The following is a 144,179-nucleotide window of genomic DNA, read 5'->3' as shown; positions in this document are numbered from 1 at the left end:
ATAACAAACTGATTTGACAAAAAGCACACATGTCCTATTCTGCTGCGGACTTGTGCGTTATTTGGACGAAATGGAAAGGACGTAGGTGCATTTTGCGCAAACATCGACATTCTGATTACTTAAATCTTAGTACTTGTGTCTTTTTTGCAGAATCTCATTGGAAGCTCTTAAAAACATTCTTTTTTGTAATAGATGCTGTCACTAAATCAATTTCGTTAAATTTATACTTTTGCGGTTTTTGTAAAACACGCCTCTATTACAAATAATATTCCTCGCCGCATTTATTAAAAATTATATCTTTCACCGCGTTTTTTGGAGTTGTTCTTTTCGTATGTACCAGCGAAACTTCGTAATCAAAGAGTTTCTTTTATATGAATTTACAAAAATTTTAATATACTTTTCAATTTAGCATTCGCAAACGCCCATTTAACGCTAATGTGTCATTTTTGCGAAGCCTCCTCGTTCAGTTTCATAAATATATCCGGGTTTTTACTTTCAAAAGGGGAAAATGTGGCATTATATCAGCGGGAAAATTGAAAAAGAGAACTCTGCCCGCAGATATGATGCAGAAAATTGCTGTTATAAATTCAGTTTGTGACTATATGGCGAAATAAGTTAAAATTTAGCCTTATATAGTCTCGGGTTATGCAATACATACTGTTTTACTATTTCGTGACAGTATGTACATTAAAAACCGTATATAAAGTCAACCTGCTTTGATAAATTTCGCTGTTAGTTATTTTGCAATCGTTTTAATCATGCAAAATGTGGTGATTTATGTTATATTTGTACTTTTTTCACTAATAGAACAGATGACACCAATAGTCAGACGAATACGCATACGCGAAACGCGTAAATTTATTTCATGTATGTATGTGTAGCATTAACAGCCCTTTTAGACCTACCACTGGATGGATAATTTCCATCTTTGTTTATTCTTAACTGTCAGCTTTAAATCTCTAATGCTCATTTCTCTGACATCTTCCGTCACTACAGCTCTCCATTTCTTTCTTGGCCTTCCTATCTTTTTTGCCCTCATGTACTCTCCTACCAATATTCTTGACATCTAAAACCTTGCAATATTTCTAGATGTTTGAGCCATTCTAGTCTACGTTTTTCACTACTTTTGTTATTGTAGGATTAGCATACAAGTGGTACACTTCTACATCAGTTCGTCTTCTCCATTCTGTTCATGTATCGGCAGCGTATAGGATTGTGTTGCTCTTGGTCTTGACCCCAGCATATCTGTCGCTCTTGGTCACTCTCAGGTTGATTTTAGTCTCTTCCTTACATGTACATAAGGGTACTTAGGTACATAATATATTCATCCACCTTCTCAAATTCTACAACTGATTCAACCTTCACCTCTAATTCAAAGGAGCCCTTGGTGTTTATTCCTTTTTTGAACGAGATTTCCATGTACTTGGATGTATTAATAACAACTTTCAGTTCCATTTTAGAGCTTTCCTTTCTTTGTAGAAAAGAGTGCTGGACCTATTTATCCCACTAACCCTTACGATTTTTTCTAGAACTATATTGAATAGCAAGGTAGACAACGGGTCTCCTTGGCGAACATCTTTTTCACTTAGAATTCTTCTAAGACTGTACTATTACATTCCACAACACAAATAGTTTTAATTATTATCATTTTTGCCAATCTTCTATTTTTTCTGGCAGTTAAGATTCTTTTAGCGTTTCTATTAATTTGTTTCTGTCTGTTGTTTCTTAGGCGGCTTTGTAATCAATGAAAAGTAGTAGTGAAATGTTGTATTCATAGCAATTGATCAGGATTTGTTTTAGCATAAAAATTTAAATTTTTCTAAATATTTTTGTTCTTGGTATGTTCTTGGATGTTGCTTCCTCTATAGTGTTTGTCATTTTCGAGAACCTTTGTTGTATATTACTCACAATAGCACTATCTTGTTTGGCGTAGTCTACTGTCACTCTTGTCTGATGTGATACGATTGTTCAGGTACCTTTCTGTTTGACCAATGTATTCTTTATTGCAGTATTTAAAAAGGATACTGTAGACTACATGTGACATTTGCTCTTTACGTGTAGTATCTTTTAGTTTAGTATGTTAATTTTTAATTTTATACACTGTTTTATTTGCTATTTTAAAATTATGAAAGGAATTTAATACTCTTGCCAGTCTAGGGGTGGGATACATGATAACTTAACTTTACCATATATCATGGACAAAGTTTTAGCATAAATACCCAAACCCTAGAATGAAAAAGAAGAAAATAATATTAAATAAAAGTTCATTTCTGAAACCGTTAAAAGTTTTTAAGCAAATGAAACAGTCATTGTTGGAATCACTTTTAGTATTAAGTTTTAAGTACATATATTTTTATAACAAACTACTACATTAATTCTAGTAATTATATTCCTTATTGTATCTCCATGTACTCCGCCGGGACATCTTACTTACGACAAAGCTCAGCTTGGTTTGTAAAGCATAATTGTAAGCCACCGTCTATTGTGAAGTTGATACAAAGAGAACTTTAATATTTTAGACAGGAATTGTGGCAGAGGGAAATCTGCAAGTGCCGACCTCAAGCGAGGTCTTAACTTAATGTGTCCTTTGATACGATAGCGAGCCGATTGTGCCGGATGTCGCGTTCTAATTGGCTTAAGCAAATATTTGCATTTACAAACTTTGCTAGAAAATTGGTAATTTCCAACCTTACATATTTGTACTAACATTCATTATTTATTAGTCTTTACCATTAAATCCATTCCTTTGGTATCTATGTTTTGTGTCTTATTACGTCTTTGTCTTTGTGTATCATGGTATTTAAGGCTTTTTTACAACCCCTATATTCCGTCGGAAAAATGTCGAATATATTTTCTAACAAAGTTTACTGTCATACCCGAATGCGAACTTTTTACCACAGTCTTCTCTAAAATTTTTCGACAACTAGGTTACAGCACATCTGTTTCATTTTAACGGGTCTCAAATATGAATGTAGAGTTGGGAGAGTTTTTTTATTTGATGTAGCCTTAGATTCTTACAAGATAGATGTTTACAAATAAGAAATTGAGTATGGTTATCAGATTGAGGTTGGTAAAATGTTATGTATGGTTGCAATTGCTGTATGGAGAAGCTTGAACTTTCGAAGGCATTCGAAGTGTGGCTATATCTATAGGCGTATTCTTAAAATTCCTTGTACTGCAAAAACGAAGAAGTATTAAGACGAATTGGACATGGCAGAAAGCTTATGAATAGAATTAAAATATGAAAAATATCGTATCTGGGCCCCATACTTCGAAACGATAAATACTCTTTTCTACACATCATCATGTGAGGAAGACTAGAGAGGAGAAACGGCTTGGAAAAAACGAAGAAATCTTGGCTGAGTAATACCAGAGATTGGACTAACCTCAGTGTTGAACAGATATTTCACGTTGCAAAAGATAGAGAAACTTTTAAAGAAGTGATCGCAACCTTCGTTAAAAGGCGGCACAATAAGAAGAAGAAGCCTTAGAATTGATTTGATGTAGTAAGAATTGGCAATAGTGTTTGAGGATTTTCAGTGAAATGTGTTTACTTCAGCGAATTCCACAATTCCAAAAGATTTAGCCGGGATAAGCAATTCACCATTTACTGGCCAACGGCTTAGGGCGGATGAGCTAGTAAGTGGAAGGACACTCTGATGTCTTGAGACTAAGAAATTGGTCTCGAAGGCGGAAGAACCAAGAAAGTGGTCAATGGCATCAGAATGCAGAAGGCAACGAGAAACCACTGCATTAAAGGTCCCTGATGACATCTCTAGTATAAATTATAATGGCTAGCACTATTTACGCAAGAGACATTATTGATTATGGTAATCGGAGACCAAAATCAAAAAAAAAAATACTCAACCCTCTCAGATAAAAATAGCTACCTGGAATGTAAGAAGTATGTAGCAGCATGGAAAATTACATAATGTTATTAAAGAGAATGAGAGACTAAATATAGATATACTTGGGGTTAGCGATGTACAATGGTCAGGAAATGAAGAGATATTAATAAATAAGCACAATATTTATTACACTTGAGGAGACAAAACTGATCATCGATACGGAGTAGCTTTATCATAAGCAACACTATTAGAAAATCATTGCTAGGTGTGATTCAAATCTCAGAAAGAATAATAATGCTAAAAATTTTAGAACGGACCTGTAATATTAATATGATCCAAGTATATGCTCCCACAGCTGATAAGACCGAAGATGAGATCGAAAAGTTTTATTCAGAGTTGCACAATACAATCAAGTTAACAAAATCTAGAGATATTACTTACATTTTAGGAAACTTGAATGTAAAAATTGGAGTATGTACAGTTAAAAATATAGTTGGACAGTTCGAATTGGGAACTAAAAACGATAGAGGAGAAAGTCCCATAGAAATCTGCCAAGAAAAGAATATGGTAATTGCCAATACTTGGTTTCAGCTTCCTAAGACAAGACTATACACATGGACGTCTCCTTCACATACAGAAAACCACATTGTCAGAAACCAGATAGACTTTTTACTCGTAAATAGCAGATATAAAAACTCTATAACCTCAGTTAAAACTTATCCTGTGTCTTAATTAGTGATTTTTGCAATTTTTTTTCTAAAAAACTACTAAATAAATTACAATTCTATAAAAAGCTTTATAATCTTAAAACCTTTAAGTATAAGTAAGAATATTTTGACAAGGATAAGTGGTTTCTATCTATCGTTTCTATCGTTGGTTTTGGCGAAGTACCCAAGTTACTCCTCCAATTATATTAGATATGTAGATAAAAAACCAAAATATGAATCTGGAAAAAGCTAATAAAAACATTAATTTTGTATAGGTTAAAGCACATATCGGTCCCAAAAATAACGAGCATATTGATAGGTTAGCGAAAAAAAGTGTTAAACATAGTTTGATTAATAAACATCCTGTAAGTTTTTGTGATGCAATCGGTTATAATAAAATGAAATTCCTCACAATTTGGAGCGAATGTTTGAATATATAAAAGCAAATACCGAAGAAAATGTGGTTCCAGCCATATAATTATTTAAGAAAATATATTACAACTATAACACGTTTTCGATTTGGCCACACCTGTTTTTCCACTCACTTGTATAAAATTTAGAACTATGCTATGCTGAGAATGCTATTTTTTTAACGCTCTGCATCTTTTCTTAGTTTTTCTTTTTAGTTCTGCTAATTAGCTTCATTATAATTGGATAGTATTGACTGTCTTTCTTTGGATTTACCTCTCGCTAGATCTTGACATTCCTCATTGAACCATTCTTTAATTTCTTTAGTTGTGGTCTCATATCGAAGCACTTCTGTGTTTGTTTTTTGCACTGTGTATTTCATCATTTCATATTCGTTTATACTTCTGTCTTCAATTCTTCTTTTGGTAACCCCAATTGTATATGAACCTGATATTGTCTCATTGTTTTCATCTATTACTTTGCTCTTGAAATATCTCGAAATAATTTTTCGTAATGTTTAAACCCGTTTTTATTTTTCCTATACTACTGCAAAATTTATTCTTATCAAGATGCAACTAGAACCACCTTTCACCCCTCATATGGTCCTGACTTTTGTAATTATCTGTTAATGCTGGGAGTTTGATTGTGAGCTTCATCGGATGTTCATAGATTTTAAACAAGCATTTGATAGAGTATGCAGGGCCAGACTGTAGACAGCGATGCAGAAACTAGTCAGATTGATACGGATGTGTATGGAACGGTTACGATGTAAGGTGAGAGTTGGATAACAATACTCGGAGACATTTGAAATAAACAATGGACTAAAACAGGGAGATGCACTTTTACCACAACTCTTCAACTTAGCTTTGGAACACATAATCCGAAGTGCAGGAATCGAAAAACCGAATACAGTATTTCATCGAGAAGGATCAAATTTACTACTGGCATTTGCAGACGATATCGATCTAATAGGAAACACACGATTAAGGATGAAGGAGACTTTCGTGAGGTTCGAGAAGGAAGCAGAGAAGATGGGGCTCCAAATCAACGAAAACAAGACGAACTATATGTATATGAGCGGCAATAACCAAAGCAGAGACAGAATCGGTCAGAACATCACCATCGTTAGAGAATTCAAGTATCTTGGAACAACAATAACTGAAGACAATAACTTATCACAAGAAATAAACAACAGGATCCAGACCTGCAACATATGTCTTTTTGCCCTCCAAAACCTTATAAAATCAAAACAACTAACAAAACGTACAAAGATACAGGTCTATAAAACATTCATACGACCCGTTGTGATGTATGGAAGCGAAACGTGGACGATAACAAAAGCAAACGAAGAGAGACTATGTGTTTGGGAAAGAAAAATCTTAAGGAAGATCTTTGGCCCTGTGCTGGATGAAGCATCAGAACAATATAGGATAAGAACTAACAACATCATAAAAGAAATAAAGTGCAGAAGACTCCAATGGGCAGGACACCTCAGAAGACATTCTGACGAACAAACAGTAAGACTGGTGTGGGAGGAAGTCCCAACTGGAAGGAGACTACGCGGACGCCCTCGTCTCAGGTGCGAGATAATATATCAGGAGACCTAAATACTATGGGCGTGGAGAACTGGATGGAGGTTGCTCAAGACAGAAAACAGTGGACAAGAAAACTTCCTCAAAAATTTAAAACCATTAATTCAACTACAGCTTTTAAAAACCAAGTTAATGAGTACCTAGTGACCATCTGTCCTTATACATTAGGTAAATATTACGAGAGTGTATCTGTGAATACCCAAGCTGCAACATAACCAAATTTAATATTATTTTAATTATATTACGATGTCTATATTGTACGTTTTATATGTATATTAAGGTTTTAAATATTTTTAATGTATTGTTCCATTTTTTGTAATGTTTAATATTTATAATTTTGTACTTTCAACTTGCTATAAACCTTATTGTAACGTAGTCAAATAAACTATCCATCTATCTTTCTTTGTCTTATTCTTAAAAAACTCATTCTATAGGCTTAAACTCTCATCTATAGGCTTAAACTTTATAACCGTCTTTTTTACCTGCTTTATAACGTAGAGTTCAGTTCCCATTTCTTACTTGTTAAGTAAAAAACGCAAAACTCTAGACGGCGACAGCCTAAATTATTTCTAAATAACAGTCGCACCTCTACATCTAGGCAGGTGAGTCTTGAAACATGTCGATAGAGACAGCAAACGGGAAAATGGGAAAATTGTTTTTAGTTTGAAAACACTGTCGGAAGCGAGGGCTTTTCTCTTTACAAACTTTGCACAGATGTGATAATAAAATTAGGAGTATGTTGTAGGTTCAGTCGGACAGCAAAATCTCTTTCTGCGTATCGAGGAAATCCCTGATAAAACTATTCGCGTTAGTTAAGTACACAAATTTAATCAATCCAAATAAGTTAGTTAATTGGAGTGGATTTACGAAGTTGAACAAATAAGAGAGTTGTATTTATTAGTGAAAGAATTATAATTATTATAAAACTGTTGCAAATTAAAGGTATTACACTGTCACATTAAAATAAGAAGTAAAGCAAAGAAATACAAAGGAAAAAAAACAGAGGCCTTTTTTCTGGAAGCGTCTGTTCCACGTCGAGTGAACATTTTCTTTTAACTATTATACAAGTTCTTGGGACTTTGCCCCCTTGCATTTACTATGCAACCCTCGATTTTACCATTTAATGTAAGATAAAGGATTCTATATCGGTCTCCTTTAAGAACATGTGCTAGTTATGATATCTTAATAGTTTTAAATGATATAAGGACGGCATTTGCTTTATTTAATACTGCTTTGTTGGTCTGCTTAGTTGTCCAGGTTACTCGAAGCATTCTTCTATGCAACCACATCTCGAATGCGATTGCGATTGATCATATATAAGCCTTCACAGTCCAGGTCTCGGTACCATATAACAATATACACCAAATATAACATTTGTTGCGTTCTGCACATACGATGACCTCAATATAACAATTGGGGTCATCCTAAAGGGGGAGGGAATGATATTCTGTTCAATCTAGAACTCGCTGGTTTCCCCATTTCGGATTGGGTATGTATATTCAAATAAAGAAAAGAAATGAAAGCCAGTGGACTGCATAAAACTCTATTTTAAAAAGAGGTGAAATTAAACATAAATATACATAACCCAATATACAATTATAAATAAAGAAGGATATAAACTTAAATATTAGTTAATATGAAACAACATCAAAAAGATAACCATTTACAAATCAAAACAAAGATGTTGATGAATAGGTTTTAAGAACACATTAACAACAAAGAAATTTAAGATTTCGATTGCTGTGGTTGAGTATGATTAGAAATAAAGCATAAATTGATATTAAACGTTAACGAGTGAAAAATATGCGCACATATAATAATATACGTAATTCGTGGTAAAATGAACAAACCTTGTTAATAAAGTTACACAAAATGCAATCAAACATAACATATATGTATTATATTAAACTCAATTCAAAGTGTATATTCAAATACAAATACAAATATTAATAAACTCAATTCAAAGTATAATCGGTAATGACAAAATACAAAAAAATAAGAATACAGTAAATATTACATAAAACAAAACAAATGCAAAATGTCCAATTGACAACGTTCAATCGCGATCGCGGCACAAATGCGATAAAGTTCCAAACAAATATCAAATAAATATACCAAATGCACGTAATTGATATATGCAGCAATGTAATTTTGGCAACAAATATTATAAGGTGTACTTTACCCCATAAAAAGATAGCATCACAGCTATCGCAAATTGTCTTCAGCGACGCACAGGAACCACACAAAATTGATAATGCAACCTTATTGCATTTTTACGCCAAAGGACCGATGCCAAGTACCTCAGGTACCTTTAACCCAAACGCTCATACACATATGTGTGGTTTGAGAGATAAAACTCGACTCTGTTTTTGTAGATGCTTCGCTTATCTCAAATACACATCTGTGCCATTTTGCAGATGGCTCGTCTTATAAATTAGTAATTTTTAACACAGATGCATCCTTGTACATGGAATCTTGATATACGGGGAGAATCAAAACTACCACAAAGTCTGTTAATATTATATAAATGTTTATATATCGTTGCGAAACCGCAACAATATTTGATCATTCTTTGACGTAATTTTAGAGTTAAGTTGTGGTTACAAAAAAATGATTTCTTGGGTTGGATATAGTTTTTCTTGCAAATCCTATTTGAAAATTAAATCCGAGTAGATATTTAGTAATAGAAGGAATATAACGCATCTGTGTCTAACGCCTTAAAATGTTAAAGTCTTTAACATTTCCGTTAAGACCACGAGCCATTCTCTCTCCTGATGTCACCCAATATTTCTTCGAATTTTATAATAATTGTTAAACTGTTTGTCCTTTGTCTCGTGTTGTGTAAATGTATCAGTTAATGTTTATGACATTCACCACACTGTTGGATAGCCTAATTTTGACGAAATGCCCCTGAAGATGCTCTAGGAGCGAAAGTACTTGAGCAAGATTTAATAAAACTGTGCTCGATATCTGCCTTTTATTTGATTTAAAAAAATTATTTTTAAACTATTCAAATCTTTTGGTAATGATTTGGGTTCTAAGAAAAATGTAACCTTGTCATCTTGTATGATTTAACTTAAAGTTATCTGCAATGTTGTAGGTAATATAATTTATCTAACGGTAGATATGGTCTGTAATCAACAACATTATCGCAAATTACGGTGATGTAACTGGCAATAACGCCATTGTGCAGGTAGCAATTTTATTGTCTGTTATCTGTACGTCAGTTACATAAGAGCACTTACAGAGGTATCATAAAGCAGAGAACATAATTGTTTGTAGTATTAGTGTATAGTGTAACTAGTGAAGGAGCTTTCACGTTTACTTTTTGTGAATTCTAAGTAATTTAGTTTAATTCAATTTAATGATGAATAATAAATATGACTGACAGTAATATAGTGAACTGTATATCAAAAAGAAACGTCACAATTTAACACCCGAAGAAAAAAACTATGATCAGAACTGTGTTCGAGGGACTTAGAGCCAGAAAACAAAATATGAATGTAAGCGATATGGTTACATTATGTATATTTTGACAAAAGTTTCCGAAGCTAGTGTGTACAGAGACGATGTACACCAAATGGGAATTCAACCGCGATGTACACCAAATCTTCTTGAACTTTAAACAAGCTTACGATTCTGTTAGCAGAGAAGCATTGTGGGAGACCATGGTAGAAATAGGAGTACCTGGAAAGCTGGTACGATTAGCATAGGAGAGCACAGAAAACGCTTCCGCATGGATCAAAATTGGCAGCACCACGTCGGAGGAATTCCTCATTGACACCGGGCTTAGATAAGGAGATCCTTTCACCCCCCTACTATTTAATTTTGCACTGGAACATGCGGTAAGGAAAGCTCAACCACAACTGACAAACGGATTTTCCGCCCAAGGATCAAAAATATTATTGGCGTTTGCGGATGATGTGGACATAATTGCACAATCCACCAGAGATGCAAAATAAGTTTTCACTCTATTCGAACACGGAGCCAAGGAAGTTGGTCTGAAGGTCAACAAGGACAAGACCAAGTACATGGTGGATACGAAGAACCCAAGACCAAGGGTTAGACAAAACGTAACAATCAATGAATACAACTTTGAAGTCATCAAAGAATTCAAGTACCTGGGAACGATCATAACATCTGAAAATAAATATGAAAAGGATGTGGCAGAAAGGATCATTGCTGGAAACAGGGCATATTACTCATTAATGACCTTACTTAAATCAAAAATACTCTCAATACCAGCAAAAATAAGAGTATACAAGACAATAATTCGTCCCACAATAACGTATGGAAGCGAGACATGGACTCTGAACCAGCGGGAAACGTATAAATTACTGGTACTGGAAAGAAAGATACTGCGGACTATCTATGTACCTTGCAGAGAAGAGACAATAAGAGAATGGAGAAGAAGATACAATGATGAACTCCAGAAAGTATATGGAGATGAAAACATAGTATGCTACATTAAAGCAAACCGAATAAGATGGGCGGGTCAAAAATAGTGATTACTCTGATCTGAAATGACACATTACTTGGAGTATAGATCACTTTTTCTTCGACAAATTTGCCGGTTTCTTGACCGACTCAATTAAACACGACTGCTTCAATCGCCCATATTTTCATACCTAAAACTTGAATTCACTTCGACATTCCTAATCGTACTGGCATCTACCGTCCCTCACCCCGCGTATCAAGTTCAAGGGGCAAGCAGACCGGAATTGTCGTCAAACCTTCAAATTATATCGTTAAATGACCTTTAATAATTCTCAGCTAAAATCTAAAAACTAACGCATACAAATAAATCTAATCATATTTAACGTCATAGTGGTAACTGGAATTTAGAATATAAACACGAAGACTCGACAATATTTTATACTTGGCTCAGGGGCGTACTAGAAATTTTTTTATTATTTGAGTATAAGATAGTTTTTAAGGAATTTTCTGCATGCTACATTGTTAGTTTTTATTCGAACATATTTTTTATATTTTATAGAAATAAATATTCAGTTAAGGTGACCCATTTATAACTAGTACTGTTTCGTATCAAGAATTGTTTAAGCACTTAAATTTCAGTTTTACCTGTGCTTAAAGTTTCTAGAGGACCCTTTTTCTAATCCCATGTCATTAAATCTCTCCTCTCAATCCCGCAAAGGTAACCATTGAAAATATGGGCGACTACGGACTCCCCACGCTACCTAGATTTTAATGGGTTCAGTTTTATAGAAGGATTAAAAGCGACTACGAACTGCCCCACGCTACCTAGGTACTTAGATAATATTTTTGTGAACATATATAGTTTTTATTTTACTTTATTGTATTCAAAAAGAAACCCAATTCCCAAAGCATGACCGAAAATTTTAAATGATTAAATAATGAAACTATAACAATATAATCGAATAAAGTTTATTTATAAATCTACATTAACTTATATACAATAACAAAAACTGCAGTTAAACAATAACAATGCTTAGTTCTAATGGCTAATTAGTGATTAAAATAAGTAAGAGTGAATACTATATTTTAGATTTTAAAAGTTAGCTGCATTATAATTGCAGACTGACTTAACGAAGTGTAATTTAGTAATGTTTTGATTAAAATAATATTCATTTAGCCTATTTTCAATAAAATCAACTTTTCTTTTTGCCGTTTTATCAAGTTTTTTTTTCGAATCTATGTGCAGTTCTAATTTTCACATATACTTCTGCTTGAAAATTTAACAAAATGTCTGTAAATTTAAATATGTCAGAATGTGATTTATAAAAACATTCGTTAAATTTTGAGTGAAATGATTCACATGCGTTTGTAGTAAATATAAGAGATGATGAATTTGAAGTCCACATGTAAAGTGGAAATGTTGAATCTTCCGTTAAATAATTATCAACTATATAGGTAAAATCACAAACTTTCAAAACTCTTCTGGCATAATATTAAAAAGTTCATCAGAAAAAAAGTCACCAACATCATTTGGATCTAAATAAGAAATGCCGAAAAACAATTTTAAATCTTTTCCAATAACAATTTGATTTTTATATTCCGAGGAAAAACCTAAATTTGAATTTTTCGGTACCAATTTTGTGTTAACTGAAATTTGCAACAAAAAATAATAATGTCGGCCCACACTAACTTGGCTACATTTTGAATTGCTATTTCAAAATCAGAAATTATTTGCTTCGGTTTGAAATTTAAATTTAAATCTGTACATTGTTATTAATGTATCAAAAGTACTTTTGTACGATTGCTGTGATTTATTTGTTAACAAACAAAATACTAGAGGAGCATAAAATCCATTTTTGTAGCCATGTATAGTAAACATCTAACAAAAATATTTAGAACAGTATTGAAAAGTTTCATCTACATACAAAGAATCTACATTACACAAAAAGTAGAGATTTGTGAAACAACTAAAAATTGCGGAATTATTTTTCGTAGATAATAAAAAGTTTTCACCTGTATTTGTTTATAAATCTAAGTTCACTAACACTTGTAGAACTTCTTCCTGTGACTTGGGCAATGATGATGTGGATTTTCGTCTTGCAGCATAGATATTCCTTCGAACGCAAGAAATGTCTTTCGTCGTCAGCGTTAAATTGCTGAAATTTTCGTTCCTCAATTCTTTGTGGACAATCTTTTAAGGTCTTTCACATATATCTTCTACAGATTTCCTCTTTGTAGAATAATTAAAAATTTGCCGGTCAACGTGGATATCTGGAGCATGAGTATGCTCTACCGATGCTTTCTCAAGAATAGCGTAATTTTCATCACCTTCCTTTGTGTACACTTTTTGTTGACACCCTTTTTTGATGCATCGCCATCTAACTTTTCCATCTTTGGAGACATGGGCCTTTGAATATTTATATTCATTAATTAGTAATAAAAGTTCTCCCCTTTGACTAAACATAGTCGTTGGATTCGCCATTTAAAAGTAAAACACTAACAGACAAAACTATACCGTAATACTTGCAACTGAAGTGAATAACTGAAAATATTTATGTTCTTACTTTCAACTTTAACCAAATTTGGAATTTCCGGTCATTAAGACTTAATCCCCAACTTTCTCGGCGATGGGGCAGCAGGTACTTGGGATTAATGGGCCCAGATAGTCGTGGGGCAGTTAGATAACGCCGGAAAATATTATAGATAAAGTCACGTTGAGATGGCAGTGTACGGATATAGGATAACAGCGTTGCCAATTCTACTGCCATTGTAAGTTTTGCTACTTTTGTAAAATAAGCAGGGCCAAACTCACGGTAAACTAAGATATGTTTAGGTAAGCTAAAGTTGTTAATAGAAAATTCGTGAATGAAATAAATGGTAATAATTCCTAAAATGCTTTTATACATAATACCGCAGTTAATAGGGAAAAAAATATGAAAAATATTCTACAGGTTTTTTAATGTTCTAAACGGTAGATAAGGGATAACTGATGATAATTCCTTGAAGAATTACAGCCAATTTTGCTTTGTTTATTTTTTAAAGAAAGATGAAGTTTGGAAAAAATCATTTTTTTGCCTATTTTGTTCCTCGTGCATTTTAGGGAAAAATGTTTCAAATAAATGTTGCAGATCTTAAACAGTTTTTTAATTTTTTAGTTTGTAAATTAAAATACATAAACAAATGACTGAGATAATTGCAAAAAACCCCTAATCGAGGCCCCTAGAACACAAGGGTGTAAGTGCAGTTGCTTATCACTTAGCAACTGATATCTAACAACAGGCACGTACTTTTGGCTTCAAACTTTCTACATTAACAACAATAACACCATCAAAAATTACATGTCATTGAAAACATGCTAAAAACTGAAAAAGTGCTACCTAGGTTTTTAAATTTATATCGAACTTTGAACAAAGATTTTTCAAAACTTTGTTTTTGGCACTTACACCCCTTGTGTTCTAGGGGCCTCAATTGTGCACTAATTTATTAAATGTTCATAACTTTATTTTTTGCATAATGACGTCTAATATAACTACTTGAAATTATGTCGATTAATGAGTTATTTAAGTGTGCTACATTTCAACCAGATCAACTAAATATTTTATTACCTTTACTGAGAAAAGAATACCCCCGAATAACAATTTTCAATCATCTTCATTTTCATAATCTAGTTCATCTTCAGAGTCATCGTTTAATGAAATTCTAATAGGTTCAATGTCATCTTGAATGTTGTCTACTGTCCAAAAATTATTCTCCAATTTTATAACATGGTTGACGTAATTTTTCCAATGTCCATTGTTCTGTACTTTATCATAACCTTCATAAATCAATGTTTTAACGTCGTTTTGTTTGAAACTTGAACTCTTAGAGGACACGTACCGTTTCACTTCACTCCACACCATTTCTATTGGGTTCAGTTCACAGTGATAAGGCGGAAGTCTTAAGATATGTACATCTACACGGCATTGTTCGTCACTGTGATTCCTGTATTTTTCACCAATACAATCAATTTTGTATTTGTCATAAATATTTTTAAATACATTAGCAGTTTCCAGAAGTTCATTTTTTAAGTAATCTTCTTCAAAATAAATGTCCTTTTCATAGAGCCACTCCTTAATTTGACGTTTCACCCAATATTGTTTGGGAAAATTTAATTTCCTAGAGTGATAAGATGCATTGTCCAAGATAATGACATTCTTTTTATTTTTTGGGAGATTCGGTATTAACATCTCTTCAAACCATTTTTCAAATAGATCTCCGTCCATCTCTTCATGGTAATCTTCAGCACCTTTTTTGGCAAGAAAAGTGATGTCAGCACCTTCAACAAATCCGTCTTTGTTTCCTGCATGGACTAAAACAAATCTTGGTCCTTTTCCGGTCGGAGTTTTTAAACCTGTGGTAAGTCCATTTACGAAAGCCTGTCGGCTATTTTTTATTGTTGTATCTTGCCATACTTGCCCATTGGTTATTCCAGTATTAACCCATGATTCGTCCATATAAATGATATTGGCTCCTTCGTTCCTCAGTTTCTTTATTTCCCGGAGATAGTGACGCCTCCAAGCAACTATTTCTTGTTTTTCTATTAATATTGAATTTCTACCTTGTTTGCCATATATAAAACCCATGTCGTGCATTAGTCTTCTCAACGTACTCTTGGAAAAATTCGGAAGATGCTCCATTTGCTTAATTTTTTCTAGTACTACGTCAAGGGTTGGAGGAATATTGTCCATAAAAAAACCGTGCACTACTTGTCTTATTCTAGACCGAGTTGCTTCATCATATCTATTCTCACGACTATTCAAATAACCGGTTCTTTTTTTTTCTTATAGGAGTTACGAGTGGACCATTTTTACTTTCACTTCTATATCGGAATATCGTTCGCTCAGAGACTCCAGTCATAGCAGAAACTTCCCGCACTATTGTTGATACACTTTTATCATTATTACTGTTTGATAAATAGTTAAAAACATTTAACACTATTTTTTTGCATTCACTATTTAACAAATTACCGTTTTTGAATTTTATTACACTCGCGGCCATTTTGACACTGACACGACACAAACGTCTGATATCAACTGAAAATTCTTTTAATGACTCTCAAGTATTTACCTGAATTTATAATTGCTGGCATTAGACAATAATTTTGAATTTATAAATAGGTATATTTTTTTAATTCTAAATTATTTTTTAATGTCTGTAACTGTAAATGCAGGTAGAGAAAGTGTGTCATTAAAAGGACATTAAGATCAAAAACGGATTATACAAATAATTATTTCATTTCCACGAATTGTAAACAATTTTGAACAGAAGATATAATTCCGAAAAGACCAGATTTCCGAAATATAACTTTCTATTTTTAAAATACCAACAGAAAAATTATATAATTAAAAAAATGTAGTATTTTTCCGTTTCACATTCATAAATATTTCCGAAATTATAATTCTTTTATAGGAGCCGGCCCATGATGTACGATTGTAGGTACGATTAAAAACTGACAACAATGTAGTTATTTCTGGCATATAGAAAGTACAGGCCTATCTCTGGAACGCTGCCATCTGAATGTGAATTTATCTATAGTCACTTTCTACAATTTTGGTACTGTGCTGTATATAAAAATAATTAAATGTAATTGGCATGAAACAAAATATGCCTATGAATTACAAACATTTATATATTTAGATTCTTTGATGTTCTAAAATTTATCGTATAACCGGAGGAAACTACGCCGAATAAATTCTCGGCTTGGAGATAGAGGACACACCAACGGCTTTTGTTTCAAAAGCGACTGCTGTCACTTGTATGATTAATCCTACATACTTAGCCTTCCTTCACACAGAAATCACTCGAAAGCGGGACACAACAAGCACGAGCTCCGTTTCAAAACTAAGCTTTGCTGTGTAAATTAATTCTTTGTAGGGTCTTTTGTTGTAGCCGTTCCCTCCTTGAGATCTTTCGTTGTTTGTGTATGAAAGACGTCGTCTGAGGTAATTTAATTATTTTCCCAATTTGAAACATGAACCATCGGGAAATGATTCGATTAAATGTTGCAATATTGACGGTGACTTTGTTTATTACCGAGCTCTAAAGAAAAATAAAGAAAGCTGCTTTTGCACGGCCAGTATTCGATACAAAGCGACTTCAAGATTTAATAATTAAAGGTTGACTAGTAAATTCTGAGCTTTTTCTGTGTTCAACAGCTTCCGGTTTACACACAATAACAAAAAATGCTGTACTTTCTATACCAAACATTTAACCCTGTTTGTCGTAAAATATTAAAAAGTGCACACAATTTTAACTTTATTCCGACAATACATCAACAGTTTACCCTTTCAAATAATTACCATTTGCACTTTTTATGTATGTAGGCGGCCTGATAAGTACTTATTCTCACCGCCCGATGGTGCCACTATCTCAAAAGAAGTTTACTATCATTTAATACATTCTGGTAGACGGCATGTCAAAATTTCAGCGAGCGTATGAAAGCGAGCGTATTCGCTGATTTTAGAAAAATGGAAAAATAGCAATATCGCAAGGGAAATCGCACAGCAAAATTAAAGAGCGCTTATATACTGTGTACTGTGACTCTTCTCCTTCGGCGACAAGTCTGTTTGGCGCTATTTAAGCGTGATTCTAAGGAGTTTTTACGTCGTTTTGCAATCAATGACAAAACATAAATCCATTGGTACACACTAGGGACTAAGAAACAGTCAAAACAGTGGCGGCATCCGGTGATCGTGCTCCGAAGGAGGCGAAGACTATCCTACTGGTTGGAAAGGGGATGGCCACCATTTTCTGAGATTCACATCTACGTCGACTACCTGGAAAAAAACAAAAAGGTCACAGGGTACTACTGCGCAATTATTGGGCCGATTCGACGCCAAATTGCAGAAAAAACAACTCCCATTTAGCGAAGAAAAAAGTGCTCATGGCAAAATTGGTGGAATTGGACTATGAACTGTTGTCCCATTCACCGTATTCTCTAGATTTGACCACGTGTGACTTTTTTTTGTTTCCAAACTTGAAAAAGGCACTCGTCGGTCAGAAATTTAAGTCTAAACAAGAGGTCATTGCCGCCTCGGAAGCCTATTTTGCAGACCTCGAGAAAACATATTTTTCAGATGTGTTAAAGTCCCTGCTTTTAGCACCATCTTCAAACCTTTTCTCACACACCAATAAAACTGTTACCCACCTGTTATATTTTCCAAAAAATAAATCATAATCTTATTGACAGATGGGAGAAAAATGGTTATATATCACCAACTACAGCAAAATCACTCAAGCTACAGACTGCTACTCTACCAAAAATTTATGGCTTACCTAAAACACACAATAAGAATATACATCTACGTCCTGTCGTTTTCTGCATTTAATCGCCCTTTAAGAATCTTTCAAAGTTCTTAAAAAACATTATTTTTAATGTCGCAAATAAAAATCCTTATTACATTAATGATTCCTATTAACAGATCCAGAATACAGACTAACTGCAATAAAAAATGCAAAAATTGCCCTTATAAGTAATGCATATCCCGAACATCTAATTGAAATTGTTTTCAAATCAAGACTAAATAAATTTTACAACAATACCAATAACAATAAAATCAACAGTACCAAGACCACATATACAACTTTTCCATATACAAACGGTTTATCCGAACATCTAGCGAGTCTTTTAGTCAAACATAACATAACAGTGGCTCATAAAGCTAACAATATTTTAAACATATATTTCACCACTAAAAACAAAAACTCCAAAACTTAAAAAATCACATGTTGTTTACGGGATACCATGTAGTTACTGTGAAGGTAGGTAGGGCAAACTAGTCAAATGCTTCAATCCAGAATTTGTTCTCATAAATATGACTAGAACAACACCACTGCGCTCACAAAGGATGAGAATGAGAGGAAGAATTTTGACTTCAAAAGCATAAAAATTTTAAAAACCGAACAAAACAAAAAGAAGGAGATACGAGTATACGAATAAATAGAAATAAAAAAACTAAAGGCAATGGCAAAAAAGATACAAAGAACCTAAATCAAATATATTTCAATCTGATTAAAATAACAAAAATCTTAAAGTTGTAACATATCCACTTTGCTTCTTTCGACAACAACACCAAGGATACGCCCATGTAAACATAATAATTATGTATTAATGATAGTAATCAGTGAGACATCAGATGTCAGTTTTTACTGTGTTTGTTCATTAATGGTAGTGTCTCGCTTTACCTGTTGTTAAGTGATTATATGTTTTACAATAACATCTTATTCTCAATATTTGAACACTTCAGAATCTTGACAAAGGCAAGGATTGCCTGCCGAAACGTTGATTTTATTGGAATAATAAAATGTAGTTCCACATTTAACAGTAATTATTGAACCTAAACCCAAGATATATATATATATATATATATATATATATATATATATATATATATATATATATATATAGACGAAACCTAATTTAAGTATAATACAAATTTTTGTCATATCCGTTCAGATTGACGAAACAACCTCGGCTAGAACATTCCTCCGAATCGTAGTCAATAAGGCTTCGCCCCGAAGAACGCCCATGGGAACAATCAAGTTCTTGGAAAGCTGGAAAGTTAACTCCATTCCTAAGGATTTCGGAAATCGCTTTCGCACTGAATTTAGATGAAGTTGGGCACAACGACCGACGCGACTCCTCCGAATTGACCCTTGCGGACCGATGTCACTTCTTTTTAAATTGGATAAAAGTGACCTTTACCAATATCGTTAATTACGTTTTAAGATACTATAAAATTGCGAATTGTTATGTACAAAAAGAGTTAATAGTGAACTAAAAACTAAAAAAATTGCGTAAGAGTGGATTTCGGCGTCGTATAAAAGGCTTACTTCATTATGAGCTGATTTAACTAATCTCAGCCATTCTACAGGCATTTTTACTTAAATATTCTACTGTTTTATGTTCTTATTGAATATTCTACAATTGAATGCATATTCTGCCTAATCTATTCGTCTGATTTTATCAATAATTACCTGATCAATTAGAAGACAGGTGAGTTGCCATAAGTTCCTCAAAATAGCTCAATATAATCCTCATACTGTACGTTTCACGTTGTTTGCACTTGAGCGACGTGAATAATCCAATTTTAGACGGTATAAAACAAATCGAGTGTTTTCGTACCAATGAACTGGAGCTAATTTTCAAAGAGCTTGTGATTTTCAACGAGCCTTTTTAGCCTTTTTAAGCTAAATCGGGACATCCCCTTTTTTACCAAGATGAAATTATCCATTACGGACAACGACAAAGCGAGCTTTGAACCGAAGCGATGTTATATGTGTGAATTTTGGCTAAAAAGTAATACCTAAGGCTTTGATCACAATAAAATTTCGTTATTTTTATGATGTACCGTTCGCGTCATAAAAAACTGGTACAACTCTTATAACCGAAAATCGTGTTTTTCAAGTTGTGTAAGTTGAGCTTTTCACATGTGTCATTCTAATTTCGAAGGCAACGTTGCCAGTTCAACGAAAATATTATATCAAACCAGCTAAAAGCAGGGTTGTGCGATAGGTCGCAAGTTTTTAGTATATTAAAAACTAAAACAATATCGAGCATTCTCGATCAGTCAGTCACATTTATATTTAAACATTCTATTAATTTTGAAATTTTCCATTATCTCAGTACCCATACATTGATTCGTGTTTTATTATAATTTATGAAAATATTTCAATTAAAAAATAATGATAGATAATAAATCTAGACATGACTTTAAATTATTGTTTAATTTCAAATCGAGAGGTGTGATTGGTTACTCGTAAAGTGTAGCACAAAACTGTAGGAAGTTGTGGAATACTATAGTAAATAAAACCCACTGGAAAAATTTAAAATTTAATTTGAAATTAATAAAAAATGAATAATTTTTGCAGTGAACAAGTGTGGAATTTAAATATATGTATTACAATTCGAAAAGTTAATATTTTGTCATAGCTCCATTATTATTAATCACTCCTTGTAATCTTCTGGGAACTGAGTTTATTAAATTTAGTGACAAATTTTCATCTTCGGCCAAGCTTTCCCAGGTTTCTTCAATGATGGCCCATAAATGATCCCTGTTTTGGGGAACTACATTTAATTTTTCAGCTAAGAAGAGCTTCAATGCTATTTTCCATAAGCTAATCCGGTACACGGTGGGCTGTGTGGATTAAACAGTTGTCCTGCTGGAAAATAAAATTATTGATGGGGAAAATTTCCCTAACCGATGGCAACATCACATTATCTAACATATGTAAATAGGTTTCAGTATTGAATCGTCCTTCAATTCTCCAACACATTCGTAAACCTCCTCTATACATCCAAGCCCAAAAATTTACAGAGAACCGTCCGGACTTATCACTTGATAAAATATAGTTTTCGTTAAACCTATTTCGAGGCGGTCTATAAACCCAAATATGGCAATCATAATGAGACTGGAATACTTTTTCATCAGTAAAAATTACACGGTCCCAAAAATTGACTGGATCATTTAAAACTTAATTTAAAGCAAATAGGAGTCTACTTTGTTTATGTTCCTCGCTAAATTTGTATTTTCGGCGGCTGCACAATTTTTGAAGTTATACTTCTATACGCGCGCTCCACGTTGGAAATTTGCATGGGAGTGAATCTGTGAAATCATTACACATGTAAGATAATAAGTAAGAGAGAGACAGAAGATATATTTTCTCTCTCTTCCTCTCTCGAATATAAAAATGTTCCTTTTGTATATATAATTTAATATTATATATATATTATATAAAGATATATATATATATATATATATATATATATATAATATTATATATATATATATATATATATATAATAAAATATTTATTAATATTATTATTTATGTGATATGTTTTGTATTATTTATTAAATGTTCATATTTATATTAGTCTTTTGTATTTCAAAATAATAATCTCAATAAATCACTGTATGATCCAGAACTGTCAATTTTGAAATACGTCTGTGTCATGTCCTCGGTAGTATAGTAGTCAGTATCCCCGCCTGTCACGCGGGAGACCGGGGTTCGATTCCCAGTCGGGGAGGACGTTTTTATTAATATTATTACATGGTAAATTAAACATATATGCGTAAGTAGAAAAGTTATGTATATTATTGTCATTTTTAAATACTTATGAATATTGCGTTTTAATTTGTATTGTATTATTATATTTAATTATGTTGCACTGTATTGTAGTGTATTTTTATGTATATTATTATCATTTTTAAATACTTATGAATATTGCATTTTTAATTTGTATTGTATTATTATATTAATAACAAAATAAACAATGAATTTTACTGCAGAGTATGTGTAAAAAAATTTTTTGCATTCAATTCCTTTCATACATATATGAAAATAAAAATATACATTTTCATCAAAATATTGATTCAATCTTTCATTTACTATACTCCTATTACAGGTCAAAAGTTGTTTAATAATTGTTAGTAAGTTGTTATTAATTCTGTTTCTCTTTCTGCTATGTCTTACCTATAGCATTACATATGTAATGATTGTGCAGATTGACTCCCAAATAAATTTGTAACGGCGAATGCGTATATAGAAGTGTAACTTACACCTCCAGTCCCACTGGACTGCCACACCCGTTTTTTTTTTAATCTGTTCTTCTAATTCTCCTTAGTGCTGTAGTTATAGAAGCATTAAAGTTTGTATTAACTTTTGCTTGCCTTGCCGTATGGAAGGGATACGCTCTTAAATAATTAGTTAATGTTTCATTTTGTTGGGCTGTAGTAATAACTGGTCTCCCACTCCCTCTCCTTCTATCCAAAGTCTGCTCGTTTTCCAATTTTTTTTAATGTTGTGGATTGTAGTTTTGCTTCTATTTAACTCTTGAGCCAGTTGTCGAATAGACCAACCATCTTCTATTTTTGAAATTATTCTCGTTTTATCAAACTGACTTAACTGACGTGGCATTTTTAAAAATTCACTTTGACAAACTTGTCAAATCTGACTGATGGCAAGTAATATTTTTTATGTTTAATTTTTATGTTTAATCGTTCGGATACGTTCGGGAAGTTTTCACGCACTGATAACATCTGTAGATACTAAACCAACATTTTTCAGTTATAAGAGGATTTTTTAAGACAGACGATGATATCTTAATCCGCTTAATTTTATTCTCATTATCATTTATACACCGTAAATCATTTAATTTTGAAAAAAATATGCATCACAATGGGTAGGTCAATGTTTTTTGTTTACATTTTATACATAATAATGTAAAAAAGTAATAGCCTATTTATAGATAAAAACGAATTACAATTAGGGGGGAATGGAAGAAAACTGATAACAAAATAGGTCGTGACTTTAAGGAGTAGCCTAAAATTGGTTACAATTAGTTTAAGGAAATGGTATGCTATATATTTTAAGCACATAACTGATTACTAAAATAAGTTATGTCCTACATTTAATAAATCCTAATCCAAATAGTCGATTAAACTTTTTTTTGTATGTTAAGTATAAGGCAATATACAGTATTTCTCGTTAATTTTTATTATTAAACTCCATATTCACTTCAAATATGCTACAAATTTAACTTTTCTGTACAACAATAACTTAAATGTGAGCAGATAATTAACCATGTGAACTGAATATTATATATGGTCCACTTGCCATATTTGTTTAACTGACTCACTGCGTTGTGTAAGTCTCTTAGTGCATACTGCAAAAGGATATATTGGAAATACCTTGAAAGAAGTGGTCTTTAAATGACTGTAGAATTTCCATAAATGAGTACAGGGTGAAGAACGGATCGTAAACAATTCTATAAAATTGTACGGTTTTATTAAATCAGTCAAGAACGATATTCTTAAGTATATAAATCAAATGGATTTCAGAAGTGAATCTTTAGTTGGCGAAACTTTATGAAAGAAAAACAAATCCAAGTTATTTTTTTGAAAAATTTATATTATTGTACCTGTCATGTATAACAGTACAGTGGAATGTGATTTTGTCGAATACTATGCATTATACCCCCATAAGAGGAGCATAAACCGACATTTTTTGTATTTTTAAGGCACCAAACCTTTTTTAAAATCACCAAAAGGCACCAAAATCGAAAATATATCTACTGGTCCAAACATAACACTCGATGAAATGGAAAGAGCTATAAAGCTATCAAAGAATAGGAAAGCAACCGGTCCAGATGAAATTCCAAGCGAAATAATCAAACTACTCGACGATATATCAACAACATAAAATATAATAAACAGAAACGAGTGTCTTTCTGACATAAATCAAACATCAATATAATAATCAATGTCATAATGAATTTATACAAAATTAAATAAAATTAAAATATTGTACTTACATAAATATATAATTTTAATAAGTTAAGTCTTAATCTTTTGTCAATTTAAAAATTTAATGGATTAACCTCATGTTGTAAGTTTTTATAGTAGTTTTATACAATGTTATTTAATTCTAATTTCATTGTATTTACTGATACCATATTTTAGCATTTTTTTACCATATATACCATATATTTACTAGAATATTCCATTTAAAAATTGTTTTTCACTGATGCTTCCAAAGACTGCAACGGAGTAGCAGCTGCTACTGTATCAGAAAACGTAATTTCTGCCACTAGAGTAACTGACGGCTGTAGTATTTATACCGCAGAGCTCCAAGCAATACTTGACGCACTAAATCATGTAAAACCACAAATGAAAATCAAATACTAATATTATCAGATTCATTAAGTTCTTTACAGGCCATTAAACATGTTTATCCCACACACATAAATCTATTCCTAATTAAAGACGCGTTGCAACAGCTCCAATTTTCTGGGAAAACCATATCATTTATATGGGTCCCATCCCATGTCGGAATAACTGGTAATGAGCTAGCAGACAAAACAGCGTTTGAAGCAATAAACAATGTGAACATTCATACTACAATAGGTATACCAATCACTAAATCAGATACTAAAACTTTATATGTAAACAAAATCTGGCAAGAAATATGGGATCAAACAAACACAAATCTTAAAAGCATCAAACCAGACGTATCTTCAAAAAATCTTCCTATATCACCAAAAAGAAAAGACCAGGTAATTATCAGCAGACTCTGGCTTGGGCATACACGACTTACGCACGACTACATAATCTCCAAAGAACCACCACCAATGTGCCAAAGATGCCAAACACCTTTCACAGTCAACCATATAATAATAGAATGTCCAGAGTACACTTCAGCCAAGGCTATATTCAAGATACTCAACAGCCTGAAAGAAGCACTGGTTACAAAATTCAATGAAGTTCTGTCTTTTTTAAATAACTATAAATTCTATAATAAATTATGATTAAATTTTTGTTACATGTACACACATATACTTACAATGTACCATATTGTTGTAAGTCATGACTTCTAAAATGTATCTTATTTTCTCTATTTGTATCATAAACCTACCGCTAATAACCTTAGTGGTTGAAGCGGATAAATAAAAAAAACAGTTTAATAATAAAAAACGTTTGAGGGAAGCGTATGTTCAACAGTAGATGCAACGAGCTTCAGGTTATGTAGTTCCGAGTAACGCATTGTTAAAAAATATTTGCATTTAAATATTTTCTTAACGAAACTACCACAACAAACATTACCTTGTTTTATTTTATTTTAAAATGACGTTAATCCTCTAATTGAACAACATTTCTAGTTTCATATTTAAAATAGTAACAGCCAATATAATTCGTTTAATTCAGAACTAATTATAAATCAATTAGAACACCCAATGCTTGCTATTAGTAAAATAATTTTGGGACAGGTTTTTTAGTCGTCATATCAGTAAAACTAGTTTTAACATTGGTGAATCTATAATTTTGGGTGTGTGTTACTAATCACACCACTAAAATACTCGTGCTGAATGTATTGTTTTTTGTAGGTGTATGAGTAAAGCTAAAATATTATTTGATAAAACGCTAAACCAATAAAAAGGGACTTGCCTTTAAGGCGTGCACATTATTTTGAGCAAATATTATGAACTTTGTATGTAACTTTGATTTTTTGTCTTATGAAATATATTATTTCGTCGGCTTATAAACAAAATACATTAAGTAAAAATATGCACGTTTAAATACTTTGGCTTAAAGATTTTTATATTATATTTTCTTTTGAATAAACAAGCGTTAAAATGAATTAGGTATTTTTTGAATTTTAAGCATATTTTACATTTATTAAGTTTTTCATTGATGTAATAAGAACCGCGAAAATTTTTTCCATGACTGAGTTTTACTCCTCTGCCAGTATATATTGCATATGTCGATATGCCTTCTTCTCTTCTTACTGTGCCTATCCGTTCTGGATGTTGGCGATTAGCATAGCTATCCCAACTTTCCTTGCAGCTATTCAGAATGGTCCGGTTGTAGACGTATTGAACCACATCCTTAGGTTTTGAAGCCAAGATATTCTACTTCTCCTTTGTCATATACTTGACTTTTTAGTAGTTCCATGACATAACACTTACGCGTTGACAGATATCATGGGACGTTACTCACTTCATTACTTACGGATTTACGTTATGTAGTTACCACACACATGTTTTCAATTAGTGAAATAAAGGAACATAAAATACATTTAACGCCATTTTCATTACATTACACGTACATATACAACAGCTTGGCGACGAGGACAATCGAATCTACAAGGAAATACAAATATTAAGTCCAGTATACATATGTGATGTATTGGCAACCATGCAGTGCGATTACGTCACAATCGGATGGGAAGAAAGACAGGACGAGACAGACGGGAGGATAGTTTAATTAATGTATATTTATTCGCATTAAGTTTGGGAGTGATAATTAAAGTTAGTAGTATTTCCTATACTGTTGTTATTATTTACAACTCGGTCTGATACTTATTAACATACATAACCTAACTTCAGCGTGGTGACCCACAGTAAAAATTTACAAATAATCTACATACATAATTAAAATCCTGTCTAATTTACAATTACATATACATGTAAAAGATGACTGAGACTACAATCCATTCAGTTCACACCATATGTATCATTGAAACTTACGATGCATCCAAGAATTATGACCGGTGGTTACAATGCCTTCAGAGTTCATTCAATGTCTTTGCAGTACTAAAAGACAAGAAAGCCGCATACCTTCTACACTACATGGGTCCAGCTCCAGATGCATATGATATTCTTTGTGATAAGATTTCGACGGAAAAACCAGACGAGAAATCATATTATGAACTGGTAAATACAATGAAACTACATTACAACCCTGAACCATTGGAAATAGTGGAAAATTTCAGATTTTCACAAAGAAAACAACATGAAGGGAAAAGTACCAATGAATATATTACAGCTTTACGTAGATTAGCTACAACTTGCAAATTTGGTGATTATTTAAACAAAGCCCTGAGAAATCAATTCGTATTTGGTTTTCGAAACCAAAATATTCAAAGCAGACTCCTAGAATACAAGCATCTTACAATGGAGAAAGCATTAGAAATGGAGACGTCAAACCGAGATGCAGCTCGACTACAGAAGTCAAATACAAGTGCTAATATAAATAAAGTTTCTAGTGTCAAGAATAAACAAGAACAGATACAACCTACAAATGTGAAAAGAAATGATCATCATAACCAAACTAAAAATATATTTTGTTATAGATGCGGATCTTCACAACATATTGCTAACAAATGTAATAAAAAACATTTAGTATGTAGCAAATGTAAACGAGGAGGCCATCTGAGCAAAGTATGCAAAAGATCTGCTGAGAAAAATAAAAGTTAGAATCAGGTAGATCAAACGGAAGAAATTTTAAACATTCATACTACAAGAAAAAATTTACAATTTCAGTTGAAGTCAACAAGGTAAGCCTATCTTTTGAAATAGATTCAGGTGTAGCTGTTACATTGTTAAATTTCAAAGAAAAGATATGTTCCTAATTTAAAATTACAAAATAGAGATTTAAAGTTAGTTACATATTGCAAAAAATCATTAGAAGTGGTGGGTTTTACACAGGTCAATGTTAAGTACAAGGGTGATACAAAAAGTTTAAACATTTACATAGTAAACTCATGTAGACCATCATTAATGGGTCGTGAATGGATACGTCAGTTAGACATAATATTCGATAACATTCCAGAAGTATCTGAAGTTACAAATAACAAACTTAAAAATTTACGTACAAAATATTCTTTAGTTTTCCATGAAAGTATGGGGAAAATTCAAGGTTTACAAGCTACATTAAAAGTTAAACCAAACACTTCACCTTTCTAATATTAATCTAATAAAAATCTAATAAAAAGAAGGTATTTTAGAAAAAGTTATTAGTTCTGAATATGCTACACCCATAGTACCAGTTATTAAAAGTAATGGTCAAGTACGGATTTGTGGAGATTTAGTACACTTAACAAGCATTTAGTGGTAGACAAATACTCATTGCCTACATAGCTGTGCTTTGTGCTCTCCAAATAAATTCGTAGGACCCTGGTCTACCTGGCCTTTCGGCATACGACCGTTAGCGCCTCCACTGCCCCTACGAGTCCGACACCAAAATGAAGGTGGCACGATGCATACGCATCGCGGGGCTCCACCTCTCCCGTAGTACCAGTGTTGCAATTACCTCGCCTATCCGTTATCCCCTCCCATGGGCGGATAGGTGACGCAGGCAGAGGAATTTCCACCTCGCACGTAGACAGGTCGCCGCCGAGGATCTCTCCTCTACCACTCTTAAATCTCCAGGCCGGTACGTGCCGAGACACCGACACCACAATTGGTGGTGTAAGGCCAAAAGAGATGTGTACGGGCCCAGCTCGTTCAACCTCGCCTGGTTCTTTTGGAATGAGAGTAAAGTGGTCCCCGAGAGTCTCGTCTCGGTTACTAGGAATGTATACCGGTGACCGTGACGCCTAAACGTCTCGAGTGCGTTTCTACAAACCCGACACCGAACCAGGGCCTTCTGACCTCGGCCGTATTCTTATCTCCGCGAGCCGAACGGAGACCCATTGCCTACAATTGCAGCTCTATTTTCTACCATGGCCGGTGGAGATAAGTTTACAAAGCTTGAATTACAACAAGCATACCTACAAATGGAAATACGCTCAGAAGATAGGAAATACTTAACACTTAGTATACCCAGAGGATTGTGTAGAAGTACAAGATTAATGTATGGTATTTCCAGTGCACCTGCAATATGGCAGAAGGAAATTGAAAAAGTTTTAAAAGATATCCCAGGAGTGACAGTTGTCCTGGATGACATAAAAATTACAGCACCTGACGATGAAGTACATAATCAAAGACTAGAATTAGTTCTTAGCAGACTTGCAAAATACAAAAAATTGTATACATAAAACCAAAGAGAAGATGGAAGCTGTACACAAAACAAAAGCACCTACAAACAAGACAGAAGTTAGGACTAGAGTAGGACTCATAAATTATTACGGACGGTCTTTCAAAATTTGAGCCATGCTTTACATCCAATTTACTATCTTCTTAAAGATGGAGTATCTTTCAAATGGGACAGAAAATGTCAAGAAGCGTTTACAGCAGTAAAAAGGGAAATGATCTCTGATAAAATTTTGGCATCTTTTGACCCAAGTTTACTTTTAATACGTGCAACTAATGCGACTCGATTATGACCAGTTAGAATCTGAGAGACCAATTCAATTTGCTTCACAAAAGTTATACTTCACAACACTTACAAAAATACAACAAAATTTTACTATTATCTATTTGGTAGAGAGTTTAAACTCTATGTGGATAACCAACCTTTAGTTCAAATATTCTCTCCATCTAAAAATTTACCTACAGTAACTACAACTAGAATGCAACATTATGCACTGTTTCATCAAAGTTTTAGTTACACAATTAAGTATAAAAATACAAAAGTCCATGCAAATGCTGATGCAATGTCAAGATTATCTCTTGATACTACTTCTGAATTCGATCACGACGTGGGAGATCAGTTTAAAATCAGTCAAATAAAAACTTTACCTGTTACTTTTAAAGAATTAAGTTTTGAAACTATAAGAGACCACACAGTACAAAGTCTTTACAATGCTATAGGAACTGGAAAACTGATCCATGCTAATAGTCTAGACGGAATCTGTTTTGGATTGGACATTTTCCATAGGAAGCTATTTTTTTGCTGGAATCCCTTCAGGATGTGCCCAATATCGATAATCACTATATGCGCCAGTCGCAAACCCTGTGCTAAATTTTTTATTTAACAAAATCTGAAAACAATTGAAAATTTCTCAGTTTTTGCTCCTATTTTCGTTTATAATTCGGAAAATATTGCTCCTAGAGAAAAAATTATAACAAGTTAAAAGTTTCGTTATTCAATTTTACACAATATTTCGTTAGCTAGAAATTGAAAATTTAATGTTTATTGTTGAAAAAATAGCAATAGTTGGAAAAAAAGTACAAAAAAATGAACTTAATCCTTTAAATGTTTTCAACTTTCTAAACTTGATCTACAAGCTCCATATTCCGCCTAAAAAAAACCTTTTAATATGTTTAAAACGTGTGCTAAATTTTGTTAAGATCAGTCGGATAGGTTTTGCATAATAATTTTGCAACCCAGCCTACTGGAAAAAAATCGCAAATTTTCAAATTTATAGTAGGCAATAAATAAGGCCCTCAGATAGTTGTAAGTTTTTTTTACACATAAAAGAAGGCTCAAACTTTCAAACGCTTTTTGTAAAATTTAAATCGGTTCACTAGGAGAGCCTAGAAAATTTTTTAAAGTTTTAAACATTTTTTATATATATTAGGCTTATAAAAAAATAGAATAACTTTACTAGCTTTAAACATATCAATTTCAAAATTTATACACTTAAAGAACATTAAAAGACGCTTCTTTAAAAAAAAAGATACATTCGGCTTACTGGTTGCCAAGATATTGAAGGTCAAAGTTGGCATACATTTGCCGTGTAACCATAAGTGATAGAGGGCTCGTTTTTAAACAAATACCCTCGTCTTGTCAAGTTCTTTTTATATGAAATGTTTTAAGTAATGCGCTTTATGGCAACATCCATCAAAAAGAAAAATAAAAAACAGTTTTCGCGTAAAATGTCGCTCGGAATGCATGAGAGGTGGTAGTGGGGGACATTCACTCGAAATGTGAATCGGCGAGTTCAAAATCATAGCGCGCGCTAAAAATTGAATTATCTCGGCTTCTTGTTAACCAATTTTGCTCTTTTTTTTTGAATCGATGTCTCGGACGACAAGGATTTCAAATAACATACTTTCAAATACCATTTTTAATTGCAAAATTGGGAAATTTACAATAAACAATTGTATGTTAAACAAGTAATTGCATTTTTTCTTCGTGCATTTTTTTGAGCTTGCAATTTATACATTGAAGTAAATTGTTACTTTTAGTAAACAAATATGTATTTATAAATTGTTAATAAATAATTTAAATTGTTAAAACAAAATTGTCAAAATAAACTTTATTTTGACTCAATCTTCAATAATTTTTTTAAAGTCTTTTTCTTTTTTTGGAAGGAAAAGAATCTTCAGATCTGACCTTGACCTTCAATATCTCGGCAACCAGTAAACCGAATGTATCGTTTTTATTAAAGAAGCATCTTTTAATGTTCTTTAAGTGTATAAATTTTGAAATTAATATGTTTAAAGCTCGTAAAGTTATTCAATTTGTTTATAAGCCTAAAAAATGTTTAAAACTTTAAAAAAATTTCTAGGCTCTCGTAGTGAACCGATTTGAATTTTACAAAAAGCGTTTGAAAGTTTGAGCCTTCCTTTATATGTATAAAAATTTTCAACTATCTGAGAGCCTTATTTAGGGCCTACTATAAATTTGAAAATTTGCGATTTTTTTCCAGTAGGCTGGATTGCAAAATTATTATGCAAAACCTATCCGACCGATCTTAACAAAATTTAGCACACGTTTTAAACATATTAAAAAGTTTCTATGCGGAATATGGAGCTTGTAAGTCAAGTTTAGAAAGTCGAAAACATTTAAAGGATTCACTTCATTTTTTTGTACTTTTTTTTCCAATTATTGCTATTTTTTTAACAATAAACTTTAAATTTTCAATTTCTAGCTAACAAAATATTGTGTAAAATTGAATAACGAAACTTTTAACTTCTAATAATTTTTTTCTCTAGGATCAATATTTTCCGAATTATAAACGAAAATAGGAGCAAAAAAAATTGTTTTCAATTGTTTTCAGATTTTGTTAAATAAAAAATTTAGCACAGGGTTTGCGACTGGCACATATCGTGTTTATCGATATTGAGCACATCCTGAAGGGATTCCAGCAAAAAAATAGCTTCGTATGGAAAATGTCCATTATGGTCTGAATTTCATAGTCAAGATGAAGATGCTTGCAAGAGGATACTGCTGGTGGCCAGGAATTTCTAAAGATATAGAAGATATATGCAAAAATTGTACAGACCGTAATAAAATCAGGAATAATCCATAAAAAAACAGTAGTACAAATAATGAAGTGTGGCAAATGAAAGACGTTAACTACTTCATTGATTTACTAGAATACGTTTCGCTTTTATTATTTTTTTAAAAGCATCCTTAGTTCTCTACAAAAAGTAATCATATTAGAATATAAGTAAAAAAACTAACAGGGTTCATAGTTACAAAACAATTTGTAGGTTTTTATGATGTTATGAAAACTCTACGTTAACTTAACATTAAAACTTAACAAACTAAACGAGAAAAAAAAAACAAAAACACAAGAAAAACTGTATGCGAGCACTATCGCTCATTTATTTAATTTTTGGTAATTTTTTTATTTTGACTGATGGCTTCACTTGGATGTTTTGTAAGCTCTTTCAAGGTCTTTAATTTTTTATTCAATTTAAGATTGTCAGAAAAAATTACTATTTTGAAACAGCTGTCTCTTCGAATTTATTAAATGGATTTTAATTTATTAATGCTCGTTTGAAACGTATTTAAGAATCTTTGCATTTACCAGTCCCCATAATTTTTTCCCTGTTTGGTTAAATTTTGATAATTAATTGAAAATTATAAAATTTTGTAAGTTTTCTTTTCGTTCTTCTTGATCTATAAAATAAAACTTATCTTTTAAGGTTTTGTAAATTATTTCATCAAAAAGTTGACATTATAACAAAAAAAATAAGATATTTTAAGTTAAAATCGGTCCACAGGGCTCAGAGGTCAGATATATACCTCTTCAAATGTAGGTTAAAAAGAGATAAATTTGACCTTTAGCGCATGTACACCTATGTAATAAGAGGGCTATAGCTGTAGCTGTAGTCTACTTTTTAAGGTACAATGATATACTAAAATTTGGTAAAAACCGCCCCGTCCCTCCATTACAAAGTGGTCGAAAACTAAAAAGATTGGTAATACTGTATACATTACTTTTTTGCATACAGCGTTACAAAAAAAATAATATCTTTTATAAAAGAATACCAATTTAAAAACCTCAGAAAGAAACTGGATATAATCCGGCTGTTACGATTTTCTGATGATTAACATTTGAATAAAAGTATTGAGCAAATTTTACAACTTTTAGTATTATTTAAAAATCACTTATTGATATTTTTATACAACGCACAACAAATATTTATATATTTTTTACTTACCTAACTTAACTCCTATTTACGTCTAAAAAATGTCTCGTTATTGGCACTTTTTCCCACTTTAACTTTCCACCCACCGACGAAACTGCGTTGCAAATACACACACATTTTTACTTAATCAGTTTTGTCACTAGAGAAAAATAAAAAAAAAATCCGTTTAATGATGCTATCGACACCAACGCTTTATTTTGTACTGATGAGAAAAAATAAACGGATTTCTTCGAGCGAAACCTTAATCAGCGAAGAGAGTGAGATGTTAGAATTATTCTCTGTGTACAGTGTGACTCTGTATTAGACATGTAATAATAATATTGTTTATTGTCCATAGCTTTAGCAATGGTTCCCAAAGTGTGGTTCGCGACCCTCCGGGGGTGTCGCGAAATGATTTCCAACAAAAAAGAAACTGTTAGACGAAATGTTTTAATTGGTTTGACTGTTCCTGTCTAAGCTTTGTACATCTATTTTTGCATAGTTCATTGGGAATTTTATTTTTGCTGAAATCTTTTTTTCTTTCTAAGCTTTTACTATGCTAAGTCCAGTTTTGAACAGTCTATTTTTACATTGTCGAAGATTGTAATTGCTGGTATTTCTGGTTCAGCTCGGTCCTTTTTTCGTTATGAAGTTTTGCAAGATATCAGCTTTAAGTTTCTATCTCTATCTATTTAATTTTCCTAACTAAATTGCTTATTTTCTTTGGTTACTAATTATTTGCTATATCTGATTCTGAAGAACACAGAGAATTATGAATACATTAGTATTTGTTATATCTATTAATTCTTTCTAGCATGTATTTTATTCAAATTTCCCTGTTAACTTTACTGTATTCATACTATTTTACTATTTACACTGATTTCCTTGACATTTAAATACAGTGTGTCCGTAAAGTATGGAATAAGTTCGATACTTCCTAAATGAAAAGCCATTTTAAAAAAATCTAAAACACGTCGATTTTTAAATTTAAAGTTCTACATTTTACAATAAAATTTCATTATACAAGGTGATACACATTACAGTGATGACGTCATCGGCTCTTTTTTTAAATGTAACACCCTGTATTTTAGGACATTTTTAGATCGATAAAAATAAGCTAATTTCAAAAAAGTATAATACTTGGATCTAATGGATATAATTTGAAAGATATGCGCCTATAAAATAAATTATTTATTATCAATTGCAAAAAAGTAGCCGACTTCTAGTTTTTGGTAAACTATAATTATTTTTAGTAACGTTTAATAACAATTAAATAGTAAAATAACTGTATTAATTCGTAAATGTTCTGTATTATTGCTTAGAATTAATTTTAGGTAGAAATGAATTTGAGTGTAAAGCAAAGAATTGAAATACTCATGATGATTGGGTATGGAGACACATCGCGAACTCAGACGGCAGTGTGTAATTTATTTAATGATAAATATCCAGAAATATCCATCACGCAGTCAACAGTACTTAAGTAAAATTGAAAAGAAATTTCGAGAAACTGGTACGGTTGAAAATGCACGCAAATTAGGTCATCCCTCTGTAAATTATGTTACAACATTAGATGTTGTACTTTCTTTTGAAGAAGATGCGCACACTTCTGTTCGTAAGGTTAGTAGTGATCTCGATGTTTGCAAAACAACGAGTAAAATGCACAGTTTTACAGGAATTAAATGGGGATGATCCAGATTAAAGAATACAATTTTGCGAAATAATGATAAATAACAGCCACCGAAACCCTCTCTCGGTTCAAAATATTATTTTTTCTGATGAGGCTGCATTGAAATAAAATGGAGAGGTCAACCGTCAGAATTGTAGATACTGGGCAAAAGAAAACTCCAACTGGATGCGGGAACATCATACACAATACCCGCTAAACGTATAGGCTGGAATTGTAAGAAATAAAATCATTGGACCCTACTACTTCGAAGGTAATTTAAACGGGCCAGCCTACCTTCAGTTTTTAAGTGGGTATCTCGTTCCTACTTTAGTTAATTTATTCCCCAGTACAATTAATCTTGGAGGTTTTGATGAAAGTTTATGGTTTCAACAGGATGGTGCGCCTCCGCATTATGCTTTAGATGTTCGAATGTACCTAAACGAAATTTTTCCGAACAGGTGGATTGAAAGACGTGGACATATTGAATGGCCAGCGAGGTCGCCAGACCTCAATCCTTTGGATTATTTTATGTGGGGACATTTAAATAATGTTGTTTATAAAATGAAACCTGCAAATATTGGAGACTTAAAAACAAGAATTCCTAAGGAAATAAACAATATTTCTCAAGAAAGCATAAACAAAGTTTTACAAGAATTTGTACAACGTTTGGGTTACTGTCAAATACAACAAGGACTACAATTCGAACATTTAAGAGTAAGTCATGCATTAATTACTGGATTACTTTCAAGTTATTTATTATAATTTATTAATATTATAAATCAATAAAAATTAATTTTCCAAGCGCATATCTTTCAAATTATATCCGTTAGACCCACAGTATTACTTTTTTGGAATCAGCTCATTTTTATCGATCTAAAAATGTCCTAAAATACAGGGTTTTACATTTAAAAAAAGAGCCGATGACGTCATCACTGTAATGTGTATCACATTGTATAATGAAATTTTATTTTAAAATGTAGAACATTAAATTTAAAAATTGACGTGTTTTGGATTTTTTTAAAAAGGCTTTTCATTTAGAAAATATCGAATTTATTCCATATTTTACGGACACACTGTATATGCAAGCTTTGAAAAAATAAAACGTCTATATTATAATAAAGCATAATATTTTTATACAATAAAAATCTAAATTCTATAAAGTCTCTTGTCCCTCTATCAATAAATATACAAACTGTAACTTTGCAAAATAAATATTGATCAACTTATCTTTTTTAAAGCGATCTTTAGTTCATACCCGCTTCGACATAATCCAGCAGCTTTCTCCTCAGTATTGATTACTTCAGTTTAGGCATTGTGCTGCTATCTATTGATAATATTGTTCACTTCTTTATATCACAATAGATGGAGCTGTAGTTCGAGATGAAAAAAACATTTGAATAAAAACAAGTCGAGATGAATTTGGGAAATAAAAATGTTTGGGTACATTTTCAGTTCCTTTCGACAGTCTCTGATTATCATTGTTTTCATTTTTTTATCAATATTAAAACTCATTCTAAAAGGAAGAAATCGAAGGACACGAGGGGCAAATATAAAAAGTCATAAATTGAGCAAGAAATGGTAAATATATGCAGAAGATAAAATAGTAGCAGGAATTAAAGAATAGTGATAAGCATATATTCTTCTTCTTCTTTAGCAGCCTCTTCGGTTCCACTTCTAAACATAGGCCTCCCCTTGTGTTTTTGAAATAAGAAAAACAGAAACTAGTGAAACAAATTACTAATGTTTGTATTTTGAGAACGATTTCCGAAGTGGAAATTGAAACGTCAATAAACGTATTTTAACCTTTAATTGTGGCTTATTCCCAGTTAAATAGTAATTAGTGAAACAAATGTGGAATAGGAAAGAAATACTTAAATAATAGATGACTGGAATAGATTTAATACCCTCAAAAAACGAATTGCTACAGGCCGTTTCACAACTCAATCTAACAAAATTTAACGGTTGTGATTGAGTGATCAGTTTGTAACTTTTTCTAAAGCAATTTATAGTTTTTTATCCCTAATAAGATGTTAGAATGTTAGATTTGTAAAATTCAAATATTTGAATGAGTAATGGCTTTTCTAATTTAGTAGAAAGTAAGCAGATAGGAGAATAGATGTTTGTACGATAGTATATGATAACAATAGAGGATTTTTCATAAACGATTAATGTTAATAGCCCAAAGTTAGCAATTTTAGAATATACGGTTTAAGTTGAAGGTATTGAGCAAGTGGATAAAAATGAAATACTTCGAAGTCTGGATTACAGAAGATCGGAATCCAAAATGAGACATTCGCTCAAGAATAGTGCAATCAAGAGCAGCCTTTTTGAAGATGAGGAAATTTCTGAGCAACCAAAGCCTCAATCTGCAAATCCAATATCGGATGATAAAATGTTATATTCATTCTATTCTTCTTTATGGTGTCGAAGCCTGGAGTGTTAATGTTGACTTAATGAGAAAACTGGGAGCTTTTGAGATGTGGCTTTTTAGGAGAATTTAGAAGAGACGGAGAACTTTTGACCACTATTAAAAGGCGAAAGACAGCATATTTGGGGCACATACTTAGAAATGATAAGTACGAGTTCTTGCAGATCATTATGAAGGGTAAAATCGAAGGAAAAAGAGGTCGTGGTAGACGACAAATATCCTGGCTGAAAAACATTCGCCACTGGACCGGGTTAAAGACACAGACGCTCTTAAGAAAAGCAGAAGATAGAGACGAATTTGCAATGGTTATAGCCAACCGTCATTAGTGGAGACGGCACTAGAAGAAGAAGAAGGTTTAAGTATTTTGTTTACAAATAAATTTTATAAAGAAGTAGAAAGTTTTGGGGTCAGGGTAACATATAATCGAAGTAATATTAGCTGTATTGTCTCTAGAATCTTGGAAACAAAGAAAAGATCTTATGTATGTAAAAGTTGGAAATACCAAGGTTATATGATATCATAATAGCATTGATCTTGTGTTTGACAAGTCACAGAATTTGATTGCTCTAAAGGGATGCCGTGGTATGTAGGACGTGTGTGTCTGATTGGTGAAAAGGAGAAGGAGGGATTGAAGTGAAGGAAGTCATGTTTTGCTCGGGAAAAGGAAGATTACTGTGATTTGAAGGTCAGAATATGCAAGTTGTTTTTTTTCCATATCTTGAAGAGAAAGTTAGCAGAGTCTGTGGAACGATCCCCAAGGATTGGTAGCAGTGGACAACGAAAGTACATTCTGTAATAAAGAAATAAGTGTAGAGTATATTTGGTACCAGTCGATTAAGTGAAAATCTTTTGACTAGAAAGAAATTGGGTCCCTATGAGATAGGAGTTTGATCCAGCCATATCACAGTCGTAAGAAGAAAAGGAGCCAGTAGAGAATTCTTGGAAATGAAAGGTTAGTTTGCCATATAATCAACAAAGACTTTCAACCACGATTGTAACAATATTTTAATTAAGATATTAAAAAATTAAAAGAAGTAATATTTCTTGAAAGAAAATTCTTTGTTTTAATTTAATTTAAAAAAGGAAACACAGGGAATAGATCTTTTATTTAAATGTAAGTCCAAAAGTTAAGTATGATTAAGACTCATTCTCAAATTTCTGCTAATGAATTCGATAGTTAATGTTAAAGTAAATGTTGAATGTCTGTACTATTATACAACGATAATACGAAATTCTTCATAAGCATTCCATTGACCAAATTGCGTTTTTGTCTTTCTGGATAATATAGAGAAAGTAAATTATAACAATCAACATATATAATTAATTTATTTCTTACTAAATGTTTTATTCAATTAACTTATTATTATTTAAATTAAAAATTAAATTAATAAATATGATAATATCAATCCAATAATTAAACCATTCGAACCTATCGCAACGCCTTCTCCCGAAATTGGTGAGGGATTTGGTTGGTCTGGTTGTGGGTAGTAGTGATCCATTAGATCCTTTTCGTACTTTTCCAACCAGTTTATGTTTTTCTGTGCAATTTCCAGTGCTCTTTCACCATCGTTAACATAGTCTTTGGGCAATTGATCACCATTGATGAAAGATCGGAACTAAAAGAAAAATTTAAATAGATTGTTACGTAAACAACAGATAGCGCTTCGCTAACGGGAAAATTAGGTACATACTTTTAAGCATAAACTATTGGGAAACACTAGCCCTTTACCATAATTCAAGGTATAGTGCATGGGAAAAGAGGTCCAGGACGAAGAAGAATATCCTGGCTGCATAACCTGCGAAAATGGTTTAACTTAACCACTACCGGACTTTTCAGGGCAGCAGTCAACAAAGTCAGAATAGTCATGTTAGTGTCCAACATCCGTAATGGATAGGCACGATAAGAAGAAAGCCCTTTACCAAATTTTGTTCAGTCTTGCTCTTGCGTAAGAAAGAATTTGAACAGAATCTCTTTTGGCAAAAATCGGCGAAAAATGGCGAATCGCAAAATGGCAACACTGCTCGCTGTCAACTTTAGGGCATAAAGAATTATTTCTTATTATATTAAGAATTATTTTTTATTTTCAATAATGTATATTTTTTGTTTGATCTTATCAAAGAAATGCGCTTTTATTTTTAATTCACAAAATTGTTCACATTATTAAAAACCGATACAAATGCACCGCCTTATAATGGTCAGTGTATTTTTATCGAGTTTATGTTATAAGAAATGAACCGGGTATACATAAGCAAAACAAAAATCGACGGACGGAGATGCATATCTCTTGCGTTATTATGTGTTACTAAATGGTCTTTGTTTTCTCGTTTTGTGTCTAGGAGTCTACGCCTAAGGTGTCGGAGGGAATCGGAGAATTACAATTACCTCGTACGAGGCAATGTTGCCGATTTTAGCGCTTTATGTAGTTTGCAATATCTAATCTAAACAAAAAAACAAAAAAAAAACAAAAAAATTGGAATATCTCGGACATATTACACGTGGAGAGAAATACACCTTGCTCCAACTGATCATGCAGGGAAAGATCCAAGGAAAGAGAAGCATAGGGAGGCGTAGAATGTCATGGCTGCGCAACCTGAGAGAGTGGTACGGATGTACATCAAATGAACTTTTCAGAGCAGCCGTCTCAAAAGTTCGAATAGCTATGATGATTGCCGACCTCCGCCGCGGAGATGACACTTGAAGAAGAAGAAGAATATCTAATCCAAAACTTAACGTACACTTTAATACACAATACGTACACAATAATAAGCATACACTTAGCAGAAATAACAGCATTATACATATTACAAAGGGCTTTTGGATATAGGTGAGCAAATAAAATTAATGTTGCTAATTTAAGAACCTTGTTGAAGAAGCAGGATAGTAGAACGCTTAAACTGAGTGAACAATAAAGATGCATAAACCATATTCCGAAGGAAGAAAAATACACATGTGCATGGCAGGCTGAGACATCCATTTTACATCGCTTAATTTGCACAGTAGGCAAAACAACTCTAGTTAAACTGAGGAAAATGTGCATAAGCTATATTTTTAATGAGAAAAAAATGCACACAGGCATCGGTTAATAACTTCAAATATAGTCAACCAAGGCTTTATCACCAATTTAGCGTCAAACTATTCTTGATGTCGGGAAAAATGTTTCCCGACATGACGAAAGAATTTCCAACTTGCCATTTATGATCATATTATTTCAACCAAAAACTGCCTATGACCTGTACTATATCGACAAAGATTCTAAAGTGTTACGACAAATCCCGAAATGCATTTAGGTATGTATGTGACTAATACGCGGTTATACAAAAACACTAAAAATGCCACCAATTTGTAGATGTGGCAACTTCGGTCATAGAATTTGCTATGCTGAGTCAAAAAAATATATACGAGGAAGTCAAACTTACAAGCAACGCTAAGCGTGAAATGAGTGAGACAATATACAAATGAGCGTCGTGTGTCTACATGGGAAGGCATGTAAGTTTAAAGGTGAAGCTGGGTTGGCTTAAGCCATTAGCCAAGTCAAATTGACGACATATATTAGTTTTCGAAAACGGGCCAGATTATATTCATTTTTTGACTCATATAGCTAAGACAGATTCTGTCTAAATAAGTCTAAATTAAGTATTAAGATAGAAAGCGTTTATTTAATTACCTTATCCAGTTGTTCTTTAGTTGTAATAGCGCCACTGATTATTTCTAAGATTTGCGCAATAGTATTCGTAGCTTGGTACCTGAGAAAGAAAAAGAATAATTACTAAGGACTAGTAATACTTGTAATGTAGTGTTATCGTGCCAATTTGAGACTGTGAGTCGATGAGTACTAATACGAAACGTCTTATGGATTTGGAGAACAGTAGGATAGGTGGGAATAAGACGCATCCAAATAAACACTAGCTGGAAAATTCTGGGGAGCTATAACCCATAACTTCCTTTTTTATTGTATCTCCTGGTGACACTTTTTAATTTTTCAGTTACCACATTTCGTTTTCAACTTGATTTTCTGTTGAAGGCACACGAGTCAGGCGACGAGTCAGGCGACTCGTGTGCCTGTTTTTTCTTGTGTGGTGTTTACGTTTTTGTTGGTACTAATTTTAAAGTATTGTTTACATTATTTTATATATACAACTTCTAGCCAACATCTCTAGTCTTATCTAACCTGCCATTCTTTATCGCTAAGGTCCCCTCCTTCCAAGGCCTTGTCCAGTCTTCTGATCCCCCAGATTCTACAATATTTACTACTCACTGCACTGCTAGAAGTAGTACTACTTAAAGAAGACATCAGAGAGGATGTCGAAAGCTCGGTACAGTGAAAATCGACGCGGTTCAAACAGGAAGCTTGGTAAGCTCCATCAGGAGCTTGGTTCTAAAAGAGACAATGTCAGTTTTAGACTGTTTGGGCATATGTACATTTTTATCTTAGATTTTAAACAAACAATACTGTGAAATAGGGACCGATGTCTATATGGAGTATCAACAGACTTACTGCATTACTTTTGGCCAATGTCTTATTCTAATGAACAATAAGTTACAGCAAAAAGGTTCAATGTAGACTTTGGTCTCTATGCTTTTAACAATTTTATTTCTATACAGGCAAATGTTGGCATTGATGTCTACTTCGTTTTAAAGTCACTAGTCTCGAGGGAAAACTGTAAAAAAATATTTGTCTCCCGATCTTTCTATTTCAAAAATATATAGGATATATTGTAAGTATTGCCAAGAAAACAACATAACACCTAGAAACAAATTACTACTATTATAATCCCTTCAAATTATTGCAATGTTATTATTCGTTAATTAGAACAAAGTCACATTTTGGTGTATTTTTTTATATTCCAAAACGGCCAATATCATATTTGCAATAAAAAAACAAATGCGGGTCAGTTTTACTGATTCCAAATATTCCATAATTTATGTAAGGACAAAAAATAGTGTTTCAAAAATATTAGTAATAACTATAGATTTTTTTGTATAAAAATCTTCCAAAACACTTTCCCAAAAACAGCATTTTATGACTTTGGCGTTTTGAGAACCAAGCTCCAGCATTTTCAATCGAAGAATCTATGGATCGTTTTCCATGTATCTCCAAATAGCTTGGTTTTTCACTTTACCAACCCTAGCAACATTGTCTCCATGCTATTGGTTATGAACTGATTAATAATTTAATTACTATTTAAATGGGAATAAGCCACAATTAAAGGTTAAAATACGTTTATTGAAGTTTCAATTTCCACTTCGGAAATCGTTCTCAAAATACAAACATTAGTAAATTAAACAAATTTTGTTTTTGTTACTTAGTGAAAAATTCTTCTAATAATTTAATTTTATCTGACTCATCTATAGTGACAATTCAGACATACATTATACATTTTAAAGTAGACGACTTTAAAATGATATTGCCAATATTGTTGAGTTGCGTTCCTGGGACGACTTTACTTATAAGATAGTTCATTCGATTACATGAAATCAACTTTAACTTGAGAATATCCGTCAGAAAAGATCATAACATGTAATTCGTCTTTAAAAAGACAAATACATGCCATGATGACAGTAAAATTCTCCTGTTAGTGATTCCACAGTAAATTATGAGGGAAAAACCAGGAAAAAACCTCATAATACTATCGCGACATGGTAAGTATTTGATCGTGCATTTAGTTTACCTTCAATAAACACCAAATTCCGATTTTATACGTTTGTTATTTAAAAAACATAAATGATGTATTCTTTATATGTTACTGACTTACCAATACTGGTATTTTCCTTTTAATAACTTTCTCTTTCAATATGGGTAACCAGATCCTACTACATTCTGCCGAGGAATTCGCGACATAATTGGTCTCATTTAGCATAATTAGAGCCGCTTCTTTGATTTTTCTCTTTTTACCATCCGTTTCTTTTAGGACTATATTTGAATCATTCCATTGAACCCTATGTTCATTATCCCATGCGTGTTTACATATTTGAGATCTATCAAATTCTCTATTTTTAATATAGGATTGATGTTCACTTATTCTAACATTTAATGGTCTTGATGTTTCACCTAAATAAAACTGATCGCATTCACAAGGTATTTTATAAATGCGATTCTTTGTCCTTTCTTGTTCATTGTTAGGTTTGGTTTTGGACAAAATAGATCTCAACGTGTTTGTTGTTTTGAATGTTGTTGAAATGTTGAATTTATTTCCTATCCTTTTAAGCTTTTCCGATAATCCTTTTATGTATGGTATTGTTATTTTCCTCGTATTATTCCTTGTATATGCTGTAGGATCTAGTTCTAAGTTGTTTTGTTCTATTCGATCGATTGTTGAAAATTCCTTATTTATAAACGATAAAGGATAATCATTTTTTAATAAAACAGATGTTAACAAATGTTTTTCATCCAAGAACGAATTTTCGTTAGAACAAGTAATTTTGGCTCTATCGTATAAGGATTTAATAATTCCCTTTTTAATATTAATATTGTGATTTGATTTGAAATTTAAATATCTGTTGGTGTGTTAATAAACGTATTTTAACCTTTAATTGTGGCTTATTCCCATTTAAATAGTAATTAATTTAAAATGCCACAAGAAAATAGCTTCAGCACAATGATTAATAATTGTTGTTGCGTTGCATGTTTTTTACTAACAATCATAAATTTAGTTTTTTTATTCCTAAGGTTAAGGCAGTATTTTAATATTTTCTTCTTTTATTTTTGTTATTATATTCATACAGACTAGTGTCTATAGACCTTGGATACTGTTTGTGAAGATTATTGAGTCGCCTCTGTATTTAAAATTATTCAGATGTTCTTCATTTATCAGCAAGCCCTGATTGATGTCTTCCAAGGCTGCTTGAAATGTCTCTTTTGAATAGTTATTAAAAATTAGGGGCGATAAGTGGCAACCCTGTCTGGCACCTCTCTTTGTTACATCAAAGAATATCGACACCTCCTACGTAGAGTATCGTAAGTGTATTTGGTCAACTTTACAGAATAGCTGTTTAAAGGTTCGCTAATTGTTTATTGATGATTTTTCAGTGAGGAGACAATCAATATATTTGAAAATTCGCATATTAATTACGAAATAGGTGGGTAATAATCCTATGTAGTATTTTTATTACCATTATTTCTTGTTTTCGAGAAAAGTCACTAACGATATTTTACGTTGACCAACATAAAAAGTAAATTATAGTATGTCACACTTACTATGAATTACGTTGGGCACTACATGAAACTATTTATCGTATGTTATAGATACTACATTCTTCTTTGTAAAAAATGGTAAATAATTGTTGTAAGTAGTAGATGATATATTCTGCTTCGTTAAAATTTTAAATAATCATGTCGTAAGTTTATTAACCTCATTTTAATAAAAATCTTCTGGGGTATTTTTAGGAAAGTAGGCAATAAAAAAGCATGAAATTATTATTGATAGAATCACACTACCATATTTTATTGATAGAATAACCGTTATTTGCCATACATCAACATAACTTAAATTTTAATAAAACACACAAACTTCTAGTAACACAAAAATAAAAATACAATATAAACTATAATAACTTTCTAATAACTTTAAACATTTAAGAGAAATTGTGCAGTCAGTAACTATTCATAATTTTTGAAAGTTATTAGTAACAAATTATCAACACTTATTAATATTTATGGATAACATAAAATTAACAGACTTACTTTGAATGGCACAAAAAATAATACTTATTAAGTAATAGCCCTTTAAAATTAAAATAGTTAAAAATAAATTTAATAAAATCATTCATCAAATTCAGAATTGTGATCATTATCGCTTACATTCACGGATGGGAGATCTGCAAAAAATCCGCGATAGCTGCTAGGGATAATTTGAGAATTACACATATTCATCAAATCATCTTTTTTGGCCTTAGCAATAGGAAGGGTACTTTGGTACAAGGGTTCAACTGATGTAGAAGAATTTGTTGAACATTGTCGCCTCGTACTTTTTGTTACCGAAAGAAAAAAGTAATCATTGCTAGCCATATCATACTTATAATATAATTTATTGGGATCTTCAGGTTTCACAAAAACTTCTTTTATGTTGTTCCATTGTACTTTATCTCCACTGTTGCTTTTCATCCAATTTCCATTCAACAACAATTTGAAATTGGAGAAATCAGTGTGTTGCATTTCTTCCACTAAATAAGGTTTACCATCTTGTTTGGCCCAACGTACCAAACAGTACCACTCATGTGGAGTGTAAATCAGTTTGTTTTTGGCGGATCTTTCTATCAAAGCGTGGACACTATCGCCCTCATTCTGAGTGTGTCCAACTTCTAAAAAGCAGTGACGAATAGTAACTTTTAAAGTCGATGCGGCATACAAATACATGGCATAAACTATGCGATTGCGGTTTTGGCCCACACAATTATCCGACCAAAATCTAAATTCATTTGTGCCTAAGTCCTTATGTTTTGAAATAAACTTCATTAAACAGCTAGAAACTTCATTAGCGCCCCTTTTGCCCTGCCCTTCATGCCACATGAAGCAAGTACCTTCTTTATCCCCGACATTGAAAACAGTGAAGTTAAATATTGATAGTTTACGTTTATAATAAAGAATACTCAAATTACCGTGTGGAGCATTAAGTATTTTCTGAAAATCGAATGTAGCTGTTAATATTGTCCCCTTAGAGGTTTTAGCGTCGTTTTTATCACAGCACTTTCTTTCACGTGCGAGATTTTTACTAAGCACATGTGATTCATAAATTTGTGTTTCAAGCAATGTTGGTTTAGATTTATTTTTATAAATGTGACATTTATCACATTGGTCCTTTTTGGGAATGTAAAAACTCAATTTAAAATGTTCGTTAACAATATCACGATATTGCCTTTCAGTATTAGCTATAGAAGAGTATACTTGTTCGTCAAACCATTCCTTGTATAAATCAAATAAGCGATGAAAATTCAAATCGCTATCCAAATAAAGATTATCACTTCTACTTCGTGTGTAATGAGATTCTACGGGTTGAATGGTCTTAATGTGATCACAAACACTTTTGACAACGTCTTCGGTTATCACCTTACGATGATTATGATGGCGTCCTCGCTGGTCTATTTGTATCAAACCGCTAGTAACGTCTACTTTTTCCAAAGCAGTGTAGACAAACTGTTCTCTTATAGAGAAAGTATTTAAAAACGTCTTTTTACAAACAGATATAAATTCGTTCTTATTATCTCTCTTCACTTTTAGTTTATAAATGAGAGTAAAATTGCGCCTTGAGACTGTATCAGTAAAAACCCTTCGTTTTTTTTTATTTTACCACTAAATAAGCTACAAAACCCCATTGCTTTTCCCTGTTACCTAAATCCCAAAATTTATTGAAAATTGAAATCCTTTCATCGGTACTAATTTTTGAAGTACATTTTTGTCTACAATTTTCTGGACACATGGGTTTTAATGATTTCGCTAATCTGGTTGTACCATCTAGACTTCGAAAAAGCATTTGATAGAGTAAGACACGACCTACTATTAGAACGTTTGCAAGAAGTCGGTTTAGATGGAAAAGACATCAAATTCTTAAAAAACTTGTACTGGAACCAAAACGCCAGAGTGAGGATCGAAGGTTCCACATCCGCAGAAGTAGAAATTAGGAGGGGAGTTAGACAAGGATGTGTTCTGTCGCCTCTGCTGTTTAATCTTTACTCCGAGTTTCTATTTAAAGAAGCATTGGAGGATTCCAAGGATGGAGTCAAGGTGAATGGCGTAAATATCAACAGTATCAGATACGCCGATGATACAGTGTTAATTGCGGATTCCGACGTAGGTCTACAACGACTCATCGACAAGACCAACTCGAACTGTGAGCAATTTGGTATGAAAATAAACATTAAAAAAACCAAAGTGATGTCAATCCGAAAAAACCAAAACGTACCTCAACCTTGCACAATAAATGGGCACATTTTAGAACAGGTCAATAGATTTAAGTACCTGGGATGTTGGATCGATAGCAGCCTAAATCCTGATCTAGAAATAAGATCGAGAATAGAACAGGCCAGAAAATCTTTCGAAAAAATAAACAAACTGCTTTGTGATTCTCGAATAAAACTCGAAATTCGACTACGTTTATCAAAATGCTACGTTTGGTCGACTCTTCTATATGCAGTTGAAACGTGGACCCTAAAAACATCAACCGTAAATAAATTGGAGGCCTTTGAAATGTGGATCTACCGGAGAATGCTCAAAATTTCATGGACATCGCATACCTCAAACGAAGAAGTGCTGCATAGAATAGGCAAGGAAAGAGAACTTTTTAACACAGTAAAAGTTAGAAAAACATCATACCTAGGCCACATACTGAGAAATAATAAGTACCAATATGCCCAACTTATAGTGAAAGGAAAAATCGAGGGAAAGAGAGGCCTAGGAAGGAAAAGACTATCGTGGCTCAGAAACATCCGACAATGGACAGGGCTAAATTTTGAACAGCTAATAAGAACAGCTGAAGATAGAGAAGATTTTAAAATTGTAGTAGCCAACCTCCATTGAGGAGAGGGCACTTTAAGAAGAAGGTTGTACCATCACGACTTTTATATGATTTACCTGTATTTTTTAGTCTTTTTCTTGTATTATCAATCCAAGATGCAACATGTCGATGTCTAATGTTACCTACATCCTTTCGAGAAACCTTTTTGCGTTTCCTAGAGCATTTCGGAGTTGACTCGGACAATGAAGACATCGGGGTGTTAGCTTGGGGTGTTGATAGTAGGTCGGTATTTTCATACCAAGGACAAAAGTTGTTATCACAATTGTAGTCTAAATGGCTTTCAGCGCACTCTGGGGATGGAATGGGTGTGTTCTCTTCCTCTGACCGGTTCTCAGTTGATTCTAAAAATAATTCATTGTTAAAAAACTATTGTGTACCTATAAATAATATGTTTATTAATTTTTATTTATAAATATTTACCAGAAAACGGGGAAGGAGGAACTTTATTGTAATCTTCATCATCTCTATCTGACAAAAAATCCATAATTTGTTCTATTGCACTCATGTCTACATCCGATGGCAGAGGCGATTCTGGAAAAAGAAAATGAAATAAGTTAAATTTAAAGATTTTTTGGCACGTATAATATTGTAACTTAAATAACCAAACGAAGTAATCTATGGTAAGTAGTAGATACGATAAAAAAACAATATGAGACGCCAACGTAAAATATCGTATCATATACATACGACATAATTTTTAATTATTTTCCGGTGTAAAATATCTTACTTAACACTTACGATATTTTTTTTATAGTGCAAACAACGTAAAGTATAGTAAATATAACTTAAGATATTTTGTTTTATAGTGCAAACAACGTAAAGTATAGTAAATATAACTTACGATATTTTTCGTCGGTAAATATAAAAATTATTACGTTTATATTAAAATAATAATTTTACTACAAAATATCAATACACAATAATACATACCTTCATTTTTTTTAGTTTCTTCAATCAAAGGAGTTGTTTTAACTAAAATATTGCCTCCATAATTTGAATTTTCAACGGTCTCTTTTTTGCGTATTGTATCACTTTGGTTTTCTTTTGTTACGAGATTAATAATTCTATGTCCTCGAGACGACATGTCTTGTATTAAATTCTATTACTATTATTTAACTTACGAAGTAATGTAGAAATAACAAGAATTAATTTGCCACGCGAGGAGCTTGTCTCTTCACCAACTACTCTGTCGACCGTTACTGATAGTATTGTTATTCAAGAACACTGGTGTCTGCAATGACCGAGTGCCCCTCCCACACCACCACCGTATAATATCGGTAGTAGAACATACGATTGTATACTTGGACGAAAGTAAACATACGACATTTTACATTCTAATTCTGGAGGCATTCTAATAGAAATATTGAAATTTTAATTATCGCAGGCGTTAGTTTACATGTATAGAAGTATGAAAATGAAAAAAAGTGAAAAACTGAAATTTGTTGGTTACGATACTTTACGTAGGAGGTGTCGATATAGTAAACGTCTATATTCTTTGGTTACATGTTCGCTCAGCTGTCTGCTGTTCCTGACTTGTGCCGTTCTTGTGACCGTCTTAAAATCATCTCTGACATCAATGAAAATGCTGCTTAATATACGTATTAGATATCGTAATCTACTCTATCTAATCCTTTTTGATAATCAACAAAATATTCTTCGAATTTTCTATAATTCTTTTGTGCATTATTTTTAGCAAAATTTTTAGTAAATGACTAGTTAATCTAATAATTATATATTTCTTACACCTTTTTGCAGTAACTTTCAAATTACAAACTTCGTATTGGATGATTAACGTCGCGACGTTGAACAAAACCAAACCATCTTAACCTTTTTTTGCAATAATTGAATCTAAATAATCTAAAGAAATATAATATTTTTTAGTCTTCTCTACACATTTAAGGAGTAGAAAATGGTGACGAATCATTTGATAAAATATTTAGACACTTACCTTTGAATAATATTATCGTAATTATTAATTACAAAATTAAACGCTAGGTCTGCTCCATTTGAATTATCAGCAACACTTTCCAAAACTGTTATACAATCTTCTCGAGCAATCGGAGAATCGTTAGCAATAGTCAGCAACAACAATCTACAAAATACGTAATTAAGAAAACCAAAACCAAATTATTAATATAAAATAACTACTTACTCTTCTAGAAGCTCTTTATTTTGTGTACAAGCTAAAGATTTGAGCAAAAGAGGGCGCTCCGAATCAAGGTCGGCCTCGTTATGAACCCTAAGCAAAAAGTCCCAATCTTCTCTTTCTGAACTCGTCTGCAGAGCTGTACAGTATACAGTACTACGCAAGTTCTTTTCTGGTCTACAAAAATATTAATTTATTAATACGTCTATCTACGTATTATTTGTGTCAATAAGTAAAAGATTGTATATATATTTTAAAAACTCTGAGCACGTATTTAGCTCCCTAGGTAGCCTCAGTGATCCTTTGCTTTAAAAAAACTAAAAAAATCATTAACATACATTTTAATTCCCAAAAATACTTTTTTTCAATTCTACTAATTTGTCAAATTTGTCTGTTCAAAATTCAGCTCAGAAAAAATGTTTGAATTTTTCAAAAAAATTTTAGGTTATGTAAGTAGTTTTTGGCAATCTTAATTTATCTTAATTTCTTTTTCGTGTATTATTTTTCCCCTTCTATTGAATGGCGGGGTTAGATTTGCAATTTTTTCTCTGGAACATAGTCAAAATTTGAAAACAACCCATTTTTTGAGTGTTTTCCCATGTTTTAGCACATAACCTTAACTGCATATAAATTAAGAACGATTTTTCATCTATTTTTTCCGTTTTTTTTTCAATAGTGGGGTCATGTTGGCCATTTTCAGACTGAAATATGCTCTAAATTCAAAAAACCTGCAATTTTCGGTAATTTTTTTTATATTTTAAGCACATAACCTCATTTAAATTGTAGCAGTCACAACTGCTAACATATAATTAATTAATATAATTTATTATTAAAATCCTAAAACCCCTCAGAATCCCGTTTATGAAACGTTTATGGGCAATAGACGAGACGATGCGCAAGTGTAACAACTACAGGTCAAGAGGCGTTCGGCTAAGGTCAGTTTTGGCCAACAACTCACACAGAGAGGTGTATTTCTCCAAGCCTTAACCGGCATTTTTTTTGTCTTAAAATCGGGTAGAAAATCTGGGATTGGATTTAATGTTTTCCCCGAACATCAAGGAAGAAATTGGAACAAATGATAAAAAATCTTAATTGAAAAACCGGCTTCCAAATCTGCAGAAATGAATATCTAAAACCCGGCTTCCAAATCTACTGAAATAATTATTTAAAACCCAGGTGAGCAATTAAATCATTTAGTTTTATAGGCCCATCATTTTATTGATATTTTCATTGTCTTTTGAAATATTAAAAGTGTAAAATCCGAGTTTTCTCATATGTATCATGTGGCCTTGAGCCTAGATCGTAAATTTATCGGACACCTAATCAGTTTTTTTCTGTTTTTTTTTGTATACCTACTCGGTATAAAAACTTTCATGCCTAATTTACTAGATATTCTTTAAATGCGCAGACGCAATAAATAGACAGGATGACAGTCAGCTGATGAAATAAAATGTTTGTTTATTGTGGTAATTCGATGTAAGAGTATGTGTTGACAGTCATCTTTGGGTGCCTTGATGTTTCTCTAAATGTTATTTTTTGTAGATTTCACCCGATTAGGATAACGTTTAATATTAGAAGTAGTTTAACCAAACACCTACTTCAACCCATTGGTAACCAGGAACCGATTGTCTCCAGAACCACAGCGTTCTTCTTCATTCGTTTTTTCCGGAGCCCCAAGGACCGTCAGAGTCTTAAGGGGACTTAACCAGGATAGCTGTAGTGTTGTCACAGACATTAACAACAAGTTTCTCAGGGTTAAGGTTTTTCTTGTAATTTGCAACTTTGTATATGCATATACCAAGGTTAGTACTTATTACAGTTTTTGTATCAGCTATAAAAAGTTAGGTAAATAGTTATTAATTAATTAAATTAGATTCATTGATAGGGAAGGGGTTCATGATTTTTGTATAGCGGGTTTTAAAAGGGAAGGGAAGAAATTTATGTATCAGGGTTTTTAAAAATTATATATATATATATATATCTTTCCGAGTCTGTTGGCCATACTCATCACACTTGATCACTTTAGATATCTCCCAGCATCTATGTGTAAGCATAACACTTACACATAGATCTGGTGTTTAGCTGCTTCGACACATATTAGTCGTATATTTGTTAGGTAAGGTAGTTTCTTTTGTATAACCGTCACGGTTTTTTTTTTTAGTATTTATATTCCCTACCTTACCTATCTAGGATTTAACTTTCGTAACTAACCTTAGTGTTAAGATTTCGCTTCTCCCATGGACTTAGATTATATATTTACTAATACACCTTTTTGTTTGGCCCAGTAGTGGGGATCTTTCATTTTGTCGTGGCTTTTTGGTCCTCGCATACCGTAGCCCCACTACTGTAATTATATTTTCTATATATATATATATATATATATATATATATATATATATATATATATATATATATATATATATATATATATATATAGGTGAGTTTTGTTAGTTGTTAATATTATAAATATATTTGTTACAAGTAGTTTTGCTTTTATTTCAGTTCCTACTTACAGTTATAATATAGCAGAACAAGGTCAATAGTGTCTTTTCGGTTTTTTAAACATTATTACAGGGTATTAAATCAATAGTACTTTATTCCTTGTTGTTCATAACTTCATTTATTTTTTTCGTTAATTTCCTTCAGAAATTAGCTGGCGCCCATTTCAGTATTTTCCTAGGCATCTCCGTATATTCTCTTATCTTACCCCTTTTTATAGTTCCAGATTTTCCGGTGCATTATTATATTGTATTCTTTTGGTTAAAAGATCTCTTTTCCCCTTATCTCAAAGCCAAATTCTAGTGTAGTGAGGCTATCCCGAATTCGTGCTTGAGGTTTTGTGTCTCTGTGTTCTTTTGAGCTAAGCCATTCTTTTTATTATAACTTCTTTGATAGTTCTTCTCTAATTTATCATCTCCTTCTCCATATACCACACCCTAAATTTTATTTAGGTTTCAAAATGTGACAAATACCGATTTTTGTTCCCCTCCCCTTTATTCGATGGGTGATTATAATTTAAATATTAATATTTTTAATTTTTAATTAAGTACTCAAATTTAAATTCAATTGCCTTAACTTAACGTAATGGCCATATACTCCTGGGAGTGCACACTCCACTCATTGCTACTTTCTTTCTATTATTATTTCATCTTAACCTTTACTAACAATGCTCTGTTACAGCAGCCATGCCAAGGATGCAATTACATCGAGTAAATTCTGAGGCACAAATATAAAGACGCCTTTTAGGTTATCGTCCCTCAGGCAAAACAGCCCCTCAGGCAGGTCAAAGGACGTTCAGACGCGAAACCTGAACGTCAAGGTCACGTGTGACAAGCGTGAACTCGGTGGCCAGACCTTTCGGGCACTCAGCCGGCGAGGAGAACAAAATTTATTTTTCCGATTCGGCGCCTGAGTGGCCGAGCACACAAATATCCGCACATCTGTCCGGAACACACTTTTGGGAGACAAGTCCAAAGTCAAGTCAAATAAAAAGAGAAATCAAACGATTTCTACCTGGCGAAACCGAATTCAAATTTTTACCACTGTGCCTTCTAAAACTTGCAAAACAAACAGCTTGATAAATTACTCGGCAAGGGAATCTAAAAATTGCATTCCACATGCCGTTCATCATGGTCAAAATTCGTAGTGAATTCAGTTTCTGGTACTCCAAACGGAGTAAAGTTATAAAACATAACGACGGTATTAGATTTTTGTTTCGATACACGGCAGCGACAAGCCGCTTATACGTATTTCGATCTCTTAAGGTCTCCTCAGAGCGGTATAGCCACTGCTCTGAATCAAAACAAAAAGCTTTCCTGTCCTAAACCAATAGTTATCAAAAGAACTATTTACGGACGTAACTACGCCATCTAAAAACAAAAAGTGAAATCAAACGATTTCTACCTGGCAAAACCGAACTCAATTTTTTTTTTAATGATTTGATTTGATATGGCAGTAAAGCTAGGTTTTTGTCAGTCAAATACTGAGATGATAAAAGGATGTCTGACTGCTATCGCAGAAATAGCATTTCCTGATAAAATAAATTTTATTTCAATTATTAGTTTATCAAGATTCACCATTGCAAGGAGAATTAAAGACTTATCTGAGAACACAGTAATACCGCTTTGTGAACGCATTACAAAATTCGAATACTGTTCTTTGGTACTTGATGATCGTTGCGATATTAGCGATACAGTATGTTCAGTCTGTACAGCGTTACAGTATGCTTCCCCATTCAGTCTGTTTTGCATGGAGTACTAGCAGCAAATAGAGAGAGTGACAAAATATAAATATCTGGGAGCTTATGTCAACACAGAATTAGATATAGACCAAGAGATCAGGGTACGAATAGAAATGGCAAGGGCAGCGTTCTTAAAATTCAAGCGACAAAATTGTTCTGCGACAAAAATCTGAATACTGCACTGAGACTGAGGTTTGTTGAACGTCTGGTCCCAACTATTGTACGGGGTAGGAACATGGACGTTAAAAGCGCAAATAGTTAAGAAGCTTGAAGCCTTTGAACTTTGGATATACCGAAAAATTCCATGGACTGCCAGGGTCACCAACGAGGAAGTGCTGAGAAGGATGGGTCGAGACAAAAAATTGTTGAGAACAATAAAAGTACGCAAGACTGCATACCTTGAACACATACTGAGGAATGATAAATATAGTCTTCTGCAGGTCATCATGCAGTGTAGAGTCTATGTCAAAAAGAGAATAGGTAGAAAGAGGAAGTCATGGCTGCGAAATATTCGAGACTGGACAAACATAACTGTAGACGAATTATTCCACGTTGCAAAAGACAGAGAAACTTTTAGAAATTTGGTCGCCAACCTCCGTTAATGGGGACGGCATAGGAAGCAGAAGAACTAGCAAAATGAGACGCAGACTTTAGATATACACTGCCATTTCCATGGTAATTTGATCTATTATTACCATTGTTTTGTACAGTACCTACCATCTTCAAACCAAATTTCTACTGTTTTCTATTCTTTATTAAATTGTCTATACTTCTCATCATGAGATATTGCTCTTGATTCCACGTTATTATGGATTTAAACTCTTGAATCTAATCCGCAATATTACAGTTTTCTAGAGATCTCTTGTGTCATCTTGTTATGACTACCAAGAAGTAATTACTAATATAATAACCTATTTATTAGATGAATTTTTAGTATAATGATAATTAAAAAATACTTGTACTCTCTAATAAATACTAATACTTACTTTACTCCACTCAATTTATAGGACGAGAACAAAGCACGTGCCATTACGAGACACTCAGGATGGCGCAATTGGCAAGCCCAGCTAAGTGTCAGCATTTTTTTAAGAGTAAACACTTGATTATCGTCATCTACAACATCAAATGGTGTAGATTGGTACAATTTATCCATGAGAGACAAAACATTAGTCTAAAAATAAAAATATAGAGTATATATTTTGTATTTACGTATTTCTTTCCACGCGGTGTTTGTCCGTACTGTTTTTTTTAAGTAGTCGTTCACGAAGAGCTAAAACACATGGACGTCTTTTGAGCTATAACTTGTTTTAGCTAATATGGGCGGCTAGTGGTCGCTGAATAACACGACTAAGAGTCGTAATATCCGACGACGCGGCGACTTTATTGTCGTCATAAACGACTGCGAAAATTATTTAGTATCTTTAAAAAATAAACATTGCTCTGGGTGCTAATGAGAAGGAAAAAGCGACGGCGCAATAATGGAACCTATTGGGTTCATCTATTCATAGAAAATTGAATTCGTTCTGTTGTATCGAGATTAGAGAATAAAGGTCAATTCGTTCTGTTGTATCGAGATTAGAGAAACCACGATGATAACTTTTTTAACTATTTTCGAATGTCTTAGAGCATATTTTTTATTAGCGGCGGTACTGGCCGCTGCGAAAGGCGGCATGTAGAGAGATGGGTAGGAAAGTACGATCGCCCGACCCAACGACCACATGTCGCCTGTATGAGATGACTCGGACGGCTTGCTACGTTATCGTGTCGACGAAACCGTCGTCAAAATTTTACACGTCGCTGGAATGAACGACAAAGAGACGCTCGTCTATGTTTAACCATACCAATATAAATGTACAGCCGTCGACAATCTGTCGCCGAAAAGTCGCTCAAAAAACGTCTATGTGCTCTAAGAGAGGAGAAGGGCGTCTTCTACCTGAACCAAATTAAGAGAGAGCGATTTTGTTTTTTATTATCCAAAAAGGGTTGACCTAAGTCAGGGCTGTATGGCTATCTAGTAATTCTTACCGTAATAGTTTCAGTTAAATTGGACTGATTTTGAAGTCTGTCAAAGAGAAATTGAAAGCCGTTAAAAGCTGACGTCCATGTAAAATACGACGTTTCTTCAGATAAGAACTCCAAAAACTGTAAAACTCTCGAATAGCTTATTTCTCCTATGTTAGCAAGACTAAACAAGTCATCTACTATCTGTGCTCTAGTAATTTCATTGATGCTGCCGAAATTATCGCTTTTGAATGCTTCTTCAATCTTATTCCAGGTAGCGGTGTCGTAGTTAACCCTATAGTACCCTGAAAAAGAGAAATATTTAGGACTATCATGGTAATGAGAAAGTGGAAAAAGCACATGGAAAGAAGGTAAATTTAGATAATTAGAAGATTTAGCACATTAGATAAACTTTGTATTATATAAAATGGTTTATCCGTTGCTTTAATCTGATGGCGCTCATATTAACGAATCTGGTAAAGTATTTTTACCTGTTTGAAGATTGTTAATGATAATCCATTCGGCACCTTGCGGCAACTGAAAGTCTAGGTTTTCTTCGGGAGTTAACCAATAACTTGGGCGAGTCGCTGGTACTCCAGATGTGCCAGAAGTGGTGAAGGTAATAGGAACATACCATTTAGTATTATCGTCACTTCCTGTATCGCCAAATCTTCTCTTAAATACATAATTGTATATAATAACACAACAAAATATTTTAAATCGTTTTTTCATCTTTTTTGACTGAACATTATCATATAGTATTAGATTAGATATTATATTTATATATATATATATATATATATATATAAAGATTTTGTATTTTGTGTACTTACTTGTTGAATCTGTACATTTCCTCCGGTTATTGTAACCGTTAGTAACGGAAATCCTGGTTGTACGACCCAATTGTTCATCACGTCTCCCAAATTTAGATAGTTTGGTAAAATGGAATAAGAATTGTCTAAATACGCTTGGAAACCTCTCCACAAATCGCTTGACGCAGTATTTTTAAATTTGCTAGAAGAATAAAATAAAGTAAGAGGCTATTTTGCATCTAAAATGGAATTGAACCGGACATGCTGGTAGAATGATGGATGAGCGATGGACAAAAATGATGGTGGAACGTTGTCCGAGACACGAAGCGTACATAAATAGAGTCAGACCACCCAGCAAATGGACCGATGGCATAAAGAGAATTGCTGAGAGCTGATTAAAAAGGGCACTTGACGAAAAGAACTGGAAAAACTTAGGGAGGCCTACGTTCAGCAGTAAACAATTTAAATTTATTAGATGGAAAGATATATATATATATATATATATATATATATATATATATATATATATATATATATATATATATATATATATCTATAATATCTATATAGATCATAAACAAGAAAAACAGCAGTAAGATAATAGCAACAGAGATGGAATGCCTGCGAAGATGCTGCAGAGTAACAAGAATGGATAGGAGAAGTAATGACGAAATAAAGCAAAGAAAATCAATAGAAACAGACATACTAACATATATAGAACAAAAAAGACTGAAGTGGTATGGACATGTAAGAAGAGCTAGCGACAGCAGATGGATAAAGAGAATAACCGAATGGAGCCCCATAGGAAGGAGGAAAAGAGGACGACCCCGAAAATCCTGGAGGAACGAAGTAGACGACGCCATGAGTAAGAGAGGACTAAACGATGGAGAATGGAACAACAGAGAGAGATGGAAACGGTTGAGCGAGGGAAGGCAGTGAATACTGTAGAATCCCTAAATATATATATATATATATATATATATATATATATATATATATATATATATATATATATATATATATATATGGCTGAGATAGATACCGATGCTGAAGTTGATGTACTTGCAGTAACAGAACCATTACACTATATATGATAATTATTGTTAACACATTCGTCCAAAAGACAAAAGGTTTCTTAGGTTTCTATTTCTGCGCTACAGCGCTCTATTATGTGCTTGAATTTTTTTGTTGGGATGACCATATTCGGTCTGAATCTTTTTTTGTCCAGTTAGCTCATTCCCATTAATTGTACGGATATGACTCTTTTTATCGCGCGGGATTCTTTGGCACAGGCTACATACCTTGGCCACTTAATAGATTAATAATCTCATAGAAAATAAAGAGAAAAGGAAAAGTTGGATGAATGACAATATACTCAACTCCGGCAACTAGCGGCAAATTTGGTTTTTTTGATGTTAAGAGAGAGTCTGTATTCTCTCTCTTCCAATTTTCACATTTGATCATTGGCTACTTCTATAAGTCTTTGTTGTAGTCTATAAAGCATACATAAAGATCTCGATTAACATCCAAACATCTTTGGGTCAGCACGTTAAAAGAAAATAGTGCCTCTCTTGTATCCATTCCATACCGAAATCCAAACTGGGAATCACTAATATCCATCTCCAGCTTAGCGTGTATTCTATTATGGATGATTTTTAGCAAGATTTTTAAGATATGTGACTGATCGTTCGATAATCACTACATTCTTTGGCATTTACTTTCTTTGGTAGACAAATAAATGTTGATGTCATTTTACGTGGAATGATTCCTGTGGAATAGATTGTGTTCAGTAGTTGGACGAAAAGATCTATGTTTTTTTCATCGACCAGTTTTAGCAATTCACTTGGTATTTCATCTGGATCAGCAGCTTTATTATTTTTCATGGACTTTACTGCATGCATAACTTCTGACTTTGTTATTTCGGGTCCCTTGTCTTTACTCTGATTATCTTCATATATATTTTCCAGTCTCTGGTCATGGAATAATTCCTCTATATATTCTTTTCATCTTCCTAATTTTTGTTCTGTCTCCACTAAAATGTTTCCTTGTTTGTCCATTAGTATGCTTGAGGTTTTTTGTTTTGCTACCCCAGCTAATTCTTTAACTTTCTTATGGAGATTGAAGTTATCATATTAGTTTTATTTCTTAGCATTTTCCAGTGAAATAAGTATCTTTAACTTCTCTTATTTTTCTTCTTATTTAATTATGCAGCTATTGACACTGAGTTATGTCGATATTCTTTTGCCTTCTTCTGTCCTCCACCATTTCCAAGATTTCTTCTGTCATCCAATCTCCTTTCTTGCATCTGGTTGTTGTGAGTTCTCTGCGACTTGGTTCGATAATTGCATTTTTAAAGAATTGCCACTGTTCTACATCACCATCAATTGATTTCGGTGTGGATTCTAGATTTGCATTAATTTCTTGTTTCAGTTTTTCTTTGACATCTTCTGATTTTAATTTTTGTATGTTTAGATTATCACTTTTGTAGTTTTTTTGTATCTTTTTTAAGTGAAGTTTGAATTTTGCTATAAGAGGATTGTGGTCCGATGCCACGTCTGCATCTGAGTACGCTTTCACCGATTGTATTGCGTTTTGGTATCCGTGGTTTATTAAAATATAGTCAATTTGGTTTCTAAAGATTTTATCGACCTTGTCAGCTGGCGATTTCCAAGGCGTCGTTTAAGCAGTTTGAAGAAAGGATACGTTACCGCAAGATTATGTTCTAGGCAAAATTCTATAAGGCGTTCTCCTCTCTCATTTCGAACACCGAGTCCATAGGGTCCTACAATAGACTCACAACTTCCGTCTCCAACTTTGGCGTTAAAATCACCCGTGACTACTGTTATATCTCTAGATGTTGTATTTTGTAGAGTTTTTTGAAGGTCATCGTGAAATTTTTCAATTTTTTCTCCTGTTTTATCGGCGGTTGGCGCATAAATCTGAATAAGGTTTAATTTCCCATGTGTTGTCATCATTTGTATTAGCATAATTCTTTTCGATATTGGTATAAAGCCTACAACTGATTTTGCAACTTTTTTAAATAGACAATTGCAATATAGACTATGCGAAGAAAATATTTTAACTATGTAGAGATGTAAATTGCAATATTTATGCATGCTTCATTGATTACCATAAAGCATTTAATACAGTAAAACACGACAAGCTGAAGGCTTTCGAAATGTGGCTTTATCGTCGAATGCTGAGGATATCCTATACCAACCACGTTGCTAACCAGTACGTTTTATTAAGAATGTAAAAAGGAGAAGAGTTGTTAACCACAATGAAAAGAACCAAAATCGAATACCTTGCTCACATCATGAGGAATAGCGAAAGATATGGGTTGCTGCAATTAATTCTTCAAGGAAAAGTAGAAGAAAAACGAGGACCAGGAGAGAAATCTATGTACGTGGTTCAACAAAACAACCACAAATCTTTTCAGAGCCGCAGTTTGCAAAATACAGATTGCAATGATGGTCGCCACGATCCGAAACAAATAGGCACTACAAGAAGAAAATAATATCATAAAAGGTCGTTTGACCTTTGTGTAAAGATAATGAAAATGGACCAAAAAGATTTCAAATCAGAATGAAGTTGTATTCTGGATAATCTAAAAAACGCTAGCTTGGTTATATAAAAGACTTGTCTAGACTGACAGTATATGATGTAATTACGCTTAATAGAAAGTCTAAACAGATGAAGAAGGATGCCAAGAGAAGTAAGTAAATAAAAGAAGTATAGTACTTAAAACAATCTTAAATATATATGATAATATCGAGGAAATACTTACTAACTGTTAAGATAATGATATATCCCATTCTTAAAGTTTTCTGAACCCAAAATATGTTCTACCATTCGCAGAATACTGCTTCCTATTAAACAAAAAAAGCAAAAGTTAACATTGGTAAAAAACTGCTTAGGAATCAAATATTTGTGTCATCACTTTATTTGCGTTTATTCTTTCTTTTTTTAATTATTTCTAGTCGATTGATTTCTGGTTTGTATATGGATAAAGGTTGAGATGAATCTTGTAAAAAAATTGGAAAGATATGTAAGGTATGTCAATGTGGCGATTTAAACAAACAATGAATTATTACGAGAATTCATCATAATTAAATTAACACCCACTATATTTCCTTCGATAGCCCTGGCGAGATGAATGAACTTTTACTTATAGGTTCAAATAATTATCAAAATTTAAATGGTTGCAATAAACAATCAAAAACAATTTATAGGTTCAGGTAAAACTAGATGAACTTACCGCTAATTGAAGAGCTAATTATCATGATTTACACTACTTAAGGAAACAACGAACAAACGAATTCAATATGAGTGCATTGGTTTTCACAAGAGCGTGAGTCGTTAAGAGGGACAGACGCAATTCGACAGTGAAAACCAATGCACTCATATTGAATTCGTTTGTTCGTTGTTTCCTAAAGTAGTGTAAATCATGGTAATTAGCTCTTCAATTAGCAGTAAGTTCACCTAGTTTTACCTGAACCAATAAATTATAATCTTCAACTAAAAATAATTACAGGTTACCAAAAACTAGAAGTAGGCTACTTTTTTGCAATTGATAATAAATAATTTATTTTCTAAGCTCATATCTTTCAAATTATATCCATTACACCCAAGTATTATACTTTTTTAAAATCAGCTTTATCGATCTAAAAATGTCCTAAAATACAGGGTATTACATTTAAAAAAAGAGCCGATGACGTCATCACTGTAATGTGTATCACCTTGTATAATGGAATTTTATTGTAAAATGTAGAACATTAAATTTAAAAATCGACATGTTTTAGATTTTTTTAAAAAGGCTTTTATTAAGGAAATATCGAATTTAGTCCTTACTTTACGGACACACTGTATAATTTACATGTAAAATTATTAACAAGTATTTAATAAAAAACATTCGTTAATAGTTTTTTTCTTAATTACTCTGTAAGTTTATTTATTATTCAAAATTTGCTACCTTTAGTATAGGAAACCACATTAAATCTTCCTAAAATCTCTATAGGAGTTGATACAGTGCTCTGTAGCGCCTGTAGGTTCCCTTCATCGGCCCTCAGTGCTTTCTGGACATTGTTGACTACATACTGTTTGTCTAGTTGCCAGTCAGGTAGGATCTTTAAGAGAAAAAACATTTAGATAGATTGAATATCATAAATTGTTTGTAAAATAATTGGATAAAAACTTGATGAAGGCTAAGGTAAACTCAACTACGAGTTCTCAATATTTACTACTTAGATTTGCTTCTTCTTCTTGTGTGTATTGTGCTAAGCCGCGTGTTGGTGGTAGACTGTACTCTTTAGACCGTTTGTAGAGTGCTGTTTTCGGCACTTCGAAATATGGTGGTACGTGTTTGATCTTACACCAGACCCTTATGTTTCTCAGCCAGGAATGTTGTTTTTTTTGTAAGCCTTAGGCATCCCTGTACATTTCCTGGTAAGATTAGTGTTTGGTATATTATTTGCTTCCCCCAAGATATGGCAATCAGTCTCCGTAAAGTCCACATTTCAAATGATTTAATACACTTCACAATATGTAGCCTAAGTACAAGTGGGAGATTGCGAGCTAATATGAAATTTTGAAGTTTGACAAATATAAGCACTTGTTGCATAAATGATATTTTTACTTACCATATGTACAGCAAAATACTCAAAGTAGTCACCAAAAGCTTCGTTCAAAAATGTTTCTGACCACCAGTTGCAAGTTACCAGGTTACCAAACCATTGGTGAGCTATTTCATGTGCGAGTAATGTAGCTACATTTTGTTTGTCGATATTTGTTGAATGTTCAGGGTCATATAGTAAGTTTTGTTCCCTGTGGGTATGATATAAAAAATATTAATCATAAAAGTATGAACACAGCTAATAAAGACAAAAACACATCGTTCTAGTAATGCTGCAGAAAGAACGATATTACTGCGGAATTTAGGGGACAAAGTCTTATGTGAAGAAATTACTTCCTTCACATACAGAAAAAATTACTGAATTTCTAATCTCATACCAAACATTAAATTTAAATTAATTTTCAAATTCTTACCTATAAGTGGAAAGCCCCCAATTCTCCATAGCTTCTACAGAGAAATCAGGAACAGCTACGTATTCCATTTTGTTCATCGACAAGTTATAGTCTAACTGGGTGTATTCACCAAGACTTGCAAGAATTTTTGGAGCAATATCCACAGCCCAACCTCTGAAATTGGCAGTGTCTGGTCTAGAGCAAACAGAATTTTCTACCCCATTTATGGTAAAAGCTTCGCTACAGTCTAAATTTGATATAACAAAAGACAGCAGGTATGTTGACATGACTGGAGTAGTCACAAATGTATATTGAAGGATGTTTGGTCTAAAAGTAACAAAAAATATAATTAGCTGGCTAATAAAGCGAAAAATATGGATAAGAATGTTATATGATGCTTACTGTGGTAGCTTCATCTTTAAAAGGTATTTTCCTAAAACTGTAATATGTCAAAGAGCTTCCACTTTTCAATTTATATGTTTTTTCGTTATTTTACTAATGCCGTGATGCAACCCCAATTATTTTTCTACGGTACTTATTGGGGTTGACAACTTCACATACCTTGGGTCGCTATTGACTGCTACCAATAAAACAAGCGAAGAAATCAAAAGACGAATAAATCTTACAAATAGGGCATACTATGGACTCCAAAAGCATTTCCACTCAAGAAATATTTCCATATGTAAGGCCGGTCCTCACATATGGAGCAGAAACATGGACTCTAACGCAGAAAGATGAAAGACTTTTGGAAATATTTGAGCTAAAATACTCCGCAAAATATTTGGAGCTATAAACGACCAAGGGCAGTGGCGCAGAAGATATAATTTTGAAGTTAACCCAAGAACAGATCAGAGGTAATGTAAGTCGATAAAACCTCACCAGCTACAGGGGGTCATGTAAGATGCCCCCATTTTCAGTTTTTAATAATCAACAAGTTAAAAGTCTATTGGATTTACCTTGATAAATACCATGAGGATTATATTTTAATACGGATGTCCTTCCAATGTTTTTATGTGGCCATACAATGTTTTTTAACATATTTTTATTAAACTGATGATGGAATGATTTAATTCCGAAAAGATCTTCTTTAAAATAAAAAATTTTAAGCTTTTAATAAGCATTTTTTATACCTTAATACACACGAACACCACGTGCTTTGTATTCAACAAGTATACTAGCCACTCCTGGATATCTCCACTTCATGGTTTGTTCCAGTTTCACTTTTAATATAATTTTGAATTGTATCAGCTCTTTGATGAGCCAGATGTCATAACGTTCATTAAAACACAGCAACTTAGATGGGCTGGACACATAATACGAATGCCAGAAAATACGATTGCTAAAAAGCTAACCACAGGAACACCTGTAGGAAGAAGAAGCAAAGGCCGACCGCGAATTAGGTGGTTAGATGGAGTTGAAACCGACTTACTGATATTAAAAATCAGAAGATGGCAACATGTTGCCAGAAACCGAACAGAATGGAGACGAATCGTAGAGCAGGCCAAGATCCACAGAGGATTGTCGAGCCAAAGATGATGATGATGACTTATTGGGGTATTATTTTTATGTCGCTTTGCAAATTTTTACAGTAATAAAAATTCCGTTAGCCCTAGTTATTTATTTTGAAATATTCTAAATATACTCTTTTTAAACTGCTGTCTTACTGTCCGCAACCAGCACCGTTATTTTTTTTTTTTTGACCACGCCGGTTTGGAATTCAAGTTTGTTGAACGTGAACCTAATCCCAAAATTATTAATTCATCCAGGTAGTTTTTTTGACAATATTCATCACAAATGAACAAAATGACAAATTGTCATATCTAGTCATTTCCTACTGCTACTGAAAAAAGTGTAACACTAGTTCTGTTCGTCGAGGGACCCTTTTTTAATTGAGTAAGATATATTATAACTATCTTATATATCTCTGTTTTATTTTTATTTTTCAATTTCTTTAGATTTATAATTTCGACCGCTGCTCTGCAAATTTTGGCAACAATGTTTTTAACCTTGACTGGTGCTGCGCGAGTTTTCACCAACCAAATTCTGGCAATTCTGGCAATAACAAACATGAAAAGCGATAAAGCAACATCAACAGATGGCATAAAAACTACAGACTTATACATATGTCTACTGCCAATCATATTAAGATATTCACAAAGATCATCAACAACAAATTAACAAATGCATTCGATGCTATAGAGCCAAGACAGCAAGCTGGCAGCTGAAGTGGATTCAGCACCCTGGATATACACTATATCCATACGCTTCGAGAGCTGAGTAAAGCTAACTGGCTTGGGCATATTTTGATAAAAATGCAGTTTTATTCGACGAAAAAGGCATTCGACCAGTGTATACTACCAATCGTGACATACGGCTGCGAAACTTGGACACTAAATAAAGAGATAATAGCGAAAATCAAATTAACTCAAAGGTCAATAGAGTGATGTATAATGCATGCTATGTATAACAAAGACAGATCTAAAAAGAATAGAATGGATCAGACAGAACACCGAGGTCACTGATGTAATCCAAAGAATCAATTAAATCTTTAAACTGGCAGTGGTCGGGACATTTACCAAAAAGAATTGACGGTAGATGGTCCACTAAAATTACATTGTGGTATCCAAGAGGCATATGACATAAGGAAACAAGCCGGTACAATTTCTCTCCAGTCGTCCCTATCCATCGCCTTTCTTCGCCAAGCACGTATTCTCATATTTCTCATGTCTTTATCGATGTTATCAAGGAACCTTCTTCTGGGTCTTTCTCTTCTTCTTTGACCAATGGGTCTATCAAGGATACAACAATACAGATACAGAGTACAGACAAGGATACAGATCAAGCCGGTATAACATGGCACAAAAAAGCGAATATTAGACAATCCTGGGCAGAAATGAAGATCGACTATATAAGTGAGGCTGCATCATAATTGGTAGAATACGCTGAGAATGATAATGATGATCATGATGATGTTTTTGTTGTATTATTTACGTTTGTTAAAGATTTATTTAGATCTGACTAAATCAGACAAAAATAAATAGGTATATTGAAGACTTATTTTCTATCAAAATAATATCACACCGGGAAACTTACGTTATCTGATTTGATGTTTCAAGTTTCGTATTTGTCCTTGGAATGATATTTGGTCCAAGGGTAAAACTGACTTGAAAAGTTGCTTTAAAGGACGGCTCATCAAAACAAGGGAAAACTCTTCTAGCGTATGTAGGCTCCAATTGGGTAGCCACTAGATAATTTGTAGCTTGGCTGACATCTTGATACGTACTTTGATAAAGTCCTATCATTTCTTTGGTACTGATATCCGATTTGTAAGTTATAGTTAGCTTATATTCGATTTCAGGAGTTAGAGCTACAAAGGTAATTGAATTAGTTGTTTTCGTATCATTATTGGATGTAGTTCACTTTTGTGCCATCTATTTATCAATAACATAAAAAAAAACGAAAAAATGGCTTACCTGCTTTAGTAGTTATTGTTAAAATTTGAGTAACATCATTTACATTGTAGCTATCAACTTCTCCACCCTGATCCAAAGTGATGGCTTCAATACGAATAAACGATGGATCTGCATGTAATTGAATATTAGTTACACTTTCTGACGTTCTTATTGTAATAACCGTCGATCCACTGAACTCGAATATAGTTCCAGTAAAGACTTGTCGGTTAAACGTGAAGGACAATGCATAATGTGACGGTACGACAGTTGTTGGTAAACGATACTCTTGAAGGTACGCAAAAGGTAGAAAAACTAGTAGTACGGAGAAAAACGAAAGCGGAGTCATTGTTTTACCTAAAAAATAGAACAATTATTTAAATATTTTAAATGGAATATACAATACAGTAAAACGATATAGTTTTTATTATTCATAAAACGTCGCACAAGATCTCCAGAATACCAACAGATTGACTATCCTTATAAAAAGCTCCCAAACAAAGGACATTAAAAAAGTATATTTCAAAATTTGCGACTGTTTTGAATTATCACTAGATGTATTCTACAGCATAAAAAGTGCCAAAATAAAGTGTTCTTTAAATTGAAAGAAAATACGAAACAAGTAATTTCTAAATTGACTTTGAAAAAATCCTTTGATGACCTGTTTTACAGTATTAATAAGAAGTTATTTACAGTAAATCCCTTTGATATAATTTACGTGTACTGCATATTTTACGAGGAAATGTTTGTTTGCCTAGCAGTTTTACCTTTTTTGCTCAATATTGCTCAACAAAGCAAAATGGGAAAAATTCGCTGAAGCGTTACATCAAGAAGTTTCCCAGCCAGAACCGTGCTCTGATTCATACGATAAATTTGTAGAAATCGTAAAACAAATATCACGAAAATATATCCCTAGAGGTTGCCGAACCGAATACATAGCGGAGCTAAATGAAGAATCTAAACCCCTTCTTAAAAGATACGAGCAGCTATATGAAGACGATCCCTTTTTGGAATTTAAAAATATGACTCATACATAGTACAGAATGGTTACCTTGCTGTCAGGCAAAATCATATATAAAATAAAAATTAAATTATCTTACCTTATAAAATTATTTCTTTAATATCTGACCTGCACATCTCAACTGATCCAATCTATAAAGATATTTTTTAAAAATATAAACTTTTTAATATCGTTATGTTATCGAAAGAATTATTTTTTACTTCTATGTATAATCCTGTTTTGATCCTAAACAGACAATGAAATGTATGGCATTTATTGCTTTTCAATCACAAAGATTTTACGGATCTTTGATGGAAAATTCACGCAATGTGTCTAATTTTATCGATGTTTTAAGAGATTTATTAAGAAATAAAGATCAAGGTGCTGGATTTGTACAGAACCAGTATTGACAACAATCTTCTAGAATTAAAATTAAAAATATCATGTTCGAAAGAATAAAATTACTCAACAATCTGTAAAAGATGCGCAGTATTACAGAATTGAATTTATCTATCCATATATTCGTGTCTATATCAGCTTCATTCGCTCAATATTGGGCTCTCTACCTCCTCCGATAACTCTTGCTTTCGTTTTTCTAAGGATTTAATCCAATGTACCAAACACCATCTGAGAAAGGCTTGATTTTATTTTTGTTTCTGTAGTCTGGTTTAGTTTGTATGTAATTTTGCAGTATATATATATATATATATATATATATATATATATATATATATATATATATATATATATATATATATATATATATAAGCGAGGTTCCTACAGCCTCTGTCGCTTCTCGCATTTCAACCGCCATCGTTTTCTGTCCATCCATTCGTCTTCTTTGTTTCTTCCCAGGCAACTGAAAGCCTTCCCCTTCTTCTTCTTTGTTGTGGTATCTAATCTAAAGCTTTCTTTGGCCATCTATCTTCATTCATTCGCTTCACGTGACCATACAACACTAGTTGTCTCATTTCAATTCTGTATACACTAGAATATACAGTATTTGTTCTCCTTCTAATATCTTTATTCCTGATATGATCTTTTTTTGGATACACCACACGCTCTCCATTTCTACTTCTATTCTTTTTCTATCTTTTTTCGTGATCTGCCAAACTTCTGCCGCATAAGTCATAATAGGCTCTACCAAGGTTCGATAGATTGTCAATTTCGTTTATTGTTTAATATCTTTAGACCATAGTAGAGAGTTAAGAATGTTTACCGCTTTTTTTCCCTGCTGTGTTCTGTTTTCGATGACTCTTTTGGTAGTGCCTTTTTTAGATATTATAGATCCGAGATATTTATATGTATTGCATGTTTTTGTGTTTCTAATTTCTAACTCTGGATCTTCTTTATCATCTCCTATTTTAAGATACTCTGTCTTTGACACAGTCATATTGAGGCCCCATTTTTCATATTATTTCTTTAGTATTCTAAATATGTAGTTCATGTCTTCATCATTCGCTACGACTACCTGATCATCTGCGAAAAATAAAGTTGTAAATTTACCACCGCCTATGCCTATTCCCATTCCGGATACTTGTTTCCTCCACTGCTCTAGCGATGATTGAATATATATTTTAAATAAGGTCGGAGATAGACAACATCCTTGTTTAAGCTCCTTTGTTATTGGAAATGATTCAAATATAGAATTTCCTTCTTTATCGACACTTCTTGCATTTTTGTATATATTTGCGATAGCATTAACATACTCTCTACTGAGACCTACTTTCGTCAATGTTTAAAACAGTTTTTTCAAAGGTAGCGTATCGTACGCCTTCTCTAAATCTACAAACAATAGGTGAGTAGCTTTCCGTTCTGTGATTACGTGCTGCAGAACGAATATACCATCAGTGCACGATCTTCCTGCACGAAATCTATTTTGTTCTTCTATGTCTTCGTATTCTGATTCTATTCTTTCTTTTATTATTCGACCGTACAACCTCCCCACTGAGCTGATAACAGTTATTCCCCTATAATTAGAGCATATGCGTGTATCCTCTTTCTTGAATATTGAGCTGATGTATCCAACATTCCAGTCATTAGGGATATTTTGTCCTTTTAAGCATTTGTTAAATAGTTGAACCAACATCTCATGTAATATTTTTGGTCCATACTTTACCAACTCAATTGGGATGTCTTCAGGACCTGCTACTTTACCGTTTTCGATCTTTTGAGGGCATCGCTTAACTCTCCGGTTGTTATCTCAATTATTTGTGTATATTCGGATATTTCTTTCATTTCGATCTCTTGAAATTTACATCTAACCTCTGTCATTAAGACCTCATAATGGTGTTTCCACTGTTTCAGATCTATTAACTGTAAGTTAGATTTTTCCTTTAGACTTATTTCTTGCCCAATTTTGCAGTTTCACAACTTTGTATAAACACATTTCTTTTGCTAGTTTTCATTCCACGATTAGTTAGCCAAGATTTCGCTTACAAAAACCCAGAAGCTATAGAACAATTAAACCGTTGTTGATACAATGTTGCAAACAATGGAATGTTGATTTATATCATGTTGTGAACAAAGAACTATGGGAGAAATAAGTGTCTTTCGTTAAAATTGCATATCACTTGGGTAATTATCGTTCATATGTAGCGTCAACTTATAAAAAACAATTCGTCAAGCAACCACCAGTAAGACTAGATCCATCTGCTAAACTACATAGGCGTGTATTTAGGTTATGGGGCAGAGCTCGCTAGCTAGACATACCTTTGTGATTGCAAAATCATTGGTTTCACGATGAATGCAAGAATGCAACAAAAGAAGAAAATGAAGCATACAGAAAGATGCTCAGCCAATGAACTAGAATAACTGTAGAGGAAGTCAGAATGGCAAGCTATTAACAACATTAAAATTGGCTGGCAACCCTAAATACAACTGTATAAGACAATGATCACACCATCGGATCACACCCATCCTGTTGATTCATATGGATGTGACACTCAACAGATAAGGCTTGAATCAAAACTAGCGACATGAGTTTTCTCAGAAGAGGAAAAAAGTATTACAAAACCTTGAAGACAAAGAAGTAAAGAGGAACGACAAGAACTATGGATACCTATTCGAGAAAATAAACAGACACTGAACAAATTGGAAACAACATATAAATAAAATGGATGAAAATCGACTAACTGAACAATAACTACATTACAAATAAAAAAAAAGAGTAGCACGTCCCTTGCTAGGAAGGAGTTAAGTTTGATGGCTGAATAGGCAACAAATGTCATCCCTGAAATGGAAATGAAGAAATAGAGAAATGTGATAAAAAGAGTCTTTTATTTTTAACTTGCTTATTTCTTACTGAACTGTGTATTTATGTATTTCCTTTAATTCCTACATGTATTTTAAATCCTTTGGTGAATTTTGTTTTAGTTTTCTATCAATTGTTTCCAGATATATATTTCCCTTGTGACCTCCCTTGTACCTATAATTTTTTCAGTCATAATTAATTCAGAATTATTCTTGGTAAGTCCTTTTGGCATAAAATAAGCTGTAATTAAAACTAAGTAACTAGCGTTAATAAAAAATCATTCACCAGGTACCAAAACATAAAAACAAGTTTTTAGAAGCAGTTCGTAATATATAAAACCTCTCTGGATAATTGTGTTTATTTATTGTTTTTATCTTCTTATTAAACAATACCTTTATTATTAATACCTAATAAATAAAGCGTAATATCTCATCCTGTTATCTAAGAGATAAAAAAAGGTTTTATATACGTAGTAATTTGCAACTCGTGTTCATTAACCAGTTCTATATCAGTTCAGACAATCTTTTCTACTAATCTGGATAAAAACAATGATTGTGTGTAGGTAATAAATAATTATGGCACTTATAATCTTGGCCAATAATTGATTATGACGCATATTCAAATTTTGATCCTTGTAGTATGATGTATATCTGGTGGCTTATCGTCTGGCACACGTAAATGAATTGAATTTTATTTATCAATAATTCTCTTTGAAGACATTATAAAAATAATGTAGAATATGCGATGAACAATAATCAACACATATTGTAGTCCAATAATTGATTAAAACGCATATTTAAACTTTAAAAGCATGTCTAGTTTTTTATATATTTGATTGCCTAACTTCTGGCGCATTCATATGATTTGTGTTTCATCAATCATTCTCAAGAAGACGTTATAATATAAAAATAATTACATATTACAAACTATGCGTAGACCAAGAATTAGTAACGTAAGTTGTACACGAAATGAATGAGAAAAGAATAATACATGTTTTTTCATAAATAAGAAAGTGGTTACTACAGATTGAGATACTTTTTTATAACATACATTTATACTTGGTTCGCTGATCCAGTCCTACCTGTATAGTAAATTTAGTAATTATTTTGTAGTAATTTTTACCGACTGACAGTGACTGCACATTACTATACAAACAAGCTACGTGCTCATAGTCATATTATTAGTCATAAACGAAAAAATATTCACATGCACCAATTAAAGTTTATTTTTGAAAGTTTATAGTATGACTATTCTTTTTTTTTTTTTTTCAACGAAAGAAGTCTGCAACAGTAAGTTTATTTGAGTTATTAATGACGAGAGATAGGAATTTTTGTGTTGTATAAATTGTTTCCAATAATGAATCTGTCAAAATATTCCCAAGCCGAGCAAAAGACAACTTACAAGTTTCGTGCAGAGAATACTGTGTTGTTTTTTAGTCAGTGCGAAAAATACCTATATTTTTCCATTTTTTTTTTTCTCGCTAATTTAAATATTTGAAATAAAATTCCAAAATTTGGTCTTTTAAATGTTTGTTTGAAGCCGTTTATTATAACGCGCCCTAATGCAGACAATTGACTTATTGCAAATCTCCATTCGTATATCCAAATAGCATATATATTCTAAAAGTTTTTTTTTTGTTCCGAAAATTGACAAATAATTGTTAATTATTTATATCTTTTAAGAATCATCCTACATTTTTGGTATTACGTGAAAAGTAAGGTATTGCGGTCCTTAACAAACTAATAATTTTAGATAGAATAATTTTAGATAGATCGACCAATTAGTTTGAAGCTTATTCAGTTTGTTTCTCCCAGAGATCTTTTTTTTTGCAATAACATTAGTCAGACAATATTGAATTAAAGAGTTGCTCATTTGCCTTTTGTATTTGTATTCGAAGTATGTCGCGGTGGTCGTATGATTTTTATACATTCTTGTACACAATTTAAAACCATACGGTATGGATATACAGATTGAACCAATTTAAAACGGAACATACAATTTAATATATGTCTGTTTGAACTGCATTTGAAATAGTGGACCAATATAAAACTTGGACAAAAATAAATCCATACCCGGTGATAGACATTGTATAAAATATCGTTCAACTATCTGTCTCCTTTAAATGAAAGGAGCTTGCCTAATAGTCGGAGAGATAGAGCCGAAATTTTGAACTGATCAGTAATATGACATTTCTCTATTGGAATATATTCATTGTAACTGGGTTAAGACTTTGCCTTACAGGCGGACGCCCCTCGTGGTACAGGGGGTGGCTATACAGGGATGAAGTTGTCATTTTTTTCGGAAAAATTACCGATCGATAATATGGCTGAAAATTTGCCCAGAGTAAGATCAATAAGATCTTGGTATAACTAGACGAAATCTCAAAGGGCGGACGCGAGAATGGATACATAAGGGGTGGCGGACAGGGGTGAAGTTGCAATTTTTTGGGGAAAAATTAACAATAAGTAATATGTCCGGCATTTTCATGGCTCATTATTTAGCCCCTAAAAACTTTAAATCCAAAAGGGCGGACAGCTGGGTTAGTACAAAGAGCCACAAAACGGGGTCAAATGTACCACTTGCCTGCGCATTTTAGGTCTCGGTAACAATTTTCAAACTGATTTTATTATGATACTTTTATACCGATTGATTTGAAAATTTGTATGCTCACTTCTGTTACTTTTCTGGGAAGCGTCAAGTAGAGTTTTCCTCAAAATTTTCCAAAAAAAATTCCGTAAATTAAAATTTTCGTAATTTTTTGAGGTAAAATCTAATTTGTAGAATCCTTTCGATTTTCTGTAAGTTACACCATGATTTTTTTCCAAAAATTTTCAAACGATTTTTCAGATAAGAAAAAAAATTTAGAAAAACTTTCGTCATTTTTCTCACTCTCATTGATGTCATCACATTCATCATCTTCGTCACTTTCACTTTCAATAATATCACATTCATTATCTGCTTCATTTTTAATCACTACTTCTCGAACTGATTCTGGCATCTGAGGTCCACTAAACCATTTGAATGTATATGTTTCATCTTCAAACTCCCAACCATGTTCTTCAACAATCAATTCTGTTGGTACTTTTTTATGAGCATTTGTCCAAATATTTGAAATATAATGAGCTCGCAGTAGATGTTGGTGTAATTATTCATCTTGACATGGTGATAAGCTTGAAGCATCGAAATTTTTTAGTTTTTTTTTAAGGCTCGTTCACATCATGCAACTTATACTACCGGTTAAATAGTGAAAATCTGACATCGTTTACTTTTCTTTTTGGAATTGTTCTCGTCAGTCCTGTTCCATATAAGTGACATATGAAAGTTTCTAAGGTTTCAAAAACTTCATTACAATCGAAGCCAGTTTCACCAAGTTGAATAAAAGCATCTTGATACTTATTACATTTAGCGCATGCGTCTAGAATTACTGATCTAAATAAACGCGCATCATTATTATTTTAATATTTTAAAATAATAATGATACAAAATTAATGTCCAAACAGAATTTGTAAAATTATAATTAACTAATGAAAAAAATTCAATCAATTTGAAAGTTAAAATAATATTGAAAATATCTACAAAGTAAATTTCAAAACTTAAAAAATTGATAATTCCACTATTGGTATAATACAAATTGAATTTTACCTATTGATAAATAGAAATAATATATTTTGTATTTGATTATTAATGTAATAATCAATCAAATTTTTCTTATATCTGAACAATCATTATTTATTATGCAATATAAATTTAAAAACCTTTTTATTGTAATAAAAAATAAGTAAAATTACTATTTGTTATACCAAAAATATTTAATAGTTAACATTATAAAATTGCTTTAATTTAATAAAATATCAAATATCAAACATTTATTCAATTAAAAATTAATTCGTAAAATATTTATATTTAAGAAAAAAATGTGATTTGTAAAGTAAATATGACTTTAGTTTGAAAAAAAAACATTATCATAATATCATTTTAAAACTACAAAATATTCTATAAAAGATTCAGACGATGACGTAGAGTTTTATCAAATGTTTTAGAAAAGTTTTTCTAATTTTTTTTTCTTATCTGAAAAATCGTTTGAAAATTTTTGGAAAAAAATCATGGTGTAACTTACAGAAAATCGAAAGGATTCTACAAATTAGATTTTACCTCAAAAAATTACGAAAATTTTAATTTACGGAATTTTTTTTGGAAAATTTTGAGGAAAACTCTACTTGACGCTTCCCAGAAAAGTAACAGAAGTGAGCATACAAATTTTCAAATCAATCGGTATAAAAGTATCATAATAAAATCAGTTTGAAAATTGTTACCGAGACCTAAAATGCGCAGGCAAGTGGTACATTTGACCCCGTTTTGTGGCTCTCTGTACTAACCCAGCTGTCCGCCCTTTTGGATTTAAAGTTTTTAGGGGCTAAATAATGAGCCATGAAAATGGCGGACATATTACTTATCGTTAATTTTTCCCCAAAAAATTGCAACTTCACCCCTGTCCGCCACCCCTTATGTATCCATTCTCGCGTCCGCCCTTTGAGATTTCGTCTAGTTATACCAAGATCTTATTGATCTTACTCTGGGCAAATTTTCAGCCATATTATTGATCGTTAATTTTTCCGAAAAAAATGACAACTTCATCCCTGTATAGCCACCCCCTGTACCACGAGGGGCGTCCGCCTGTAAGGCAAAGTCTTAACCCAGTTACAATGAATATATTTCAATAGAGAAATGCCATATTACTGATCAGTTCAAAATTTCGGCTCTATCTCTTGGACTATAAGGAAGCGATAAGTGGTTTGACAGCATAATAACTGCTTGTTTAGTCTAGTTTTTTCAGTGATTCTAGGCAACCTATTTGGGTGGAGTTTTGACTTGTTCTTGAATGAGTTCCGAATCCAGCAGCCCGCTGAAGTATTGGATTTTTATAATATAATTATTTGACAACATTTTGCTGGCCAACCACCTAGAGCGGAGTTGATCCGAAATACATTGATTTCGTATGTTCCGTTTTAAATTCGTTCAATCTGTATATCACTGTTCTGCTTTTAATAGTCCTGTAAAAAGCTGTTTGAATCTTTCGTAAAGATTGTGCAATTATTATGCATTTCCAAATAGAATATAGTACGATTTTCTATATCTCCGGATCTTATTGATGGATTTTTTGATGATATTTGATAACTACAAATTAACTGACACTTAAAAATTTAGTTCAGTTAACAAAGTTAGACAAGTTATTAAAAAAACAAAATTGAATATCTGCCGAATATCACAATGGAAATACTGTGTACAGAAAAAGAAATAAAAATAATTATGTTGCAGAAGTTAATAAGAAATTTTAAGATATTTAGGATGAAGATATTTAAGTATTCTCAAGAATAGCACGATCTACCTTACCTATAAGATTTTTTGTGAATACTATTAATTTATTCTCTGTCTTAATCTATAATGCGGCGGCGAATTTTTTTCCTGGGTCATCTACCAGTGACGTACCAATAGTATTTTGACATGTGAAATAGGTTGAAATGTGAAAAAATGTTTTACTTAGAAATTTTTTATTATTTGTTCTTACAACAACATTATTAAAAATATATCTACATCATTTTTTAAATTAAATAACAATTATTTTCGAATATATACAATCCACAGAACTGTATAAATATACTAAAGATCACATCAAAAATTGAGCTAAAAGTTGATTTTTACCCACATTATTTTTTGCGAGTCTTCCTCACAGCGCCAGTGCCTCTTGTCTTTGTATCAGGATCGGGAGCAGACATTTCCTTTAACAAATTCTTTCTGGCCTGACTTCGCGTACTAACTATAGCAACTTCCTCACCTTCGAAGGCGTCAGGTATTTTGGATGTTTGCTTTATTTTAGCCGTCAGTAATTTGGTGCGAGACTTCAAAGCACTACTAAGAGCTGTTTGTGTTGAATCAGGAATGCTTTCTGAAAATGTTAATACTGGTGGTACTTTTGACACAGCCTTTCGTCGTGTCTTTTTTTCCGAAGACTCTGTATAAATTTGTATCTTAGGTGCTGGCGTCTTTTCTATTACTTTGACTGGCTTATTCTTCGGGGGTTCTGGTGAAGCAAAACTGAATGGCAAACGTTTTACCACTTGAAGTTTTTGAGCTGATTCCAAATTTGAACGGTCAACCATGATAGACACTTGGCTTTGTCTATTTTCCGGAGTTTTTGGTAACACTACCTCACTGGAAACTTGTAAACGCTCCATTTGTTCCTTAAGTGTCGGAGTTGGTTCAGGAATTATATTTACAGTGAGGTATCCCAGTTTCTGAACCAAGGCTTCACTATATAAGTGTATATATTGTAATTTTTTACTAGCTAACAAAGACAATAAAGTTCTGTTCCAATTAAAGGCTTCTGGCTTATTTTTTGACCTCCACAAGTGACTACTATAGTTTAGGAGCAAATATCCGTAAGAAGGCAAAAAATCAGGTACTTGATGTCGATTTCTCGAATATTTCTTAACATAGTTATCATATAAATCTAAGGCACTTTGAAAAACATCCTGAGCAGCTGCCAAATTGTTGTCTTTCACGTTAATTAAGGCACTAAGTCTAGCTTTCTCTAATACTAGATACTGGTACTCGTAGCAGGCACAATAGTAACAATCACAGGTACTCTCATGCTTCATAGTACACGGAGCTTCACATGACTCCTCAGCAAAAGATGGAGACGAAGGGGAATACCTTTTATATAACTTTTTCCTACCACTTTTAGATTTAATGTTCAAAATAGTGGCAATGTCTTTAACTTTCACATAACAACTATCTTGATTTTCCAAACACAGATCTGCATGAGCTAAATATAGAAGATAAGACACTGTATGTAGAGGTAAAACCAATTTTTGCATTAGAACGAGTATATCTTTCCCATAGTGTCGTACTTCTCTTGGACATTTCAAAAAATAGTTGAGTTCAACAAGTTCTTTTTTCGCTTGGATCAACATCAGTAAAACGGAGGAGTCACCTAAAACAGAAAAAATAACGTTTCACTGGGGAGAGTGGCGATAGAAGACAAAACTTTTGTAGATTGACAGGTAAGTAGGTAGGAAAATAAGGTAGGTAGGTAAATAAGGTAGATAGGTCTAGAAAATATTTTTCATATTGAGAAAAACATTTGATTTCACTGAATATCAAAACATATTTAAACTTTTACAATTCCTTTTTTTTTATGTTTTATTGAATTTCTTTTTTTTTATGTATTTCCTTTAGTATATTTAAAATAACCATAAAATACCAATAAGAAGCTAATTAAAATGTTTATGGGAGACTGTTATCGAAGATTGGAGATAAGATAGTAGTGTGCATAGAGGAGCAGAGGGTTGGGCAGTAAAAGTGATAGAAGCACAATACTTCAACATTTCAACATTTAAAATAACTAAACATAATATTAAACAAATAAAGTTTTATAAATGTTCAAAATTAGCACCATCTCTTTCTAAACATTTATGAATCCTTTTCATTAAGTTATGTCTTGTAATTCTGAAAATATGGTGGGGTGTTGAAGAATTAAAAGCAAGTAAGACTCTGCATCATATCATCTTCCTTTGTCGTAACAGGTTTGGAAAATACCCGATTTTTAATGTAACTCCAAATGCGAAAATCTAAAGGAACCAAGTCAGGAGGGCAAGCTGTCCAACGAAACGGACCCTAATTGCCAATCCATCTATCATCAAACATGTAATGCTGAGCAACAGGCCCAAAGTTATGAGGAGGTGCTCCATCTTGCTGATACCAAGTTGAAGTTACCTCTTCGTTTCCAGTATGTAACGCCGGTCGTATGGCTGCTTCCAAAAGGTGGCCATATTTTTCACTATTTAAATTTTTATCAAAAAATTTTAATGCTAAAATTTTTATTGCACAAAAACCATTAAAATTCCAACTATCTTGGAAATAACGTTCTCTACTATACTAAAGTTTCTAATTTGTAGGCAGTAAATTCTTAGAAATAATAGTGACGGTTCATTGCTATTGTAGGTCTTCCAATGGCGTACGAAAAATGTCATAAGAAGTTACGACAAAGCTACTTGTATTAAATAAATATGTACCTATTTATAATTATGTTAATTTTAATATGATTATTATTGACATTTGGGTTATTATATATATTAATATAATATACATGGTGTTTGGTAACGAAGGGCCATAACTTAATCTTAGATTCCTGAGATTAAAATAGACCGATTTAAAGTAACTTACTTTAGTACAAAAGTTGATAATAACCAAAATAAAGGGTGTCAAAGTTAAACTTTTATTTTTGAATATTTCGTGACAGGCATGGGATAACAACACGAAATTTGGTAAGCTGGAGTTTTTTGGGACAAGAAATCTAAATTCGCCACTAAAAATGCCCCAAATGAAGGACGCCACATACGTCTTTCAGTGCTCGTTTAATACATTCAATTTTTTTTATCTCCCACTCGACATACTTTTAGAATCAAAACTTTTATTCTCTTAATATTTTTACTTAGAAAAGATATACTACATCGCCGTAAAAGTCAATACTTTCTATTATTGTTTTATAAATTTGAGTTAATTACAATAAATAATAATTTTAGGTTCGAAGGTAATAGTTATACCTCCCTAAAACCGCGAGAGTCGGTGAAAGTCGGCTACTCAGGGATTCAGTTATTTTGCTATCGAAGTAAACAGTGGTGGGATGACGATGAATAGAAAACTATTTTGCTGACGTCACGTTGCCTAGCAACCGTCGATTCTATTCGTCGTTGCTATGCAACGTGACGTCAGCAAAATAGTATTCTACTCATCGTGGCCCCACCGCAGGACATGACTCACATATCGATTAGATTAGCTAAGCAGTGAACACGTATTTTAGTGTTGTGAGTAATATGGAAAGTGAAAGCAGTAAAAGTAAACGACGTCCAAATTTTTCGATGGGAGAAAAAACTATTATATTATAATAGTTTTTCTCCCATCGAAAAATTGCTTCGTCGAAGTCGTTTACTTTTACTGCTTTCACTTTCCATATTACTCACAACACTAAAATACGTGTTCACTTCGCGGAAGATCACATAATTGTAGCGTTGCAACAAATGATATGAAAATGGTTTCATACAGGATGTTCTATTTCAAGTAAGCAACTTATCAATGAATTAAATTTTGCATGTTGGCAGATAAGTTTAAAACACCCTGTATGAAATATCAATGTTTCCAATTTCACGTTGCTAGACTCGTTATTAATATAGATGTTTTTATTCAATGTGGACTAGGATCTTTTCAAAATTTTTGAAAAAATCGAAATATCTTGAAAATGTTTCATTTTTATTGTGCACAAACTGTATCTAGAATTTCATGCAGGATTCGAAAATAAAATAAAAAATATTGGGTTATATTGAAAATAACAAAGTTGACATCTACTTCTGGAATGCATGACATTAGATTTCAACTCAGCGTCATCCAAAACTTATAGCTTCGTAATTTCAGAGTTTCAACATAATTGTGTGGTTGAGACAACTATGTACAAATTTTAAACTAAAAGCTACCAAGAACTGATGGAAACCTACGTATGAACTGAATACAAAGAAGGAATGCACACAGCAGCTAAAGGAGTTTTAAACATAGCAATATGAAAACGCCTAAATGGGAGTTAACCACCATAATACAAAATCCCAATTCTTTCAACAAATAAATAGTTATAGAAAGAGTTAAAACCCAGAATAATAGCCTGTAAACATAAGAATGAATCTATAAGATATAAATTTGATAATCAAATTAGGATTTAGTTATACTGAACTATGCCACATTGAGATTTTTACATATCTAAAAAGTATATTTTCCTCAAGTTTCTCTACAGAAATTTTCTGTTAATAAAAGTTATTTAAATGGCAGTTTGGTGCTGAAATTGAAGGAAGATTAAATTACTTACACTTACCAACAGGAATATTTTTGTATTCTTCAAGAATTACTTCTGCAGCCGAATAGGCGTTTATCAGCAAACTATTGCTGTGTGGTTCTACCCTTAAATTACAAGGCAACATACTGAATTTGGAAGCCAAGAGAAGTAACTGACACTTCATAACAGCAAAACTATTATTATCTTGAACTTGTTCAAACAACTCTTTAGCTTTCATGTAATTTTCATGTGACTTTTTCATGTCTTCATACAACAAGACTCTGCTCTTGCTTATGTAGTACATAATACTAACTTCTAAATTGTCTGATTTTGAGAAAGTTTCATCTTCTATCAACTTATCTGCAATTTCCATGAGATAGTTTTTTGTGTCAGTTTGTTCTAGAATTAATCCAATGCTTTTTATAATACTAGGAGCAATGTTGAGCAACTGGGCAAGACACAGAGCCAACTCCAAAGCCTGTACAGACTTTACATTGAAACAAAGAAGTCTAAATTCCAAAGACATCTCTAAAAGAACATTAAACATTTGTATGATCGTCACATGTTCCAAATCAGTTGTTAGTTTCGTTATAAACGATGTAAAAACCTCCAATGAATGCTCTAAATTGTTAAAAATGTCTTTAAACACTTCCAAATTCAAGCTTTCATAACTGGATAATATATCAAATTCATTATTTGAATTTGTTGGATCTGTGGGATCGAAATCATTTGTTAAAGGTTCTATAGATGCCACTCTTTCCATGTCTTTTGCATTCTTTTTAATGATCTCTTTATGAGAACTCTTATAGTAAGCAAAATATAAGATACCTAAGTTAATTGCAGAGTTAATTGTGCCATCCTGTGTGTTTATGCAACTTTCTAGAGCATTCCCTACAATATTATGAAAGTCTTCATGTTTTAATAAACCAATATCAACGAATAACTTCACTATAGCATTGATATAGCAATCCGTGGAACTTATTTGCCTTAAATGATTTATTGTTGACATCATAGGAACGACAGATTTCCACCTCTGCTTATAGAACTCTAGCTCAAAGTTTAACATGAATATTTTATCCGAATTATCTAATTTTAAGTCAGGTAATATGTTTTGTATGGCATCCAAAGCAGAGAGTAGTGTCACTGCTTTCATATCTTCAGTATTTTCTGGGTTTTCTCTAAGACTGTATTTTAAATCTATCCATTTTCTCACAAAGGTCTTCCTGCTTCTTTTGCATAATAATATAGCCAATGAAATGAAGGATAATTGCTGTTTAACATCATTAGCATGCACATCAATAATAGTAATAAAAGTTGATTCCAGTGCCTCATATTTGATAATTAGTTCCTCACTGTTTCCTTCCAATACGAGAATATATTTTAATAATACATAGAGATACTTTAAAGCAACTTGATTAAGACTTTTCTCTGTATGATATCCCAAGTGTATACCAATATTGTAAATAGTAAGAGATAAGCTATTCCAAGCTAGTTTCCAAGTATCTACATTGTGTTTCTTAAGCACTACAATTTCATTCAAAAATGTTTTCAGTAACTCTATACAGCTTTGATGATATTCCAAGCTAACTTCTTTATTTTTAATTGTACTTTTCATCAGCTGCAGAATATATTGGGAATATTTTATACTTGCATATATATTTTTGCATGGATCATCTTGACTTACTAGAGAAATCAACAATGAATTATATTCACTAAAAAACCTAAAATATTGCAACTGGATGTTTTCAGGTAAACTCAGCCATTCCGCAGAATTAATATTAGAATAATAATCTATAGAAGTGCGTAAAATCTTTCCTAGATAATCAACAAAATCTTTTTTATAGTTAACTCTTGTTTTAAAAACTTTCAAAGTTTCTATATACTTTTTTATTTCTAAATCTGAGTCTTTCTTCTGTAGAGGTGAGTATATGACAAATACTTTTAAAACTTCAAGTAATTCTAAATACTCAGAAATATTAGACATATTTTTGAATTTATCGTGGGATACAGCAATAAACAGTTCTGCCTTTTCAAAGTCATGAGAACTTGTATACAAATAAAATATCTCATAAGAAAATTTTAGAACAAGTCTAATAACACTTTTTTCATTATTAATAGAGTGTTTTGCAAGACATTCCAACAATTTTTGATAAAAATCCATCATATAATTCACAGGTACGTCCATTCCTGTTAAAATTGTAAAGCAGTTAGATGATACTTGAATTGTTTTTATTGTATCGAAGCAAGTTGTGCATATTTTCAAAATAAGGGAGCAGATTTTGTATGAGACCTCATCAAAGACAGTTACTGCAGAGTTTGCTACTAGATTGTGAAGAAGTGTGGTGATATAATAATATAAATCAATGTGGTTTTGCATATCTTTTGGCAGCAAGAACTTTGGCATTATTATATCTTCCATCTTAATAATAATTTCTTTCTTTCCCTAAAACCAAACAAAAACAATTATGGAAACAATAAAAACAGATAAATATAGGGAAAAGAGAGGGATACAAAACCAATTTTGCTTACCTTACTGCAGAAAAATTTAACAAAATGATACAGGCATTTAACATAGTTGGATATCTCGTTTTCTTCCAAATTGTTTAAAATTGGTAATAGACTAATTAAGATTGCATACAAGTCCTCTTCAGATACATTGTTTTTATGGTGAATACAGGCCTGACAACAATTGGTAAAAAATGAAATGGCTATTTTATTATTGATGCGTCCGTCCAAGTTTTTCTTAATATATAGCAAAGTTTTTTCAAAGTTTCCTTTTGCGCATTCTTCATAAAGGTTTGGGCCTTTATTATTATTTACTGTAGCGTACATTGCACAAACAATTAGAAGTAGTGAATTATCTGAAAATAATAATGAAATGAACTGTATAAGTTGTTATCCAAACACCAAAACACTAAATTAAATATTTAAAAACCATTCTGTCAATTTGTCAGTTATTCGTGTTCGAAGTGATAGTCCCAATATTTAAAGGTACCTACAAGAAAGACTCATACTAGTTTACTGTGTTAGAAAAAGAGAACAGATATATGGGTCACTAATGGACCGTACTCTACCTATTGTATTTTTTTCAAATGTAGAAAGAAATATTTTATATAATTAATTAACTAAAATGTAAGGTAACATTTCTCATTGTTAATAACCTTACGTATTTACATTATAAAAGTATCTATTCTATAACAATAAGTTCCACAATAATTAGGTTAAATAATAATTAGGATTTGGCAATACCGCTCGGAAAGTCATGACAACCACGAGGTTCCACCAACTAGCCATTCCTGTTCTTACTGCTCATGCCCACAGTTTGACAACCAATCAAACACACCCATTTCGATCACTTCAATCACTTGTATCACATGAAAATGTTTTGCGGGAATTTTTAAAACATATTTCCATAAAGTTTTAAATAATCCTAAATAAGAATATAGACTAGATAATTGTCACTGCTTTAACACAATTTATTGTGATAAAACCAATCAGTCAAACTAAATAGCTTATAATTAGTAATTGTAGAATATATATTAGGAGCTTCAATTTTATTTTCAGAATTTTAACAAACCATACGTAATTTGATGAAGTTGTCTTTAAAGTTGTACGCATCTAAAGAAGTTCCATATATCCAAGGTATATTCCTTATATTTTATAGGGTTTTAACATAAGTATAGTAGTTAATAATAAATAAAAACTGTTATTTGTCTAGAAAACTGTTTATTTTACAAACTTGGCAACAACGCGTTATCATTTTTAGTTTCCAATGTTCCGTGTAAGCTCTACCGTTCGGCTGTTTTTAAGAATGTCGCCTGGTCGCCATTGTTATTTTTCGGATAAACTAAGAAATTAGTTTTCATGCTATAAGAGTTCATTTTACGTTTTAAACTTTAGTTTGTTATTATTAAAAAGTTTAAAGTAAAAATAGTGCGTATAAAATAAAGTGTACGGATATCCGTAATCGGATTTATAATGGTGCAATATTAAGTGTGAGTTCTCTATTAGCAAGCTTCGTAATAAAACGTTTCGTAAGCTTCTATTCGTCACGTGGGAGTGTGCCGTTTTATTACAGCTGCATTAAACCCGCAATTAATGGTAGAAATGGAATAAATCGGTGGAAAATGCAGATATTGTGCGAGCCCGCGTAAATTTCCAAATGTTTTGTCATCATCACGACCCCATAATCGCAGTGAAAATTGTGCTCATTGTTTTTGTTATGGAACTAGCCGGTATAGTTTCGTTACGCGTTTAAAGGTTGCTTATTTGTGGAATTTTATTGCTCTTTATAGATCAAGTACTCATTATACCCGAAAAGACTGTCTGATGAATCTTGTCATGATAAAATTTGATTTCAAAAACACTGGATGAATGGGATTGCGTACAGCCTCGGTGAGGCATCCCCATGTGGAGGTCATGGCCCCTGCATTAACGGAGACGGTTCAAACACAGAATTTTGATTTACCCCCAAAGTCCTGTTTAGAACCTGATTTTGCAGTAAATAGTTACAGAAAAAACAAATTCATAGTGCAAGATAAACAGGCTTACTTAAAAGGTGGTGATGAATATCTGGGTAAGGTTCATTTAAACAGTAACGAAATAAAAAGTTCTTTAATATTAGAATCGGAAAAAACGCTTAGTAGTTACTATAAGAAGTTAAACAGTGCCTCGGATAATATAATGAATAGTAGCCCATCATCTATGGGCGACCAAGAAAATAAAATGGGCCTTCAAAAGACAGGATTAGAAATTTCTATGGTTCAAAAAGATAGAAAGATAGATATGGAACAGTTACTGGAGAATTTATCAGTTCCACCAGATTTGGAAACAAATGTAGAGGACATAATGCAAGTGATAAAGTCAATAGAAGGTAATGATAGACTGAATAACAGTTCCAATGATATAAATGCTGAAAATGATGATATATTTCCAATTGCTGGGACAGATTTAACTAACAACCTATCATCTTTTGAAAAGGCATTATTAGAAAATGTTGATGTAATGAATATGAGCATGGATGACCAACAAGATGAATTGGACACTGTTGATAAGCAGAAGGAATCTCAAGGTAAAGAAATAATCAATTTATTACAAACCAAGCATACCAAATTAGAAAGAAGATTAGATTTTCTGAAAAGGCGGGTATACAAGTTACAATCAAGACTTCTAGGACAGCATGTTAGTAGTGAGGTGGCTGGAGTGTTTGAAAATGTTCACCATGCTCTTAAAAAACCAAAGGAACCTCACGAAGTGCCAGTATCAATTTTCGGTAAAACTTTATCATATACGGACAAAGTGAAACCCTTATCTTATAGTTCAGCAAAGACATTAGTGAGAAAGTTAGAAACAACTACAACATTACAAGCTAATACAGTGGCAAGACAAAAAACTATTCCAACTTACTTTGGATCTGGTTCCTTAGAGGTTCCTTTTTCAAGGACTAGTGTAACTGGAGGTATTACTCTAATCCCTTGGCCTTCAGATACAAAAAGTGAGTTACAGAAAGTAGCTGCTCAGTTGAAGACTCAAGCAGGTGTAATGCAGAAGGAAGTTGATTCTGAGGCTACTGAGAGTAGTTCAGGGGGAGAAAGCTGTGATGAAATGCAAAACTACAATAATCCACATCAACAGTATCTTGGCATGTAAGTACCTTTCTGTTTTAACATTTAACTTAGGTTGGAACTGATCTACAATAATGACTTTTATAATGCAAGATTTTAGAATTGATCCATTAATGAATAATCTTCTTTTATAAGTATATACTGTCAGTCAACAACAACCATGCACCAAAGGATAAGTCAATATTTTTGCTTCATTTATTTTTTAAGATATTCCATTATTAGTTTGTTTATTGGTATGATAGTCTGAAACAAACCCTACTACATTGGATGAAGTTTTTTTTAACATATAAATTAGACCAGTCCTAGGAAAATTTGGGCATTGAACAGTGTTTCATTACTTTTAGTTAGTAAAGTTGAAAATGCCATCCTTCTATAATCACATAAGTATATATACTTTACAATGTATATTTTAAGATATACTAGAAATTACTTTAAAATTTATAGAGAAGAATTGTGTGATTTTTATATACCTTAGGAATATATTAACAAGCTAATTTATTCCTTTGTTTATGTGTTTTACCTTCCAATTCTTCGTAACTCTATTTTCTCCTTAGCTAGGTTTTAAAAAACATGGCAAAATGGAATCCAATTCAGGGTATAAATAAGCAAAAACCTGAAGAATAGAATGATCAAATCATATGTAATAATATTATGAACTATCTTCCACACAAAAACTTGATTTAGAGGGTAAAAATGCATTCTTTTTAAAAATATATATGGCAGTGATCTGCAATCCACCAAAAAATTGCATAATTTGATTTCCAGCCAAGAAAAGTACAGAAGAGTGTAGTAGCTACATTTTGTTGATGAAATGTACTCTGTGCTCTCATGTAATGCAAAATTTCTGTACTGAAATCTAGCATATTTTTAAAAGGTTTTATCTTAGTAATTAACAAGAATATTTGGCAAAACCCCAGTGCTTTCTAATGTTGTAATCTGCTCTTTAAATTCAACTCTACATTCCAGTCACTGAATGATAACTGGGTAGAAAAGTGATCAGTCTTATATTTGCATATCCTTATCCATATTGTGTATATTTTTTGCGAACCTTTGAAATTATAGGGCTTGTGCATTGTGCAATTGTATGCCTTCAAAAATACTGTACACTATCATTTCTCTTTCAAATTCTTTCAAACTCTTATAGACATTTAAAAATATGTTTATTTACAAATGATATGTATAGAAATTTATCAGCTGATTATAATCTTTATGACATTTTTTATAAATATGTTAATATTTACACATTATTAAATTTTAAATGGTATAATTGGTGAATCATTTGGAAATACAACTTGTTATCCTGAAAGATAAGGTAGATTGTGAAGTAATTCTACAGAGTAAGAGATAAATTGTTGCATTGAAAGCTCTAGCCAAAGTCTTTCCCTCGTAGCGCCAGTGCAGCTAGGTTAGGACATTACTGTAAAGAACTAGGCCAGAATGAGAGCTATACTTTGTAATGGTTGGTTTGAAGTAACAGCTAGGATTAGAACAGCTGTAAGAAAGACTGAAGGATTGCATCTGGGATCAGTATTTAGACCATCTGTATTTGCATTTGTGTTAATTCACATAATAAGTAAACTCTAAGGAGGTATTCACTGATATTGTATGTATGTGGATGATACAGTTTTAGTATAAATAGCAAGGGAGCTAAAACAAAGACAGGAACTATGGCGGCGGGTTCTTGAAGAAAACAGGGTTTTTTTAAGCTTGCTTTTGTTAATTTTTTCATATTTTTCTTTATTTTTGCTTAGTAATTTGATAGCAAGCTTTCCCAACTTTTTATGTCTGCAAAGTTAGCATATTCATTTTATATGGCTGAATTCAGATTAACACTATAATTTATTGCTTTATTTATTTATTACGGAAATCTAGGGCTAGAGCTAGGGGATGATGGGGTAGCTTTTGGGGATTGTTTAATATACCAATCAACAGCAATTAATTGTCAATAAAATATACAGCCAAGATGGTCCCTGTACCCCCTTTCCTTGCAGGGATATAGCTATGGCTATGCTAGCTTTACCATAAAGTTAGCATATCCACTGTTTCTCAGAAACAGTCAAACCAATAATTTTTTGCAATAAATTATAGAGTTGTTCTGAACTTTGACCTTATAAAATGGATATGCTAACTTTACATTTCTAAATTATTGTGATTTTGCCTGTTCTCAACGGCCGCTTTGTAAGTACAATCATTATCCTGATGGAGAAATTTTTTTATCACACCAGGGCATTTTTTCTCAAATTATCAGAGAAATAGTTCAGCAAAATTGCATAATACACACCAAATATTGTACTTTTTTTCATGTAATTATTTGGAATAATAACTTTTGTGTGTAAAAATAGAGACAAACAGTTTTCTAGTCTAACAGTGATATTGACCTTTGCAGCCTTTGGTCCACTGGTTTGAGTGTTCTCTTTTAGCTGAGGTGTAAAAATGTACCTATGTTCCTAGTTGTAGTATGTACCTAGTTGTTTAATTTGGTTCTTATTTCATATTTACAATATAAAAAAAAGAATGTACCTATAGAAGTCTTATGTCTTACGTATGAAGTCTTAACATATGTTGTAAAAAAGGAAAACAAAGTCACAAGGATTAGCTCCTGTTTTTACATTTGAATGATAATATCAAAGACCCTTTTGTATTTCGTTTTCTATCCTACTATTAAAAAAAAGCTAGGATAAAAACCAGCTAGGAAACTACAGATGTATCAATATGTTTAATACCATCAAAAACTTATTTTTCTTCCTTAAAAATTTATAACCAATCTGGTTGTAACATATTTTGTAGGTAAATATAACATAAAAATATGTTTTAAAAATCTAATAGATAATGTTAATAATAGGGAAAGTCGTAAATTGTGGGTGGCAAATTCATTTCGCTCCTAAAAATGAACCAATCCATATTTTCACATGACACAAAAAATATAATATTTAAAAAACATGGTTGCAATCGAAAAATAAGGTTTTACGAAAATTCGCAAACGGAATTATTCCACAGGATGTTTCAAAGTTAGGATACAAAACCACTTTAGATTAACCCTGTATAATAAGTCAAATACAAAATTGTATTAAAAAACTCACTATACTCAATTAAAATTTATAAATGTTTACTCAGTGTGGTAAAAGAATCAGCAAAATAGGGCTTAAGTTAAAAAACTGAAATACTTTGAATTTGGCCAAAATTTTCTCCATTGCATTTTGTTTTGCATCTGAGTTTCATACTCCTTGTGCTGAACAGTAGAGTGGACCATTGGCTGTTGAGTGTCTAGCATTAATCCAAAACACTCGCAAATTCATGAAATGCAGTATATCGATGTTATTGAATTTATGAATCTTTTGTTTATTAAAATATGATTAGTTCATTACGCTCTCCTAAACCCACTGGATCTATTATATCTCTCTATATATGGATCTATCTAAAAGAAGGAACAATTATGAAAAATAGCTAAAAACATTAATTCACATATTTTAATTTTGATTTATTGCCTAGTACTCCAGTCGTCATGGAATGTTTATTTTGGGACCCCCAAAGGTGCAAAAATGTTGGTTAGTTACGCGCACTAAATCAATTTTTTAAGTTTTGTAAGTTTTAATCTTTTTTTAAGTCCCAAAATTGACATTCTCACATAAATTAACCTTGTTCCTACGACTTTTAGCCTTTTAGTGGTCAAATCGCTGATGACTGGACTATAGTGCTTTATTCAATGTATCAAAGTTATTAAAATGGTCAAGAACTGGTGTATTTGTTGAAATTAGATACCTTCACATTCCAGAAGGGGTTCAAAACAATAGAACAGGTTTCCAAATGGGGATATAGAAAAAACTCTGAACACACTTTGTTGTACCTCTTTGAATTTTGGAATAAATTTATTATATAAGATATATGTATATTATATCGATAGTAGTACTTTGCTAAAACTGATCTTGTGCTTTTTTTTCTCGGAATTTACTAGGATTCATTGTTAGAGTTACTACTTCTAGGTCTTCCCTCGTAGAATTAGTCATGCACTCTGAAAATCACGAAAATCGTGCGTCATGTTTATGCGCGCGACAAATTGAAACGTTCGGCAGCGGTTTTCCAGCAGCGCCGCCTCCCTTGATATACGAATTTTTATTTGTAGACTAGACGTCTCACGCTCGAATTTGATTATTGTAATCGTTCGTTTTGGATATCTCGCTCCACTATACACGATTTCATCAGTTAAATGAACTAATTATCGAAAACTCGAGGACTAGTAAATCGAATTTTAAAAGGTCTAATGAATAAGAGAAGTCTTAGATAGGCACGGAATGCTAAAGATACCCCATATCGCACCAAAAAATTGTGGCAATACGTTTTTTATGTAATGACGGTATTTTTACGTATTTATTTGAATCAGTAGACAAGGTGAAAAGCTCGGTTCGTTCGGAAAAATATTCCCGTGATATTTTTTTGCCTAATCACTTTCGTGAGATACCCCAAAATAAGGTTCAAGAGGTCATTCAGGCTTCTTGTTCAAATTATTTTAAACATTTTTTTAAACAAATTGTAGCAATCAATTTTTTCGGTCCGGACAAATTTTTTGGATCATTCTGAAGAAAATAAGTCTGTTATAGTTTTTTTTGTAAACTTGATCGTTTTCGAGTTATAAATAATTTTAAAACTGAGAACCACGCAAAATTACTATTTTCAAAGCTCAAAAACACAAGTAAAAAACATTATTTTATGTAAAAACATTATTATCGATTTCAAGAACCGTTATTCTATGACGTTACCCGTGACGACACCGTTTTGTGGCGCTAGTTCCTTGACGCTCGCTTCAAAAATCTGCGTAAAACTGTGTCATATGGTTCGTATGTAATAGCGATAAAAGGTCTCCCTTCTTGTTCTCCTTTATGTTTAGTTTATTTTTATAGGTGGTCTTTAAATTGGGAACAGTTTGGAATGGACAGTGTCTCTTATAACTGAATTTATTTAAGTAAATTCATATTTTGTGCAAATGATCATTCAGTGCTTTAATGGTATAAAAATCGGTATAACTTAATTAATTGACATAGTAAAGACAACCACTTTTTTTTGGCAGTACGTATCAATTGGGCATATTGCGCTGCAATGTTTATAGGTCCTGATTTTAAGGTTCTTTTTATTTGTTTTTCTATAACAAACACTGTCCCCTTCGTTTTAGGTATGGCCAGTAATAAGGTCTTGTGTGTAAGTGATTTTATTGGTGAGAATTTCATTAAGTACTGCGTAGTTTATTTATCGTATGGCAATTACAACACATTTAGAACAAATACACAAACACTAGTAATATAGATATTTGACAAACTTTAAATAGTTACAAACAAATATCCAGTGTATTTATATAATCAATTGACTCTGAAGTTGCAAACAGAAAGTCTTCAGGGCTACCATTGTAGGATCTTGAGGGACATTCTTGAATAATGTGGTCGATGGTTTGGTTCTCCCCACAGTCACATTGAGGAGACGGGTTCTTTCCCCATTTATGTAGCATGTATGCACATCTGCCATGTCTGGTTCGGATCCTATTTAGAGTGCACCATGTTTTGCGTGGAAGATCAAAACCTGGTGGCTTGTGGGTAATGCAGGGCATGTTATTTTGCCATTCGTTCCATTCTTGGGACCATGCATTCGTGATGTTGAACTCCTCATGTATCATTCTTGCCGTTTTCATTGGTGGTTTTCTAGAACGGAGACGGGTATTTCGTGCATCCTCGGTATCTTGGTGGATCGGCAAGTTTATATTGTTCATGATCTTTTTGTATTCACGTGTAAGTGCATCGACTCGTTGTAAATGTGGAGGTGGGATGTGACTTAATACTGGAAGCCATTGGGTGGGAGTTGATTTAATTGTACCAGCTATCATCCTCATAGTGCTGTGCAGCTGATTGTCGACCTTTTTTACGTGTAGACTGTGTAGCCAGACTGGAGCACAATATTCAGCGGTCGAGAAAACAAGGGCTAAGGCAGTAGAGCGGAGAGTGGAAACCGATGCTCCCCAGGTGGTACCGCAGAGCTTCTGTATAATGTTATTTCTTTTACTCAACTTTTGGGCAGTTTTTGTTAAATGCTCTTTAAATGATAGCGTTCTGTCTAGTGTTACGCCCAGGTACTTCGGTGTTTTGTTGTGGGTAAGTGTGGTATTTTCAAACCGTATGTTGAGTTCCTTTCCAGTAGTAATAGGCAGCGATCATAAACTTATTTTTTTGCTGCCCACAGCAATTGTCAGAAAAAATACTAATTCGAATTCAGAATTATTACCTCCAACAGTCTTTTCTATGAACTTAAGTACACAGCTTGCGATTTCCTCCACGCCGCGCTTGCCTTCCCCATCATGTCAAAAGTAGGACTCAGTGTTATTAGTTACAAGTTCAGTAATTGTAAAATTATGACAATTAAGCTTTGATTTATAATAAAATATGGAAACGTACTCAATGATCTTCTTGATCATTGAGTACTGGATTGTATAAAAAAGATTATTAAATAAAATAAAGTATTTTATAAAGCGAACAGATAGAACATGTGCATTTCTGTTTATTTTCTACACGTCTTTTTATAATTTTAATATATCTCGCTTTTATCTAATTACATATTTTAGTTTAAAACAATCTTTAATTGTGATTGTTTTTTTGCAACTGGTATTCTTTGTTTAGGAACGTTTTCACCTATGTTTCTAGTTGTATGTTCTGTAGTTGGTTACTTCAATATTTCTACTAGGTTTCTTCTTCTTGTTGTACTGCTTCACATATTTCTTTATCTGTAATAATTTACTGTGTTTCTTCAGTCCCTTCAAACCAAAAGTTTAAATCTTCTTCACTTGTATCGAATCCTCTTTCCGATAAATTTTGAAACAAATCAGCAATCCAAGATTATCTTCAGGATCACATTTTTGTTTCTTGTGATACGGCATTCATTTTAGACCATAGCTTTTTCCGTGATAATTGCACCAATTTATCAAAATGTGAATACCGAGCAACAGGAATCCTGCACTTGTGGGAAAATAGATTATCGAAGTGTCCTATACAAGATAAAAAAACTCTTGGTAAAGAAGCTCATGGTTCATATGATTTTCGATTTGATATAAATGGAGAAATACTTTTTGTAAAATGGAACGATAACAAATGTGTTATTATATCATCTAATTTCGATAATACAGAACCTCCCGCACAAGCTAGTACATGGAATCACAAGCTCAAAGGAAAACGTTTTCAAAAATTCTCCACCTTGCATCTACCTCGTATATCTGTACTTCTAGCTCTGTCCCATAGTGTCTTACCATCAATTTTTCAAGTGTTTTCATCTCTGCTGTTTCTAACATCCTTTTTGTCCTGTCTGTGTCAGGTCTTGTTTCTGCCACGTATGTCATTATTGGTCTGATGACTTTTTTGTAAATTCTGCCTTTCATTTCTTTCCCGATATCTTAACCTCAAGTATATAATACATTAATAGTAGGCATGGATCAACACTACTGGTTTGTTGGAAAATATATCACTAAAATCAGACTTAAGAAGTGATATTGGCCAATATTCACACGACTGATTGAAATGGCATTATAGTCGGTTCGCTATTCCCAGTCCGAACTGTCTAGTGAATATAGTAATTATTTTTTTGCGAAGTTAGTTACTTTTTGACAGACTAGAAGTGACTGAAAATTACTATACAACCAAGCACACGTACTCATAGCCAATATTAATAGTAAACAAACTAAATAGTAAATAAAATAGAACTTTACGAATGACCGACAATCAATATTTATTTATTTACACCATATAATGAATAGTTAAGTATGTTAAATTATAACAACTAAAATATATATTTTAAATATTGTAACGATAAGACTACCAAAGAGAATTGAAATACTATTGTAAAAATAATACCTCAATCAACCATGGGAGCTTATCGTCTATACCTTGCCTAGCTCAGTATCTCAAGGGTGAGTTTGTCTTGTCTTAAACTAGGGATTGAACCTGAGTTCTCAGCTCATAGCAAATAAGACAAATTTTAACCAAACATATTTATTTAAATGAATAAAAAAACAATAATTAACCCTGCCAAAGCTTAACAGTTAATAAGTGTTACTTATTGCTTCGATGGGCTGCTTGTGTGTTCTAGCTGTTGGGTTCTCCAATTAGAAGTTGTGGCTTCTGGAGAGAGAGCTGCAGTCACACGTGGCTGTATGTCCTGATTAGTAAAATTGAATGTGGCCAATCAATTCAATCTGGTCAATTCAGTTGTTGATAAACCAATATTTCCAATAAATTCAATGAATCCAATAAAATGTCCAATAAACCAGTAAGGTTTTGATATGTCCAATAAACCAATAAACCCAAGACAATTTGTAGACCATAAAAATGAGTCTTATAATAATTTTTGCCTTCTTTTATAAATTTCAAAAAGAGGCAAAAAATAATCCCACTACAGAAAAGTTGTTTTGACAGAAAGTGGGAGACTGAATGAAGTTAGCACAGATGTCATAGAATGTTGCTATAGATATCATGAAACTAGCTTGTCAGTCAACACGGAACAGAATAGTCTGTCGAACAAAAGTGAGAGGGCAAATATTTATTCTATGGGACAGAAAGAGAGAAAATAAAGACAGAGGAAGAAAAGAAAAAACATTTTGTGGGCGCCAACTATTTTGTGAAAAATAGTAAAAATTAAACTGAAGATAAAGAAATTAATAAATTAATAAACAAGTTAAAATGAAATAATTATTTAAATATAAATTAATAGAGACGTAACGTTTATAACGTTACAATATAAATACTACCCAAAAAATTATTTGGGGCGATAATGGGTAAATAAACACATAATTTACAGCAGGTAAATAAACAGCACGTGCAGCTGATAAGTTTTGAGGTAAGACTCTTTGACGCGTCGCGACGGAGCGCATACGCCGTGTACGAAGGTCAAGAGAGAAGCAGGCGGGGGTGCCAGTATGTTGGACGTGTCGGTTTATTGAAGTCCCGGATTAGTGAGATTCCACTGTATTTTATAGACGGCGGAAACTCACCTTTAATCCTCTTTCATCAGTTGCATTAATTGTACACAATGCATCCAACTGCAATAATGCAGTTGTTAAGCTGCACTAAACTTTTGAGGAACTTGAGAGTAGGATTTGTTAAAGGGACCGGATTCCATTTCTGGTCTTATTCGTCGGGATCGGTGGGCATTGTTCGTTTTGTAGCAGAGTGCGCGACAATCCACACTATTTTCAAGTTCCAGTACCAACAGTTAACCACCAATAACATAGTTTTTGTAAAAATACTTATCATGGTCAAAAATAGCAAAATTAAAATATTTCGTTTTTGCCGATTTTTCAAATTATAAAAAAATATTTTGTGGGTATATTAGCGAAAGCTAAAATTTAAAAAACACGAATCGAGCATTTCATAACACCATCTCATAAATAATACCGGATTCGCCGTCATGCTCGCTTACCTGCTCTCTAATTAACATGCAAAAAGTACCATCAACAGCCGGGTACCGCTGCGGTACCGACATCGACATGTTTAAAATTAAATAAATTAACTAAACACTAATTAAAAATACATAATCGAGTATTACGGCAAGAATAAACTTGAAAATTTGTTTTGTACGATCGATTGTATAACCTTGATCTTGATTCTCAACGTCTAAAAATAAAAAGGTTGGGTAAAAATGAATTGGACTTCACTAATATGCATAAATCATCATACTATCTACGAGAAATTTGACTCCTCCGACTGGTTTTATCGTTTTATGATATTTAAAGGGTATTTAAATGCTTTGCTAACGTTTTAATGATACTTAGTCATCACAAAATTCTATCAAAAAACATGTGGTTTGTAAACACTTTGTTGAAGAGCAAATTAAAACTTTTTTATATGTATGGGGTTTTGTTAAAAAATGTTGTTTCTACCTGATTTTGATGCAGAATATGGTTACGAGTTATGTAAAATTTTTTGCTGAATACGAATATCAAGGTATTCTCATCTTAAAAAGTTGTATCAATTTTATAAACACTTTTTTTATAAATAAATTTTCAAATTTAAATATTTTAATTTACAAATACAGTATATTCAAAATACAGAAGCACTGGGAATAAACAGCATCACGCTAAGACACGTAAGAAGCCATAGGCCTACGGTTTTGCTTTACTATTAAATTATTAAAACTTGGTAGAGCTTGGTAGAGTTCGCTCTTAGTTTAATTTTTAGATGAGTCACTTTTATTGAAAATTGTCCGACTATAGATGGCATATACCGAGGAGTAAAAAGGTATAACCCATTAAGTGATGGTACTCGTAAAATAACGCTTGTCCGAGCTCCGTTTTTTTAGAGCTCGTAAAATAATAAGAACTTTGATATTTTCACCTCCTGGAACAATCGGATAATCCCGGAAATATGAATTAGTTAAATTTTTCCATAAAAAAGTTAAATTTTACTATTATTTCGTAAAAAAAATATATAAATTTTATTGATCAATATAATTTGTATAAATATATAATAATTGTAACGTACAAAAATATTTGTTTTAAAGTTATTTTAAAACAATTTATTCAGGGATTGTAAAAACCTATGAATAATACGTCGTTTCATATTTTAATTAAATAAACACATTTCTAGTATTAATTTATAATTAATATTATTATATTTATATAAATAATAGTAAAATTCAATTCTTTATTATGGAAAAATTAATTTATTTTTCCCGTATTTTCCGGCAGGTGAAAGTAGACCATTTTGTATTATTTTCTCGAGCTACCCCAGTTCCAAAAAAAGAATTAAGACGGTATGTGGAAGAAGGGCCTATCTGCTAAAAGTGTATTTTGAGAAACAAGCATTCAAATATTTAACATCCATCTCTAAGGCGAACCAAGACTGCATTGTTTAAATGTTTTAGTTTTAACAATTTTCGATCCATTGGTAAAATAATAGAGAATACCTTTATAAAATATGTTCCTTTTTTTCTTCAAATGAAGAGTATTAAAACAAGTTTACATAAGCCCTTCTTGTTGCCCAAGTGGCAACGTTTTTTGCCTATTTAAAAGGGGTATTATATACATTTCAAAGTAGGTTTTAGAAGCATCCAATGGGAAGACCTGGTTCGTTTCGCTGACCCGGGTCTTCCAGGTCATTCATTAAAATGATCCGTTCATATGAACGACTAATTAAATTTGTTGTGTAAAGGTCAAGTGTGTAGAGTTTAATATTGATATGTTTACGAATCTTTCTGAGAGTATTATGAATTAATGATAATGCAGGACCCGTTCATAGAGATTCGTTCATTAGAACGACTTTAATTACATTGTTGTTTACGTGTAGAATTCGATATTATTATAAATTTAAGACTATATACTATATATTATATAGTATAAATTTAAGAATGAAATATAGTTTAAGGCTGGCATTAAGATTTGTATTTGTCAAATCATCTTCAGAAATCATTCATATAAAAAAAAAATACTTCAAAAAGTTCAGTAAAATTACCAATTTCATATTGTTATGTTTATGAGTGAATGATAACGCAACATTTAAAATTGATTTTATTTCCTATACATTTATAAATACACTCGCGATCATAAAATCCGGGTCATCTTGAAAATTTCAAGTTTCTTAAATATTTTTGCCTCTGGTGCAGTAATAACCTTTTTTTTGGCTAATGTATTTTTTATTTGTCATCAATGTTTGTTTTGAAAGAAAAAAAATGGTTTTTTATTGTTTTTATTGAAAAAAACAGAAAACAAATCAAATTGTTGATAAAACAGACATACGAAAAAAAAATGGAAAATACAGAACGTGGTAAAAAATCAGTGAAATTTTAATGACCAATATCGTGTATTGCCTGCCCTTGCTCTAATAACCTCTTGCAGACGACGGGGCATACTCTCAATTTTTCTCCGGATTACATGTTGTGGTATGTTATTCCACTCTCTCACTAACAGATCCTTAAGCTCCTGTGCGTTGTTAGGAGGAGGTGTATGGGTTTGAATACGTTTTTTCAAGTCGTCCCAGAGATGTTCGATGGGATTCATGTCCGGAAACCTAGCCGGCCAGGGTACCCTCGTAATTCCAACTTCGTCCAAGTATTACATACTGATCCTGGCAACGTGCGGTCGCACGTTGTCCTGCATTAAAACGTTTTCCGTAAAAACGTTTTTCCGAAAACGTGGCGCTTTCTCCAAGCCCTGCCATGTTGGGCATAATATGTTCTTCCGGAATCTCCGTAATGTACCTTCGTGCAGTTAGGGACCCATTTTCGATGAAGGGTAATTCTGTGTGGGAGCCTCCACCAAATGGCATTCTTGGAGCAATGCAAGCTTGTGAAAATCGTTCACCGGTTCTCCTCCAAACTCTTACACGTCCCTCGGATCCAGTTAGGCAGAAACGGGATTCATCTGAGAATAACACTTTGCTACAATCGTTAATTCCCCAATGCGCGTATTGTCGAGCAAAAGCTAGTCGTGCAACTCGAGGCACCCGGCAAAGTGGCGGTCCTCTAGCCATTACCCGAGAAGATAGTCAAGAGGAACGAAGTCTTCTTCTGACTGTTGCAACACTAAAATTGCGATTTCGTACTTCCTCTTGACGATTTTGATGCATAACCGCAGTTGAGGTCCGGTTTCGTAAAGCCTGAAACACAAGGAAACGGTCATCTAGTGCCTTGGTCGTTCTTCTACGTCCAGAGCCAGGTCACCTGGTTAGCAAACTTGCCTCCTGAAAGCGTTGAAGCACTCGTTGAACCGTAGAAAGGCTTACGCCAACAGTTCTTGCGACTTGCCGTTGAGTGTGACCGTCTTCCACAAGTGCAACAATTTGTGCCGTTTCAACAACAGTCAAAAGCATTTTTGTCAAAAAATAAACACTAATAATGGCACTAATAAACACTAAGGGTGGCAATAATAAACGTTTGTCCGTTGCATTTGAACAGAAAGTCGAAGTGCAAACGAGACATTTAAAACAGGCGGAGTTACAGGTAGCGTTCATTTTAGGAAGTGTGCACTTTACCGCGAAATCGGCACTATTGGAATTCTTTGTTACAAAGGAAACCGCAACAATTCTCAGAAACATGCATTAGTTTGTATTTGTGTTATTATTATTTACGATAAAGCTCGTTAAAAATAAAATATCGGTGATTTTCAAGGTGACCCGGATTTTATGATCGCGAGTGTAGAACAGACTACGGGACTATTGACTCGGCAATTCGAATGTATATAATTTCACAGTTTTGCAGCGTAAGGGTTTCATCGTCCTGGAAAACTGAAATCAGCGTTTGAACAATCCTTTGCGGTTCGCGGTTCATGCATTAATTTGACCGAGCGCGATCATCCGAGCAACCTGTCGCGATCACATAGTTCGTTTCGTAAACACTAAACAGCGTCATTCATAGGGTCATTCGAACGATAGGGTCACAGAATGTGATTGTATCAATCCCCTTCGTAAAGATCAGATCTTTGTGAACGGATCGTTCGTGACCTTCTCATCACTAGCAGCCAGTGTCCCACAAGGTTTATACTTCAGCACGCGATACTGTTGTATTTTAAACTCACAATCTTTATTCACAGGCTTCTTCAAAAAATAAAGAGTGCTGCATCCCAGTCATATATTATAGAGGAGTCATGTTTGAGGCAGAAAGGAGAAGGAGTTTGTCAGCACTGTACCATTTTTTCTAGGTAGACTTTGGGTTCCTCGACATCTTGAACTCTTTTTAAGGCCCGTCTTATAACCCCAAAATTTCTGTCCCACTGGCTAAAGGAGTGTCCACGAACAGGATAAATATGTGTCACTTTGACTCTGTATAGTTTTGATATCCAAGATCAAAACCGTAATGATTTCCGTCTGATTTTTATTATGGCCTCCAGCTGCATCTGATAGAAAAACAATATGCTTGGTATTATAGTTTATTTTTATGAACGAGAGAGTAATTAGCATAATTTTAACTGGTAGCTCCGACCACTTCATGGGCGTGCTCAAGATTAATTGAAAAATTACTTTGAATAATTGTAAAAAATAAATGAATTATTTCAGTGTTATAAAGTGTTATGTGTATGTAAACAAAAGTGACCTCTTTTATCACACACTATATTAGAACTGACTGGCCTACATTAAAAAGGGTTTTAAAAAATTCACATTTTTTTTAATTTTTAAAAATTACAAAAGAGAAAAAGAGTTTTTAAAACCGTCTAAGGTATGTTAAATAGATGAATAAAAATATTAATATAAAACTTACAGCTACTTGTTACAAATCCAAATCAGATTCAGAAGATGAACTTTCAGAACCAAGATTTATAATAACTGGCTCGATCATTTTATCAGTAATATTGTCCAGCTTCCACATTTTTTCCTCTTCTTTAATAGTGTGATTTACTGCCTTTTCCCAGTTTTCAGGTTTTACATTATTTACGGCCTCCAAAAACAACTGTTTAACATCATGAATTTTAAAAGTGGTATTTTTTCTTGAAACTTTACTCTTTATCTGTGCCCATACCCAGTTCAATCGGGTTTAATTCACAATGATATGGTGGGGATCTAAGTACTGTCATTCCACGATTTTTGGCAATTTCATCAATTTCGTATTTTTTAAATTTTTCTTTATGAAGGGCACACAACGAATAAAGTTCCTTTCTTATAGATCCGGGATGGTACGTAATATTTTTTGAACTCGGCCAATTCTGCAAGTCTTTTTTTAACCACTTGGTTGTGGGCAGTCCTTCTATAAGTCTGGAGTGATAACTTGCATTATCCATTACTATTACACAGTTCTTAGGAAGAAGATCTATTATCATTTGTTCGAACCATTCTTGAAAGACATCAGCGTTCATGTCTTCATGGTAGTCACCGGTACTAGTTGATTCAAAAGTTAATAAACCACCTTCAACAAAACCGTCTGAACTGCCAATGTGTACTAGTATCAGCCTGCGTCCCTTTCCTGATGGTGGGTTTAAACCAGTAGATAAGTTATTTACAAAAGCGTGCCTTTGACTTGTAACAGTTTCATCCTGCCAAAATTTATTTGGTGTATGACCCTCGTTGATCCATGTTTCATCAAGATAAAATATTTTTCTTTTTTGGTTTCTCATTTCCTTTATGGTTCTTAGAAAATGTCTTCTCCATATGACAATATCGCTTCTTTCTAATAAAATAGACTTTCTGGGATTCTTTTTCCAGCGGAAGCCTATTTATTTTAAAAGTTTCCATAACGTACTTCGACTCATTTCTGGGTAATCCTTATCATCTCGAACTGAGACAAGAACTTTATCCAATGTTGGAAATTCTTGTCTAAAGAAGAATTCATGAACTTTCCGTTGAAGTCCTTCTTTAAAATGATATTCTATTTGAAATTTTGGTTTCCCTGGAGCATTACGTGGCATTTGAAAACTACCACATTTCTCTTCTTTAATAACTCTGTAAATCGTAGATTTCCCAACACCAAGTGTACTGCTAACTAACTCAACGGTCTCATCAACACTTTCACATAAACGTTTGTCTGTAAATGATTTAAAACAATTAAATATTAATGTTTTTTCATTAACTGTTAGAGGACCAATTTTTCGGCGTTTACACGGCACTTCCAAATTTTCCATAACACTAGTATACACAATAAACTGCACCTTGCAACTGAAGTACCTACTTTTAGTGAACTGTTAAGAATTTTGAATACGCCACTTGGACCTTCCTATATACAAAATGGAAAAACCCACTATCACATTTTCTGTGGAATAAGTTTAGAAGGTAATTATCTAGTCAATTACTGTCGTAGATTCCTGGAATTAAAGAATTAAATGTTTGATTGTTGAAACCCTTACTTCGTGGAATGCACTCATTTCAGATAAAATAAAACGTTTTATTTTATCTAAAGAATTAAACTTTATTTTGCAAATAGGCAAAGAATTAAACTTTATTTTGCAAATAGATAAAATAAAACGTTTTATTTTATCTAAAGAATTAAACTTTATTTTGCAAATAGGTAGGTACTTATTAAACTTTTATTGGTTATATATAACCAATAAAATAAACATCTTACATTTCTTGCAAATTCATTAGTACCTGTTAACCTCCATCACTCCGACACTGGCAACCTTATTTAGGGATTAGTAACCCTCACAACTATTGTATTCTATTCTGCTCCAACCGTTATACCTGGTGGTCATACTCAATTTAAAATTGTTTTCCTATATACTTCTGTAAACTTGTTGACAAATATCTGTTTTTCATTGAGTCACCCGTATCAACAGTTTAGGGATTTGCATACATAATTTATTGTTTTATTACTCTCTCATACATAAAAATACAGTATAGGATAATCTGCTAATTTATTGTGAATACAGTCAAAACACTATTTGTTCCCTTTTTACATTGAGATTCTGTGAAGGATCATACATAATATATACATATGATGATCCATCATTATTCACGTGTATATTGAATACGTACATCCATAAAAGTTTTTTATGGAACTGTTTTGTTATGCTGAGCTTTGGCAACGGTAGATTTTGTGCGTAATCAAATCCCAGGACAAGAATGTCACTATCATCTGTTGTTTTTCTCAAGTCATCATTTTTTAGCTTGGACTAGGCCTCGAGTCTCTTTTTATGGAGATCAACACGACATTCATCATTCCTGTTCTTTTCTAGTTTGATTTCACACTCACGACAATAATCACATGTGTCAGTCTTCGGTTTTTTGAACATAAATTATTCCCAGTAGTGTATTTAAACAACTTTTGAAACTGCTCAAAAATGTCCTAAATCGTTAGGTCTGGGTTGTCGAAGTACAATCTGTTTGTTTTTCCAGGTGTGTAATTGACTTGTTTTATGTGGAATAGATTTTAAATGTTCTAAAGCCATAAAATAAACATTATCTGAAATTCTTACACGCTTTACTCGTACTTGATATAAGTCAACAAAAAAGGAACGGCACACGGGCACATCACAACTAGAAGTTTTAAGCTTGTATTTCCAGTGATACTGTCTGCTAATTTTGTGATTTTCTATCTTTCTATACCTTTCTGGAGGCTCCCCTAATACCATACAACCTGCTAGAAGAGTGTCTTGTTCTTTTTCTTAACCATTATCAAAAAAGAGTCAAATAAACGCTTTTGAATCATGCGAAGTTATTTTTGCAAAACATTTTTCTGTGCAACACGTACGGACAACAGAAAATACTTTACTCTGTACAGTTTTTCCCGTAAATTTTGACACATACTCCTGTCCACTCTGTCTCTTAGATGTTGCCACGTTTTTTTTCCAATGGTCTTTCTGAACAATTTTCTTTTTGACACCTTTTGACACCGCGTTATAGAGTTGATTTAGAGACTTGTTAGAGGTAGAAAAATTGTTAGACTAACAGAGAACAACATAAAGAGTTCAATTCTGTGTTCTCCGGTAGAAGGATCTATAGACCCTTATTCTAGCCACCGTCTCAATAATTGTTCTGTGTGCCGTAGAAGGCGAGATATTGCAAATGTTTCCAGCGCGCTTCCTGAGTACGATTATTGCACGGATTATAACTTTTTACACCTACTCTGTATATGTCATCTGTCAATTGGATTATAAAAGTTTGATCTTCACTTATAATCTGTTCAATTTTCAGCTTTCAAAGATTTCTCATTAGCTATCTTCATATACCTTTTAAAACCTTCGAAAATCTTATAATAAAAAGGATACAGAAATCGTTTGCGTGTTTTGTTTTTACTTGACTAGACAAGAACTTATTAAAATCATTAATACGTTTTCTAGGGCTACATTTTGCTTTCCCGTAGCTGTAATTCATTCCTACTAAATTGTACCTTTAAATGATATTTTATTTATTATCTTTAAAATCGATATTTGTATCGGTAGAATGCAATCGAAAAATTAAACAGTTAGGTCATGTAACGTAGAATCTACTCCTAAGTAATTACATGTTTAAAAATATCTTTCCGTGTAAAAGTTGCCTATTCTGGTATATGAACGAATAATAAAAACATTAAAAACCGTAATTAAAAATTATAAAATATCTGCTGATCAGTCAAATGGCGAAACAGTCCCATATAAATAAATAGTATGAATATAAACAACAATTAGCCAGAATGCGATAATGCTTCCTTTCATTTCAGTTTGTCGTGTTTACTCATGTCGAAATTTTAAACTAAAATAACGCGGTTATCTAAGTATTCCGTGACCTTTGTTGAGTCATCCAGTCGATCGTGGTATAGCAGCGTGGCGTGCAAAATACAGAAGTGGAGAATACCTGTTTTGAGTAGGCTTGTTCTGCTGCGTCGTAAAACGATTAGAAATTATTGTAATGTCAAAAACTTTGGGTGGGGAAGTGTGAGATATGACTAAACTTTATTTAGTAATTACTGAGATCAAACCATTGTTAATTTGTCGTTTCTTAAACTTTGCTCTTTATATGCATACAGTTTATTATTTTAACTTTTTTAAACTAAACAAGTAAAATGCTTCTGGAACTATTTTCTTGTGGTTTGCTTTTCGGCGGCAATAGTGGCACATCTCAAAAATCAATAAGTTGTACCAAGTTTTATAATTGCATTTGAAATTTTTTCTTCTTCCTCTTTATAAGCAATTCTGCTTGTTCATTGGCGGATTAATACATTATGGAAAGTTGTCACTCCATCTTTTGCGCGGTCGTCCGATACTTCTTCTGCCGATTGGGGACTTATCTCGTGCTATTTTGAGCTATTTTTCTATTTTGTGTCCATTCATTTATACACTGCACGTTACATTTTCTTCTAATGTCTTCACTTCTCTTTCGATTTGTCAGCATATTTCCTGTAATACTTCTCAGTACTCTTATCTCTGTGGTTTCCAGTATCCTTTGCGTTGTGGCTGTGTCGGGTCTTGTTTCTGAGGCATATGTCATTATTGGTCTTACACTGGCTTTATAAATTCTTGACTTCATCTCAGTCTTCAGTGTCAATGTGTCTGTTTCACCATATAGTGTTATTAATGCATCCTGCCAGTCTATGCTTTTTGTACTTGATCTCCCACTTCTTTGTCCAGGTCTTCATAGCTAGACAGTGTAATTCCCAGGTATTTTATTTCCATTACTTGTTCAATACTGATGCCATTAATTTCTATTTTACATCTGGTTGGCTCTTTGCTGACTACTATTGTTTTAGTTTTCTGAGATGAGATAATTTAACGCACTCTTGCATGACTTGCATATTTTTTATTAAATAGGATTTTCAATTTTGTGTAAACTTTCAGCAATAGTGGCACTTCTGAGTTATTTCAGTATAGACGTTTGATTTTCGTTTATATTCTTACAATAGGGTCATTATAGGCGGCTAGTTTTGTTCGTTGGACCAAAGTTAGCCAAAGGTTTTTGCATTTTAATTTTTTTTACATTATTTATTTAATTTTATAATGGATCGCAGTTGGAGCAATAGTAGAAGACAGCAGACGAAAATACGACATTGTTGTGGTCTCCTACAAGTCGGCCACTTTGGGAATCTATGCTTTAGTTGCGTATCCTGTTGTTGTTTCCTTTTTCCAGCTTTCTCTTATCAATTACAAAAAAGGATAGAATATTTAAATGGCACGAAAGTAATTTAAACATACTACAAACGCTGTCAAAATAATACTTACAATTGCAAGTGGGTGAATCAATCATCGACCATCGTCCTATACATTCATCGTATCATTGTATGCTGTTGTGAATGGACAGGCGGCTTAAGTTCATCGATTTAGTTTATGTGATTAAGAAAGAGACGTAATATAAAAAATAATTCGTGAATAATGTCATACTTGTGCAAAGATCTAGCAATGGACTGTAGGTTGGTCTATCAATAGATAATGATTCGCAACTGTGTTTAATAGCTAATAAAAGTTCCTTTCCTTTTGAGGTAGTTAGTCTAGAATTCTAGTTAGTATTTTTTGCATTGAAGTGTCTGCCTATATCTCGCTCCTGCGCTGTTCAGGAGTTGCTTCTATTGCTCTTTTTAATGGAATTCTTAGAAAGCTAGAAATTGAACTACTAGAACTGGTTGAAAACTGCTCATAGATCATCATGATGATGTCTGTTGTCGTCATTATAGGCCTGGTGCTTTATCACGAAAACCAAGACGAAATCGATGGACGCATTGTTTATTTAGGGCAAATTTAAAATAAAAATGTACGAAAATCATATTCACGAAATCGAACCGTTAAATGGTTCTGTGGAAAACTTTCATTGTAGCCTCGTAATTGACGGGGTATAGTGCACATCACAATGCATCCGTTTCTCGAAAATCTGTCAAAAGAATTGTGAAAGAAAAAGATTTAGTTAAAACAACCAAAAAATCACAATAAAAGGATAAATGTTGGGAATCCTGGGAACTTAAAATTTACATAATTCTTTGAGATTTTATCCCTCATTCCTATTTTTTTTTTAAGCGTCTATTTTTTCGTTGTCGATTGCATTTCTAAGCCGTTAAACACTGACATTATCATTTAAAACTGTTATTTTGCTATGCACTTTGTTGTCAAGTATTGTATAATTTATTTAAATTCTTTTTTGCAGACAAAAAAGGGCGCTGTGGAAATACTCGAACGATCGAGCCTTGATAGCCGCGAAATGGACGTGGTTGCAAGGCCAGATCGCGGATCTGGAACACCGAATACGGCAACACACGGACTTGCACAAACAAGCTCGCTTGAACAAGGGCAGTATTCAACTGGGCGGTGCCAGTCCACCTCACATCCCTCCCGCCTCACAGACTGCCGTTAACGGGTATCGCGGTCAGCTTCCCGGCGGTTCGTTGCTATCTTCGAAGTTGGCGGACGACGCTACTGAAGAATCCGCGACGGACTATCAATGTGCCAGGACCAGACCGTTGACCAAATTCAAGAAGAGGAAGCTGCTGCAGATGGCCGGATTGCATGCAGTATCCAGAAAGGCTGTGCGGCCGAGCACCATGAGATGCGGGTGCGTGCCGTTGTCGAATCCGTGCGCTTTGTGCACGGGCAGGACGGACCCCACGTACCCGAGGGATCCCCCGGACACGCTCAGCCGTGCCGAGAAAATCATGTTGCTGGATCCCAGTTTCCACAACGTCTTTTCGCTACCTGAAGGTAAGTGTTTCTTTATTTTATCCCATTTTAATATACGTTTATCCTCGATATTGGGCAAATCATGGTAGCTACAATACAAATACTTATTCGCAGTTATCACATTTGCTCATTTTCCGAAGAGATTTTCAAGAGATTGTGTTATTTTTCATTTGAATCGCGTGTGCAAATACAATAAATTTTTATGAGTATTGCTCTTTACAGTAAGAAGAAAGTAATTCCATTATTTTGCGAATTACAATGTTTAATAAACGATATTGATTAGTTATAGATAAAGAAAAATGAGTAAAAAATCAAATTGAGGTGAGGGTCGCGTTTTGCATGTAATTCAATAGATTTTTGAAAAATATTGAACACGTGTTTTTCAGTTTTTCATTTGAAAGTGTATTTCTCGAGATGTATTGGACCGTTTCCATAATGGTTCTAGGAAATCAGGATAGTTTTTTTCCCGATTATAATAGCGCCATCTATCAACAATTCCAAAAAATGTCCTGAATAGAAGTTACTTATTTATAAGGAATCCAAATCTGCAATAAAAAATAATTAAGATCTTAAAGTTGCCCCCCACCGGAGGCACCATATTTGTCAAATCCGTATCAGTTAAGAGGAGACTGATTTTAAAATATTTGTAATATATGATTAAGGAAAACTAAAACAATGCAATAGGATTTTTTTACTAACTTGTTTGGTCTATAATCGATGGAATGACTAATAAGAAGCAGAAAAATCGATTTCGAATTTCGAAAATAACTTTCGCATCGATTTTAATCACTTTTTCCTTTTTTGACAATTGCTATTGCCTAATGAAGTCAACGTTGTAATATTACATTAACACAAGATCCCTCACTGTCTACGTCACAATAGGCCTAATATCGCCGACCGGTAAAAAAGATATCACGCGAACGACAAACGACAGCATCTTGTGGTTTCGAGTAAAACAGGATGTTTATCTGCACGTATAAAACAGAAATTGACCTCGTACGTTAAGCACATAAAATTGCATACAGCATTGTTACATCATTCACGTACATACATGCCGGCTCGGGACCAAATCAGTCGTTGACCTGTGTGCAAAAAATTGATTATCGAATTTTAAATACATTCATTAGGGTTATCTGTATTTCGTTACCATAATATTGTTATCAAATTTTATACAGTACTTATTAATAAACACAGGTTAGTTGAGTTAATTTGTTATTTCCCGTAATCGTTATCAACGTTTTTACAATTCGTTATCAAATACTATATAACCGTAATCACAAAGCTCTACTTAAGTGGACAAAGATTTTTTTTCTCCGCAGTGGATCGCACTTAATATTCTCCGGTTTTTTTACAGTTTTTATTTAATTGTTTGCCGATACACTCTTTTGCCCAGTTTTGCTATCAATGTATAAGCTTTACATCGTTTGCATTTATGTTACCAGTCCGTGGTCGTATTTTCGAATTCATTCGAGCATGTTTCGCACTGGAAATTAGAAGAAATTCGCTCGAAATCCAGTTTTTTGTATTTTCGAATATGGCGTGTACGAATTTTTTCGTATACAACCACTCGAACGGGTCTGAACACTGAGCCCGTGTATCAGATAAGATTTCGGATGATAGTTTTTAATAAGAGGCAGAGTATTCGAATGTACCATTTTGATTCTGATTAACTTTCTTTAACCCTTAACTACCATGGCCAAAAATAGTAACATTTGTACCATGGCAGGGTCAAATTTGACCCCCCATTGTTTTTTGTATCAAAAAATATTCTTTTTTTAACTTGTTTTATTTTAAATTATTTTGTTTACAACTACTTTTACATTTATATAAAAATAAACGAATTTGGTTAATTAGATATAACTTTATTTAAAAAAAACTTTTGTATTCAGTCAAATTAACATAGCTATGCACTTTCTCAAATTATAAGAAAAATAATAACAATGTGCAGTTTTTTTTATATCCAATGGTGAAATCTAGGTATCATAGCTCCTACCTAAAATAAAAAAAATCGATTTAGATTTCGTATCTCAAAAATGACAAGCATGATTTTACCTTAATTTTCAACACAGCTTATGCATAACGTCTGTATGCGGGAATGATTTTTGCAAATAAAATCTCGACATTTATCGCACGATGAGCTTTCTTTCTTTTGGTTTTGGAATATGGACATATTTTACACCTTCCCCTCTTTTTTCGTCGTTGTGGCTCTGGATTTGCGGCAGGCATTGGTTCCTGAAGTCCGGAAACTTTAAAAATGGCACTACGAATTTCTCTCGGTAAACAAGTTTGCTGAGCTCTACGAGTTAAATGGGCCTTAATAAGTTCTTAACCTAAAGTGGTTAGAAACAATCTTCTTTCCATTATTTGATTTTGCTGAACTCCATTAAAAATTACGTTAGCATTTAATCCTGCAATGTCCAAAATGCGAAACCATATTACTTAAGTCAATCTACGAGTTCTTCTGCCAGTTTTATAGCATGCACATTTCTTATCCAATGAATCCGCCCCACCTTTTGTCTCGTTGTAAAAATTTATAATCTCTGGCTTTCCATTAACCATTATATTGGAATGATGCATAGTTGACACTAACAACACTGCACGATTTTTCTTAGGAACAAAAGATACAAGGCTCTCGCTTCCTGTAAAACCAAATAAGGCAGAATTAGGTGGCCTGTTTTTTTGGGGTTGAAATTCAGCAGGAACCTCTCTTTTATTTCTTTTTAGAGTTCCAACATATGAAATTTTATGGCTTCTCAGTTCTTTTATAAGCTCAATGGACGAAAACCAATTATCTGCTGTTATGTTTCTATTTGTACCAGAAATTGGTGGAATAAGTGTCAAAACATCTAGAGTGGGGATGGATAACTTTTTTGGATTTGCTCTGCGTGTATCTTTTCCAGTATATATAAAACCATTTAGCAAATAATGTGTCTTAGAGTCTACTAAACACTGCATTTTCAGACCGTATTTGTCTGGCTTATTTTTGAGATACATCCTGAATTGGCACCTTCCTCTAAATGCAATAAGCATTTCATCTATTGTGAGATATTCACCACAACTATAATTGGACTGGCAATTAATTATAAACATATTAAAAATATTGGATATAGCTGCCAGTTTATCTCCGTGCGCAATACGTTCTTGTCTAGTAGCTGGGTCGTCAAAACAAAGGCTTACAAGCAAAAAATAAAATCGGTTTAGTGACATGGTTGCTCGAAATATATCACGACCAGTACCATTCGTAGCAAATAAAGATCTTAAATCTTCATTATTGCCTAATATAATAAGCCTAAGAAGGCCTTTAATTCAATTATGTCAAGATGATTGGTATATTGACACGATAAATTGTGTAAATTATATTTAGAAGCCATATTAGGTATTCGTTCATTGGTTTTCTCAAGAATTTCTTGCAATATATCGTGGCTAATAATACATTCCCAAGCATCAACTGGTTTCTCTGGCATACTAGCTCGAGCTTTTCCAATAACACCAGGTAAATGACTAATTAAATTATGCTTACGTGTACGAGAAAAGGTGGGAGAAGTTTTAGACCACTTGTACCTATTTTTGCCATAAAACACATCCCTTGAGTCAGCTATATCACTTTCTTTACCCGAATATTCACTACCAGTTTCGGAATTATTAATTTGCCAATTTTTTTCGTCATCATTGTCCCATTCCTCTTCACTGTCTATTTCGTGATCACTGTGTTCACTAGCCTGGTCTAAAAACTCACTGTCACTATCTAGTCCATTGTCCATAATTTTTTGTCCCTCCTCTTCTAGTTCTTTCTGTGTCAGAGGACGTTTATTGCGACTACACCCCGCCATTTCAAATTACTCGTTAATTGCACTAGAAACACTTATACCATAAGCGGGTCAAAATTGACCCTATGCGTGCCTAACTCTGCAGTAGTAACAGATAAACTAACGGAATTTTCGTAGATCGATAAATCACCTACCGGTCGAAGATTAGCAGAAAGCGCGCAATGCCCAATCTATGTTTCGGTAGCGAAACTTGGCATTAAAAACGCGGGGGGTCAATTTTGACCCCGCCATGGTACTTAAGGGTTAATAATAGTTTTAGATGTTGTTAAAAATAAATGTACTTTACTCTTGAGTAATATTCATCTTTTTTGACAAACCACGTATACAACTGAAAAAAATTAATATATCATGATTTTTTTTAAGATTTTAGGTCATGCAGAACTTCGTATAAAGAATAACTTTTCTATGAAGATTTTTTAATATTTTCTCGTATTAAATATTCTGCCAGATCAGCCAAGTTTTTGGCAATTAACTCTTTCGCCTCAACATCCTTTCTATAAAGTCTTAATTTCTCATAATAATTAGATGTTTTTTTTGTTATTTGCTGCTGTTAATTGCAGAAGTTCATCATTGACCTCCTGTACCTTATCTAAACTGCGTACCCTCACAGAGTTTGAATGTCTAGAAGATATGATTAATAAGATTAAGAATGTCTGTTCAAAATCACACTTTTTCTTCCCTCTCTGATCTGTTGATGTACTTGGGATATGTAATTATATCTTTATCTCAGTCATCTTAGAATTTTCATTATTTTCAAGATTTTTCTTATTTGTATCAATATCAGGAATTTCTTCATCTGAAAACGTTCGAGTTGTTTTCACACAAAGCTTTCAAATTTAAAGAGCTGGTTGGTTCAAGAACCAATTGGTCACCTTCAACCGCAACAGACCCGATAATACTTAAAAAATTTTCTTCGTCATTGATGACTGTGAACTATTTCTGCTGCCCACCTCCAGTATCTATTATTTATAAGTGTAGTTTTCTTTTTAGCCATCGAGTTCATGTCTTGCCATGTCTACAATTAAATCAATAATTAACTGAACTACTTTTTTTTTTTTTTTTTAATTAAAGAAATCGTACTTTGCGCCATTCTTTATTAGCTCCTGGAAGAACGTTTAAATTTTCACCCACGTGGATTTACAATGCTTGGGCCGTTTTCCAAGTAAAACTATTTGTAGATTTTCCCGATTTTAACATCGCATGCGTCTTAATAAATTCGATCAGCCCTTTTTTGTTTGACCGACACTGAACCATCGTATTTCATGCTTTTTTTTACTCCGTTCAGCTAATTTACAAGAAACGAATTGTTTTAGATGACAAAATCACCATAAAATAGATTAAGTGAAATTGTCAATTATTTTTTTTTATTATTTGCGTTTACAAATTGTCGGATACGCAGGTGACATAGACATCATAGGTAGGTCCACAGAATCTCTGACTGAAGCATTTCGGTCGTTAAGAGCATCTGCACACAGAATGGGACTAAATATAAATGTTCAAAAGACCAAATATATGTGTTGCACTAGGTCAAGCAACCCGACACCTACACGAATAATAATTGATGACCTAGAACTGGAAGGTGTTGACACCTTCATATATTAGGGTCGCTGCTAACCAAAGATAACAACGTCAGTGAAGAAATAAAAAGAAGAATAGTGCTCGCCAATAAGTGTTACTATGGCTTAAGAAGACAGATGGCCTCAAAAATGCCTAGAAAAATTAAACTGACTGTATACAAAACACTAATAAGACCAGTGCTAACATATGGTTCAGAAACTTGGACACTAACACAGAATGACCAAGAATTGCTCAAACGTTTTGAGCGAAAAATACTAAGACGAATATATGGAGGCATAAAAGAACAAGGTTTGTGGCGCAGGTGTTACAATTTTGAGTTGTATAGAAGATTTGGAGAACCTGACGTTGTAAAATTCATTAAGGTAGCACGCCTCAGATGGATAGGTCATGTAATCAGACGAGAGAAAGATGCCATAGTCAGAAAAGTTTTTGACCGAAGAGGGCCGATCGGACAACGAAGAAGAGGAAGACCGAGACTTAGGTACCAAGACAACCTAGAAAATTATTTGAATTATATCGGAATTAGAGCATGAAGAAGAGTTGCCAGAGACAGGGGCGAATGGAGGATTGTTCTAAAGAAGGCTTTGGCTCATAAAGAGCTGTAACGCCACTGATGATGATGATGATTATTTGCGTTTTGGTGGTTCGAATTTGCAGTGTTGCCGGTGCAAATTCTCATCCTGTATTTTTTTGTCAACATTTCCTCGTATGTGTGGGTATTCTTCCTTATTCCCGGAATTTTTCTTTGTTTTTGCGGCGATCAGCATCTACAACTTTTTTATATAATAAAACCATTTTTCTGTAGAGCATATTTTGCAATGTTTACTATAACTTAGCCTACTCATGAATTCATCATTTTTAAAATATGAATGATTTTATCATTTATCACCAAAAGAAATTTATCAAAAGTTAACGAAACGATATAATAAGGAATTTGCAGCTTCGCACCGATGGTAATAACATGGAAAGCGGAGTTTATACAGTACTGTGCATATTAATGGAATCATAGGTTGTTTTAATGAAAAAAATCGGTTGCCTGTAAAGTCGGTTTTACGGGCGAAGATTTTACGTGACAACGTCTTTTTCTCGGTAGAATATTTATTGATATGAATATTATTAAATTGCACAATAGGAACAAGGAATTGAATGAAAATAAGAATTGCATTACCGATTTATTAGGTATTTTATATATTATTTATATTTTATATATTATATTTTTATATATTGTTTTATATATTATTTATTTTATATTATATTATTGATCTTATTATTTTCTACAAAATTTATTTGAAAATTTTTTCGATATATCAATTAGTTGCGGAGATATCGATCATTGAAGTTATTGTTTGCTACCAGTATTTTATATATTTATTTTTTTCAGTTATAAAAAATTACTATTTCCAATTGTGTCTACCAAGTATGGTCACATGTATTTGCCTACATATTAAATAATAATAAGTACAGATAATGTTATGTGACGTTCACTTCTGATTATATATATTTTAATATTTTTAATTTTAAAGAATCAATTTAAAAATCAAAACACTTATTCAGATCGAAGGTTCAAATTTTTGCTAAATAAATTTGAAATTAATTAAAATTTGTAAATGTAAATGGTAAAGTTGAAAATTAAAACATTTACTAAAATTGGAATTTGAAATTCTTGCTAAACCCAGTTAAATTCTAACTCCGCGCGTGGTGATTGGTCGGTTTAGTTCGTTTGTTTGGTCGCCCTGTTTTGACAGGTTAGAAGTTATAATTTGTTATTTTAAATCTTTGACTAGCAATACGCGCTGTTTATTCTCAATAGACTGAATTACGATTGATTGCAGAGTGATTTAAACTAATAATTTACTTAACACTATCAACATTTGTCAATAGTATGACATAACCTATAAACTCAGTTTCTCAACTTTTGTGTCAATCTAACAATTAATCAATCAATCATAGTTTACGATAATGAAATATTAGTGTACAATTATTTACCTTTATTGTTGTAGTTGTTGTAAATGACGAATCTAAGCACTCCACATTTTCACTACAGACACAGCTGACGATACTTTCAACGATTTTCAACTTTAGCGATTCAACGCGCCTAATTCTCTAGTGCCGCGCGCAGCGGACCGATCATGTTTGAGTGGGAGAGAGACGCAAGGCATTCGCCGGTCCGGCGGGCCTCTCTCTCGTTCGGCGACTCACTGTAACAGACGTGAGCGGGCGTTACACTTTTTCTTAAATGACTCCGAGCCACAACCTAATTTAAGACGTTGTCACGTCAAAAACAATTTATTTAGAAAAAAATTATATTTTAACAAAACTATAAAGGTAAACTTACATCATGTAGTAGGAAATATGTCCCCTTTCGCTGCAATTACTGCTTTTACCCGATTTGGCATCGATTCTACGAGTTTCTGACAGTTCCCAGATATCTTTTGATCTCGAAACCAAACCTGAATGACAGCTTCTGTCGTTTTTATTTTTGTAGTACAGTCGATTTTGCGCAGTCTAGCTTTGCAAATGGCCCGTAAATTTTCAATGGGGTTAAGATCGGGCGAATTACCGGAAAATCTAAAACATTAATCTTCTTATTTTTGAAAAATTCCATCATTTGCTTTGACTTGTGACAGGGAGCAGATTCCTGTTGAAGAATCGCTCCTCCTTGGGGTTAACATTTTTGAAGTTCTGTGTCCAAACGCTGTTCCAACATGGATTTGTATTTTTGGTTGTTCATCATGCGTCCGATTGATACGAAAGATCCAACCCCCATCTATGAAAAACATTCCCAAAACATTTTTTTTGACTGGATATTTTACGGTTTGATCAATATGAGATGGTATAAGGTTTTCATTGTCACACTTCCTGACGAATTCCGACCGCTGTTCCTGACCTATAAAGCGAGTTCCATTTGTAAATAGGACTTTTCTTCAGTCGTCTACAGTCCAATTAGAGTATTTTTTGGCCAATAGTCTTTATTTTTTCATTCGTTCAATTAGAAGCTGTTTTTTCTCTGTACGCATTGCCCTTCTACCATTCTCCAAAAGGCTTTTCCGCACAGTTGAGTCATGAATCACTACACCTGATGCTTTTAGATCTTGTTGGAGCTCTTGGCTTGTTTTTCTTGAGTCCAATTTGCTCTTTCGAAGTAAAAATCTTTCATCTGCTAGTGTTGTTTTTCTCGTTCACGCTTCAAAATCTGGCTTACTTCCCCTTGAATCACTCCACACTTTCTTGCGATTTCTCTTTGTGACACAGAAGTGTGTTCAACGTGATAATCTTTTCACGCTTCCTAGTCATAATATCCATGATGGAATTAAATGAAACAAACTCACTAATTACCGAAAACAACACAAAATAGTACATAACAACACAAACTTAGTGGGAAATGTCCTAAAACGTCCTCAAATAAAAGACAGAGAAAAAAAAGTAAGGTTATGTTTCCAATGCTTGGTCAGTTGTAAATGTATGGATAGTGTTGCCAACTGTAAATATTGAAAAATGTCACAATGATTCCATTAATTCGCACAATACTGTACATCTAGTACAATTCGTGGACAATATCATTCAGACTTCTTGACCACTTGTGATGCAAGGAAGGATTACAGCGAAAGCTAAATATATTAAACTAACGATACTAAACTCATTTATTCTCTCCCAGTACAACTTTTCGCTTTTCCCTCGTAAACCACCCATCAATTTAATATAAAAACATTTATGACAACGTGTACTTTGGCAGATATTTATATACAAAGATAAACATAAAACCTTTAAAAAATAAACCTAAAATGAAAGATTTCATTAAAAATTGCTACAATGTTTGTTTATTTCAGTCACAATTATTTAATTGCGATAAACTACAACAAATAAAGATTAAAAATTATTTTGTCGTAGTTTTTTCCTATGATTCGAATTCTATGACCTTGAATTTTTACATTTTACAATGATTGTGATACTATGTTTTAACAGAGAAATTATTGAATAATACACCAAACCAGTTTTCCCGGTCCATTTGGCATTTATGTTTATTTTCATTATATGTCTTTAATTTTTAAGTCTTTCTCTCTTTTCTTTAAGTCAAGAAGAATTAATTGATCTCATACGACTGGTTGAAAACGAAAGTCAAATATTTGGTTTGCAGTTAAATATATCAAAGACGACTAAGATCATGATAGTTTATAGACTAAATATCAATCATTTACACATAACCACGATTGCCTAGTTTAAGGTTGTGAGTTCATATTTATATCAGGGATCATTGATCAAGGCTTCACTACAGGAAGAAATAAAACGTAGATGTGATCTAGCCAAAGTCGCCGAAGGAAATTTCACAAACTCTAAAAATGACGTTGACAACTGCTTAATACATACTCCCAATACTGACATACGGATATCAATCTTGGTCCCTACGACAAGCGCAAAGAAGATAGACGCCACTGACATGGTCTGTTGGAGCAAAATGTTACGAATTCCGTGGACCAACCACAGGACAAATAAATCAATTCTAAATGAGCTAAAGGTCAACAAACGGCTCTACTTAAAAGACCATCTCCAACAATTAAAATACTTTGGACATACTACGAAAGAAGGCACAGAAAACATGGAAATACTCATTATCCAAGGAAATGTAGTAGGCCGAAGATCACGAGGAAGATCTCGAACAAGATGGATCGGCCAAATTACAGAGATATGCATGAGTTAAAAGAAATGACCAGAGACAGAGATCTTTCTTCTTCTTCTTGTGCCACTCCTATCGGAGATTGGAAATCATCAAGGCTAACCTGACCTTGTTTACAGCTGACCTAAAGAATTCATTAGTGGTACAGTCAAACCACTCTCTCAAATTACGCAGCCATGACATTCTTCTACGGCCTGGATTCCGTTTTCCTTCTATTTTTCCTTGCATTATATTTTGAAGTAATGCGTATTTATGTCCTCTCATCACGTGACCCAAATATTCGAGTTTTCTTCGTCTGATCGTTGACAAAATTTCTGGGTCTTTTCCTATCCTTCGCCTTACTTCAAAATTTGTAACTCTTTCAACCCAACTTATCTTCAGCATTCGACGGTAGCACCACATCTCGAAACTTTCATTATTTTTTATATTGTTCTGCTTGAGAGTCAAGGCCTCTACACCGTATAATAGCGTGTTAAATACGTAGCCCCTTAGCATTCTTAATCGGAGAGGGATGCTTATATCTCTGTTGCAGAAGAATTTCTTCATCTTTATGAAAGTGGCCCTGGCAATTTCGATACGTCTTTGTATTTCATTGTTTTGGGCTCCAGTTTCGTTTATTGAAGTACCCGAGTATTTGTAACTTGATACTTTTTCAATTTGGAGATCTTTGGTGGCAGACAATACACGACACTCCATCCGGGAGGTCATGACTGGAGAGAGGTAAATGTGCTGATATGTGAATATATTATCTAATTAATGAGTTTGATTTCGTATGTGTATATTTTTTTCGATTATTTTGTATTACGTGTGATATTTGATATTTTTAAATATCTTTTCTCTTTATTTTGTAAATATCCTATTTTTGTTTTTTTGGGACTCAAATATTTATAACAGCGACGCCCATTTCTTTTGAAGAGTTGTTCTCTTCCCTGTTTCCTATTCTTTCTTGTATTTCTCATCTCTACAAATAACCCCTCTCATAATCTACCCAGGCTAAGCAACGAAACCTTCGAGCCTATTGTGTACCGGTGTCATAAGATTAATTCTTTATAATCTAGATCACTAGGTATGGTACAATAGTACTATTATGCTTTGCTGGCAAAAAACTTATATTGATTATCTTTCATCATTTAGTTCTGTCATATTTTTCTTTCCAAGTGATAATACTGATCATTTGCATTAATACAATCATCGCTAAAATATTCATCACATAGCATAATATAATATGCTTATTGTTTTAATTTTCATAGACTTTCACAAAACCTTCGAAGCAATTGAATTTTTTCTACACCTTATACAAAAAAACTTACTGTGTAACGAATCAGTTTTTTTGTTCTCAACTGTTCAGTTTCGTTTTCTTGAGTGCACAAATAAATGATTTGTCTATTCCACACATAACAAAATGTAGTTCAAGGTTTTCTTTTCTTTTAAAATTCAGTATGAGGAAACTGTATTGTTTATTATGTATGATAGATCTGTTACATATTAGTCAAGGTGCCTAATCTCAAAAGCGAAGTTACTCATTCATTAAACCAATATATATTTTTAAATATACTTAAGTAATAAAATATTTACATATTGGATCAGTAGTTCTAATAAAAAAAACATTGGTCGTCGGAAATTCTTTATAATCAAGCTATATAGATAAGGAACATCAGCGTAATTCAGAAAGTGTCAAATTTCAATACACCCAATACCCCAATACAAAATTTGATTAGTGCTTTAAATTCACTATTTTTAATTTCGACTCTTCCGTGTCACGTTTCACTTTCGATCCAACTATTTGAATTTCCTATACTTAAAACTTTGCGAGTGCGCTTATTTTTTATATCCTTAAACCCGCCACTCACGTTCCAACGGCGCAATGCGATTTTGTCTAAAGGCCTCTTTGCCTCTCTCTGGAGGGGGGGTTAAACCTTCCCCTCCAGAGCCCTATTTCGACACTGGTACTCACACATTTTTAGGAGGTAGCATCATAAAAAAATTTCCGTGCCCAACCAAACCCCCCCCCCCCATCAGAGGCAAATTCTAGGTGCGCTACTGGTGGGAACACACACTTACCGATTTTGCAGTACGAGTTTTACTTTCAAATTCTTCTTCTTCTTAGCCTTCTGTCGTCCATGTTTGGACATAGGCCTCTCCCAACTCCTTCCATCGGTCTCTATCCCGAGCAACATATTTCCAATTTCTTCCGGCTATTCTTTTAATATCATCAACCCATCTCATCTGTGGTCTTCCTCTTGGTCGTTTACTTTCGTAAGGTCTCCAATGTTGTATTTTACGTATTCCAACGTTGGTCTTTTTGTCTAGCAGTGTGGCCCGCGAAGCTCCATTTAATTTTGGCAATTTTTGTTGCTATGTCCTTGACTTTTGTTTTGGATCTTACCCAGTCGTTCCTCTTTTTATCTGACAATCGTACATTGCTCTTTCCATTGTTCTTTCTGTTGTGGCTAGTTTATTCATGTTTGCCTTGGTTAGGGTCCAGGTTTGACATCCATATGTCATGATAGGAAGGATGCATTGGTTGAACACTTTGCTCCTCAAGTATTGGGGTATTTTGCGGTTCTTAAGTATCCAACTAAGTTTTCCAAATCCTGCCCATGCTAGTCTTGCTCTTCTAGTAATTTCCGCACTTTGGTTCTCTTTGTCAAGTCTCAGAATTTGGCCTAGGTAGATATATTCCTGGATTTGTTCTATCTCACTGCCATTTATTCTTTCAAATTAGAAACACATAATAAGAAAGCAATCAGAAACATGTGAGATAACGATATACTTTTAGCGGCTCTTGCTCTTTGTATAAACAAAAAAAAAATACAAGAAACGTAGGTGGTGTTGCAAAGATTGGTTGCTGAAAAGGCATACATACTGTCATGTACATTTATTAGAAGAATTGCCATTATATCCAGATGATTGGAGAAATTATATTCGAGTGGATGAATCTACTTACATTGAATTGTTTTACTATCAGCAATAACACCTCTTATTCAAAAGCAGGTCGCAGTTATGCGTTCTTCAATCACATAGAAAATTTACAAAACAGTGAACTGGCTCTACCTTACGTATGTCGGGGATGATACTTTTTCATTAATGAAAAACTTGCTTAAACCATTTCCTCAGAGAAATTTAGGCAGAGAAAGAGCTATTTCCAACTACAGACTGTCACGAGCGAGTCGAATAATTGAAAACGTTTTTGTAATTCTGGCTGCTAGATTTCGAATATTTCATACGACAATTAATGTTAATTTAGAAGCAATTGAGATGAGAGTGGTGGCATGTTGCGTCTTACACAATGTTGAGAATAAAATGTCCGCAAGTATATACTCGTACTGAGCATTTCGATTATGAACATCAAGAATCTGGAACAGTTACAGATCTGAAATGATTTTATTGATCTAAAACAAAGTTCGCACAACATAAGTTTGTCGCAGATTGGAAAAAATGAAGGAGCTGTAATCTGGCAAAATAAAGCTATATGAATATATTTCTTTCATTTACTTACCTCTTTCTCATCAAACATATTAGAGACAGGTGTTCTTGGTAAATCTTGATCGCCAAAAAAGATAGCAATTGAAAATATCACAACTTTGGCTTATAGTTTTCCTCCGATCCTGCACCGGATTTGCTGCAGTTCTTTACTAATTTTAATTTCCTTGTATAAGATGTTCGAAAATGCTTAATGTTCTTTTTTACCAACTTTTCATTAGCACCCGCTTTCACTTCTTAAAATTTAGCAACCAAAATATCCATAGGTTTTTTCTAGCAGTTTTATCATGATATGAGGTCGATTTTATTTTCAAAGGCACTCTTGTTATTTATAAACGTCAAAAAAATCTCTTAAAATCCTTTCGCTATAAGCCATTTTCAAAATTTACCTGCAAATGATTTTTTTTTGTCGTACGTCAGTCGTACGATTTTGTAGTTGCCACAGTCGAATATTTTGTAACATTCGACAAAATCGTACTGCGACGTTGGAACGTGAGTGGCGGGCTTTAGACATTGCTTCAAATATTGGAAGAAACTTTCTCAGCTCAGCGGAGCGTTTAAGTCACAAGTTCGTGAAATGTACTATTTGTACAATATTTTACCCTTTTATTTTCAATATTCTATTACCGTTATTTTTATGTATTCCATTATGTACGAGGATAGATTGATATTAAACTAGTCTTTGATAGATGGCGCTACTTGATACCGAATTGGTTTCGGTGTTGACATTTGCCATTCATGATATGACGTCTGTCAAAATTTTAAGTTTTAAAAACAATTAGTTTGGTTTTTACAGCCGTCAAAAGCAAGCAATTTTGTGTTTTCGGAGAAATGGAAAAAGTCGAGTATCGTTCGGCTCCACAAAAAGGGTAAAACGAATGTGCAAATCAAAGCCGACCTGGACGAAGTTTATGGTGAGCTTAACCTTCGTTAGCAACAGTAAAATTTTGGAAAGCTGAATTTGTTCGTGGTCGTACGAGTGTTTTTGATGATGAGCGTCCCGGGAGGCCAAATGAAGTCACCACGCCGGAAATGATCAACAAAGTCCATGATATGATTATGGCAGATCGTCGAATTAAGCTCCGCGAGTTAATAGAGGTCCTAAACATTTCCTACGCACGCGTACACAACATCATTCACCATCATTTGGACATGAAAAGCTATCCGCGCGATGGGTGCCGCGTTTGCTGACGATTTTTTTCGCCGATTTATCACCGTTGATGAAACCTGGGTGCATTATTAAGGTGGGTACACATATGCTCCGAATGCCGTCTCGAACACCGTCGCGTTCTCAAGTGTGGACGGAGTCATGCAACCGCGTACCGTACCTCGACGCGTCAACAAAGTACATCGAAGCGATCCATCGGTTGTCGGTAAAATGCCTTCGCATCAAAAGAAATTTGAGCGCGACAATGTACACCGCGAATTCATGTTTGGACTAACTTGCGAATCTTTTATCGAATCTCCAGTCATTCAAAATAGTCAGACTGTTATTTTGAAGGTTGAAGGTGTTTTTAAAGTTTAGTGCATCAAGATGGAATGGGCGGAAGAGAATAGTTTACTCTTAATCGAAAATTATCGGGAAAAAGAGATATTATGGGATACAAATAATCCCAGATACTACAATAAAATAAAAAAAAACGATGCTTGAGAAGAGGTTGCTTCTAAAATGCAAATTACAGTGGATGAGTGTAAAAAAAATGACCAATCGTCTATCTGGATTACGGAGAGAAAGTCTTGCATCTTGCACATGCAAATTCAACTCAATTACTGCTGGAACGCTAAAATGTTTGGTACAAAGTACGGAGCGGTGTTCGGTTCGTTACTTATTTCAATGCCCCCTGTTAACAACGTCGCGAACTTCTGTTGATCGCGTCGCTGTACGCGACGGGGTTCGAGACGGTATTCGGAGCATATGTGTACCCACCTTTACGCAATGGAAACCAAAGAACAGTCGAAACAGTGGCGCAAACGCGGCGAAGGGCCTCCGAAGAAGGCAAAGAGTGCACATTCGGTAGGCAAAGTGATGGCGACGGTTTTCTGTCACAATCAATGGTGAGTACTACGTAGCATTATTTGATGGATTCGATGCCAAATTGCGTCGAAAACGCCCCGGTTTGTAACGCAAAAAGGGCTCTTTCACCAAGACAATGCACAGGCTCACCGATCGGCCGCCGCCATGGCAAAATTACACGAATTGGGCTATGAATTGGTTGAACACCTATCGTATTCCCCAGATCTTGCCGCCAGCGATTTTTTCCTGTTTCCAAACCTAAAAAAATGGCTCGGAGGACGCTGTTTCGCAACAAATGATGAAGTCGTCGCTGAAACTTCGGCCTATTTTGAAGAGTTCGAGCATAAGTACTATTTGGATAAAAGGGGACTATGTTGAGAAATAAATCGATTTAATTCCAAAAAACTTGTTTTTTTTATCAAAGGCTATGTTTATATCAATCCTCCCTCGTAATGTGTTACATATGAACATACGTGTTGTCTTTGGATTAATAAATAAATTGTGGTACTTCTACGACGACTTTTGTCATGGATCACGGAATTATTAGGCTTATATTACTTCGTTAGTATCCTTAATGGCAGTTATATTAAAATCAAAACAAGTAATCCGCTAAAATCGATTACCAACTGGCGACATTCTTACGTAGTACACGCACCCCAAACGGGAAACGTTTAGGGATAACGAGCGACGTATATTCAGGTTTGCATATTTCATAAAAACGGCCATTCGATCGATTTCAATTACTTTATGACGTTTTCGTAGATGAGGCAAAAACAGATCTAAAACTGGCTGAAAAATTAAATAGACTGATAAACAGACGAGACTGTGTTATACGAAGATGTATCGAAAAATTCTTCACCTACTACGTTAAGATAATGTAAAGTGCTTCAAATACACGTACAGTATGACAAGCGAGACGTGGCTGGCCACGTGCGCGTAAATAAAAAATAAAGTTTCATGAGAGAGGTAAACTAGGCTTGTAGTCATGCGTGTTCCGAATGCGGTGTTGCCGCGTTAACAATTTAGTGTGATGTGAATATTATGAAAACTTCTTCTTTTGATGCCCATTTGTTTCGAATATTGGCGATCATTCTGGCTATAATTATTTTATTAACTGATGCTTTAACACTAGAAAGTCGGGCTTAGCATACCTACCTAGAAAGCCCGAAGGGATCATTTTGGCCCCAAGTTCCTAAATGAATAAAAAAGTTTAGAATTAACTATTTATTTGGGAATAGACAAAAAATAAAAATAAACAGTTTTAAGAAATTATATAAACTCTTGACGATAGAATTTGATTTAATTTTTTAGTTTCATTTTAAACATTTGGAACACCATACAGTTTGCAGTTTTTGGCATTTGCCACACATTGCCTTGTTACAGCCGTGGCACTCATTGGAAGTATGATTTCCTTTACAAAACATTTTTAACTGACATTTTTTTCTTTTTTGGCTAGTAACAGTGCTGGTGGTTGGTAAATCCGGTGGTGCTGGGTATAGTACCAGATTTCGGGAGGCAAGGTATGGAGCCCGTAATTCTTCACACAGCTGAAGAATAAACTTACGACGACTGATTTTACTTCCAGTAACTTCTTTATAAATAATCCATGCATTTATTGCTCCTAAGTCAAGAATGTTATAAAACACGTGCATTGGTCATCGTCTTGAAGCAACTTTTGTAGTATAAAGACGCGCCATTTGGTCCACTACATCAACCCCGTATTTTGTTTTATTATAAAAACTTACTGCTTGGGGAAGTTTTTTTCCATCGACAGCAACATCCACTGATTGATGTAATGAGCTCAACAAAAGCACATTTTTGTGACTCTTTCCTTGGTATGCAGTAAGTGTTATCTTTTCGTCGCTCTGGAATATATGGGTAACATATAATTCTCCATTTTTACTCTTTACGTTTAGAGGAACTTCCTTTCTGTTGCGATTCAAAGTACCCACAAGACTTGTTGATTTTTTTTGCAATGCCTTGGCCAATTTTAACGATGTAAAGTAGTTATCTGTCGTAACATTTTTGCCCTTTCCCAGTTGATTTTCCATTAACCGCAAAACAACATGTTCACCAACACTTGTATCTTTCTTGCGTAGATGATCAGTGCCAGTATAAGGGTAACCATTTACAATATATTTTGATTCCACGCATGTCAAAAGCCAAAATTTTATGCCAAACTTATCCGGCTTATTTGATATGTACTGTGTGAACGGGCACCTGGCTTTAGAAGGCAGTAGTTGTTCGTCCACAGTAAGGTTTATTCCCGGTTTGTAACATGCACCACTATTTTCTGTAAATCCATTCCAAACCGCAGAGGCTAGAGCAAATTTGTCGGTTTTCAATCGTTCAGATCTCGTTTGCTTTATGTCAAATCTGAGATATTTTATAATATCCTTGAATCTGTCTCGTGGCATAGTTTGCCTAAAAAACTCAGGACCCCATACTGTTGACCACAAGCTGTTGGTTGGGAAATTTTTGGCGCCGTAGACTCCTCTTGCGTACATAATAGCAAGGGCAGCCTCCAGTTCTTCCAAAGTTATAGTCCATGTGTCATTTTTCAAACATCGATGTGTTTCTGCAATAGTGCATTCTTTTATATAACGTAACATGCTGTCGTTGATTATTAGATGCCAAGCACTTACCGCACAATTGTTCCTCACGTTCCTTTTTGCATACGACGTAGAACCTAATTCCTCTCGATAAATGTTGTGCTTAGCGCGGCGTCCTGTAATGAGCAAACATTCAATGAATATGAAGATACTAAAAATCATAATCTTACCAGGTACTGATCCAGAATCAATAACTTTCCACGTTGTTCCGTCTTTCGATTGTTCGGTGTCTCCGATTGAAATAGTTTTTCCTTGTTGACCTCTTTTTCTCTTGTGACTTGGCTTAGATACACTTGGATTCACGATAAAATTAGCTGACTCTGCTGTTGAGTTGTAGAAGCAGTGTTTACATAAATTGGTGAGTCTTGTACAATAAAACTTTCTAACTGCTCTGAAGCATCAGAGTCACTTGAATCATTATTTTGTGGTGGTACGTATTGTTCATCGTCTGACTCATTATTTTCTGCAAATTCAGATTCACCTCCCGAAACATCTTCTTGTATTTTTCGTATTTCTTCAAGAAGTTCAAGCTCTGATAGTCCACGACGAGACATCTTTACAGTCGTCTTGAATTTTCACAATTGAACGAATGTTTCAATATTCTAGAAACGAGAGTCAGCAGAACCTAATAAACCGCTCAATAAACAAAATACTTTCAAGGAACAAACAGTATGTAACAAAATACCTTCTAGGAATAAATAAACGTACATAAACATAATTTTATCTATCCGACAGAAAGTTAAAAGAAATCGTCAAATTTCCGAGAAAACGATAATAATTAATACAGGGCCAGTTTGGCCCCTTCAGACTTCTATGGTAGGTTTGTTAGAAAATCCATTTAATAAATTTAGTAAACAATATTTTTTTGCGTTAAATAAGACTTTGTATCAAAATATTAAAAGTCATAAAATATGAAATTATTATTGTGTCAAATAAAAGAACTACAATAACTTCAAATCGCAACAGGGGCCAAATTGGCCCCTTCGACTTTCTAGTGTTAAATAGATTAGTTGTTGTGAAGAACCATTTCCTCAGGTTTTTTAGCCATGATATTCTTCTCCCAATTCCTCGCTTTCCGAATACTTTGCATTGAAGGATTATTTTCAGTAATCTCCATTTAGTGCCGTTTCTCACGAGTGTGTCCGAGATATTCTAACTTTCTCCTTTTAATCGTATACATCACTTCTCTTTCTTTCCCCATTCTTCGTAGTACAGTCTCGTTGGTTATCTTGTCCGTCCATGATATCGTTAGGATTCTTCTGTATAGCCACATCTCGAAAACTTCATCGCTTCAGTGAGTGTCCAGGATTCAACTCCGTAGTATAATATCGAGAAGCTATAACATCGTAGGAATCTTACTTTTATCTCCAGATTACGGTTGTGGCCTTTAAAGAGTTTGGTTATGTTGTTGAATGCACTCCTAGCCTTCTCTATTTTACATTTTACTTCTTGTGAGTGATCCAATTGTTCGTTTACTATTGTTCCAAGATACGTAAACTGTTTTACTCGGTCCACTGGTGTATTCTTGATAAGCAGTTGGACGTCTCTAATTTTATTTTTGACCATATTGATGACCATAAATTTAGTTTTTGGTATGTTTACTTGTAGTGCAAATCTTTCACTTACCTCATTTACCTTGTGTCGTCTGCATAACGGATGTTGTTTCGGCGTTCTCCATTTAAAAGGATTCCATGTTCGTAATTTTCCAAGGCTTCACTAAATATTTCCTCTGAATATAGGTTGAATAATCTAGGTGAAGGTATACATCCTTGTCTAACGCCTCGCAGAATCTGGATCGCTTCGGTCGGTTCATCTCCAAAATTTGTTCTTATTGTGGCTGATTGGTTCCAGTATAAATTTTGTATTATACGCCGGTCTTTATCTTCTATTTGGGCTTTTGTTAGAACATCCTTCATTTTTTGGTGTTGAACTATGTCAAATGCTTTTTGGTAGTCCACAAAGCGTTTGACACAGTTCAACACCGAATAATATATAAAATAAAATTTATGAATTAACGTATGTAATCAATTGTCTGTTGTTTGTTTATTTTTTTATTTGTCATAATAAATATAATATAATGTGAGACCAATCTAATACACTACTCAAAATGATCAAATCTTACTAAGAGTCGTATCAGTTTTTTTAGAAACCAGCTGTACATACATAACCGTTCCTCTTCTACCGTTAGATGTCGAGGGAATCGTATTTAATTAATATAAAATTGTTAATAAGTTAATAAGCTAATAAGTTAATCTGACACTGCACAGTGCATATATGTTATAATAATTAGGTATAGCCGGATCAAAATTTCATAATAATAAATTATCAGGAAATATGTGTATTACGTGGTTATGGAACACTTATTCTCGATTGAATTTTAAAAGCAAACTCCGGAAATTTTTTTTACCTTTTTCTAAAAATAAATACGAGAAAAATCGGGATTATCGACCTCCGCGGCGAACGTTACAAATCGACATTTGCATAAATTAAAAGCAAACAAACTAAAGAAATAAGAGTATCTATAAATTTCCTTCTCATTATTTAATTATTAATTAGTCCACGAGAATTTTAGTTAAAAAAACGGAAAAGCTAACTAAGATAAGAGGTTTTTTATGTGTGCTGTATTTGTTATTGTTTGCAGTTGATGTATGGTTGTTTGTTCAGTTTCAATGTCGTCACTCGTCAATCCTCCTACAAAATGCGTTTCTTTTATAATGTTAATTTTTTTAAGCTTTTTTTGAAACCACTAAAAATTATATAATACCAGTGGAGTATAGATAGACACTTTGTTTCACTCTGTTTACATGCTTTTGTGGTTTCAAAATTAATATTTATACCAATTTTGGTATAAGGCAGTGGAGATGCCTACTTAATATTTTCTTTAATATTATAGTGCAATATCCAAGCTATATTACGTTCCTTTTTCGGTTTATAGGTAGTTATTATGGTTTTATTAATAATTGCATATAAAAAACATTGCTTTATCGAGGCAGAGTGCAAATGTAGTCTAATAGACCAGGGCGGATATGTAAAAAGTCGACTAAATTTAGATGTGAGAGGTGACATTCGGATTTTTGCAGAAATAGTTAGGTATTAACTTCAGTAATTAATTCACTTACCCTCCCTCCCGAATAGGTCGGGAACATTAATAAAAAACGATGAATTTAAACTTTCACATTTTGCTCAATGAATACATTACATCAAATTATTTTTGAAATTATTTGGTCCCCCTTCTGGTCTAATTTTCAGAAATATATGACAATAAAACATTGAAAACTTCCAATTGAATTGTTATCTAAATGATCCTGTAACCTATAGCGTATGAAACAATAAAAACGGGAGAAAATCAAAACTCATAGAAATTTTTACACAATACATTGTACAAGAAAATTTATAATAAAATAATTTTGATGTTTAATTGTTAAGACAAAATTTGTAAAAACAACGTATAATAAAAAATATAAATATTAAATTTGTTTTATACCACTATTATAAAAATATATTTGCTGATTTAGAAAATATAATCTATGTTGATTATCCTTGATATGATGGAAGAAAGAAGACAACACAAATGCAAAAATCAAGTGAAGTATCAAGAAACAAGTCACAATATAAAAACAAAGATAAAGGAAGCGAAGAAACACTAGCTGAAGGAGAAATGCGATGAAATCGAAGAGTGCGACAGAAGATATGACTACCACAACATGCACAAAAAGATCAAAGAATTAACAACTAAAAAGAAAACCAATAATCCCCACCCGACACTAATAGACGCAGACGGTAACCTTATATCAGACGACTTGAAGCTCATTGACACATGGAAAGATTACGTAGAACGACTTTTTAACGATAAACTCAGAGCGACAGTGGACCAAGATGACGACATGACTGGACCTGAAATACTAAGGTCTGAAGTTTAAAAAGCCATTTCATCGCTAAAAAACGACAAAACACCAGGTCCCGACAACATACAAGGCGAGATCATAAAACTCCTATGCGAAACGGCTGACCACCTCCTCGGTTTTCTGACAGGCCTTTTTAACACCTTTTACGACAAAGGGGAGATTCCGGAGGAATGGCTTCGATCGACCTTTGTAGCCATACCTAAAACACCAAGTGCAAAACACTGTAATCAACACCGCCTAATAAGCTTGATAAATCACATTACCAAAGTTTTCACCAAAATCATACACAATAGAATATATAACAAATGCGAAGCAAATATATCGGAGTCACAGTTCGGATTCCGAAGCGCATTGGGCACAAGAGAGGCGATCTTCAGTCTGCAAGTTTTAATTCAAAGATGCAGAGACATGCACAAGGACGTCCACTTGTGCTTCATCGACTTCTCCAAGGCGTTTGACGAGGTCAAACATGATAAACTCATGGAAATGTTCAGGAAGATGCATATTGATGGCAAGGATCTGCGCATAATAACCAGTCTCTATTGGAACCAAAGTGCTGAGATAAAGATGGGCAACTTACACAGTGGGAAGATAGATATTAAAAAGGGTGTACGACAGGGATGCGTCCTCTCGCCGCTCCTGTTCAATATGTACTCTGAACAAATCTTCAGAGAAGCACTGGGAGAAGTTTCGGAGGGTATCAAAGTAAACGGAGAGGTAATCAATATTAGATATGCTGACGACACAGTTATTATCGCAAATGACTGCAACGAGCTTCAAAGACTCATGCAAAGCATACACACAGCAAGTCAAGAATATGGTTTAGAACTCAATACAACCAAAACTAAATGCATGCTCATCAGCAGAACACAACAACCTCCGATGCAATTGACATTAAACAACCGAAAAATAGAACAAGTGGAGACATACACATACCTTGGAACCACAGTCAACACAAAATGGGACCAGTCAACAGAAATAAGATCATGAATTGAAAAAGCGCGAAACGCGTTCAACAATATGAAAAAGTGGTTCACAAGCAAAATCTCAATAGAACTAAAATTAAGACTGGTCAAGTGTTATGTCTTCCTGGTCTTGTTCTATGGAGCAGAGGCATGGACCACAACGGAAGCCACCCTGAAGAAACTAGAATCCTTTGAGCTGTGGATATATCGCCGTATTCTTCGGATATCCTGGACAGACCACATCACTAACGTAGAAGTAATGCAGAGAATAGGCAAAAGCAAAGAAATAATCTTCACCGTAAAGAAACGGAAGCTTGAGTACTTCGGACATGTCATGAGGCATACTAAGTACCGGCTGCTACAGTTAATAGTCCAAGGAAGAATCGACAGTAGGAGGGGACCGGGAAGAAGACGACACTCATGGATGCATAACCTGCGACAATGGTTCGGACTAACATCGACCTGTTCAGAGGTGCCGTAAACAAAGTCAAAATAGCCTTGTTAATAGCCAACGTCCGAAACGGATAGGGCAAAGGAAGAAGAAGAAGAATTTATGTTAGCTTTGTCGCACAGCGGGACGGGACAGATAGCATGTCCCGCGTGAAACCCTATGTATGTTCGTTCGCGCGGTTTTCGATGTGTCATATCATTCTTAACTTGACGGAAATGGAACTGTTATCAGTCAGACATTTTAAAACACATACAGAGGTGGCCAAACGCTGCACGCCGTTTGGCCACCTCTGTTTATTATAATGTAATCTCTAACAATTACGAAGATCTGATTACAAATTTTTTAAACAAGGTAGATCAAATGTTCGTAATATTAATAACTTCTATGACAATGAAATTATATTAAATTACACTGTCTAACAATGTTAGACACTGTCTATTGTTTCACTGTCTATTGTTTTGCTCTCTGAAATAAAAATGGATTCTTTAATGTGAGTGTGCTAATTTCAAATATAAACTTTGTTTTGCTCCATCGCATTTAGAGATGCTATTTTATTAAAACATTTTAAAGTTAAGAAGTTAACAAAATATTTATTAAGCTTTAAAAAACTTTTTTTGAAATCTTACGACTGTAAGTAGCTTCCAGAACATTTATCTAAGCAGTTGGCGTGTTATTAAGCGTTCAATTGGTTTAACGTCTTTAAGAGCCTCTGATATATCTTCGCTGGAGAAGGCGTGGGAATGTTTCATACCTGTAACTTCAGATACGGAAGTTTTCAGTCCTCTCAGATACTGCAGTCTTAAATGTCGTGTTTCTCAATCAATATTTTTCTATTATTTGATGTTTTTCTCCAACGAAACCCAAGCTGGTGAAATTCCTGTCTCATACTTTCTCTGCCACCCTTACAGTTCAATCACATCCATCTAATTTAATTTTGTCCCTTCTTAACGTCACGTCACACACCTGCAATCATGCATCCATTTAATTTGTTTGATTTAATTACTAGGTGCATTTTGTTCGTTAAACCTTATCACGTGACATGTCGCGCAACCCTGTACGTTAAGGCGTTTAGCACTTGGCGCGTGAAAGAAGAAGAAGAATGGTGGCCATCTTTTTTTCTTCTTTAGGTGCCGTCTTCTTAGCGAAGGTTGGCGATGACCTCTGCAAAGTCTTCCCTATTTTGGGCTTTCCTTATTAAACTTTGAAAGTCTAATCCTGTCCAATCTTTGATGTTGCGCAGCCAGGTCATTTGTCGTCTACCCGGGCCGCGTCTGCCTTCTATTTTCCCTTCTATAATAAGCTGAAGGAAGATATACCTGTCGTGTCTAAATATGTGTCCAAGATAAGACGTTTTACTCTTCTTGACAATTTCTGTGAGTTTACGTTCTCTATTCATACGCCTTAAAACTTCTTCATTTCTAACGCGGTCGGTCCATGGAATTTTCAGCATACGACGAAATGCCCACATCTCAAAGCTCTCTAAACGTCGTAACGAGCTGACTGTTAACGTCCAAGCTTCCACGCCGTGTAATAGTACACTATATACATAACACTTTATCATGCGGTATCGTAGGGACAAATCAAGATTACGGGTAGTGAGTAACTGTCGCATCTTCAAGGTGTTTCTTGCCTGTTCTATTCTAGATTTAACCTCTTTTTTTTGGTCTAAGGTTTCATGTATCCAACAGCCGTCTTGTTGGTCATCTTTGTTTTTGATAAATCATTGTGTTTCATACCGAGTCCTCTTTGAAACGAGCTGTCGTACGTCTACTTGTCATACTTTGTTTAGAATTAAACATTTATTTTTTAATATTTTTGAAATAAAAATTGTAAACTGTAACGCCCTCTCGTGTAGACTAACATCAATATCACGTTTAGCATGATCGTAAACTGTAAAGTCACCTACGTCACACGTTCTCTCTCGCACTCATTGATTTCCCATGACGCCACACGTTCTCTCTTGCACTCATTGATTTCCCTATCTCGCACAGAATCCCTCTGGTTCATCTACTTACCAACAATAAATCTTTGTATATTTTGTTGGTAGACGAAAATATTCAGAATATTTGTTTACAAATCAAACATAAAATAATTATTTCTTTGCTAAATATTTTTAAACATACAAATGAACTTACCCAAAATTTTAAAACATGTATCTAAATAAACAACTATCCGACGATTGTATCTGGCAATGTCGCAAAACTGATTTCTTCCACAATGCTTTTTAAATGGATGTTTACTCTTTGCAAAAACGCATTTAACTGAAGTCCTCTCTCCTTGGTTTGTTACCTGAGTAACCTTCGCTGTTTCCTGAATTTAATTTCGGTGTTTCCTAAAAGCAAGCTGTGCAATAAAAAAAATAAAATTGTCCCACAGTCTGTGCATATAATGATCCGCTTCAGTATGAAGCCATTGAATCGCTAGAAACGCAGTATACTAAATCGGTAAAATATACTGTTCGTTTCAGATCAGATTCCTTATAAAAATCGTTTTTCAACATCAACTAACTAATCATTTTTTTTATTGCAGACATCTCAGAAAGCATTCATCTGGATGCGATAATGAAGACGCAGGAATGGCAGCAGAAATGCACGAGGATGAAGAATTTCAAGGTGGTGTCGAAACCGGAAAGGCACGAACCAAAAACCTCAGAACACAGGACGAAGAAACTGGAACATCGGAAGAAGTACACTCGAAGTCTGAAGACCGGCACTCTTTCGGCGTTAACTGCTGCTAGTAAGTCTTAATAAATTCTCTATCACCTTGTAAACTTGATCTCAACTTTATAATCGTGATTTTTCAGAAATAAGAAATAAAATAAGAGGACGGAAGCCTGGAAGGCCTAGCCTGAATCGCGTCCATCGGAAGCGTCACCTGACGGACATATCGTCCCAGTCGTCTGCCTTCCCGACAGATTCAGCTGCGGACGAAGAAATCGAATCCATAGGTACGTACTGGATCCCCGTATCGGAAAAATAGTTTGAAATTACTAATACTGTTATATTTTTAGATAACAATAGCAACCAAGGAGTAACTGGAGATTCTCCGAGTTCGTCACCTCTGTTGCATATGCACTCCGTTTCAGGTAACAACAATAAGAGGAGTAGTAATCGGTTCCAATCGTACGATATTGACAATATCGTCATACCGTACAGTGTGGCTGCATCTACGCGAGTGGAAAAGTTACAGTACAAAGAAATTTTAACTCCAAAGTAAGTTTCAATACTTAAAACCTTTTTAGTCAATTTCGAGCTTCAAAAAACTTTTTAACACAGTTAATTTAAAAATTATATGGAATTTGAAGTTATTAATGCTTTTATTTGAATAAAATTCAACCCTACATGTAGTCGAAACGAATTTTTTTAACGAACACCTGTGTAGCGAGAAGAATGAAAGGAAATATGTATATATATAAAAATTTGAATCAGTTGGAATACTGTCGTTGTAATCGTCAGATAATGAAGGTTAAATAATTGCTCGCGTCGAAAGAACGTTTGATAAAAAATTCAAAGAGTGAATTTAACATTTTTGTTAAAATCCGTGTAGTCCGCGTCGGAAACTATGAGTGGAGAGTGGATATTGATAAAGAAACTGTCAGACAATGTTTCAATGAGGAAAGTGTGCTAAGCATATACCCAGACTTCTAACATCGGAACAGAAAATACATCCTACCTAAATACAATTTATTTGTTCTGGAGTCTTATTAGTAATAATCACCATTATGTGCAAATCTATCTGATATAATATAAATATAAATCTGAAATGATCTTGTTTATAGTCCAGATTTGTCACTGTATGATTTACATCAGTTAAAAAGTCCTTTCAAGAATGCTGTTGGAGCTTGTCGACCAAGAAGTGTGTATTTCCATCCAAAAAATATTGCATCCCTATATTAATCCTGGAAACACAACAGAAATTGGCTGAGAGGTATTGGAATACTCAACATACAACATATTACATTGCTGTTTGAGTTCTCTATTCGTCAAAACTATTAGCCCTTCTGTTTACATATATGTTAGCTCCTTATAACAATATGTAACTATGGCAAAGATTGGCTGATATCTACAGATATGATCTATAATATTCTGCTTACAGTCCAGACTTGTCACCGTCTGATATACATCTCTTTGAAAGTCCTTTCATGAAAGCTGTCGAGCAAAAAGTGTGTGATTCTGATCAAAAACATGTTGTTTATAACAAACTTGAATCCTAACAGAAATATACAACAACGTATAAGATAACAATAATTGGCTAATATACACTGAAACGATTTATAATATCCTGCTTATACTCCAGACTTGTCACTGTGTGATTTACATCTGTTAAAAGTCGTTTCATGAAAGCTGTCTGTGCTTGTCAACCAAAAAGTATGTGATTACACATAATAATAATTTACTAATATACACTGAAACGATTTAATAACATCCTGCTTATAGTTCAGACTTTTCACTGTGATTTACATCTGTTAAAAAGTCGTTTTATGTAGCTCTTGAACATGTTGCTCATTATTATCCTGGAAACATAACAGAAATTGGCTGAGAGGCATTTTAATACTCAGCGTACAACAAAGAATGTTTCAATATGATCTAATATTTAATATTGCTGTTTGAATTCTCCATTGGCCAAAACTATTTCCTTTTTTTTTTTTAATCCTTTGGTCCTTCTGTTTAAATATATGTTACCTCTCCTCTAAAAATGTGTGAACACGACAAAAATTGGTTAATATGTACTGAGATGATATAATGTAATATCCTGTTTATAGTCCAGATTTGTCACAGTGTGATTTACATCTGCTTAAAAGTTATTTCATAGAAGTAGAGCAAAAAGTACAGGATTCAGACCAAAAGCATGTTGTTTCTCCATAACAACCTAGAAACATATCACAATTCGTTCAGATGTACGGGAACATCCAATGTACAGCATAGAACGTTCCAAGATAATCTAATCTTGTGATTTTTCTATTTTGAGATGTCCATTTAGGCGAGGCAATAAAGCAAACATCAAATGTTTGCAGTAGGATGGATCTCAATGAAACTTTTTGCATTCGGTTCGTATGAGTCTCAAGAAATTTTGTGAACAAAAATGATGATGTGGAAATGAAAATTGCATTATTCAACAAGGAAAATGCATTCTCCAAAGTGCATTTCGAAGTGATTAAAAATAATAAACTTGTAAATTGGAAAAAATTGACGGAAATGGAGTTTAATATTACTACTAGGGGGTTTTTGGGGTAACTGAACATGAATATCGTGACGGCGATGTTCTCCGAGGCACATGGTACACCTAGGCCTCGTCTCCTGGAGTTTTTTTGGAAATTCCATATAAAATAAGTGCAAATTCGTTACTCAATGGTTTTTGGGGTCGCTGAACACTAATACCATGTCGGAGATGATGTGCGAGGCACCTGGTGCCAGGACGGGCCTAGTCTCCTAGAGTTTTGTGTAAATTCAATACAAAATCAGTGTAAACTCGTTACCCGGGGTATTTTGGGTTCGCTGATCACGAATATCATAACAGTGATGGTGTGTGAGGTACCTGGTGCTCAAGACGGGCCTCTTTTTTTCGAGTTTTGTGGAAATTTGATACAAAATCAGTCCGAACTCGTTAACACAATAGTTTTTGGGGTCGCTGGACACTAAAATCATGTCGATGATGGTGTCCGAAGCACTTTGTGCTCAGGAGAGGGCTGGTCTTTTGGTTTTTGTGCATCGGAGACCATCATCGTTCGCCAAATTTCCTGCCACTCACTCGAAGTTTCATTGAGATCCATCTTACTGCAAAAATTTGCTAGGTTTTGGGCTATTTACTGCTTTAATGCCTCGCTTAATCTGACAAAAAGGATGCGGTAGTTCGTTCAGAAATATATTGTTTTTCCATAACAACTCTCGCTCTCTCTGTATGTAATAAAATATCTTTCTTATATGAAAGTTCGCTCGGCAAACATAATTTCAAAAACAAACAAAGAGTTCAACAATTTGTAACTTTTAATAAAATATATAGATAAAATTCCAACAATTAAAACATTTTTCTTTGACTTTTAGATGGAGAATAATAGATCCTGATTATGGTAATCAGTTTGAAACCAAAAATAATGGCGCTGTGAAAGAAAATGACCAAGATACTGATGTAAGTGATTATTGTAACATAAATTTATATACTAACCTCATCACCTTGGATCTTTTAGTGCTTTCCCAATACCAGATTGTGTTTTTCTCTGCCTGGACATCGTTCATCATTCTTTCATTGTTTATTGTATGCAGTTATTAGTTTTTGTTCCTTTTTCAATGTTCCAGGCGATCTTTATTAAAATCCTTCTCTAAATATTTAGCGATATGTCAGATTTTACGTCTATACACATACTTTTGAAGGCTACATAATTATTTTTATGTTTTTTTCTTTTCTTTTACTATTTCTGACGTGTTTCTTTGCTTTTTAGTATTTTTGTCTTTTCACCTTTTTGTTTCATCATATCATACTTCCATTATCGTGTGATATTTGGTTCAGTTTGTTCATTATTTTTCTTTCATAGACTTTTTGTTTTCTTGCTTCGTGTGTTGTTTATATTTTTTTCCCAATATTTTTCCCCAATCGTGATTTTAATTATTTTTTATACAAGCTCTTATATATGTGACTAATAGGAAGAAGATCTCAAAGAGGAAACCGTAACCGCCCGTCACGACCGTTCCGAATACGAGGAGAAGAAACGCTTCGCTAGTTACCTGAAATTCCCGCTGGGGTCCAGACCGCGCTCGAATCGCCGAACGGACAGCAGGGCCGAATCGAGCGGAGCAAACACCCCGGATCCGATGTCACCTCACAATCCCGATCATCACGATTCTCCGATGACTTCACCTCCTGCGACACCATTATCCGCCGCGGGTACTGACGAAAGTCAGTCCCTACCTCACGTTCCTTCCGCCGTTGTGAGGAGGAGGACGATGTCCCAGTCGAGGTTCGGAATGGGCGGGAAGGAGAGGGAGATGAAGGACGATTCGCGCGCCACTACTCCCGATATTGTAGAGGTAAATTCAAAATTCCTTATATTTTATTTATTTTTTATGCCATACTCACTTATTTACACTTTTATTTATACTTTGTTATACAATTGCTTTATTTTGTTCTAAAATACGTCTTCTTTTTATTTTCCGTAAGACTAAAACCGCGTTATTTTTCGTAAGAGGCCTCTCGTACGCTTTTTCACTTAGTCCGATTTTGCTCCATAATGAGCTCGATGCAGTGACAACTGAAGTCTACTATTCTAAAGACAGAACAATGCCATTTACAACAAGTTACAAATTCAAAATTCTTGTACATTGTTTTATGTATTTAACTTTATATTTATATAATTTTAGGTTCCTCCTTACGACAAGCGGACATTCCCTCTCAATGACGAAATCTACGAGAAAATGTTGAGACATATGCCCGAAGACCACCAGTTCCAAACCAACAGTAGATCGCAAGATTCTACCGAAAACGAGAGCAGGGACTACGACTCGTACCTGGATCAGAAAGCACCCGATTCGCCCGACACCGAGTCCACGGAGTCGGCGATCGGAGATGGCGAAGAAGAAGATCCCAACGATCCGGAATGGATAGACATGGAAAGGTTTAATAGAGACCGTTCTAAGAGATAAAGATGTTCCGTAACATAGTTATTTTTTATAGTAAGTATGAGCAAAAAATAATTTTAGTTGATAATACACTTATTTTGTAAATTGTGGTTAGGTCCATTAAAGATAGTTAATAAAATAAAAATGCCACGAGGACATAGCTTTAGAATCAGTTAAAACACCGTCTCTGCCAATTACTACATAGTCTCCAAATCATACCGCAGTAATCGCTTTTTCCAAACTTAGTTTAACCTTAATTTTCCAATAAAATTTGTTGCATCACAGGGTAGCATGTTTGACCCCTCTTATATCTCATATTCAGGGCAGATATTCCGATAAAGGATGAAACAATCATCGGTATATTGGCAGAAGGTACTGGTGTTCTTGCAGTAGACATCAACCCCTCAACTAGCTACTAACAAACTAGAGCATCATCTCATCAACTGGAAGAATGGTTGACCAAATGGCGGATAAACGTTAATTCAACCAAATCAGCATACAACCAGACGTGTTGAATGTCCTAGTAGAATAAATGATAATATTCTACTGACAAAAATAACGTTCGGTATCATGGTATATATCGAACAAAACTAACCATGATAACGACCTGAACATCCCCACTGTTGAAGAAGAAACCTCTCTGTTGCAGCATCTACTTCCAAAAACTACCTGTCCACCAAAACACAGAGCAGTGCGCAGAAGGTTAAACAGGAAACTTGATCTACAGGATCAAGAATAATCAAATTACATGAAGTTATGTCAGTGGACAAATCTCCACAATAGAAAATTCACACGCAAACGGATTATTAAACAAACTAATCTGTAGTACTTACTTCATGTTAGTCCACGTCCACAACTCAAAACCAACAAATAGATCAAACAACATCGACAAACCATTCACTAAACAATCCAACAACAAATAGTCCAATAACAGAATTACCAAAGACTTTTGGGTCACTACCGTACATTCCTGATTTAACACCGAAACTTAGATAGAAAAATCAACCTTTGACACCAAATGAAATTTCAAGGGTTGTGTTAAAATACGAATTGTGACAAAATATATGTAGGAGAAACTTCTAGAACATTGCACAATAGGATTTTATAACACATAAGTGACATAAACACAAAAAATCAAAAGTTTGTACATTAACAGTTCATGCAATCCATCTCAAGCATGACTTTAAGCAATCGTTTTATAGAAGGAAAGAAATGAACAAAAACGTTATTTTTGGAAATGACACACGTACAAAAAAAACAAAAAATGTATTAAGAGGAAATCTGACATAGAAAAATTTAATAACAGTTACTATTTACTCTTACATATTATCCTTCCAAAAGTAACAAAAACATGAGCAATCAGTAATCATGATAAGTAATGTGAGTCATCTATCAGTTTCCTGTGACAACATAACCTAAATATATGTTCAGAAAGCACATGCAGATGTAAACAATGGTCATCTAAAAAGATTTACAAAAATATGATACTTTGGAGCTCAAATGCAACCAAAATGATGCAAAAATTGTATTTTAAAAAAAGGTATTCTAATAAGACATGCAGAAGTGACAGCTTCAAACACAATCTCGCCATGAGTAAGTTCAGAGAGCATTAATTTTATATAAGTAAATTTACTTAGTAATGTAATCATTTTCTTATATGTCCTGAAGAAGAATTAAATAAATTCGACAGTATATGTATATATATATGTATATTATGATGTCACAAGATTTTTCAGATCGCAGTGTGGAGTAGTCTACATGGCCAAACAATCCCTTTTATCAGTTAAATCTAGCTATGTGAATTAGTATATAAGTAGAAAGTGTTTCTATATTTTTGTAACTATATAAAGGGTGTTTTTAGAGGTATAGCGGCCATTTTGCCAGCTGTCAAGTATTTTATGTTAAGATGGTTTTGGCATTTCAGCATGAATAGACTTGAGGCCTGAACAACACTTCCAAGTTGTACAAATTTAGTTTGAAAATTGTGATTCTATTCGAAATATGTATCGCGCACTACCTCCATTTTATGGTCAACATAATAGTCCATCAGAGTGAGTAATTTGATTAACCATGGAACGTTTTTGCACCACGTTTACTCTGAATGATAATATGCATCCACAGACACGTCGTACAGTGCATACGGAAGAAGTTGTTCCTGCTGTAGAGTGTAGCATACAAGAAGACCCAAATCAGTCTATCTGCCATCGTGCACAGCAGTTGGATACGTGTTTATAAACTTTATGGAAGATTTTGCGGAAAGATCTTGCTTTGCGTGCTTACAAAATCCAACTCATGCAAGAATTGAAGATACATCAACTAGCATGGCGTAGATTCGGTGAGTGGTCCAAAACGAGATTGCAGTTGATTCCGATTTTCATAAGCTAATTTTGTTTAGTGATGAAGCTCACTTTTCGTTAAATGACTACGTCAACAAACAAAACTGCTGTATTGGAGTTAAGATAATCCTCAAATGTTTGTTGAGAAACCATTACTTCCAGAAAAACTGACTGTTTGGTATGTTTTATGGTCTAGTGGAATCATTGGACCGTACTTCTTCAAACACGATGAACGATGCCAGAACGTTACAGTTAATGGTGACCGCTATAGAGCCATGATTACTACCTTTTTCATTCCCCAATTGAACAACCATGATGTGGAGGAGCTGTCGCTTCAATAAGACGGCGCATTATGTGGGGATAACCGCATAACCACGTTATGTGGGGATATGTGAAGGTGCTAGTCTACGCCGATAAGCATGAAACCATTGACCACTTGGAGGACAACATTCGCCGCGTTATTGCCGATATACGGCGACAAATATTGAAAAAAATTGATTTAAAATTGGACCTCTAGATTAGACTACATCAGAGTCAGCCATGACAGTCATATGCCAGAAGTCAATTTCATCTCAATTTATAAATATCACCTTTGTTTTATTTAATTTCAAAATTCTATACCCCAAAAAAAACACCCTTTACTATTGCTTTTCCTTTTATTTTGATTATGTTAATGAAACGAATATTTGTTTCAGGACAGTGTCTAACACAAGTGAGAATATAGCTCCAATAAGAAGTTTCCTTGGTACTATATGAAACAGAGTTGGAGCTGTGAAAAATCCAGTTTCGATTACTTTTTGTGTACTTGTTTTTTTATGTTTTTAAGCAGGTTCCCTGTATTGTATTTCCTAGTATTGATTCAAAAAATTTGATCAGCAGGCTTTAGTTTGATCTGCTGCATTCGATTTCGTTAACTGTGAAGTTGTTGAAAATTTACAAATATACTCTTCATAAGAGTAAGAAGAAGAATTGTATGATAAAGATAGTGTTAATCGTATTCGTTATTTTGGTTACAGTAATTTTACATAAAATAAACCAGAACGTTTCTTGTATGATGTTATTGTAAATTACAAAAATGAATAAAATAAGTGAAAAGAAAAAAATATTTATTTTCAAACGCTTAATATGTTGACAAGAGGGTTTAGTTACCTACTCTAACTAGTTGGTACGAGAATTTTTATATCCAAATATGTTTTAATATTACATGATGCAAAAAATAAAAATGTAACTCAAACTATTACACTTTTTTCTTCCTTATTTCATTTCCTGCGTGTTCCATTAAATATCTAACATATAGATGTGAAGTTTATTGAAAATTTATGTCCTACATAAAAGAAGAAATGATCAAGCAGTAGTGAAGCAGAAAAAGTCAGTTTTTCTGCTTCATTAATTTTTACAGTTTAGCTCAATACAGCGATTCTAACAATTTTCCAACTTGCTTAAGCAATGCGAATAATACGATCCTGGAAGCTCTGCAAAATAGTTGCTTTTTTCCTAAATTATCTCTTTTTTGAGCTGAATTTTTTATTTATGAGCCATTTTTTCAGAGTTGGGAACACATAATCGTAGGGGACCAAATCAGGAGAATAAGCCAGACGAGAAAACAATTTTAAGCCCAACTCATGAGATTTTGCATTTGTCATAACGATGACAATGGCAAAATCTTGTCTTCTGCGTTATCTTGAAGAAACAACACTTTCTACATATTGGACCGTTTCTCTTTGAGGTCTGTTACGTTTGAAGATAGTTAATTAAAATTATGCCTTTTCAATCCCAAAAATACAGTGGTCATAACCTTTCCGACACATTGAGCTACTCTTTGCCTTTTTGGAGCAATTTTGTCGACTAGAATCCACTGCCGTGCATCATTCTATTCTCAGGTGTGTAGTAGTGGATGCAGGTTTTATTAACGGTTACTAATTAAATCACTTTACGATGAGCTAAAACCATCTCATAGACTTTCTTCATATTTTCCGTTGTAACTGCATCGGAGGGCCATCCAGTGCGGGGTTCATCAAATGAAGATATACTGCCACTACCAAATTCACGAAACCAAAATTTGACAAGTATGCAAGAGAAGTAGTAACATAATTTGTCCAGCGTTTCTTTTGTTTTATTCTCCGTTTTATTCGAATATCGTTTTTCTACCTATCTCTACCTTTGAAGAAGACTGTCATATCTCAAAATGTGACAATTTTTAGAAATAGCCATTTAAAAAGTTGATGAATTTTAAAAATTCATCACTTTACCCATAGCTACCAACAAGCTAATATTTTGGCTTTGGCCTGTCAAAAGCTATACTGAATTCCTTACTTTTTTGATCTTATTTTGGGCCATAAAATTCTTGAGTTCTTTAAAAAAAATGTGTTCAGTATTTGGAGATAATTAGAATGATGACTGGGTTAATTGCTTCGATGCGATTTTCACGCATCCAACATTCATCTATTAACTTTTCACATTTTCGCACATTGTTTTCCCAAATTGCAGAAGTGGCAGTATTCAATGCTTTTTACTGTGTTTCCAACACTGCTACATCACTCTAACCCTTACGCCCAATATAGATGTCGTAGTAAGTTTTGTATATTCTCCAAATATGTTCAATGGGATTGAATTTACAATGGTAAAGGGGCAATAATTCCTTTTGGCTAACTGTGGTAATATCGGCTTGAAAGAATCCTGTAGAAATGAAGTATTTTCATTCGTTAACCATTCTTTTATGTACTGTCCAGGAATTTGTTGTACCACACCTTATTAATAGCTGAAATAAACTTACTGTTACACACTTGTTTAATTTAAAAAAAAAAAAAAATGTGAATGTATGACAGGTTGAATTTACCGAAAGTACTAGCTGAATATAGCCACAAATATTAACTATGAAATAAAATATTTCGGTTTGGCAGTGTTGGGATGTTTTTATAATGCATATGTTGTATGCTTCAAATATAAAGAGAGAAAGCTTTTAAAAGTACATTTTGATTATACTATTTTATGAATTCTGCAATTTTTAATTGATATGAAACAATAACGAGTAATTATTTGTCTCTTTCGAGGTTAATTGCAAACGTCTGTTGCAATCTGGCAACTGCTGATTTGACGATTGCCAAATCTATCCCCTATCTCTTA

General features: G+C 33.5%; 4 protein-coding genes across 5 annotated transcripts; 2 read left to right on the top strand and 2 right to left on the bottom strand.

Annotated features, from left to right (window-relative positions):
- The first annotated feature begins 27,003 nt into the window (after positions 1-27,003).
- LOC140438562 (uncharacterized) lies at positions 27,004-27,786 on the top strand. The gene has a single exon (XM_072528224.1). The coding sequence runs from the start codon at positions 27,004-27,006 to the stop codon at positions 27,784-27,786; it is 783 nt and encodes a 260-aa protein (XP_072384325.1).
- An 11,173-nt stretch (positions 27,787-38,959) lies between these two features.
- Positions 38,960-68,078, bottom strand: LOC140439163 (membrane alanyl aminopeptidase-like). Its single transcript, XM_072528892.1, has 15 exons — positions 67,934-68,078; positions 66,858-67,190; positions 66,478-66,751; positions 63,406-63,711; positions 63,000-63,183; positions 62,333-62,486; positions 61,148-61,229; positions 57,382-57,562; positions 57,040-57,223; positions 56,573-56,853; positions 55,534-55,718; positions 50,314-50,484; positions 50,110-50,253; positions 41,318-41,396; positions 38,960-39,268 (listed from the first exon to the last, which is right to left on the bottom strand). The coding sequence occupies exons 2-15, from the start codon at positions 67,180-67,182 to the stop codon at positions 39,032-39,034; spliced, it is 2,787 nt and encodes a 928-aa protein (XP_072384993.1). The 5' UTR covers positions 67,183-67,190; positions 67,934-68,078; the 3' UTR covers positions 38,960-39,031.
- Positions 68,079-76,610: 8,532 nt separating this feature from the next.
- On the bottom strand, positions 76,611-83,911 carry LOC140439161 (uncharacterized). Of its 2 annotated transcripts, none has more exons than XM_072528890.1 (3): positions 83,493-83,911; positions 80,997-83,406; positions 76,611-78,077 (listed from the first exon to the last, which is right to left on the bottom strand). In XM_072528890.1, exons 1-3 carry the CDS (start codon positions 83,793-83,795, stop codon positions 76,792-76,794), a joined length of 3,999 nt encoding a protein of 1,332 aa, XP_072384991.1. In that variant the 5' UTR covers positions 83,796-83,911; the 3' UTR covers positions 76,611-76,791. The 2 variants fall into 2 exon arrangements, with proteins under 2 accessions (XP_072384991.1, XP_072384992.1); XM_072528891.1 differs by having other exon boundaries at positions 76,613-78,077; positions 81,003-83,406.
- An 827-nt stretch (positions 83,912-84,738) lies between these two features.
- On the top strand, positions 84,739-142,287 carry nsl1 (non-specific lethal 1). The gene is made up of 9 exons (XM_072528889.1): positions 84,739-86,608; positions 107,074-107,624; positions 133,640-133,846; positions 133,914-134,057; positions 134,121-134,322; positions 137,152-137,236; positions 137,749-138,132; positions 138,463-138,774; positions 141,752-142,287. Exons 1-8 carry the CDS (start codon positions 85,338-85,340, stop codon positions 138,742-138,744), a joined length of 3,126 nt encoding a protein of 1,041 aa, XP_072384990.1. The 5' UTR covers positions 84,739-85,337; the 3' UTR covers positions 138,745-138,774; positions 141,752-142,287.
- The last annotated feature ends 1,892 nt before the right edge of the window (positions 142,288-144,179 follow it).

Source organism: Diabrotica undecimpunctata, chromosome 4 (assembly GCF_040954645.1).
Source record: "Diabrotica undecimpunctata isolate CICGRU chromosome 4, icDiaUnde3, whole genome shotgun sequence".
Taxonomy (NCBI): domain Eukaryota; kingdom Metazoa; phylum Arthropoda; class Insecta; order Coleoptera; family Chrysomelidae; genus Diabrotica; species Diabrotica undecimpunctata.
Note: the sequence above shows the minus strand (reverse complement) of the source record. Positions and strands in the feature narration are given on the sequence as shown.

Coding starts and splice junctions, on each gene's coding strand:
- LOC140438562 (XM_072528224.1), top strand. CDS start 27,004: ATGACTGAGACTACAATCCATTCAGTTCACACCATATGTATCATTGAA.
- LOC140439163 (XM_072528892.1), bottom strand. CDS start 67,182: ATGACTCCGCTTTCGTTTTTCTCCGTACTACTAGTTTTTCTACCTTTT. Junction 63,712..66,477: donor GAAACATCAAATCAGATAAC/GTAAGTTTCCCG, acceptor TGTTACTTTTAG/ACCAAACATCCTTCAATATA. Junction 57,224..57,381: donor GAAATGTACAGATTCAACAA/GTAAGTACACAA, acceptor TATGTATTTAAG/AGAAGATTTGGCGATACAGG.
- LOC140439161 (XM_072528890.1), bottom strand. CDS start 83,795: ATGTACGCTACAGTAAATAATAATAAAGGCCCAAACCTTTATGAAGAA. Junction 83,407..83,492: donor TTAAATTTTTCTGCAGTAAG/GTAAGCAAAATT, acceptor GTTTGGTTTTAG/GGAAAGAAAGAAATTATTAT. Junction 78,078..80,996: donor AAATATTCCTGTTGGTAAGT/GTAAGTAATTTA, acceptor TTTCTGTTTTAG/GTGACTCCTCCGTTTTACTG.
- nsl1 (XM_072528889.1), top strand. CDS start 85,338: ATGGGATTGCGTACAGCCTCGGTGAGGCATCCCCATGTGGAGGTCATG. Junction 86,609..107,073: donor CATCAACAGTATCTTGGCAT/GTAAGTACCTTT, acceptor TCTTTTTTGCAG/ACAAAAAAGGGCGCTGTGGA. Junction 134,058..134,120: donor CGAAGAAATCGAATCCATAG/GTACGTACTGGA, acceptor TTATATTTTTAG/ATAACAATAGCAACCAAGGA.